We start from the raw sequence: 122,806 nt of genomic DNA on the forward strand, positions 1-122,806 counted from the left end.
GGAGAAGAGGAGAAACCCAGAAAATTGACCTTGGAGATCACTTCATAATACTACACTGGGAGCAGTATCATTCTTTGAAACAATAATTATAATGTAATATCATAGTTATAAACTATTCCAGTGTGTGAGCATGCCCTTTATTCAAACATTTCTCTACCAGTAGCTTCTTAACTGCTCTTCCTGCTCTTAGTTTATCCTTACTCCAATCCATTGTAAATACTGCTTATGTTAACCTTGGATTAATCTTAGTTATTTATGCCTGGAGGAAAAATGGAAAAATTGGACATATATTGCATTTATATAATGAAATACAATGCAGTTCGTTAAAAATCATGTTGAAAAAAGTACTCACAACGTAATGTTGAATAAATAAAACATAATCCCAGTCTACACACACACGTGCACACACACAAATATATGGCCAGAAATCAATTGCTATACATTTATCCATCAAAGTTTAACATATTTATGGATGACGGATTTCCAGGTAATTTTTATTTTTATTTTTTATTTTACTAATATTTATGTACATATGTATGCATTTATTTATTGAGACAAATTCTCGCTCTATCACCCAGGCTGGAGTGCAGTGTGCAATCTCGGCTCACTGCAACCTCTGTGTCCCAGGTTCAAGGGATTCTCCTGCCTCAGCCTCTGAGTAGCTGGGATTATAGGTGCATGTCAATTTTTATTATATTTATGGTGGTTTTCTGTGTTTTGCAAATTTTCTTCATAAAAAAATAAAGATTTTTAGAAAGCATACTTTAATCATGCTGCTTCACAGGAAACCAAGTTTGATTCTTTATGGCCTAAAAAGATAATGTCCAAATATCTTAATTTAGTAGTCAAAGCCCTTCAGAGTAGAGGCCCAACCTACTTACTCAAAGTTTTCTCCTACTTGGCACAAACCCTTTGTTGCAGGTAAAAGGATCTGCTCAAGGTCTGCTCGATGTGCTTGGTACTTGGCTGCATCTGTACTTTTTTAGATGCTGGGATCCTTTTCATGTCCCTTCTTTTCCTATAATTTCCAAAATCCTTTAAGACATGATTTAAGTTCTATCTCTTACCTGGTCTTAAGACCATGAGTGAGGGAAGAAGTCTCCAAAAATGAATGACTCTGTTATTCATTTAGTATTTACCACAAGATCCTTAGCATTATTACGGTTCTTTTTCTATAAGCCCATAACTTGTCTCCCTAACTGGCACTTTTAAGCACTTAGAGGATTTGTTCTGTAACCTGGAGTTCTTGGTATTCCCCTGACCTCTTATGCATATTGAGTATGCAATAAACATTTATAGAAGTTTAGATCCAGGGTTATTTCAAATAAATATAATTTTTGAAATTTGAAATAATTCTGGATCTCTCTTTATGCGTTCTATGTGCATTGAACTTGCTATAGGAATAACAGATTTTCAGCGGTTAATTTCCTATAAGGGAAAAATTTAAATAAACTTAATTATAAACTATTGCTTAAATATTTTTCCTGCACCAAAGGTCATTGGTTATTTTTACTTCAGGGAACGTTTCTTTTTACTCTCTTCTGAAATACAACTGCAATACAACGTAGCTTTACTTTTCTTCTTTGTTCCCTGGCCCCAAATATAATCTCCACATGTGCTCTATCTTTGTAGGTGAAATACTTCCTGCCTCAGTGAAATCCAGCTCCCAGTGAATTTCTGTTGGTTTAGAGAGCAACTTGAGGATTTTGCATTTGGCACCATTCAATTTCCTTGGCATCTCTCCATAGTCACCATTTAGAAAGCTCCTGGTCGGTAGGATTTCTCTCCATCATACACTCTGTAGAGATTAAAAAAGGATTGTATTACATGGGCTTGGAAATGTGATGCAAAATGAAATTTGCTTTAGCAAAAATGGAAGCTTTTGAAACTCAAGTTGTTCTAACAGGACCCTTAGACAGAAATAGTTTTTAGGGGAGCAAAATGGCAGATACGGTTTAAGTTCCTTATTTAGATTGCCACATGTGTAAAATCGCTCACTCAAATAAAGCCATTTGCAAAATAATATGATTACATTTATGTATTTAAAAATATTGGTGCATACATACATATAAAGCAAGCTTGGATTAAGATCTTAAGAAAGATTGTGGCTGGGTGCAATGGCTCACGCCTGTAATCCCAGCACTTTGGGAGGTTAAGGCAGGTGGATCACCTGAGGTCAGGAGTTTGAGAACAGACTAGCCAATGTGGCGAAACCCCATCTCTACTAAAAATACAAAAAAAAAAAAAAACCCGTCTCTACTAAAAATACAAACAAAACAAAACAAAACAAAAAAAACCCCATCTCTACTAAAAATACAAAAAAAAAAAAATTAGCTGGGTGTGGTGGCAGGCACCTGTAATTCCAGCTACTCGGGAGGCTGAGGTAGGAGAATTGCTTGAACCTGGGAGGCGGAGGTTGCAGTGAACCAAGATCATGCCATTGCACTCCAGCCTGGGAGACAAGAGTGAGACTTCATCTCAAAAAAAAAAAAAAAAAAAAAAAAAGAAAGAAAGAAAGAAAAAAGAAAAATCGTAAGCACTAAAGAGCTTATGATCCATAGTAAATAGTATTTCACTGTTTAAGAATTAAAACTATGTTAAAATTAAATAGTATAAGGAAGTCCCAACAAGCTCTGATTTTTTTTTATATCTATGCATATGTAAAAACACAAATTTCTTTTTTTTTCCTTTTTTTGACATGTGTATAAGATCTTTATTATCAAAAGTTTCTCTAAGAATTTCACTTTGGTAATTTTTTTTTCATATCACATTGAAATTTTAACCACATTTTCCTCCTTCTATTTTGTGAATTACTTAATAATGATTGAAAAACACAAAATTCTTTAATTGTTGTTTTTGGTGGGGCCAGGCACAGTGGCACATGCCTGTAAGTCCAGCTACCTAGGGAGGCTGAGGCAGGAGGATTGCTTGAGCCCAGCAGTTTGAGATCAGCCCAGGCAACATTGTGAAACTCCATCTTTGGGGTACTTTAAGCACATACTTTCATGTTTCCACTGGGTTTTCTTTATATGAATATAAATGCACAAATAAATGCCTGGAAAGCAACACACCAAATCATTTATAGTGGTTATATCTGCAGAGAAGAATGGGCTGGGGAATGGGGAGCATTAGTGATGAAGAGGTACTTTTAAATTTTACTCATTTTTTTCCTAATCATCTATAATAAAAATGTAGTCATTTATTACATGCATAATGATTATAAGGAATAAAAATAGCTGGGCATGGTGGCTCATGCCTGTAGTCCCAACACTTTGGGAGGCTAACCAGGGAAGATCACTTGAGCCTAGGACCAGCCTGGGCAACATGGCAAAACTGTATCTCTACAAAAAATATAAAAATTAGCTGGGCATGGTGGGGCACGCCTGTAGTGCCAGCTACTCAGGAGGCTGAGGTGGGAGGATCGCTTGAGCTCAGATGATCAAGGCTGCAGTGATTGCACCACTGCACATCAGCCTGGGTGACAGAGCAAGAATATGTCTCCAAAAAAAAAAGAAAAAGAAAGGATAAACAGACTGGGAAAATGAAAATGAAAATGTCTCACTTTTCCTTTTGATATCAAAGTTCAATATTAAAGAGCTTATATTTGATGAATATTAACATGGGAACCCAGAGGGCAGTGCCAATTATGCTCCAAGTTGAACGGATTGACTTACTATCCAATAACATGGCTAGACTGCTGCCCATTATTATTTTTTTTTTCAGCTATTGCTGCAAGTCATCATTGCTAATGTTCACTGAGCCCTTATAGTCTGCCAGCCACCAGTTCAGCGTTCTACATGTATTAATTTGTTGAACTCTCACAAAAATCCTGTGAGGTGGGTATTATTATTATTGTAATTTTTATAGTGAAGAGATAGAGGTCGGAGATTAGCTGTCTTGTATGAGGTGGGTCACACAGCCAGCAAGGGATGAAACTGAGATGCGTCACTGGCAGTCTGACTTCAGATTCTGCATAGGAAAGAGGAGGGGAGTAGAGCTAATCTGTGGTTTAAGATTTTTACTTGATTTAATAGTTGGTATATATACTTTTGTCTAATTGGGAGGTGACTAAAGGCATCTGGGTCTGGTTGATGTGTTGGTTGAAAATTACTATTATTATGAGGATGGTTATTATAGTATTTAGTAATTATGCAGTGCTTTATACTTCAAAGAGCTATGCTGTATAATCATTTATTAGCTATGTCTCACAACATCTCTAAGATATAAAGATGCATTTATCATGCATTTTTTGCAGAAAGAGAAGCTGAGGAAAGGTAAGATGGCCAGTGTTTTGATAAAAAAAGGAGTAAGAGTGGATGGCAATGTCTTAAATTCCTGATACTACATAATTCAATGTGGACAACAGAAATTTAATTAATTTGAGCCTTTTAAAGGAAAGTGTCAGTTCCAATACTTTTTCGTGATATTTAGTTAAAAATTAAAAATATACCAAAGGTTGATGATCATTCCCTTTTAAGTTCTCTATTTTTTAGCTTTCTCTGCATTTGTGTCAATGTGACATTTTCGCTCAAATTCAACCTTGACATCTCCCATTTCTCCACGCAAGCACAATTTGACTAGAGATATTGGTTTTCAATGTCAATATTATATGGCTTCAAATTTCTTCCATTGTTTGTGAAACCACGTGCATAGGATTCGTTATGATAACTTTCAATAGAAACAAACTTCTTGCAAGAACTATATGGGAATTAAAAGAAGTTTTAGACATCTGGCAGTTTGTCCATTTCAAAAATGAAGATTATAAACATGTCAATATGACTTGGGGAGGGAGGGGGAAAAGGATCTATGTGGGTTTATTATAGTGACCTATAAAAGGCCTGGAAGAGATTTATGCATTCTTCTATAAATCTGGTTGTCTCTTTCAGTTGGGAGGCAGTCATGGCCATGACACGTGCAAAAGGATCAATAAATATTAGTTTAGTGGTTATAAGTGTGTCTCTGGGGACAGACTGCCTGGTTTCTAATCCTGACCTCATCATTTGCTAGCTACCTGAACTAGCTTTGCTTGCGTCTCCATCCAGGAAAAAATAAATTAAAAAAAAAAAAAAAAAAGAATTATACCCTATAGGGCTGTTTGTCATCAAATCTATTTAAATAATTGCTATTTTTCGTCTTTTGTCTTTCCAAGGCTGTTGACAAATAACATTAGCTACAACTCCATTAAAACATGGTGGAAATGATATTTATAATTTGATGTCTGCACTTGCCTTGCCTGTTTAGAAATGGTACAACGTGGCCAGGCATGGTGGCTCACACCTGTAATCCCAGCACTTTGGGAGGCTGAGGCGGGCATATCACCTGAAGTCAGGAGTTAGAGACCAGCCTGGTCCAACATGGTGAAACCTGGTCTCTACTAAAAATACAAAAATTAGCCGGGCGTGGTGGTGGGCACCTGTAATCCCAGCTACTCGGGAGACTGAGGCAGGAGAATCACTTGAACCTGGGAGGCAGAGGTTGTAGTGAGCTGAGATCATGTTGCTGCACTCCAGGTTAGGCAACAGAATGAGACTCTGTCTCAAAAAAAAAAAAAAAAAAAGATACAATATGGTACCCCACAATTGCTATCCCAGTAAAACAATTTAAAATTACCTCAAGGCCGGGCGTGGTGGCTCACGCCTGTAATCCCAGCACTTTGGGAGGCTGAGGCGGGTGGATCACAAGGTCAGGAGATCGAGACCATCCTGGCTAACATGGTGAAACTCCGTCTCTACTAAAAATACAAAAAATTAGTCGGGCGTGGTGGCAGGCGCCTGTAGTCCCAGCTACTCAGGAGGCTGAGGCAGGAGAATGGGGTGAACTTGGGAGATGGAGCTTCCAGTGAGCCGAGATTGCACCACTGCACTCCAGCCTGGGCAACAGAGTGAGACTCCATCTCAAAAAACAAAAAACAAAAATAAAATAAAATTACCTCAAAATACATTGAATAGTTATGAGCACATGTAAAATCTATAAGGCAAAATTCCATACTTGTTTCTTTAAAACATCCATATGATCCCATATATCAGTGGTCTATCATAAAGATATCATACGTGGGTAAGGCCAACTCATTGCACTATTTGAAGAGAGATGCTACCTCTGAGCTAAAGTCACTGATGCCTTGTGGATGCATGTCAGATGTCTGCCAGAGTGTTTAAATTTTCAAGGGATGCCAGAAATTGGCATTTTTTTTTACATGACATTTCTCAATTTTAAAATTTTGACTCAATTTATTTCTTGGTACAAAACTCTCTGGACCAAACAATACATTTGTCAAATCTTTGTCATAAATATTTACACTAATACATATATACCAGTTACACTGTGCTTTTATTCAAAGCAAATGTTTTTAAGGCATGAATAAAAGATGAGGAAGACAAAATATAAAAAGGTCTTCAGAAACTCACAAGTCTAGTGGGGAGATAGGCAACAAAGTCACAGAAGAGAGTGAAAAGTGTCACAGTAGAGTATGGAACTTAGAACATAAGCTGGGTGGTTAGGATCAGGTCTGCATTAAACCAACAAAAACAAAGAACCCCATTATTTCAAAGCTTGGCAAAGGGTGGACACCCAAGTAGATGGCTCTTTTGTTTAACAAAACACCTTAATGGATTTTGGGGGTAGGAGCTATGCATAGTCAGGGCCACAGCCTTGCACAGTTCCAGGGGGCATCATTGGTGTTTGTCAGCTCTTGAGCATCATTCATGTTGTATTCTTTGTGAATAGTACCCCCTGGAATTGCACAACATGGTATTTGCGTCAGTAAAGGTGGCCTGGAGTCTGGCCTGAGATGAGGATTGAGAGTTAAATCCTTCTACATAATAAAGTAACAGGAATTTTAAGTCTTTCCTAGTGGGTAGAGGCAGGTGGGTAGAGGGATGCCTGGAATGGACAGAAGAAAAGGGTTAGGAGAAAAGACATCTCTAAGATGCGGATGTCAAGCCTGTAATCTCAGCACTTTGGGAGGCCGAGACGGGCAGATCACGAGGTCAGGAGATGGAGACCATCCTGGCTAACACGGTAAAACCCCGTCTCTACTAAAAAATACAAAAAACTAGCCGGGGGTGAGGTGGCGGGCACCTGTAGTCCCAGCTACTCGGGAGGCTGAGGCAGGAGAATGGCGTAAACCCAGGAGGCGGAGCTTGCAGTGAGCTGAGATCTGGCCACTGCACTCCAGCCTGGGCGACAGAGCGAGACTCCGTCTCAAAAAAAAAAAAAAAAAAAAAAAGATGAGGATGGGCTAGCAATTTGGCAACAACCTGGAGCCAAAAGAGCCTGGTGATTTTTACAAGAGATGCATACAATCCTCTGTCATCTTCTTTTACCTCCAGGAGACACTGGTATATGAAGTCAAACAACTTTTTCTTTGGCACTCTTCTTTATGAATCAGGAGATAATTGGGAAAGACTTCACTGTCCAGGATCACACAGCAACACTTGCCTATACATACAATGCCTTAATAACTTGCCTTTTTACTGTTTTTCTTTAAAAAGCGAGAAGTGCTTACACTTTCATTTCCTCATTTGTTCTGACATTCCAGTGTGGGTGGGGCAGATTTATGATAACATTATTTATAGATGAAGAAATCGAAATAGAGATTAAATCTCTTACTCAGTGTTGCATAGCTAGGGCAGTGGAGCCCACACTGGAATTTGGTTCTCCAGGCTCCAGCCATGAAGTGGAAAGAACATGAGTTTTGGAATTAGAGGGATCTTTGCACAATCCTGATTCTGCCCCTTAACAAGAATGTGGCCTTAAGTCAATTACTTCACCTAAGTCTCAGTTATCCTCATCTCTAAAATTAAGACCATAAAACCTCATAGCAATGTAGTGAAGATTAATTTAGAAAACGCGTGTAAAGCCTTGGCATAGAGTAATTCTCAAATAAGATTAGTTCTACCCCCAAACCAGTATTATCTGGTTAAATTTCAGCACAAATTTAAAGTAATCAAAATGAATCCTCCATTATAGTAATTTTTTTTCTAGCCTCATCTTTCACTGAGAGCAAAACATGAATAAAAATGCTTCAGTAGGTCATTTAATTCAACGGGAAGAAATTTTGCTCCAGTAAGAGTTATCCCTGTTGGAAAAAATTAGAAAAAAAGAGGAATATGTGGAAGACAAGATATTAGTTCTTAATATCTTATGCAGTGGTTCTTAAACTTGTCAGTATACCAGAATCCCCTGGAAGGCCTGTTAAAACACAGATTGCTGGGTCCCACCCCAGAGCTTCTGATTCATAAGATCTGGGGCAGGCCCAGTAATGTGCATCTGTAACAAGTTCACAGATGATGTTGAGAGGCTTAGTCCAGGGACTTCTAGGGGTGGGGCCCAGCAATCTGTTTTAACAAGCCCTTCAGGTGGTTCCGATGCACTCTCAAATTTGAGAACCACTGGGATAATGGTGAAAGGCATCTGAGAATATGGTCTGCAAATTCAAATCCAGGCAGCTCCATTTACCAGTTAGATGACCAGATTAAATGACTAACCTCTAGCACCTCTGCATGCCACACAGAGCCTGGTAATGTCTGTGATTCAGGATTCCTCTCACTATCCCTTTAGGCCTTGAGTAAAAAGAGATGTCGGTGAGTCCTGCCAACCTACGCTGTTTTTTACTTCTTCACACCCTGAGGCACAAAAGGTTGCTTGAATTTGAGTGTTACAGAAATATTTGCAAACACTTCTGCGATCACTAAAATAAAATAAATAAGACAGCCCTGTAAATAAAGCCAAGAGCAATGGCATTGTTTGCATCTTAAATTTGTAGTAATGGGTTTTCACATTTTTTCATTTCCCCTGCCTTTCATAGTAGAAAAATTTTTTCATAGTAGAAAAATTTAAAAATCTCGTCCCCCCCGCTGTATCAAGAGATGTTAGTACATTTGTTTTGCAGATAGTATGCATGTTAAGAGGCTTTTTTTTTTCTTTCCCTGCATCCCAGATACAGAATCTGCCTCAGTTATCTGGTGCCTTTCTCATTTTGTGGCTGAGGAATCCTCCCCTCCTCCTTTCCGTCCCCTTTCCCTGTCTGATATGTAACTCTGTGGGACCTCATGCTATCACTGCACGGCGTTTCCCAAGCACCTGCATTTTTCCCGTTGTAAAAACCTCTACTCTTTCTTATTTCCTTAACTAATCTTTTCTATTGCCTATTGCTAATGAGGTATAAGAATCGTTGACTTTTATCCAGTGCCAGACACTGAAATGTTTATCATGCATTATCATTTTGGATTCCTACAATACAGAGATGATTTTGTAACTTGCCAGGGTGAAAAAATAAAAGCAAATAAAAGGAGACAAGCGAAAAGACTCCAGGTCCCCACTCCAACCCCTCCACCCTAGCTCTAGCCTCTGTTGAACTCGCCAGTGATGACAGAATATAGGAATATAGTTTGAGTCCTGTCTTAAATAATTTAAAAATCTTGTTATAGGTAGGTGAGATTTATACACACATGAATTAAAATCAAGCAGCCAACGTTTGTGATGTTGGGTTTGGTATCTTTGACCGTTTTTCTCCCCTGCAAGATGTAGATAACAGCACCAACCCCAAGGAGTTTGGGGATGATTAAATAAGTTAATGCACCCGAAGGGACTTAATAGTGCCTACCACGTAGTAAGCGTTCAATAAGTGTTAACTATTATCATTATTTTTTAAAGGAGGCAGATTGGAGCGTAGAATACACTGAAGGGAGTCGGGAGGCCGGGTGTATGCGCTGGATTCTTGCACGTAAATTCTCAGAGCCTCGGTTTCCTTATTTGTAAAATTAGGTGGCCGGAGTAAAACAACTCGAACAGCAGTTAAAGCAAAGGGTGCAGCAGCAGCCGGGGAACCGAGGAGGCACGGGGCGGAAAGGGTTAGCTAGGAGCCCAAAGGCTGATTTCTGGGCGCCGGGCGAGAGAGTCCCCGCCCCGCCTGGAGGCCCTGGCAGCTCCGGGCTGAGAGCAGTTCCGGTGCCAAAACCCTTCCCTCCCCCGCTCCCCCGGAAGTGCTTTTCCAGGATTCAGGCCGGAGAGAGGCCTTGTAGGCACAGCGGCTGAGACTCGATCTGCTCCAAGTAGGGGCTCCAGCCCGGTCGGAGTCTGGGGGTTCGCGCCCGCCGACCCGCGCTCTGCTCCCTCTCAGCACCTGGGCCGACGGTGAGTGGCTAGGGAAACGGACTGGGACGGCCGCAGGCCCGCGTCAGGGCTGGCGTTTTCGTGCCCCTGCTGCCCGCTTCGGGATCCGGGCTGAGGGCTCGGCTGCCGGCGTCCGGGGAAGGGGATTGTCGACCGCCGCGGAGTTCTCCGAGCCAGCGGGACGGGAAGAAGAGGGCTGTGGGTCCATGGGGTGGGCGGGGCGGAGCCAGTAAGGGGGTTCCCAGAGCTGTTGTTGCTGTTGGGACTCGGGAGTGGGGATGGGCTGGGCCTCCGTCCGTCCGACCCCCTCATGTGTGCTCCCCCAAACCTCGCCGCTCCCCAGTTTGGTATTCTGTGTCTGGCCTGGGGTAGTAGCTGGACCTGAGACTCAATCTTGGGCTCCAGTTCCCGACGTTTCGTCTCCTCTGGGTCTGTCCCGGGCTCAGTAATTAACCCGGGTCCCCGGGGTGTCGTCTTTTCACTCCAGGGTGGGGCGCTGCCTCTAAATGCCAGGGATCTTTTGCAGGGCTTTTCGTACAGATTTGCTTCTGGGTTGTCCGGGATCGATTTGGACTGGGCTTGGAAGCGGTTCTGGATACGTAGGTCGCTGTGGCACCAGCATGCTCTGTATCATCTTTACTCACTTGAAAGCTCACTGAAGCTGTTATTGAAGTAAACTTTAAAAAAAAAAAAAAAACTTGCTTAAGGAAAATCCGTAGTTTAGACACCCCCCCCCGCCTTTTTTTGCAGACATATTAAAAAAAATAAAGATGCTGTTCTCTTCTCTGCACTGTTAATTCTTTTGGCTATCTGATGTCACAGTTGTATGATGAGTTCATTCAGAGGCTATACGAATTGATTGCAAAGAGTTGGACAATTATTATATCCTTTCTCCCAAAGTTTGTTTACCTTCATATTTGGAACTGTCATATTTCTTAAAGAAAAATTGTTCTTGGATTTTCTTGAGAGATTCCTTACACTGTTAAAGTTGTTGCTGCAATGCAGAATTTCACACAGGTGGGCAGAGATGTTTTGTTTGTTTAAACTTATTCCGTGAAGTGTTTACTTCGGATAAACTGAGGATTTCCTAGGGGAGAAAGTGATGTAGGTAGGTTTAGTGAACAGAATTTAGGTAATAAACTTTACTGCTGAAAGGTTTGTAGGAAATAACGGGTTTTCCACAATAAATGGTGATTTAAGAACTTTTTATAAGGGAATGCAGTTACTGCAGATTATTGCTATTAGCAGATGGCCACTGTTTTTGCAGCGTAAAGTATACACAAATCACCTTCTTGAAACCAGTGACACTATCTGCACCTCTTATCTTGTGTGTAGATTAGGATTTATACTGTAATTTTTTGGGTACTTATGTCATTCTCTTTCCTCCCACCCCTGAAAGGGGAGGTGGTGTCATGAATCAGGAAAAATAGACTGAAGTGACAAGTTCAGTGAGCTTTCCTATGCAAAGGAAAATTTATTTCAAGGTTGTTGATTTTGAAGAGGCAAAGGGTAGATGATTTTTAAAGTCCTTGGAAAAAATTGTGGAGAGATTAGCTGCACAACTTTTCTTTTTCCTTTTCTTTTTCCTTTTCTTTTCTTTACCTTCCTTTTCTTTTTTCTTTTTCGAGACAGCCTCATTCTGCTGCCCAGGCTGCAGCGCAATGGCACCATCATAGCTCACTGCAGCCTCCAACTCCTGGACTCAAGCAATCCTTCTGTCTCAGACTCCTGAGTGGCTAGGGGCACCAACCACCACACCTGGCTAATTTTTTTTTTTTTTCAGTAGAGCCGAGGTTTCACTATGTTGCCAGGCTGGTCTTGAACTCCTGGGCTCAAGTGACCCTCCCATCTCGGCCTTCCAAAGTGCTGGGGTTACAATTGTGAGCCACCATGCCCAGCCTATTTGCACAACTTTTAAATTTAGATAGAAACTGTAGATTCAACATGTGAAGTACTTAATTATTTAGAGCATAATATTGGAATTGAGAGAATCTGGAAAAATAGTTAAGTTAGGTGTAGTTACAGATTTGCAGGTACGACAGTGTGTTTTGAAGGGAAATATTTCAAGAGATTTAAGAGCAGAGAAAGGTGGGGAAAATCAGATACTGATTGTATTTTTATATTATACAAGTCAATTCAACAGATACTGAGCATTTGCTGTGCATCAAGCTAGTTAGGCAATAAAGGAGCAAATAAAGGTACAGGCATAACAGGTGAGTTTCATGTTTTGGTAATAATTTCTGAAATCATGAAGAGTTGAGTTGTATTCTTTAGGCATACTAAAAATTTTTTTTAAATTGGGACTTAACTTTGGCGATGGGTGTTGAGTGCTTAATGAAAAGTGCTATACTAGGCATTTTAGGATATAAAGATTAAATTTTTGGTTTTTAGAAATTTGAAATCTAGAAGGAGATATGAGATTTGTGTAAACATTTACAACGTAAACATTTGTAAATACTTACGTGGGTGGTTTAAGGTAAAGTTTGGAGTAAATTACACAAAAGAAGAAAGGGTTCATTTTTAGCTTGAGTAATGGAAATTTGTGGAGATAGCTCAGAAGCTACTATTTATTCAGCATTTACTGAACAGACTCAATGCTAGTTGCTGTTTACAACATTTTCTTAGCTTCACAGCAATATGTAAGTAGCTTAATGATGAGGACAGTGAGGCTGAAATATGTTAAGTTACTTGCCTGGGCTATGTGGCTAGCAGTAACAGCCCCAATTTGAATCCAAATCTGTCTGGTGCCAAAACCTGTGTGTTTCTCCTGCATCATGTTGCTTCCCAATAAACTGGTAACCTGAGTTTAATGTTACAGAGAATAAGATTTTTCTAAGACAAAGATTTATGGATTGGGAGTAGGTGGGTGAAGAAGGCCTTTCAAATAAAGAGAATGATGTGAGCAGAAGTGTGGAGGTGGGAAAGTTCGTTGTGTACTTGGAGAAAAGTTAGTGGACCAGATTACCTGGAATATACTGTTCATTTGGGGAATTAGAGATGAGGTTTGAATTTTAAGTTGGGGTGGGATTGTGGAACATGTTTAAGTGCTGCTTTTAGAAGTTTGACATTTGGGGAAAAAAGTTGGACATTTGGGAGGTAATGAGGAGTTACTAAGGTCTAATAGAGTAGTGTGCAGAATGATTTGATGTGGAAAACTGACTCTCAATATAGTATTAATACTGGGCAAGGGCAGTGGTAACAGAATTAGAGCACAGGCTCTGCCGGACTTCAATGTAGTAGGTGGGTGGCGGGGAGGAGGGGATTTTGGGAGCAGGTTTGGAGGAGATGGAAGGTGAAGATTACACTTTCGTTTTTGAGACAGAGTCTCGCTCTATTGCCAGGCTGGAGTGCAGTGGTGTGATCTCGGCTCACTGCAACCTCCGCCTCCTGGGTTCAAGTGATTCTCCTGCCTCAGCTTCCCGAATAGCTAGGACTACAGGTGCTTGCTACCACGCCCAGCTAATTTTTTGTATTTTTAGTAGAGATGGGGTTTCACCATGTTGGCCAGGATGGTCTCGATCTCTTGACCTTGTGATCCGCCCACCTCAGCCTCCCAAAGTGCTGGGATTACAGGTGTGAGCCACCGTGCGTGGCCGAAGATTGCACTTTTTAAGTGTCAGCAATGTTGATGGTGGTACTCTTACTAGAAATATGGGCAAGGAGGTACATAATGAGATCAGTTTTGGATTTGTTGACTTTTTATATACTTGCCAAATGCTGGAAATGTCCAGAGGCTTTTAGAAATGTGGATTTGTGGTTCAGGAGAGAGGTCAGCACTAAGGCATATATTAAACATGGGTTTAGTGAATAATACTAATAGGTGTATTAGTTGAATCTGTGTAAGAAGATGGAAGTGCCAAGGGAGAATGTAGAGTGGACAGAAAAAAAAACCACTTCTGTTTTAAATGGCATGTGTTTTAAACAGAAGGAAATACGCTAAATGATTTATTTTATGCAGTGGGTAAAGAATTTGGTAGTCTGTGTACTGCTTCTTCACACTTTAGGTTCATGTGGAGTAGAAAGAATCTGATCATTAAAAGTCCAATTGAGAAATACAGTTTTCTTGCCCTTGGTAGCAAGAATACTATGCTATCATTACCCTATTTCAGGGAAGACAAACTACTTCAGACTCATTTCATCCAGAGTGTCAGATTTGGTTACTTAAAAGCTATATTAGGTTGTTTCTTTTGGACATTTGTTTGGCAAGTGGTATGTGAGGAGTTGGAAGCAAATCTCTGATACAGTATTTCACTTATTTATGTGTATGCCATTGATTTTAGTTTCAATATCAAGAACCTCTGAATATTCAAAGATAATATTTATATCTCATTAAGGTTGTTAATATTGTTTTTTATAGAAAATGGCATTTAATTACATATTTTTCTTCGAACTCTATTTTAGTTGAGTAGTTTTGGATTATAATGTTTGGATTATATTGGAGGGATAGAATAAGATACTTTTATCCATTATATAATAACACATATGAAAGTTACATATTTTATTTTGGAAACTGTTTGAGAAGTGTAAATTTATAGAATTTCATGTGGTTTTCTGTTTAGGTATTTAAACAGGGGGAACTTGAGTATTAATGTGTGAAAGATTGTAATAGTTTGCGGAATGAGGCTTAGAGTTGTAACTTTTTGAGGGCAAGTTTATTATTTTTAGACTGAGTTACCATGGAAGTGTTTATTTCCTTCTTGAGAATTAATACATTCCTTTTGTTTTTCAGGAATATGTTTTCCACTGTATCACAGGCACTTGGGAATGTCGAAAGAGTCCTGTCTCAGTGTTGTTGGAGGCAGGGGGTTTTGTGTGTGCTTTGTCTGGGCTGTTTGGCTTAGTTTCAGTAAGCCTGGTATTAATGAGGCAAAGGTCAGGAGTTCCATTTAGCTTCGGCCTAAATGATGGCCAGGGAGTACACCCCTCACTCCCTCCAGCTGTCTTGGAAATTCCTTGGTTGTCATTGGTCACAAAGGTGACTAGATGAGGGTGGATCATTATACCATTGGTATCATTGGAAGAATATTAGAGGAAACTTAGAATAATGGCGGGGACCTCTGACTCTAGAATTAGATAGACCCGTGTCAAAATCCTTGGTGTTCGACCTTGGGAGAGTCCCTAAACTTCTCCAAGCTTACATTTCCTCATTATTGAATAGGTTAATATTTGGTTTGGGCATTATGTATCATCACTTTCCTTTTCTAAGTGGGAGCTAGCCACTTAAGCTTGTGGCTCCCAAAATGCTGGACTGTGAAGTAGTGTCAGTTCATGACGGAGTTTTCCTTTGAGTGAAAGGAGAATGTAGTTAGCTTTCTTTAAAGCTAAATCTATTGATATTTTTTTTTTCTAAAATTGTCTTTTACCATTTTTGATGGACACTTAGTTCTTTTATGAAGTAGTGGTGATTGGTAATTGGTTTTTTAAATGTCGTTGGCAGAATAAAAGTTGGCAATCCTATGCTGGTCACCCTCTCCTTCCTTGTGCCCCTTTTTAAAGATTATGGTTCTGTGAAATCCTAAAATCTTGGCTTAAACAGAATCTGAGGGATTGGAGGAGACTTTTCATCCACATATTTATGCATATTAAAGAAGGTTTGGGGTACATTCTGCCCTTGTGTTAGCCTACAGAGGCTGTATTGTGATTCTCGCCACCATTGAATTTAATTTTGTCAAGATTCACAGTCAATACTTACAACACATTTCAAGGAGCAGTTCAGACTGTTTTCAGTTGAGTTCACACAAGTGGCTCCAAATTACTTGTTTGAGACTGTGTTTCTCAACCAGAGCCTCAGGAGAAAACTGATGAACTGTGGGCGCTGCCTGGGGGTGCTGCTTTAAGTTATTACTCTGTTGATTAGCCAACAAGATAAATAACTCGCCTTTGACATAGTGAAGCTGCAGAAATTGGCTTTCCATTTCACTTCTTCTGCAGGAAAGATAGAGCAAGAAAAGCCTTTTTATTAATATAGCAAGTAAACCTTGTACAAATATCAGTATTCAAAATGCTTTCTAGAGAAAGAATAGTGCAGCACTGTGCATAATGGGTTATGTAAGTGGAGCCACAGAAGTCTTCCTGGGGACACAAACCAATTATTAACGTAAGTGCTTATTGAAATTGCATCAGTTTTCTAGATGAGAAGCTTATTGACTCCCTGGTTCACTTGGGTGGGCAGGTGGGTGGGGTATGGGGGTGGGGAACTTAAGATGCAAACCTAGCCTAGGCGACTGTTAAATTAAGGCTTAACATTTGTTTCTTTTGAGTGTTTTTGGTTGGGTAATTTTAAAAGTTGGGAATGCTATAGAAATATTTAAATTCTATTAGAATGCCTAAAGCAAAATGTTCGGATTAAGTTGAAATAGCTTGGACCCTCTGTTAATTTTAAAGAAAACTGAGTTTGCTGCTTTAGATATTAAAATGATATGGGTTTATAGAGTTATGTTGTGTATCATTGTTTCTGGTAAATAAAAAATGTTTAATTCATTTATTTTAACAGTGTTTAAATTTTTCTCTTAAAGTACTTCCAATGGCAGAAATGTGGATGAATAGTACCCTCAGAGGTCTAGGAATGCAGCCCAAAGTGTGCCTGCTGTAAATTGAAGTTTTTGAGGCCTGTAGGGTTTTATATTTTAAAATTTATATAAATGTTGCATTTTGCTATCTTACATGTGTGTAGACAGTATTTTAAAATACTCTCAACTAAAATTGATGCTTCTAAGAGAGAGTGCAGTGTTCATCCTGTGGCTTTTTATATCCCTATGACATGGCTTGTATCACTGGTTAGTAGTACTGTGATTAACTATTTAATAGTAGCCATTTATTCATTTATTTTTAAACCCTGTGTCTGATGGTTTTTGTTGGAACGTAGGAGATGGTAAGCAATTTCTGATACTTTCTATGTATTTTTTACAAATAGCAAGCTGTTTTAAATACTACTAAGCAGCTGTAGTTTCATAGAAATAAAATGACTTTTAAGGGGGATTTAATCCATTAAAATTTTTTTTTCTGTGTAAGATTTTAAAATTATCAATGTATTTCTGTCATAATAAAATATGGTAGTACAGTCTAATAGAGCTTTCTGAAATGATGGAAATGTTCTATGTCTATGCTGTTCAATATGGTGGCCCATATATAGCTTCTGAGCACTTAAAATATATCTAGTGTTACAGGAGAACTGAATTTTTAATTGAATTTAATTTTAATTAATTTAAATGTGAATAGCCACATGTGGCTAGTGACTACTGTATTAGTGCAGCTCTGTAAGGTTAGGAAGACAAGAGAGAAGAGAGATCAGACATCTTCATGCCACCTCTCACCTCACATGTAGGCAGATTAGGCACTCAGTAAGTATTTGTTGAATGAAATAATTCATCTTTTTATTGTTTGAATTTTGAAGACCAGTGTTTGTGAAGTATTCTAGATTTTTGGGGAGGAGCAATAGATTTTTGAATTTTTTTCTTCTGTATTGATTTTCAGAATTTACTTTTATTCTTACAAAGACATACATCATTGTGTGTGTGTGTGTGTGTGTATGTAAAGAATTATATAATGAACTACCATGTATGACCAACCACTTTAAAAAACAGAACACTGCCAGCACCTTTGATGGCCCTTCATGTTTCTCACTACTTGTGATCTCTGACATACTCTTTAAGTAACCACCATCTGAATTTTATATTAATCGTTACCTTGTTTTTCTTTTTAATTTTATATGAATGTCTTTTTTTTTTTTTAACATGTCCCTGTGTTGAAGTTTAGAAGTTAAACTCTATGTAGCTTTATTTTAGTTCTCCCTGACCTTCAACAAATGAGATATTTTTGTTTTAAACACTGTTAACTTTGATTTGCCTATACACTGTATTTACAGATGTCTGCTTATTCTCATTTGCATCTGAGACCTCTGATCTAGGACCATTTTTCTTTGTGTGAAGTACATCTTTTAGAATTTTCCCTAGGGAGGGTGTGTTGGAAAACTTTTTATTTGTTGGAAAATGGCTTTTTCTTAGTCTCATTCCTGAAACTGGTTTTCCTGGATATAGATTCTAGATTAGCAGTTGTTTTTTTCTTTGCTCATTATAGATTTTATTTCATTCTCTTCTGGCTTTTATTGCTGTTGAAAAATATGCAGTGTAATTGACAGTCCTTTATAGTTAATCTGTTGTTTCTTTTTTTCTTTGTTTTGAGACTGAGTCTTGCTCTGTTGCCAGGCTGGAGTGCAGTGGCACGATCTCAGCTCCCTGCAGCCTCTGCCTTCCAGGTTCAAGCGATTCTCCTGTCTCAAGGCCTCCTGAGTAGCTGGGATGACAGGCATGTGCCATCATGCCCAGCTAATTTTTGTATTTTTAGTAGAGACGGGGTTTCACCATGTTGGCCAGGTGGTTTCCATCTCCTGACCTCATCCTCCTCCTGCCTCAGCCTCCCAGAGTGCTGGGATTACAGGTGTGAGCCACCGTGCCCAGCCTAATCTGTTGTTTCTTTATAGCTAGTTTTAGAACCACTTCTTTGTCCTTGGTGATCTGCATTTTCATTTTTATGTTTGGAAGTTGATTTCTTTGTATTTGTCATGCGTGGTATTAACTAGGTTTTGGAATCTGAAGATTAATGTCTTTCAACAATTTTGGAGAAATTTTGGCCTTTTTCTCAAATTTTGTCTTCCACATTTTCTGTCTGGAACTTGTATTTGAAGTATGTTAGATCTTCTTACTCTACTTCTGTGTCTCTTAACATGTCTTTATATTGTCCATTTCTTTATCTTTGTGTATTGTATTGTATTCTGGATACTTTCCTTGAAGTTAGCTACTTCTCTCTTCAACTGTGTTCAACCAGTTTATTGAATTTAAAAATTTTTTGTTTTAACTATTATACCCATTTTTTTCATTAGAGTAAAATACACATAACATAGAATTTACCATTTAACCATTTTTAAGTGTACAGTTCGGTGGCATTAAGTACATTCACATCATTGTGCATCTGTCACCACTACTGATCTCCAGAACTTTTTCGTCATCATGAACCAAAATTTGTACCCATTAGACAGTAATTCCTTATTTCCTCTTTTCTCTAGCTCCTGGCAACCACTATTTGAGTTTCTGCCTCTACAGATGTGACTATTCTAAGTACTTCATAGAAGTGGAATCATAAAATATTTGTCTTTTTGTGTCTGCTTTATTTTACTTAGCATGTTTTCTAGGTTAGTCTATGTTATAGCATGTTCATTGAGTTTTATAAATTTATTTATGTTAGAGATGGGGGCTTGCTATATTTCCCAGGCTGGAGTGCAGTGACTCTTCATAGGGGCGATCATAGCACACTACAACCTCAAATTTCTGAACTCAAGTCATCTTCCTGTCTCAGCTTCCCCAGTATCTGGGAGCACAGGCACGTGCCACTGCACCTGGCTGTTGAGTTTCTTAAAATTTCATTTATTATATATTTTTGTTTCTGGATATTTTATTCAGTTCCTTAAGACTATCTAATCATTTTTTTGGGTATTCTTTTTCCTTTTCTTGGTTATATTCTCAGTTTCTTTTATTTCCTAAAAATCTATTAAATATACTTACTTTACATTTTGTGCCTGATAATCCAGTATCTGAAGTCTTTGCAGACGTGATTCTGCTGTTTGTTTCTGCCGGCTGTTGCTTATGGTGCCGTGCCTTCTTGTCTTGTAATTTTTGACTGTGAAGTTCTTAAAATTTTATATTAGTTTTGCAGAGTGATTTTTAGTAGTGCTTAAAAATTTTGTTGTTTAGAGCTTATAAGTAAATGCCTGGAGAATAGTGTGCTATTTTCTTAAACTTTTTATTTTGAAATGATTTCAAACTTACAGGAAAGTTGCAAGAATAGTACAATAGACCTCTGTTATACGCTTTATCCATATTCACTAATTTTTAACATTTTGCCATATTTTTCTTTTTGCATACACACATTTATTTTTTTGTGAACCGTTGAAGAGTAGGTTGTATGCCTTTTACCTCAGGATGTATTTCCTAAGAATAAGGGTATTCTCTTAAGATAATCACAGTACCATCATGAAAGTCCAAATTCCAGAATTTTTTTTTTTTTTTTTGAGTTAAGGTCTCTTCCTGTTGTCCAGGCTGGAGTGCAGTGGCATAGTAACAACTCACTGCAACCTTGAACTCCTAGGCTCAAGAGATACTCATGCCTCAGCCTCCTGAGTAGCTGGAACTACAGGCACGCTCAACCATGCCCAGCTAAGTTTTTTAAAGATTTTGTAGAGATGGTGTCTCACTATGTTGACCAGGCTGGTCTCAAACTCTTGGGCTCAAGCTATCCTGTCTCGGCCTCCCAAAGTGCTGGAATTACAGGCATAAGCCACCAAACCTGGCCCAAGAATTTTAACATTGATACAGTACTTTACACTTTACATTTCCATTTTGGTAATTTGATCACGTATTGTATTTTAGTCTCCTTTAATTTGGGAAGAGTTCCTTAGCAGTTCTTTGTCTTTCATGCAATTGAAGAGTATAGGTCATTTATTTTATGGAAGATTTTTCAACTTGGGCTTGTCTGATTTGATCTGATTAGCTTTTTGATTGTAGTCAGGTTATCTTTAGTCAGAATGTTACAAAAGTGATGTTTTCCTCTCAGATTATCACATTTGGAGATACATAATGCCCACTTGCCCTGCCCCTCATTAGTGATTTTAATTTTGGTCAAGATGTTGTCTGGTTCATCTATCTATTCTATAGTTACTATTTTTCCCTTGTAACTAATAAGCAGTCTGCCTAGAGGTATCTTAGTGTTTTATGGTTTTTTTTCCCTTAATGAAAACTAAGTGTAGTAATAACATACCTTATATTTGTGTAGTGCTGTCTGTATATACATGTATAATGTATATGTAATTGTGTATATATAATTGTTGAGAGTTTAAGGCTTGTGTAGAAGAGGTTTTTGATACTTTGCATAACTCTAGCTAAGATTTGTCGGATCAAAAAGTCGATAGAGTTGCACATAGCAAAGAAAATTCTGAAGCATTAGGTGACAAAAATTAGGCAGATTTTTTGATACCAGATCATTTCTTTTTATTAAACAATCCTTTAAGATTTGAGTGATTAGAGGAGGTGACTTAAGGTTTTCCTAAGGTAAACTTTTACGTTGATATTATGGGAGTGTTTGTTAATATAATCCTTTGATCTGGTAAATTGGTAGAAGCTGGGCCCGTTTTCCCCTGTAACCCTCTACCTCTCATTCCCAGTTATAGCTGGAGAGACTTGGGCATTGAACCTTGGTTAAAACATGAATTCATCCATTGACTGACTGAGTCAGTAGATAGTTATTGGGAGCCTACTATATATTAGGCATTGTGTTAAAATGTTTAATTAAGACAGATGTGATTGCTGTCATGGAGCACAGTCCAGAGGTAATAAGCTTTTATATCCTTTGTGTGTATAGTCATTTATATATTTAAAGTGAATGTGTGTAAGAAAATATCGTTTATATCTGTTGAAACTGTTTTCTGGCAAGGAAGAAAGTTCCAAGGGCTCTTACTTAATAAATTACATTGTAAGTATAGGCTTTGAGGTTCAAAACTATTCAGTTAAGCATGTTCTGAAAATTGACTGATATTTTCATTTAAATTGAAGCCTTTTATTAAAACCTGACTTAAGTAAATTACATTCAATCTAAAGATGGCCATTTGCTTTCTGTGGGGTTTTGTGAATAGTTAATAGGTTAGTGCCTTGAAAGCTACATGTTACAGGGCTCATTTTACATTCCCACATCTCCCACTCTCAGGAAAGTTTAATGTTATACATGCTAGTGCATGTATTATTTTAACATTTTATTTTGAAATAGACTCACAGGAAGTTGGAAAGTAATAGTCCTGCATACCTTCACTTGGTTTTCCCAATGAAAACATCTTATATAGATGTCATTTATGAACAAAAAAATTGACATCAATACATTACTGTTAATGAGACAACATATGGTATACAGATTTCACCACTTTTCAAACCTGAAGTTCCTTGTGTGTGCATGTGTATATATAGTTCTGTATAATTTTATCCTATGTGTAATTTTATAGAAACAATACCACAATCAAGATACAAAATTGTTGCATCACCATGAAAGAACTCCTTAGCACTACCTCTTTGTAGTTACAATGCCCCGTGCCCCCCAACCACTAGTTTTGTCATTTTGAGAATGTTGCATGAAGTCATGTAGTATGTAATCTTTGGAGATTCATGTTTTAAAAAATGTAATTTGTTTTAATTCAAAAAGTGAAATCTCAGAAAGTTTACAAAAATAGAAAAAAATTCTTAATTCTATCACTAATACAGTCAATTTTGGAGTTTTTATCGCCTTTTTCATATCCATTTTATATCACAGTATATGCTCAATTTTGTTTGCTGCTTTTTACAAACTTTATATTAAGTATTTTCCATGTCACCATCCATCATATTTGGTTTTTGCTATCATAAGAAATGTTGCAAAATATATAAAAAGAAGAAATTAAGCTTAAAAAGAGAAATATTGCAGAAAACACCTTTGAGTATATGGATTTCTTCATATTTCTAGTTATTTCCTTAAGGTAGATTGCCAGGTATGATTTTTGAGTCAAAGGATATGAGAGTTTTTTAGTCTTGAAATGTGGTTAAATTGCTTCTCAAAAGGATAGTATTACTAGTACTGTTTCACTGTATTCTTTTAGATTGGGTATTAGTGCTGCTTTCCCCTTCCCCCAACTTAGTAGGTGAGAAAGGTACTTCACTGTTGTGGTTTTAGAGTGCATTTCTTTAGGTAACAGGTTTTTCATGAAGAGTAAAATTGATTATAATGTCATAATGTCATAATGACATGAACTTTAAAAATGTGATATTGCTTTTAATTAATTGGAAAAGCTTTTTTTTTTTTTTTTTTTTTGGAGACAGAGTCTCGTTCTGTCGCCCAGGCTAGAGTGCAGTGGCGCGATCTCAGCTCACTGCCAGCCCCGCCTCCCTGGTTCACACCATTCTCTTGCCTCAGCCTCCTAAGTAGCTGGGACTACAGGTGCCTGCCACCACGCCCGGCTGAGTTTTTGTATTTTTAGTAGAGATGGGGTTTCACCATGTTAACCAGGATGGTCTTGATCTCCTGACCTCATGATCCTCCCACCTTGGCCTCCCAGAGTGCTGGGATTACAGGTGTGAGCCACTGCACCCGGCCCGGAAAAGCTTTTTAATATCTGTGCCAGTATTGCACAGTTTTGAGCTAGAGGTTGAATCACCACATCCTTCTCTTTAGCTTACAGGTTTACCTACAAAACGATTGCCAGTTTCTACATTGCTTCTCCATTGCTTTTTATCATTATCTCCTAGTTACTCTCCTCAATTTGGATTCTCGACCTTTCTTCCTGTCTGCTCCCTGTTCAAAGGGCTGCTGCTTCCTCCACTGGTACCACGCCAGCGCCTCGTTCATTTTTCCTATGTTGTCAGTTTCAAGTGCCTAGTCATGCTGACATGTTAATACATTACTGTAGCCTTATCTTTATAGTTAAGTATACCCCTGGGAGACTACAGTCTTCTGGAGCTCTCAAGAGTATTGGCCTTGACTTTTTTTGATGGCTGTTTAGGAATTTATATGGCTAATAATGTCTAAAGTCTGTATGTGTAACATACATGAATACAAAAATAACAAAACAATAAGAAAATTGTGCATCTTTTACTTTTCTGTATGTCTTGGGAGACAGCAGTACTGTATTGTTAGAGCAGCAGATCATTATGGTAACAACAGAAGACATTAAAACCTGCCAGGCATGGTGACTTGCACCTGTGGTCCCAGCTACTTGAGAGGCTGAGGTGGAAGGATCACTTGAACCCAGGAGTTCAACACTAGCCTGGGCAACATAGTAAGACCTCATCTTAAACACACACACACACACACACACACATACATGCAAACAACTCTTAAAGTAAAACAGAAGGTTTTTTATTTATTTATTTATTTAGAGATGGAGTCTTGCTCTTGTCACCCAGGCTGGAGTGCAGTGGTGCGATCTCGGCTAACTGCAACCTCCACCTCCCAAGTTCAGGCGATTCTCCTGGCTCAGCCTCCTGAGTAGCTGGTATTACAGGTGCCCACCTTCATGCCCGGCTATTTTTTGTATTTTTAGTAGAGATGAGGTTTCACCGTGTTGGCCGGGGTGGTCTGGAGCTCTTGACCTTAGGTAATCCACCCCCCTCGGCCTCCCAAAGTGCTGGGGTTACAGGCATGAGCCACCATGCCTGACCTAAACAGGTTTTAATTGAATACTTACTAAGATTCAGACACTGTACTTAAGTGCATGTTTTCCAGTCTTCACAATAATTCTATAAATTTTGAGGTAACCACATATAAAGATCCTCTATGTGATATATTGAGTAGATACTTGAAAATGTTGGTTACAAGGAATCATAAAAAATAATATTTTTTATTTTAACTAGAATATACATTCCTTCACTTTTTCCCTATAGTGTCAAGGTTTTTGTTTGTGGATGGGTCCTTTGATTAGAGTTCTGGATTGCCTTTTTTGGCATAATCCACTGCCACGCAGCATTATCCATTAAGTATCCTAATAGATTCTCTTTTTTATGGAGAAGAGAGAACATAAGGCACTTTCAGTGTAATACAGGCGTACCTCATTTTTTTTGTGTTTTGCAGATAATTCCTTTTTTTTTTTTTTAACAGATTGAAGATTTGTGGCAACCCTGTATTCAGAATTCTGTATCAGTGCCATTTTTCCAGCCAGCATGTACTTACTTCGTGTCTCTGGGTCACATTTTGGTAATTCTCACAGTATTTGAAACTTTTTATCATTATTCTATCTGTTTTGGTGATCTTTGATGTCACTATTGTAATTGTTTTGGAGCACCTCAAACCGTGCCCATATAGGATGGTGAACTTGATCAATAAACGTGTGTGTTCTCACTGCTCCACCGAATGGTTGTTTCCGCATCTCTTTCCCTCTCCTCAGGGTTCCCTATTTCCTGTCCTGAGACCCCAAATATTGAAATTAGGCCAGTTAGTCGTATGATGGCCTCTAAGTGTTCAAGTGAAAGGAGGAGTCACACATCTCTCACTTTAAATCAAAAGCTAGAAATGATTAAGGTTAGGGAGGAAGGCATGTTGAAAGAGAAGCATCTTGTGCCAGTTAGGTTGTAAATGCAAAGGCACAAGTTCTTGAAGGAAATGAAAAGTGCTACTCCAGTGAACATCCAGATGATAAGAAGGTGAAAGTCTTATTGCTGGAATGGAGAAAGTTTTAGTGGCCTGAATAGAAGATCAAACCTGCCATAACATTCCCTTAAGCCAAAGCCTCATCCAGAGCAAGGCCCTAATTCTGTTCAATTGTATGCTGAGAGAGGTGAGGAAGCTGCAGAAAAAAGGTCTGAAGCTAGAAGAGGTTGGTTCATGAGGTTTAAGGGAAGAAGCCATCTATATAACATAAAAATGCAAGGGGGAGCAGCAAATGCTGATGTAGAAGCTGCAGCAAGTTACCTAGAATAACTTATTTATCATTTTTCTTAGAATTATGTTTTATTATTATATAGATGAGGGCTTGCTGTATTGCCCAGACTGGTCTCGAACTCCTGGGCTCGCCTCCTTATGCACCAGAACCACAGGCCTGAGCCAACATGCCTCCCCAGAAGAACTAATTTAGATAATTGATGAAGGTGACTACCCTGAACAACAAATTTTTAATGTAGGTGAAACAGCTTTCTATTGCAAGATGCCATCTAGGACTTTCATAGCTGGAGAGAAATCTGTGCTTGGTTTGAAAGCTTCAAAGGACAGGCTGACTCTCTACTTAGGGGATAATGCAGCTGGGGACTTGAAGTTAACATTCACCATTCCAGAAGTCCTAGGGCCCCTTAAGAATGATGGTAAATCCAATCTGTGCTTTATAAATAGAACAACAAAGTCTAGATAACAGCACATCTCTTTACAACATGGTTTATTGAATATTTTAAGCCCACTGTTGAGACCTACTGCCCGTAAGAAAAGATTTCTTTGAAAATATTACTACTGACTGACAATGTACATGGTCACTCAAGAGCCGTGATGGGGATGTACAAGATTAATGTTTTCATGCCTACTAACACATCTGTTCTTGTAGTCCATAGATTGAGGAGTAATTTTGACTTTCAAGTCTTACTGTTTAAGAAATACTATTTTGTAACACTATAGGTGCCATAGGTAGTGATTCTTCTGATGGATCTCTGCAAAGTAAATTGAAAACCTTCTGGAAAGGATTCACTATTCCAGATGTCATTAAGAACATCTTAATGTCGACTTTGTGTTTGCCCTTGTGATTTATGGGCGGAGGTAAAAATATCAACAGTAGCAGGAGTTTGGAAGAAATTGATTCCAGCTCTCATAGATGTCTTTGAGAGATTGAAGACTTCGGTGGAGGAAGTAACAGCATATATGGTGAACATTGCAAAAGGATTAGAATTAGAACTAGAGTTTGAGGATGTGACTGAATTGCTGCAATCTCATGGTCAAACTTTAACGGATAAGGAATTGGTTTTTAGGAATGAGCAAATAATAGTTTCTGAGATGGAATCTACTCCTGATGAAGATTTTGGGAACATTGTTAAAGTGGTAACAAAAGATTTAGAATATTATGTAAATTGAGTTGATAAAGCAGTGGCAGGGTTTGAGAGGATTGACGACTCCAATTTTGAAAGAAGTTCTATTGTGGGTAAAACGCAGTAAATTAGCACCACATGCTACAGAGAAACCTTTTGTGAAAGGAAAAGTCATTTGATGCGGCAAGTGATTGTTGCCTTAAGAAATTGCCGCAGCCACCCCAGCCTTTAGCAACCACCACTCTGATCAGTCAGCAGCTGTAACCTTGAGACAAAACCCTACACTAGCAAAAAGATGACCACTTGCTGAAGGCTCAGATGATCATTAGCATTTTTTAGTAATAAAGTATTTTAAAATTTAGGTATGTGTGTTTTTTTTAGCCATAATGCCATTGCACACTTAATGGACTATGGTACAGTGTAAACATAACTTTTGTATGCCCTGGGAAACCAAAAAATTTGTGACTTGCTTTACTGCAAAATTTGCTTTATTGCTGTGGTCTGGAACAGAACCCGCAATATCTTTGAGGTATACTTGTATATAAAATCCTTCTACGTTTTCATGCTTTTCCTCCTACTTAAAGCTGTTTTGACGTACACCTAATTCCATAATAACTTTAAAAAATACTAGCCGCTGAATCTTTTTGAACTTTTCAACATAATTTTCACAGAAACAACCTCTTTTTCCTCATAATTCAGTTCATATGATCTTACATTACATAATTACAATAACAAGTACAGTTGGTATAAACTGGTTTGGGAACGGACAGCTGGCTCTTATTAAACATTAAGTGCAGAAGGGTAGGGACATGTTAAGAAAGTGGTCTGCTTAGAAGACTACTAGGTATAGGTGATGAGCCTGTGTTGGGCATTAGGGATTGATTTATGGAGGGATTGGAGAGCTTTATTTTTGTAAGTTTGATACAGTAGAAGTCTGTTAAAGAGTTTCTACTGAATTATTATTCCTCTTTCCATTTTATAGATGAAAAAACTGAGGCTTCAGAGAGTTAAGTAACCTTCCCAAGGTCAGGCAGGTGATAATAATGGAGCCCCAGGATTTTTACCTAGATCTGTATAGGTTCAAATATAGCATGTACTCTTAACCTTCTGTGCAGGTGTTTGGTGCCTTTTAGGGAATCTGATTTACTCAGTCAATAGGTAATCTTGAGTGGTCTTCAGGTAGTGTTTGGGATAGAGTTCTGTAAGTTGTCCCACATCTTAGATACTGGCTTCATTTTGCTCCTTGGTTCTTTTTTTGCACCAACTCTGTGTAAGAAAAATGAGGGTACATTCCAGGATAAAAATTAAGCTTATAAGGCTTGGTTAGGTGGCTTCTGCCTATAATCCCAGCCCTTTTGGAGGCTGAGGTGGGAAGATTGCTTGAGCTCACGAGTTCAAGACCAGCCTGGGCAACATGGTGAAATCCCATCTCTACAAAAATACAAAAAATTACCTGGGTGTGGTGGTGTACACCTGTAATTCCAGCTACTCAGGAGGCTAAGGTGGGAGGATTGCTTGAGCCCTGGAGGTCAAGGCTGCAGTGAACCATGATCGCACCACTGGATTCCAGCCTGAGTAACCCTGTCTCAGAAAAAAAATTAAGCTTACAATTATTTGTTTTGTATTGACTATGTCTTCATGAGAGTTATGGCTAAGACCTTTAGTTATAAACTGCTAAGGTCATTCTGAAATGAAAGAATGTAAAGGGCAAAAATGGAGTGTGGAGAGCACAGCCATAAACTTTACTCTTCGTCCTGTTAGATTTCCTTAAGTTTGGGATCTGATCAGTCATCTTGATGTCATTACTTATTTCATGAGGTATCAATTGAGCCATTAGGGTTTAAAGAAAAGAAATATATATACACACACATATATAAACATGCATACACACACACACACACACACACATATATTTGTAGTTCTTGGTATCTTTCTGTCCTTCTCATCTAGCACACACAAATGTTTTTCCTGATTAAACTTAACTGTTTTGTCCGTACTTAGAGCCTGGTGTTTTTAGTTGGCGTTTTGCTTTCCTAGAACATTTGGGAAAAAAATGAAATTACTCTATTTTTCATTAATTTTCAGATGCTGGCATCCAAAAATTTTCTACAAAATAAAATACATTTATTATTATTATTATTATTATTATTATTGAGATGGAGTCTCGCTCTGCCAGCAGGCTGGAGTGCAGTGGCACAATCTCGACTCACTGCAACCTCTGCCTCCTGAGTTCAAGCGATTCTCCTGCCTCAGCCTCCCGAGAAGCTGGGACTACAGGTGCGTGCCACCATGCCCAGCTAATTTTTGTAGTTTTGGTAGAGACAGAGTTTCACCATGTTGGCCAGAAGAGTCTCGATCTCTTGACTTTGTGATCCACCCGCCTCGGCCTCCCAAAGTGCTGGGATTACAGGCGTGAACCACTGCGCCTGGCCAAAATATATTTATTATTTATTGGGTTTTCTGTTTTTATTAATGATGGCTGTAACCCCAACCAGAGCTGCTAATCATCATGTGATAACTGGCATTAGCACATTGAGGTTTTTTTTCCCCCCCCTATGGCATATCAGACTTTTATATTGTCAAGTAAAACATATTGAGTTTTATTTCCTGTCCAAAAAAGGAATTTGGTTATTTTGGTTGTGTATGAAACTATATTTCAGACAGTATATAAGGGCTGTCAGGCTATTTTTAAATCTCCAAAATAGCTTAAGGAACTACTAGTTCTAACTTAGGTGGTCCTGGACTCACTGTCTTTAAATGAGTTTAAATTTTGTTGTTGTTGTTGTTTATAGTTGTGAATCCTTGACTTTGATATGATTATAATTATCATTAGCAGTACTCATTAATCAAATGTATGAAATACCTAAGTCGCCCTTGAGCTGTAGTAGTTTACCAATAAATATAAAATTACAGTTAAAAATGAAAATTAGCCGGATGTGCTGGCTCACGCCTGTAATCCAGCACTTTGGGAGGCCGAGGCAGGCGGATCATGAGGTCAGGAGTTCGAGACCATCCTGGCCAACATGGTGAAACCCTGTCTCTATTAAAAATACAAAAATTGGCTGGGTGTGTTGGCATGTGCCTGTAGTCCCAGCTACTCAGCAGACTGAGGCAGGAGAATCACTTGAACCTGGGAGGTGGAAATTGCGGTGAGCCGAGACCACGCCATTGCACTCCAGCCTGGGTAACAGAGCAAGACTCCATCTCAAAAAAAAGAAAAGAAAAAGTTGGTGACATTCTTGTCCTTTTTCTTTGTAATTGTCAAGATATGTAAATAACCACATATTCTGAGGTGTTTTTTACATCCTGTTTTCTTAACTATACCTTTTGTGAAGTTTTTGGGTTTTTTTTTTTTTTGGCTTTTTTGGGGGTCATTAGCCTAAATGTTTGAATCTGGCAAATGAATATACTGATTGTTTGATATGCTAGCTAACATCTTTTTTTTGCTGAGGTATGTTCTACACCTCAAGAGATTGTAATTGATTTTGACAACAAACCTTTGGGCTATATAGTTTGATTTAAAAAAAAATAGGTCATCAAGTCTAAAACATACTGATGTAGCAGTACGTTCAGATGGCCAAGTCATAACGTTGTTAACAAGAGACACAGTAAAAGGATTTTAACAAAAAATACACTACTCTTTATAATGTTACCGTTATGTATTTTCCCCATTTCGAGCCGAGATCGCGCCACTGCACTCCAGCCTGGGCGACAGAGCGAGACTCCGTCTCAAAAAAAAAAAAAAAAAAAAAAAAAGAATTTGCTTTGTAGTTTTGTAATCAAACAGATTGTTTGAATCTGAGAAAGAAGAGGGGACCTGAGTAGTATTGGCTGCTATCAGATTAATAGTTCTTTATCTAATAGCAAAAATAAAAATCATATTAAATAGCAACATTTAAAAATTAGCTTGAAAAAGAGATGAAGTGTTTCTTTAAATTTCTTGAGTTTTAATGACTAATTGAGGGATTGTAGCATTCAGCTTATTTGGAATTTAAGAGCTAAAAAGAAAAATTCCAATAGAAAAGTACCTTAAAAATGTGTGGGTTTTTTTTGTTTTTTTTCATTTGAAACCTTTGCCCAAGTTTTTGTCCTCCTTCTCTTGTTTTTAACTGCCTTTTGGATTCAAATGATTTTAGCACTTCTTAGGTTCTTTACAAAATATTTCTGGTGTATGTAGCCATTTGAGATCTAGACCATAACCAGAAATTTCAGCCAGATAGTTTTCTCTTTTGGTGAAGCAGTTTGTAGAGTGCTAACAAAATTGTATTGTATTCAGTGTTATTTCTGTAAACAGATTGCTTAGAGTAAGATACATTCTTCGTTTATTTCTTGACTTCTTATGTTTTGTTTTGGTTGATGCGAAGTTGCCATAGTTATACTTTTCACTAAAGAAGAAATAAGTCCTTTACCTGTGGTTATTGGTAACCTCTAGTAGTCTAGATTTTCAGTCCAAATTAAAAGTGCCTAGAGATAGAAGAGTAGAACTATTTATGGATTAGAAGATCTGAGAGAATGTCCTAAATTCTTTTGCTGTTTTAAAAATTACTCATTTTAACAAAAGTTTAGTATGTGTACATGATCTGAAATTTAAAGATACAAAAGGGCTTATTGTGAAAAGCAAGTCTTTTTTCCTACCTTTCTATCTACTAGGTCCCATACCCCGAGGCAGTTGCTGTTTATAGCACTTTGTCTTCTACATTTATAACCACATTCTTTTTCTTTTTTTTTTTATTTTGAGACAGGATCTCTCTTGCTCTGTCACCCTGGCTGGAGTGCAGTGGTGTAATCTTGGCTCATTGCAGCCTTGACCTCCTGGACTCAAGCGATCCTCCCACCTCAGCCCTTGAAGTAGCTGGGACCACAGGCACAAGCCACCTGCTTGGCTGATTTTTTTGTATTTTTTATGAAGACGAAGTTTTGCCATGTTGCCCAGGCTGCTCTCAAATACCTGAGCTCCAGCAATCTGCCCACCTCGGCCTTTCAAAGTGCTAAGATTAATAGTCGTGAGCCACGACGCCTGGCCCATACATCGCTTTTTAATGGCTATATAGTATCCATCGAACGGAGTGTACTATAAATTTCCTTTTTGGTGGACATTAAGTTTGTTTCTTATTTTTGGTGTGTTTTGGAGACAGGTACCCAGGCTAAAGTGCAGTGTCACAATCATAGCTCACCACGGTCTTGAACTCTTGGGCTCAAGCGATCATTCTGACTCAGCCTTCCAAGTACGTAGGACTACAGGTGTACAGGTACATACCTCCATTTAAAATTTTGTTGTAGAGACAGGCACTCACTGTGTTGTCCACGCTGGTCTCAAGCACCTGACCTCAAGGACTCTTATCTTCACTTTCCCAACTGCTGGGTTTACAGGTGTGAGCCACAGTGCTGGGCCTATGTTTGGCTTTTAAAATAATGATTTAATGAATATTGTATACATATTTTGCCCGTGCAAATATATATCAGTACTTTAAAATTAGAAGTAGAATTTCTGTGCCAGTGGATATACATTAGCATTTTTGATAAATATTTCTGAATTGTTCTTCGTGTATTCATTTCTAAAGATAGAATGTTAGTTTTATAAGGTACTCTGCAAAAAATATTACTAGTTTGGTTATATGCTGTTTATAATTAGATTTATTTTCTCTATTTTTATTATGTAGTTGCAAGCACTGATCACTCTTGTACAAACAACTGGCTTTCACTTGTTTACTTCATCAAAAATGTATTATTTTCATTACTAGCAGTCACTGTAATTTTACTTTATGTAGATAACCTGTATCTTGTGAATGAATTGTGTTTAAAAAAGAATTTGGCCAGAGGCTAGGGGTAGAGGAAATGGAGAGTTTAAAACAAGACAGAGAAACAAAAAAAAGTAATTTGGAATTATGAATCTGTATTTCCATTGAGTCATATAAAATGGAGTAACAGGGAAATGGGAAAATAGTTACTAGTTCCACCCAGGGGATCTTGATACCTGTGATTCAGGTGAGTTGAGATGAATCAGGTCTTGAAGGAGATGATGGAAAGGGAAGAAAAGTAGAAATGGCTGTAATTGTCAGGAAGATTTATGGAATCTGAGAAAAGGGAAATGGAATGGAAAAGAAGATTTCTAGGGATAAGACAAAGAACCATCTGTATGTTAAGCATAGTTTATTCCTTTTAAAAAAAATCTCATATTTTTTAGGGGGCAAGTGAGTGGTTACTGTTGAAGTCACTTTAAGGATTGTTTTGGGAGACAGGATAACTTGGCTCCATATGGGTTTTTTTTAGGGATATTCTATTCTTCCCTGAAGTGAAAACATACACGAAAACTCTTACCTTGAAGATAACGTTCTGTTATAGCCCACTTAGTTTAGAGGTATCTAGTGCTGGTCTCACTTGGTAGCAATAATTCTCTATTTGGTTCCATGGTGGAGCAAAACAGACTTGACTGTACAGCCATTGTCCTTCAGATGTGTCTAAATTTCTCAGCCTATTTATGAGCATCAACAAACACTTTGTGCATACTTCTGCCATGGGTTGAATGAGTCTATTTTCCTTTAATTTAGTTTAAAACTAGTACTGGAATTCCTGAGGTTTTGAGAGGAATAGTGTTGGCAAATTAAGTTTTGAAACTAAAGGCATATTAAGATACCAGGCAAAACAGAGAGACTATTGCTTTAGAAAGAGATCTTAAAACTCCGCTGACATTTGCAAAGCCAGTGTCTTATATTTATAAAAGCTTTAGATAGGAACTGCTGTTTTCCTAAAATTGTTGGTTTAAAAATAATTGTTACATTTGTGCATTTTAAAAGTTGCTTCTAACACACTTTGGGTATGTTTGAGCTCAGCCTTTTCAGCAAAGTATTCAGACATTTGGGCATCAGCCCTTTTGGTCTTATTCTGTCTCAGACGATTTATGGATTGTGGATGTCAGGGATTTGATAAGCTCCCATTAAAATTTAATGTGGTTTTAAAAATTGCTTAAAATGCCCTTTGAACCTGTTAAAATGTGCTGCCATCATCTGAATTAAGAGATTTAGCGGCCGGGCATGATGGCTCACGCCTGTAATCCCAGCACTTTGGGAGGCCAACGCGGGTGGATCACCTGAGGTCAGGAGTTTGAGACCAGCCTGACCAACATAGAGAGACCATGTCTCTACTAAAAATACAAAAATTAGCTGGACATGGTGGCACATGCCTGTAATCCCAGCCACTCGGGAGGCTGAGGCAGGAGAATCACTTGAACCCAGCAGGCGGGTGTTGTGATAAGTTGAGATCACACCATTGCATTCCAGCCTGGGCAACAAGAGCGAAACTCCGCCTCAAAAAAACAAAACAGAAAAGAAATTTAGCTGCATATTGCTAAAATGACAAATGATAGTACTTGTCATTTTGATGTTTGTTTGTTAAGTGTACTTTCATTCCCTTTAGAAAATACTAGCTGCATATACGTAGGATTATGTTGATTTAAAATATGCCTTTTCCCGGATTAAATATCTTTAATACTATTTCGTCTGCATTCCATTAGTATTCAGTTGTGGCCTCAGCTATTTACGTGAATTTTACTCATCAATCCATGAGTTTCTTTGTGTGCCTTCTGTGTGTTAAATCTTTCTGTATGTTTTGTTTTCTTGTTAGGCTTCTTTTCAGAATTTTTCCAGGGCAAGAATTATGTTTTCTTATGTTCGGCAATGTTGCACAATGCAATATATACCTTATTGTAATGGGTAGGTGCTTAGAATTTATTTGTCCATTTGTGGTAGAGGCTGAGGCTACAAAGTCCAATAAGGTAAGGACTCTACAAGTTCCTTAAATTTTGATAGGAGATAAAGAAAATAATTATAGTACCATAATAACTTAAAAATACATCTTTGAGAGGGCCAGAGCTCTGTCTGTGATGGAGATTTTACTCTGAAGAATGGTAACTAACTTTTGTGGAGTGTCTACTCTGTGCCTAGGGTTTCTGTCTCAGTTTTTCCTCCTAGCAGTCTTTCAGTATAAGCACGTATCCATTTTATACATGAAGAAACTGTCTCGGAGAGGTTATATAATTTGCTGTAGTTCATTTAGCTAATGAGTTGTGGAGCTGGAATTCTAACTCACTTCTTTCTTTTAAACTGGGGCATCTAAATGTTAGCATTATTGACATTTTGAGCCAGATACTTCTTTGTTGTGGGAGACTGTCCTGTGCATTCCTGGCTCTACCTAAGGCCAGAGTGAGTCAAGGAGGCATGTAGGACTTAAAATTTAAGGAGGCATTCACTCTCAGGATCTTGTAAGTGCTGACCATGTGTTTTATCTCACAGCACCTGAGTAAGTTCTCCTGCACTAGCCTGTTGCTTCTAGGTTTTTGTTTTGTTTTGTTTTGTTTTTGAGATGGAGTTTTGCTCTTGTTGCCCAGGCTGGAGTGCAATGGTGTGCTGTCGGCTTACTGCAACCTCCACCTCCCGGGTTCAAGTGATTCCCCTGTCTCAACCTCCCAAGTAGCTGGGATTACAGACGCCCACCACCACGCCCGGCTACTTTTTAAATTTTTAGTAGAGACGGAGTTTCACCATGTTGGCCGGGCTGATCTTGAACTCCTGACCTCAGAGCCACCTGCCTTGGCCTCCCAAAGTGCTCGGATTACAGGCGTGAGCCACCTCGCCTGGCTACTTCTAGGTTTTAATTCAGTATTCCCTGGTATTGATATGAGGAGTAAATCTCCTACACACTGAAATGTTTCTTGGGAGCTGAAGAACAGTGATGAACAGGAGATTTTCGGCATTTATTGTTTTCCTCATCCCAGAACACATACTTTTGGCCAAAAGTGGCTAATCAGAAATAGCATTTATAAATGCTAAATAAATACTTGCTAAGTATTATAGTGCTTAGAAACTGTAAGTGATGTGTTATGAAACAAACCTATTGCTTCAAATTATTGGAAACTTAAGAGAACAAAACTAAACTTGGAATATACTCAGCTTACTCATGCCTGGTGGGCCTTGCATTTAGCTGCTAGTTTTGGCTTATTTACCATTAGAGATTCCATTGATTGTTTTCTCATGTCTGTGCTTCAATATAATAAATATTTCCTTGTTGTAGGGATATATCCACTAATACCTTTTGATTAACTATGCTGTAGCTTGCATGATAAACACAGTCTAGATTGTTTGGGTAGTTCTCTAGAATGGAGTATTTAAAAAATGGAGACTATAATAAAAATCTAAATTTTAGGGGTATTACAGAATAATGCTTAACAGTTTGGGAGGCTGAGGCAGGAGGATAATCCAAGGCCAGGAGTTTAAGACTGGCTTGGGCAACATAGCGAGACACTGTCTCTACAAAATAGCAACAACAACCAAAACAAAAATTAGCTGACTGCGGTGGTGCACACCTGTAGTTGTAGCTACTTGGGAGGCTCATGAGGGAGGATTGCTTGAGCCTAGGAGATAGAGGCTTTGTGAACTCTGATAGTGCCATTGCACTCCAGCCTGAATGACAGCGAGACTCTCAAAAAAAGAAAAAGGAAAAAAACATAGTGCTTAATTGGAACAACGATTTTTGTAGGCAGATGATAAAGACAACTAATATCTTCTCTAACCAAAAGTTACCTTAGGCAAAAAGCTACAAAGTATAGAGTGTTTCCTACAATAGAGTCAGTGAATTCATAGTATACCAGATTTGGAGGCCAAGTAGTTTAACTTACATTTAGCTTTCTGATAAAACATTAATATTTGACTTATGATAATACTATTTTTTTTCTTTTAAGTTTTAGTGTGTTTTTTTGATAAATGGTCAAAACTCTGTTGTAAAACATATTGTCATGAATATACACTTAAAGCTTGTAGTCTGGCCGGGCATGGGGGCTCAGGCCTGTAATCCCAGCACTGTGGGAGACTGAGGTGGGCGGATCACGAGGTCAGGAGATGGAGACCATCCTGGCTAACATGGTGAAACCCCATCTCTACTAAAAATACAAAAAATTAGCCGGGCGTGGTGGTGGGCGCCTGTAATCCCAGTTGGGAGGCTGAGGCAAGAGAATCGCTTGAACTGGTGAGGCGGAGGTTGCAGTGAGCTGAGATTGCGCCACTGCACTCCAGTCTGGCAACAGAGCGAGACTCCGTCTCAAAAAAAAAAAAAAAAAAAAAAAACCCAAAAAACCAAAAAGCTTGTAGTCTGGTGAACAAATCCATTGCAATAGAAAGGAGCCTGTGAATGATAAAATATGTGTATCTACATATTTTTGAAGTTTCCAGCTAAAGTCAAAACAGCAACCTAGTTTGGGTTTGGTAGAGCTCTTACAGGCTTCAGATCAGATGTATAAACCAAACGTTTTCACTTACAATAATAGCGTATAACAATTCTAACTTTCGGTTATATGAGTAGTTTTACCATTATTAGGAAACACTCTATACTTTGTAGCTTTTTGCCTGTGGTAACTTTTGGTTAGAGAAGATATTAGTTGTCTTTACCACTTGCCTACAAAAATCATTGTTTAGGGCATAACAAATAGGAATCATACATTTATATCTAAGAATATAATTGGATCTAAGTGGCTGAAATTAACAACAATAGGTAACAGAGGACAATTCTGTGTGCTAGATGCTACTCTAAGTTACACACACACTCTTACTCCTTACATCTCCTGCAAGGTTTAGGTGTTATTCCAAATGTATGAATGAGGAAATGAGGAAACAAAGATATAAAATGGATGATATTAAATAAAATTAAAGATAGAATGTTCTAGAGTCAGTTAATTCAACCTAGATTCATTTCTTTATATAACAAATCTTTATTGACTATTGGGCCCTGTTGTCTGTACTGGGGACTGGGGCCATAGCAGTGAACAAAGCAAAGTTCCTGCACTCATGTAGCTTACAGACTGGTGTTTAGAAAGAGACAATAAACAGATAGTAGTAATAAGCACTATGAAGAAAGAGCTGGTGAAAGGGTTGGAATGTGGGGTGAGCTTAGTGCTCTTACCGTCTTAGTTCATTCGGGCTAATACAACAAAATACCTTAGACTGGATAGCTTATACATAACAGAGATTTATTTCTCATAGTTCTAGAGGCTGGGAAGTTCAAGATCAAGTGACCAGTAGATTCAGTGCCTGGTAAAGGCATACTCTCTGCTTCATAGATGACGCCTCTTGCTGTATCCTCACATGGTAGAGGGGGCAAGACAGCTCCCTTCAACCTCTTTTATAAGGGCACCAATCCCATTCATGAGCGCAGAGCCATCTTGACTTCCTCACTTCCCCAAAGGCCCTACTGCTTAATACCGTTGTGTTGGGTATTAGGTTTTAACATTAAATTTTAGGGGGATGCCAACATTCAGACCATAGCAGATGATAAGGAAAGGGGTTTCTCCTGAGGTTGCCTGAAGAGCATGGGAGAGTGAGCCCTGTAGATATTTGGGAGAGAACATTTCACGAGAGGGAAAAGCAAGTGTAAAAGCTCTAGCTGAGCTAATTTGTTTCTTACTGTATTCAAGGAACTGCAGAGAGAACAAGGGGCCCGGCCATTGTAAATACTTTTACTTGGGTGAGATAGAAAGTCCTTGGAGAGTTTTGAGCAGAGTAGTAGTCTGATCTGGTAAGTCTGCTGTGTTCCGCTAGTAGATGTATCAAATGGTAAGGTGATTATGAGAGTTTAACTGTTATTCCAGGAAAAAGATAATTCCACCAATATCTATATCACACCTTGTTTGTTTTTTCAGATTTTTTTGATGTGTACATTAACTTTTATAGTAGATACTTGCTATCTTCTCTCATGTATTTTTATGTGAGATTTGTCAACTAAAGTGCTATTTTTCTGAATGTAGAGTAGGCCAGTAGCATTATACTATGTGTTTTTAGGATTACAGAGAAGATATAAGTTAGCCCTGATGGGAAGATTGCAGTCTAGTTGGAAAGGAAAGACTAAAATATGCAAAACAATAATTTTATGTTGTGGATCTATTCTATACAAGGAATTAATGTATCAAGGGATAAACGTCTAAGGCACAATGACTGTCCTCAGACTGCTAATAGTCTGGTAGAGGCTGAGACAGAGAATTTCGAACTCTACAAGTTTTGAGATGAGTTGAGTATTAATTCACCTGCCACAAGAGCCATGAGGTGTAGAGCAAGCTTCTCCAACCTGCAGTTCATGCAGCCCACGATGGCTTTGAATACGGCCCAACACAAATTTGTAAACTTTCTTAAACCATTATGAGGGTTTTTGGGTTTTTTTTGGTTGTTTTTTATTTTATTTTATTTTTATTTTTATTTATTTTTTTTAGCTCATCAGCTCTTGTTAGTGTAGTTTATGTGTGGTCAGGACAGTTCTTCTTCCAGTGTGGCCCAGGGAAGCCAAAAGATTGGACACCCCTGGAAAGAATATGAGAAGCAGGGGAAGTCTGGCCTGTGCATGTTTCAGAGAGCTGGTGGAGCTTGAAGAAGTGGAGGATTGGCAGAGGTTATTCAGGGCATGGGAAGCACTGTGAGCCAAGCACATAAAGTCAGGTGTATTTGTGATAGTGGGTAAACCAGCCTTGAGCTGAGATTGTGTGTAGGATTATAAAGGAATAATAACACTATTGTTTATTGAGCTTCTATTATGTACCAGTCCCTTTATTACACACTTGATGCTTATAACAACTTTATGAGGTATTATTAGCCCCCTTTTTACAAATGCTTAGCCAAGGTATCTGGAGGTTAAATTACTTTTCTAGGATGACACAGCTGGTAAATGATGGAAATATTACTTGAGCAGTTTGATTCTAGATACTATGAAAATGCTATTATGATGGTAGAATTGGGGCTAGATAAGTGCCTAAAAGCTGGCAGAGTAGGCAACTCTTATGATTATAGGCAATAGGAAACTGTTAAAGATTGTTGACTAGAAGTGCAACCTAGTGAAGACTTTTCAGGAGTATTATTCAGGCAATCGTGTGTATAATGTATTGGACAGTGACCTTTGCAAAGGTCAATTTAGAGGACAGGCGGGAGGATTTAAAGAGAGTTGAACTAGGATGCTTGAATAGGAATTGAGACATAAGTCCAGATGGGACCACTTTTTGGAATGTATTTTTTTCTTGATGATAAAAATATAGAAAACATACAAAGTTACAGGAAAATATGGAGCAGATGGAACTTACTTATTTCTACCATGTACCATGTAGAAATGACCCCTGTTAATATTTTAGGGCATTCCTTTTCAAATCCGTCCCATCTCATACCTTCCCCTCTGCCCGCCACCCTCCAATTTTGGAGAAAGCGTCCACAAGGCTACATATCTCCTCTCATAGAGTGTGAAAGTTTTTAAGAAACAACATTCTAAAATAATGTGATTTTATTTGCATGCATGATTTTATTTGTGGAACGAATGAGCTGGTAAATTCTGGAATTCAGTGAATGGAGAGGGATATGAATCACAGGTAGCTTCTAGATGTTTAGATTGTGTGAATGGTTATATAGGAGAATTTAGCTAGGTTTTGATGGTGAGGTTGGAGTAGGGTGGGGGTGAGGGGTGACCCCAAAGAAAATGGTGTTGAATTTGATGTGCTGGTACAGTGTCCCGAGTTGGAATCTGGAGCTTAGTTGAGAATTTGGGGTCATCAAATAAGCCGGAAAATGTGGAGAAAAAATTGAGTTTAAAATGGCCACAATTCTGGTCAGAGTAGTGTTTCTGACACTTCAGTTTTTTTGGGGGGCCATTCCAAGATTCAGTTATTTCCTTAATATCTTTAAATGACTCTTTTCCTTAAATACATTTATTTAAAGAGAAATTTTATATCGGTACTGTAAATGGAAAACTAGTATCACTGGCTTTGAATAGTTGGCAATGGCAACATTAAAATAACAACAAAATAATGCTATTAACTTTTAGATAGATGCTGTTACCTGTTAAATTCTCTGAGCCTAAATCTGCCCAGAAAAAAAACCCAAAAAAACAAAACAGTAAATGACATGAAGAGACTAAGATCTTATAATTAGAAGGCTTGAGGGATTGAAAAGCTATTAGCTTTCTTATGACATGATTGGTTATTATATACATTCTACCTAAAGTGGGTATATATCCCACGCATACTAAAGTGGGGAACACCGAGGTATGGCAGAGGAAGAGGAATTGGCAGTGGGAATAGAGAGGAATTGTTAAAATACTTTCTCAGTGTGTTAGGAAGTTTTATCTAGAATTTTTTTTTTTTTTTTTTTTTTTTTTTGGAGGCAGAGTCTCGCTGTGTTGCCCATGCTGGAGTGCAGTGTCCGGATCTCAGCTCACTGCAAGCTCTGCCTCCCGGGTTTACGCCATTCTCCTGCCTCAGCCTCCTGAGTAGCTGGGACTACAGGTGCCCGCCACCTCGCCCGGCTAGTTTTTTGTATTTTTTTTTTTTTTAGTAGAGACGGGGTTTCACTGTGTTAGCCAAGATGGTCTCGATCTCCTGACCTCGTGATCTGCCCGTCTCGGCCTCCCAAAGTGCTGGGATTACAGGCTTGAGCCACCACGCCCGGCCTTTATCTAGAATTTAAATTAGTAAATGAAAATGTGGTCAGGGCGCCTAACAATGATAAGGAAAATACATTCTTAGCTTTCAAATATACTGTCTATTAGAACATTCTTTTGATTATGAGTCTGGTCTTATGATTGAGTCTTAGCAGGCTTATTTAATTCAACGATAATATTTCAGTAGATAAAATTTGTAGATACAGGCTTAAACGTGAATTAGACTGTCATCTTTTTATATATGAACTGTCTATGAAAAGGAAGAATTCCACCCCTTTTTAGATCCTACTTTGAGGAAATGTGATTATATGTAATAGGTATAGGGAATAATTTTGAGGAATAGTTTTGTGAGTCATATACAAAGGTATGAACCAACACTGGTCACAAATGTGAAGTTGTTTTTACTTTTGGTGGATGGGGGAGGAATGAATATATTAATGGTTTACTTGTGTTTTTTGTTATCCTTAAAACGAATTTTGTCCCTTAATTCTGAACACATTTTTTGGAAGTATTTTGAATTTGTGGTGATTAAATCATTCTACTTTTCTGTGGATTATGCATAATAGTACTTTGTTGTTCTCTACATTATAAAATTAATTTTAAAGAATAAGGGGAATATATGTGTTTTTCCCTGCCTTCTTTTCAATCTGAATTGAGATGGTCCCAATTTAAGACGAACTTTTTCTGTTGAAAAAAGACTTGTTTAGGAATTGCAATCCTTAAAAAAAAAAATCATTAAATTGCTACATATGATGATTACAACCTTCCCCCTCCCCCCTTGAAAGAATGAGACAAGATATAAATAAGTACACAATGTAATTGCCAGGACACAAAGCTCTGTAATGTACCTGAAGTACAGACTGCTCATGGCACCTAACTGCCATTTGTAACAGTGATTCTGTTGGGGTAGAAAGACATTCGGGACTCCCAACCAACCAGTGAATCATTTCGGAGTGTACCATGTTGAAGTTTGGAATAGAAGTAATTGTTTCTAGCAGAAGAGATGTGTCAAAAGAGAATTAGATATCTCGTGCTGTTACCTGATCTTGAAAGTGCCAGAAATTGTATTTAGTAGAAGGTATAATTGTTGAAATATTTCTTTTGCATTATATTAGGACTTTTACACTTAATTTTGAGCAACATTCAGTTTAGCATAACAAACAAATTAGATGTACGTTTGATTCACTGTAGAAATATGCTCCACTGCTCATCTGGAGATTTTTCTGGTTCTCAGTTTCTTGAAGCATATCAGGATTCTTGAACTCTGGACGGTGTGGATGGTTATGTGAAAAGAGGTGATGAATTGGCTGTATCACCTGAAAGTAAATTCCCCATCTTAATCGGTTGATGTTGGGATTTCATTATCATATTGTTTATTAAAACATTATTCTATTGTTGTTGATACATTTTCCAGGTTACAAGCATTCTTTACTAGACAGCATTAGTGTAGACATCTGTGGAAGCACCTGTGAAACAACTGTATGGAGAAACAACCTTTTTTTTTTTTTTTTTTTTTTGGGGATGGAGCCTCCCTCTGTCACCCAGGCTGGAGTACAGTGGCACGATCTCGGCTCACGGAAACCTCCACCTCCTGGATTTAAGCAAGTCTCCTGCCTCAGCCTCCTGAGTAACTGGGTTTCATGGGCACCCGCCACCACACCTGGCTAATTTCTGTATTTTTAGTGGAGGCAGGGTTTTACCATGTTGGCCAGTCTGGTCTTGAACTCCTGACCTCAAGTGATCTGCCCACCTCGGCCTCCCAAAGTGCTGGTATTACAGGTGTGAATCACTGCACCCGGCCAACACCTATCTTTTGTATTAAAGGGACATCATTTATTAGAATGGACTTTGTTGAATGCAGCTTTTCCAGTTGATAATGAAGTTATTCTAAGAAATCTTATATATAGCACAGTTTACTGTGAATTTTTTTTTTTTTTTTAATTATTGCAGCGATGGGGTCTCACTGGTTGCCCAGGCTGGTGTCAAACTCCTAGGCTCAAGCAGTCTTCCCACCTCAACCTCCCACAGTGCTGGGATTATAGTCATGAGCCACCATACCCAGCCACTGTGATTTCTGGTTGATGGCAGCTTATCCAGCAAATATTTATTGCATGCCTATGTGCCAGACGTTTTTTAAGGTGCTAAGTATTCCACAGAGGAGACATAATCTCTGTTCTGATGGAGCTTTCACTATGATGAGCGAGACGAGCAGCAAGCAAATTAATACATACAGTCTGGTAATTATAAATATGAGGGAAATGAATGCAGTGTGTGGTTTCAAAGCTATGTACCCCATTATGGAGATCTTTCTTTAGTTTCCAGGCAAATTTATAGTCTGCCTCTGGTCTTCCTGTTGGAGATGTTGCTGAAGCTAGAAGGAAATCTACCTATTATCTCAGCAGCAGCAGCAGCAGCTGCCGCCACCACCGCCGCCTACAGCCTTTCCCTCCAAGGAGTCCCTTATTAATTTTGCTACAGAACAAATTACCATAAATTCAGTGGCACCCACAGTTCTATACATCAAAAATCTGGATACAGTGTGGCTAGATTCTCTGCTCAGGATATCACAAGGCTGAAATCAAGGTGTCAGCTGGGATGATTTCTTGTCTATAGGCTCTGGCGAAGAATCCACTTCTAAGCTCATTCAGATTATTGGCAGAACTCAGTTCCTTGCAGCTGTAGGACTGACGTCTTGTTTCTTTGATGGCTGTCAGCTGGGAGCCACTCTCAGCTTACAGATGTTGCCTTTATTCTTTGCCATATGCCCCCCCCCTCCATTTTGAAAGCCAGCTGTGGAGAATATCCTTTTTGTCTGATCTCTCACACACCAATCTCTCTGACTTCTGTCTTCTAGACCCACCTTTGAAGGATTTTTGAGGTTAGTTCAGGATTATCCAGCTGGATAATCCCACTTTCTTAAAGTTAGCCTGATCATGAAAGTAAAATCCCATCATATTCATAGTCCTAGAGATTTTACAGGGTGTATAAATCATGGAGCAGGGATTTTGAATCTTAAAATTCTGCCTACTACTGACAGTCCCCATTGCATGGCTGCCGGTAAGTGATGCAGTCGCCTCTTGTGTGTGGTGTGTGAAGAGGAGCGTTAGCAGCTCTCTTTTGTACATCTGTCTATCACCAGAGACCACAAGCTTCTACGTGATGGTAATGGAGATTCTTTTGGGCTGTTGAGAGGAGTTTGGGCAGTAGTTGGTAGGAACTGCTGAAGTTGTGGAACAGTGTTTTTGCACTTACCTCTTCAGTGCTAGGAGTAAGATGGAGAATGATGGCTCGGAGAAGAAAGCAGAGTGGAAGGGTTGGTTCTTATGCCCTACATCACCCCTGGGGTGCAGAGTTTAGTCATTTGATAGAAATGAGAACACCAGTGGTTTTATTTTTTAAATCCCAAATGAAAATTAGTATTAAATTGCTTTTACAGATTTTTAAAATTTGGCTGGGCGCAGGGGCTTATGCTTGTAATCCCAGCACTTTGGGAGGCTGAGGTGGGTGTATCAGTTGAGGTCAGGAAGTTGAGACCAACATGGTGAAACCCTGTCCAACATGGTGAAACCCCGTTTCTACGAAAAATGCAAAATGTTTATTGCATGCCTATGTATCTGACAGTTTTTAAGGTGCTAAGTATTCAGCAGAGAACAGGAGACATCTCTCTGTTCTGATGGAGCTTTCATTCTGATGAGTGAGACAAACAGCAAGCAAATTAATAGATACAGTCTGGTAATTATAAATATGAGGGAAATGAATGCAGTGTGGTGGCAGGCACCTGTAATCCCAGCTACTCGGGAAGCTGAGGCAGGAGAATTGCTTGAACCCAGGAGGTGGAGGTTGTGTGAGCCAAGATCATGCCAGTGCACTCCAGCCTGGGTGACAGAGTGAGACTCTATCTAAAATAATAAATTAAATGAAATAATAAATAAAAAGTTTTTAAGGGAATTTAAAGCATAGAACCAGGAGACTGAAGTGAGTTTATTTAAGAAGACCAAATAAAACAAAGTACAGATGATCCCTGATTTACAATGGCTCTACCTTTGATATTTTGGCATCACAATAGGTTTATTGGGGTGTAGTCCCATCACAAGTCAAGGAACATTTATATACATTATAGGGGGAAAATAACCTAAGTCTGCTATGTTAACAGTTGTATCCCATTATAAAAATATATTTTTTCTCATAGATTGTTACATGTAATAATGTTCTTTTTATTTAATGTATGCTTTAAACATAAAATGTGCATTATGATAACTTTAAATGCACAAATAGGCCAGGCGCGGTGGCTCACGCCTGTAATCCCAGCACTTAGGGAGGCCGAGACAGGCGGATCACGAGGTCAGGAGATCCAGACCATCCTGGCTAACACAGTGAAACCCCGTCCCTACTAAAATACAAAAAAAATTAGCTGGGCGTGGTGGCGGGCGCCTGTAGTCCCAGCTACTCAGGAGGCTGAGGCAGGAGAATAGCATGAACCTGGGAGGCGGAGCTTGCAGTGAGCCGAGATCGCGTCACTGCACTCCAGCCTGGGCGACAGAGCGAGACTCCGTCTCCACAAAAAAAACCCACACACACACAAATAACTTTTCCTTCTTACTCAAAGTAGAATTACAACCTGATGGAAATAAATGGACAACTATTTCCAGTTCCCCACTTTTTAAGTTGCTTACAGTTGTGTATCTGGTGGTAGAAGCCTAATCCCCCATAGATAGTGTCTCACTCTGTCACCTAGGGTGAAGTACAGTGGTGTGATCACAGCTTAGTGCAGCCTCAAACCCCTAGACTCAAGTGATCTTCCCACCTCAGCCTCCCTTAGTAGCAGGAACTGAGTACAGGTGCGTGCCACCATGCTAGGCTAATTTGTTTTGTATTGTATTGTATTGTATTGTATTGTATTGTATTGTATTGTATTGTATTGTATTGTATTGTATTGTATTGTATTTATTTGTAGAGATTGAGTCTCAGTATATTGCTTTGGCTGATCTCAAACTTCTGGCCCCCAGCGATCCTCCCAACTTGGCCTCTCAAAAGGCTGGGATAACAGGTGCGAGGCAATGTATTTGGCCTCTTCTGATTTCCTGATTTCCAGTTTTTGTTTCTAAAAACTGAATATCACATGGTACCTCATATTAGCAAATGAGGAAGTGGAAGCAAAGGAAGTGTGAACTTTCTTTCGTAGTAGTCAACTTTTGGCTTAATGTTTTGGAAATATAGTTCTGTGGAACATTTCTCTGCTTTTACAGTGGTGGAATAGTAGGATTCGCTGTGTAACCTTGAAATACCAATTCCATAAGATAAAGGATATACATAATAAGAATCTGTTTAGCAATAGGGTAAGTAAGCACTAAGGTGGTATTCTCATACTAGGGAAAATTTTTGCTTTAATACATCAGCAAATAATGTGTTCCACAAGTTTCGATTTATTGTTTTAGCTATATGGGTGGTCTTACATCTAAAAAAGAATACCACTTAAAAGATTTGTGGTACAGCATATAAGTTCTATTAGACACGGAACTATGTTTCTGCCAATAACTCGACATTTTGAGGACAGATAGCATCTCATTTCCAATTTGAGATTGGGTACAAAAATATCCTAGGGCTGAGAATAGGCATAGTAAATTGCACCAACACAAACCTTTTGTGCATTTGTAGTGGAGGAAAAGTCTACATTGAGTTTGCGTGGAAAAATGTCATAAAAGCTCTCTATGCTTTTAACCAGTAGATTGGACCTCATTTTATGATGATTACTTTGTATGATTAGTTTCCAACGCAGATTCCAAGAACGTTTCTGCACATGAGTTCCTTGTCTTTTTTCTGTTATTTTCACCTTTGGTTGATTGGAATCCATCCCTGAACACCATTTCTGGTTCCAGAAGTGTTTCATTAGTTTTCCTTCTCTTATTTTTATTTTCATGTTTTCTTTAATGTTTTTATACTAACCTAAAAATTTCTCATAGTGCTTTAAAAAATTAGGAGACAGTAAAGTTGTCTTCAGATGTTTTTTATTTTTACCCGAACACTATTTGAGTTGGCTTGCAAGACATGCTTGTATTGCATAAATTTCTCTTCATGGGGAGGAGTCACTTTGAGCATTAACACTTCTGGGAATTGTTTCAAAATTTAGTTTATTGTCTTAATGTTAATAAGAGTTCCAGAAGTCTGGTTGGGTTTTTTTTTTTTCCCTATATCCCCAAAGACTATATTTGATTTTGTTTTAATTGGGTTCTATAACACTTAATTGGTTTGATCCTGGATCCTTCATAATTACTTTTAGTAGTCTCTTGAATTTATCGAGTGTTTTAGAATAGTACTACAAATACAGTTACGCTGATAAATTTGGGAAGTACTGATATGTATTCTCTTTTTTTCCTTTCCTTTTCTCATCTGACCTGATACCTATTATTTAAATATATAGCAAAATCTAGAGAGAGAGAGTGCTCATTCTCCCTAATATCCCTTATCTTTTCAAATGCTTCTATAGCATTTGAAAGATTCTTTTAGACCCAGTTAGGTGTCTACTTCTTCTTTCAAGACCTCTGTTATCTTCCCCTCCTCTCAATTTATAATTTCATAGTTTAGTTCTTAGTTATTTCTCTGTTTTGTATTGTTCATGAATTGTTTTAATGTCTTAATATTGGCAGCCTGCTATGGTTTGAATGTTTGTCCCCTCCAAAACTCATGTTGAAACCTAATCCCCAATGTGGCAATATTGAGAGGAAAAGCCTTTAAGAAGTGGTTAGGTCATGAGGACTCTGCCCTCATGAATAGATTAATACATTCATGGATTAATGGATTAATGGGTTATCACGGGAGTAGGACTGGTAGCTTTATAAGAAGAGGAAGAGAGACCAGAGCTAGCACGCTCAGCGCCACCATGTGATGCCCTCTGCTGCCTCAGGACTCTGCAGAGAGACCCCACCAGCCAAGAAGGCTGTCACCAGCTGCGGTCCCTCAACCTTGGGCTTCTCTGCTTCCATAACTGTAAGAAATAAATCTCATATCTTATAAATTGTTCAGTTTTAGATATTCTGTAATAAGCAACAAAAAAACACTAAGACACAGCCCTACTACAACATACTTCTTACTCCCTCTCCTCCACTAGTAAATTTCAAACTCCTTGAGTGCAGGAGTCTTGTCTTGTATGCATTTCTTTCTGTCATGTTCCCACACATAATGGGCACTCAGTGATAAATACTTGGCATTTTTTTGGGTTGCTGTATCTCTGACTCTATTTCTGTCCCGTTATATGGGTGTGCAATGTAAATAATAAGACAAATATTATTTTAATGTTTTTAAGCTTTTGTAATAGTTGTTTATTTGCAAGTTTGTTTTATAGTTCACACATGAAATCGAGCAACTCTGTGTTATAGATCAACACAGTCTATTAGTACTGCTGTGAAAGGAAACCAAGGCCTCATAGCTTTTATCTTTGTATGAAAATAACTTCATTAATTTTTTAAAAATTTAATAGACTGTGATGTAGTTTTAATCTCATGATTTTAATCTTGTGTTTTTAAGCATTTTCCTTTTCTGGATGAGGTTCTTGGTTTTGACTGTGTAGAAGTATGTTAATTAGATTATATTTAGTTGATGAATTTGTGCCCACAAGAATGGGACTTAAAAAGTTGCAGCCGGGCGCGGTGGCTCGGGCCTGTAATCCCAGCACTTTGGGAGGCCCAGGCGGGTGGACCTCACCTGAGGTCGCAAGTTCAAGACCAGCCTGACGAACATGGAGAAACCCTGTCTCTACTAAAAGTACAAAATTAGCCAGGTGTGGTGGGGTACACCTGTAATCCCAGCTACTCAGGTGACTGAGGCAGGAGAATTGCTTGAACTCGGGAGGCGGAGGTTGTGGTGAGCCGAGATTGCGCCATTGCACTTCAGCCTGGGCAACAAGAGTGAAACCCTGTCTCAAAAAAAAAAGTTGCTGCAGTTCTTGCAGATAAGATAATAAGATTGTTTACTGTTTTCTTTTGCATATTTATTACTGTGTGTATTTTTCCGTGAGGTAGCCTTTCAGTTTGTCCATTTGTATCATTTGACATTCAGACTTAAATCAACTCTCCTATCACTGGTGTTCACAAATACTGGTCATTCAAAATGTCAAAATTTGGATTTGACCCAAGAGTTCAAATAATGTAAGCTTTTATAAAATATATCCAAATATCTATTCTTAGGGAGAAAGAAAGAAAATATGGCATTTAAGGAGTGGTTTTAAACAGGCTTTAGAATTGCTACATTCCCAAAGTATTCCTCTAGTGAATGACATATCAGTTAATGAATTGTACTACAAGAAAGGCATTTATTATGATTGGCCTCACTATTACTGGAAGTCCTAAGAGTTAACAGAAATTAATAATGATAGTTGAAAAAAATCTATACTCTGTAGACAATTTTAGATCTTTTAAACAAAATCTTCTGGTTACCTTTCTAAATTAAATTTGTATTTATTTTAAAATTAAAGTGATATTTGTACATGTGTGGTTTAAAAAGTCAAATTATATTACAAGGCTTATGAAAACAGCAGTTCCCCATCTCTCTTCACCTCCAATTACCAATCTTTACAAGGCAGTCCGTTTCAGTTCTTTTAGTTATTTGTTCTGATATTTGTCTTCATTTTTCTAAGTCAGTTATTCTGCTTTTTGTTGGGTTTTCATTTTAGGTGGTAGCTACTGACATCCATCTAAGAAGGATGACAATTAGTTACCTTAATCTCTCTAGTGCCCACAAGCGTTTGTACATACTTCCCTTTTTCTCATCTTCTCTTTATAGGATATCAGATATTGGGGGTAGTTTAGTGTTTATTAAGACTATGCAAATATTTTTCACAACTGAGTCACAAAATTCACTGTAATTATATTTCGGTTTTCCCGATAATTATCCCAGTTTAAAAATTTTTTTCTTGTTACTATTAATTCTTTTACAATTATTTAACAAATCTGAAACAGCTCTTAATATGGTTGGACACATTAATCTGTCATCTCCATTTTCTGCTGGGAGATAGTCTTCTGCATTCTGAGCAGAATTTCACATAATTCTCCTCTTTTTCAGTAAGGCATTTTGTCTTGCTTCAGTTGTGACTTGTGTTCCTAAGATTGGGGTCTCTCATTCACCCTCTCCAGAGGTGCATCTCCAGACTCTTACCAGGGATAGGGAGAAGATCGGTTTTCAGGAGGAGGCCACTTAACAAGAATTTTCAGCCAGTCATATGGTTTCCAGCCCCATCCTGTGTTTTGTCTTCCCTGTCCCTATGATACCTAAATCTTTCCAGCATGAGTCAACTTGCTGCTGCTTTTTTTGTTAAATTATGGTAAAATATAATACAATATTTACTGTTACAACCATTTTAAAGTGTACAGTTCCATGGTATTAAGTACATTAGTGTGCAATAATCACCACTATTCATCTCCAGAACTTTTTCATCATCTCCAACTGAGACTCAGCACCCATTAAGCAGTAACTCCCCATTTCCCCCTCCCTAGCTCTTGGCAACCATTATTCTACTTTCTGTCTTTATCAGCTTGCTTCCTGATGGCTTCGCCCTGTCAGGTTTAGGTTTCAACTTTCTTGGTCTTTATAGGTTATTGTTTTCCTTTTCTAGCTTCCAAAATGTTGATGACTCTCATTTGCTGTTGTGTCTTTCCCAATTCTCTTCATCCTTATGGGCTTTATACTTCTAAAAACTCCTATAACTTTTTAAAGCAAGGTCTCAGGAAGAGTCAGTCAGTCATGCTTTACTAAAGATTCACCCTTCCCATCCCGGCCCTCATTCCTTTGTTATTGTTTTCAAATTTAGGTTTCTTTTATTAAGAATTTATTAGGAATTTACAGGTATGCCAAACAAAGGCAGTTTTAATAGCCATGTTAGCTATAAAATTAAGCGTGATAAATGGACTTCTTTGTCACTGGCTTCTATTGTGTTAGTAGGGGTTTGATTGTGCAGATCTGTGGCAATCTCTAGCCCCTTCTCTCCCTCCCTAGCATACCTTATGTGGTGCCAGCTGTCCTAAGCCATATTCTGTGCTTCTACTGTTGTAGCACTTTTCATGGTGATAACCTGACCCATCTGTGGAGAATAATTTTGAGAGAGAAACTTATAGCTAGAGACTTTAAAAGTCTGTTACTCAAGTTGCAATTGAACTGTTTCCTTTCTGTGCAACTTCTCTGAGTGCCCTAGGTAGAGTTAATTACTCCTTCTGTGTCTTGACACTTGTGAATAATTCTATTTTATTCTATCTCCATTACATCTGTCTCTGTACGCTAGAGATCTACTTTACAAGATCTGCTTCTTTCTTCCCTAAACTGTTTTCAAGGTTTGAAAAACACTCATATTCTGATAAGGTTCTTGGCCCATGATAGATAATAAATAATTATTTACTAAATAGATAAGTAGTCCATCCAAAGTGATGGAACACCCTATTTTCTGGCAAGCATATTCTCATTGTACCCTTTATCACTAATGTCCACTGAAAGCTGTGCCAGAAACTGTATTTGCTTTTGCTTGTTACTTGGAGTCAATACTGTGTAGTGATTAGGGGTGTGGCCAGAATGTCTTGGTTCAAAGAAACAAGCAAGTTTCTTTATCTTCTGTTTCTTTGCCTGTGAAATAGAGATAATAATACCTAGCATGGAATGTGGTGAACATTAAATTAATACATCTAAAGTGCTAGCTCAATACCCTGCACGTTGTCTTATAGTGAATATGTTTTTCATCTTTATGGGATACCTGCTATAGTAACATTAGTACCCGTGAATAAAAATCAATGAAAAATGAAAAATCTAGCTAGTATGTATAATATTTAGCCCTTTGAAGCTCTTTGAAAATGTTCTGAAATTATCTCCATGGATAGTGTGCCATTTAGATGATAAACTGGGAGAAGTAATATCTTTCAGTGTTACATACCTACTAAAATACTGTATTCTTTAAATATAAGGTATCCAACTCTTTTAAACATTTGGAGATACTTTGAATGGCAGTGCCAATACTTGTGCTTTTTTCTCCCTAAGGAGGGCTTTATGCAGCCCATCGATAAATTTGATATTTGGCATCATTTGTCTTCTCATTTGGGAACCTGCTGTATTTAATTCTCCCCTCAGAGACTGTGTGCTAAGGGAAGGGAAACCTCCATCATTCATTAAGCAGTCAATGAATATTTGCTCATGTACTAGATGTTTTGGATACAAGAGAGAATAAGACAGTTGTTTTCCTAAAGGGACCATCATCTCTTCATCATTTCAGTAATAATAAAATCAAATGTTCCGGCTAAATGTAAGCGCACTCTTTGACCCAGAATTCCATTGATAATGTTTTATAAATGGAATAAACATGTATAGAAGTCTAGGTAGAAAGTGTTCATCAAAGTTAATTATAAAAGCAATAAAAATATATCAGTTTTAGTATATTCATTTTATTTCCCACAGTTTCAATTAGAAACGTGATATTACTTAAAGGTTTTTTTTTTTTTTTTTTTGAGACGGAGTCTCGCTCTGTCGCCCAGGCTGGAGTGCAGTGGCCGGATCTCAGCTCACTGCAAGCTCCGCCTCCCGGGTTCACGCCATTCTCCTGCCTCAGCCTCCCGAGTAGCTGGGACTACAGGCGTCCGCCACATCGCCCGGCTAGTTTTTTGTATTTTTTTTTTTAGTAGAGACGGGGTTTCACCGTGTTAGCCAGGATGGTCTCGATCTCCTGACCTCGTGATCCACCCGTCTCGGCCTCCCAAAGTGCTGGGATTACAGGCTTGAGCCACCGCGCCCGGCCTAAAGTTTTGTTTTAAAAAAAACAGAACTGGTGGATTTACATGGGGATGAATAGAGGATTGGGTCAGTCGTTGAATTCTATGATCCATTACAAGAGTGGTAAACTGCTCATATCCTTGTTAGGGCCCCCATTTCTTACTATATGTATGACTGGCTAGTTGTTGAAAATTCTGTAAATCTTATTTATTTCCTTCCATCTATAAAATGGGCACAGTGTTACTAGTTATATTTGTTTTGAGGATTAAATGAACAATGTATGTAACCTAAAAATAAAAAATATCTCAGTAAGTATTTGCTGCTGTTATTGTTACTGTTTTTCTCTATACTCCTTATCTCCTTAATGAGTTTTCTCTGCAGCTTTTGTTCAGTCAGTCTCAGCCAGGGATGACAGTGTTCTATTTGATCTGACAGCTTCCATTGCTTTGTAACAGGTTTCTGAAGCCTTTGCCAGACTCCACCTAGCTGTCACCTGTTACCTGTGTCTGCCAACTTTGAAGGAAGAGAAATAGCAGTACATGTGTCTTAGGTTTGCTTTCCTTGCTGTAAACCTTTTATCTCCTTATACACACCCTCCCTCCCTGTTCTCTTTTGGGTTTCATGTACTTTGTGTTCTTGCACCTTATTTTAATAGGAATCTGTTAGCTTACCTCTTTTTGGCGGGGGAGGGGAATATTTTGGCTGTTACTGTTATTTCATAGTATAAATTACTCTTTATAACAGGGTGGTTATTCAGAGCTAGCCTTAGGACCTTTTTAGCTCTGCTTCTTCTAGGCTTCTCATAAAACACAAATATAGCTAGTTTGTAAGACTTACTTGCATAAGCCTCATTTAAGAAAGAAGACCTAGATTTTGTGTGAACTTTTTCCTTTTTTTCCCTCGAGTAGAAAGCTCACACTACATTTAGTATAAGAACCAAATACAGAAGAACTTTTTCCTAAGGGATTATGGTATCTTTATAAGGTGGGTGGATTGTGACCAGAAAAAAATTTTTTTTTGTTAAGTGGCATACACTTAAATTCATGGTGTTTAGGTATATGTCCTGAGGGCATGCAGTAAATAACAACTTATATATTATAATTGATGGTTAAGAAATAGCCCTTGATATATATGCAAAAATGATTTTACTTTATAACACATCCCGGACATTACCTAGAAATGAACTTATAGACACTGTAGAAAGTTTTTACTTTCCTTGATGACCTTTTCTGCACTTTTAGGTCTGGAGTATGTATGAATTATCATAAATCAGAACTTTATGTTAAAAAGAATACAAACAGTTGAAATCACTTGTTTTGGATTTAGTGTTTTTTTGTTATTTTAAGTTCAGGAATCAAGCCATATGGTATTCAGTTAACTTTATTTCAGTTACTTTTACTTTGAAGGGCAAAATGCAGATGTCTTAATGACATCATTCAGCTAGGAATCAGAAGATAAGTTCCTTGGGTAAGTTGCTCAACTCTCAAGGCCTCAGCTACTTACTTGTAAGTTGTAATGTAGCTCTGATGCATGAGCATAAACCTTGAAATTCTGTGACTTCTACCCCCTGCCCCCCAAAATCTCTGGCAAAGTTTGGGTTTTTTTTTTTTTTAACTTTTTTATACATTGGATGTATATTAACAACAATATACATTTCCAAATTCTTCTTTTTTTTTTCCTGAATTTTAATCTGAAAAGATTTGCTTTTTTAAACTTTTTTTTTTTTTTTAGGTTGGCAGTCAACAATCACTTTTTTAAAAAAAAAAAAAAGCTATGCTTGATTTTATTCATATATATATATGTCCATCCATATATATATATATATATTTTTTATTCATTTAAACATAGTTTCAACCCCATATGGTAACTGGCTACTGAGACTAGGGAAACTAGTCCACAAGCTTTAGCCTCGCTACAAACCTTGTATCAACACTTATACTGATGAGTAATAAAATTAACAGATTTGAGCTGTAACATTCTGAACATTGGAAAAAGCATTACTGAACTGTAAAATAGACCTGCAGAGAAATCTGGCAGAGGAAGAGGAGAGTGCATTAGCCTATGACAATGAGGCACTGACTTACTGTGCACTATTTTAACAGAGAAGTGAATAGTTTTGCTATTTAGACATTTTACTGAGTTATTTTTTAAAACAAGAGAGGAATATATATGGTTTTCTGATAATAATAAAAAAATTTTTGACCTAAAAATGACCCTTGGGGGTGAGGCTCCTCAAATGTAAAGCTCCTGCTGGGAAGAAAGCTGGTGGGAATACATAGGTTGGTTTTAGGCATGGTGGAATCATTTATTACCTCAATGAAAGCTACTCCTTGGATAGAGTTGTTTTCTTGTGATACCATTTCTCCTTGACAGTGTTCCTTTGAAATAAATCTAAAACTGCCTAGATATTTCTTACTTTTTAAATTAAGAAAATAATTATCCATAATTTATAAAAATAAAATTCCAGGACTTCCCAGGATAAATCCATTGGTTAAAAGCAAGCAATACTTTTTGAGTTCCTTTGAAGAGATGGAAAATTTCTTTTTTTCTGTGTGGGTGAGGCAGGTGAGAATAGATTTCGCCCCTGCGTGATGTCAATCAGAATTTTTGGTTAGTAAAAACCAACTCAAATATGTTTTAAAAGGAAATTGAGTAGAGCTCATTGGCTTATCAAATTGTTGTGAGGGTTGGAGAACAAGATTCGGGGCTAAGCAACCAGAAACAATGCCCCAAATCACATTGCACAATTCCCATGAGGATGCCAGTACCATGTAGAGACAGACGGATGGACACCACAGCTTGTCCCAGCAGCACCTGGCTCTGGATGACTCTCAATGCTGCCACCGCTGCCCTAGACTTGACCTTGCTGAAACTGCTCCACCATTAGTGTGAGAACAAGCTCCTTCTCTCTGCTTCTGCCTACTAGTTTGCTACTCTGGGATGCACATGTGTGTTTGACAAAATACATATCCTAGATGTATGGGAGATGTGGGAAAGTGTTTAACCTTCTGCAATCATAAGATGGGTGGATGGCCAGGTGCAGTGGCTCATGCCTTTAATCCCAGCACTTTGGGAGGCTGAGGTGGGTGGATCACCAGAGGTCAGGGGTTCTAGACCAGCCTGGCCGACATGGCGAAACCCCATCTCTACTAAAAATACAAAAATTAGCCAAGCGTGTTGGCGTGTGGCTGTAATCCCAGCTGCCTAGGAGGCTGAGGCAGGAGAATCGCTTGAACCCAGGAGGCAGAGGTTGCAGTGAGCTAAATCGTACCACTGCACTCCAGCCTGGGCAACAGAGTGGGACTCCATCTCAAAACAAAAACAAAAACAAAGATGGGTGGAGTTCTCAAGAACTCCAAAATGTGGAACTAGTGTTTTACCTTCTGAAATCATATGGCAGGAGAAGTTCAAGCAGACAAAAAGAATAATAGTTGTTCACTGCACCTGATATTTCAGATAGAATGTGAAGCCCTCAATATGTGCCACCATGCTAAATGTTTAACAAGAATTATCTGTGTCATCCTCACAACAAACTTACTACTTTCATTTTAGAAATTAAGAGATAGACCAAGAGCAAGTAACCTGCCCAAGATTGTACAGTTAGTTATAGCAGTGTTGGGATATAAATTCAGAGCTATGACTCCAAAGCCAGTGCTAACTACTTAATTAAACTAACTTTTAATGTTTTTTCTGTCCTGATGTATTTAGCTCAACATTCTGTAAATAAATCTATTAGATTGAACCTACTATGTTTATTAAGATTTCGTGTATGACGTTTATGTGTTTAGGTAGTTTAAGGAAAGCTGAAAGTTTGTGGCTTTGATTTTTTCTATTTTCAACTGATGATTAAATAATTTCTGATTCTTTTTCTCACTTTGTGACTATTTTTGTAATTCACTTTGCCTCAGACTACAATCTGATAAAATGCTTTGTTTCTGAATATCAGTGCTTAGAAATGAGTTACTGAGTGTGAGAGACAGGCTGATACGAAAGGAGAGGGAATATAGAGTGACTGAGACTGAGGGAGGAAGGGAGAAACATCCCTTGCTCTCTCTGTCTGTCTCTCACACACATACACACACCCACACACACCCCATGGAGAGGGAGAAACAAAGACAAATACATATGGAAGAGAGGGAATGCACACACATTACCCTGAAAGCAACATTTTTAATCTTTTGTTCACTCTAATGGTAGGTTGAAAAACAGCTTTTTCCCTTTCTATATCAGGAAAGTCATTGAGGTCTGTCTTTTTTTAAAAAAAAAGTTTGAATCTGTGCTTTCCCTAGAGTAAACAGTAAATCTTAAGCCTCTCTACCAGTTTACATTTTATATTGGTTTATGTATTTCTAGTTTGACCCCCCCCCCCCACACACACACAAAAGGTGTGATATCTAGGAGAAATAAACAAGAACTGTTATTTAACCCGGGAAATATCCAACTTGGTTTGGGCAAGAGGAAATCATAAAGACAAACTCCCATAGTTTCTATGATGTCAATTAAACTGGAGTATTTATTCGTAAACCACATCTCTTGTTAATTATTACTGTAGCACAAGTCTGTCCTACAGATTTTTCTATACTTCCAAAGCAGTACTTCATAATAATGTGCCTTTAGGACTAAATGGGCAGCTGTATTTTTGTAAAAGTGGGTAGATTAAATGCCCTTCCACACACATGCTTTTGTAGACAGTCTGAATGTGGGCTGGAGATGTGCTTGATGTAAGGTTAAAATCCATGAAATTAAAAGTGATTTGTGTTCTATTTAAATATTAAATTGTCAACATTGAGTATACTATACTTTTTGTCCTTATCTCCATCTGATCTTTCCTAGCATATAACTTTTAATGTGAGAACTGTTATTTCTTTATAATTTGTTTTGTTTTAATCCAGTACTAGCTGTATAAAATGGATTTTTTCATAAAAGAAATTGATGTTATATATTCTTCTATTCTGCCACTTTAAGATTTATGCTTCTTATAGAAACTTTTTAGTGAATCAGTTTTCAAATGAGTGGTAGTCCATTTTTGAAAACAGAGTGTTGGCATATATAGGCTTAGCATCCCTAATCCAAAAATTTAAAATTTGAAATGCTCCAAAATTCAAAGCTTTTTGTGCACCAACATGATGCTACAGTAAAATTTCACATCTGACCTCATGTCATGGGCTCCAGTGAAAACACAGGCACACAACACACAGCTTATGCATCCTCCACAAAGGAAAAAAGACTCTCCCAGCCCTCACAGCTGTAGTTACCTTTTCTGTGTGCAGAATGATGATAGTGCTAAACAACCACAGATTGTCCACATGGGTGGCTGAGATAGCAACACCTTTGCTTTCTGATGGTTCAGTGTATACAAACTTTGTTTCATGCGCAAAGTTATTTAAAATGTTGCATAAAATTACCTTCAGGTTATATGTATAAGGTATATATGAAATGTAAATGAATTTCGTGTTTAAACTTGGATCTCATTCCCGAGATATCTCATTATGTATATGCAGATATTCCAAAATCTGAAAAAAAATCTGAAATTCAAAACACTTCTGGTTTCAAGCATTTTGGATAAGGGATACTCAACCTGTACTTTTTTTTTTTTTTTTTTTTAATCTTTAGGGGCATTTGCCAGTGGTGAATCTAATAATCTAGATAAGAAATGGTGTGTGAGGCCAGAGTAGTGATCCACTGAGCCTAGACTGTCCTAAAGAGCCACACCAAGGAAACAGATTTCTTATTGGAATTCTGCCATTCCTAAAGGGCACATAGGCCATTTGTAATTTCCTTTAACTCAGAATTCATGCTTTTATTTAAACTCTTCAGCATTGCTGTCGGTTCTGATTAATATATAATACATGTATGTTAGACATGTATTAAGCTAAAATATCCTGTAGATTTGTTGGAATGTGTAATTCTGGGGGAAAAAACATTTATGTTACGAACTTGACTTCTTTCCTTGCTTATAAGGTGCTTCATTTTCTTTACCTGTAAAATATAAAATGATTTCACAGGTATTTCCCCCCACTCTAAAAATATGTTGTAATATGGCAAATTTATAGGGCTTGTCTTTTTTGCCCTTCTTCTTAGCATTTTTCTTCCTATATTGCATTTATATACAAAATATTAAGCACTTTTTTATGTATAAGGAAGGAGGCACAAGTTAGGGAGGATCACTGAATTCATTTGGCTTATCTTAACTAAAAGTTTTGTGGATTTCATGAGAAACACTATTTCATAGCAGTAGTTGAAAGAAAACAGGTATAGCTTGTCTTGAGTGCTTTGAGGTATGGATTTATTGAAGACCTCTTCATGAGACATGAATTCTACTTCTCAATTTGTTGGAAACTGGTTGAAGACATTAGTCATTCCTTCTTTCATTGTCCTTTGTACAATTCCCACTTACGAGAAAATACCTTAGAGTTTAGTTGTGGGAAAAATTATCTCTATATCCTGTACACAGCTGAAAAATATTTAGAACCTACCAAAACTACTGACAAATGAAGATAGTGTTTTTCTTCTGGCAGATAAATGCAGATTTTTTTTTTAATTGTAACTATTTTTGGCCAGGGGGCTCACGCCTATAATCCTAGCACTTTGGGAGGCTGAGATGGGCAGATTGCTTGAGCTCAGGAGTTTGACACCAGCCTGGGCAACATGGTGAAACCCTATCTCTATGAAAACATAGAAAAAATATAATTAGCTAGGTGTGGTTGCGCATGCCTATAGTCCCAGCAACTTTGAGGGCTGAGGCAAGAGGATCGCTTGAACCCAGGAAGTCGAGGCTGTAGTGAGCAGAGATGGTGTCACTGCACTCCAGCCTAGTTGACAAAGTAAAACCCTGTCTTTAAAAAAAAAAAAAAAAATTGTAGGCCAAGCGTGGTGTCTCATGCCTGTAATCCCAGCACTTTGGGAGGCTGAGGCGGGCAGATCACCTGAGGTCTGGAGCTCGAGACCAGCCTGACCAACATGGAGAAACCATGTCTCTACTAAAAATACCAAAGTAGCCAGGTGTGGTGGTGCTTGCCTGTAATCCCAGCTACTTGGGAGGCTGAGGTAGGAGAATCTCTTGAACCCAGGAGGCAGATCGTGCCATTGCACTCTAGCCTTGGCAACAAGAACAAAACTCCGTCTCAAAAAAAAAAAAAAAACAGTTGTAACTGTTTTTTATTGACTTCTGTTTTTGAAGTTATGGACTATTGCCTAGAAAATAAAGGGGCCAAGGTGTGTTTTGTACAAATTGCATCCACTTCTGAGGAAGTTAATGGACAGGGTGACAGGCTCTGGGACCCACAGATATGAAGATACCATCTTCAAGAAGAGGCTGTCAAATACTGAGGTCTTTTGGGGTTCACGTAAGTCAGTTCCCTGGGATCGTATAAAAGGCAAACCTGCTTTAATACCAAGCTGCTCTTCATAGTAAATATTTTGTGTATTACATGAAAATTCATGAAAAATAATAAAGTCACAGACTCTGATGACGTTTACATTTGTATGCATCTCTTATGCGTAATGTTGAAGACATAGAAGAAAACTCACTCTGAAAGTTTTATTTTTTTTAACTTTTTTTTTTTTTTTTTTTGAGACAGGGTCTCGCTCTGCTGCCCAGGCTGGAGTGCAGTGGCCGGATCTCAGCTCACTGCAAGCTCCACCTCCCAGGTTTACGCCATTCTCCTGCCTCAGCCTCTCGAGTAGCTAGGACTACAGGCGCCCGCCACCTCGCCTGGCTAAGTTTTTGTATTTTTCAGTAGAGACGGGGTTTCACTGTGTTAGCCAGGATGGTCTCAATCTCCTGACCTCATGATCCGCCCGTCTCGGCCTCCCAAAGTGCTGGGATTACAGGCTTGAGCCACTGCGCCCGGCCATTTTTTTTTAACTTTTAAGTTCAGGGATACATGTGCAAGTTTGTTATATTGGTAAACTTGTGTCACGGGGTTTGTTGTACAGATGATTTCATCATGCAAGTACTAAACCTAGTACCCAATAGTTATTTTTTTCTGCTCCTCTCCCTCCTCCCACCCTCCACCCTCTGGGAGGCCACAGTGTCTGTTGTTTCCCTCTTTGTGTCCATGTGTACTCACCATTTAGCTCTCACTTATAAGCGAGAACATGGGTATTTGCTTTTCTGTTCCTGTGTTAGTTTGCTTAGGATAATGACCTCCAGCTCCACCTTTTGTTGCTGCAAAGGACGTGATCTTGATCTTTGTTATGACAGCTTAGTGTTCCATGTTGTATATGTACCACATTTTCATTATCCAGTCTACTATTAAAGGGCATTTGGGTTGATTCTATGTCTTTGCTATTGTGAATAGTGTTGCAGTGATCATATATGTGCATATGTCTTTATGACAGAACGATTTATATTCCTTTGGGTGTATACCCGGTAATGGGATTGCTGGAGTGAATGGTAGTTCTGTTTTTAGCTCTTTGAGGAATCACCACACTGCTTTCCACAATGGTTGAACTAATTTACACTCCCACCAACTGTATAGAAGCATTCCCTTTTTTCTGTAACCTTGCCAGCACGTTATTTCTTGACTACTTAATAATAGTCATTCTGACTGGTGTGAGATGGTATCTATCTCATTGTGGTTTTGATTTGCATTTTTCTAGTGATGAGTGATACTGAGCTTTTTTTCATATGCTTGTTGGCCACATTTATTTCTTCTTTTGAAATGTGTTCGTGTGCTTTGCCCGCTTTTTAATGGGGTTGTTTTTCTCTTGAAAATTTGTTTAAGTTCCTTATAGATGCTGGATATCACAGCTTTGTCAGACGCATAGTTTGCAAATATTTTCTCTCATTCTGTAGGTTGTCTCTTTTCCTCTATTGTTAGGTGTTTTGTTTTTGTTTGTTTGTTTGTTTGCTGGGCAGAAGCCCTTTAATGTAATTAGATCCCGTATGTCAATTTTTACTTTTGTTGCAATTGCTTTTGGCATCTTCATCATGAAATCTTTGCCAGTTCCTATGTCCACAATGGTATTACCTAGGTTGCCTTCTGGGGTTTTTATAGTTTGGGGTTTTACATTTAAGTCTGTAATCCCTCTTGAGTTGGTTTTTGTAGATGGTGTTGGAAAGGGATGCAGTTTCAGTCTTCTGCGTATGGCTATCCAGTTATCCCAGCACCATTTGTTGATTAGGGAGTCCTTTTCCTATTGTTTGTTTTTGTCAAGTTTGTTGAAGAGCAGATGGTTGCAGTTGTGCAGCCATATTTTTTTGCTTTCTCTTCTGTTCCATTGGTCATACATGTATGCCTGTTTTTGTACCAGTACCATGCTGTTTGGGTTACTGTAGCCCTATGGTGTAATTTAAAGTCAGGTAGCATGATGGCTCCTGTTTTGTTCTTTTTTCTTAGGACACATTGGATATTTGGGCTTTTTTTGTGGTGGTGGTTCCGTATGAATTAAAAAATATTTTTTCTAGTTCCATAAAGAATATCATTGGTAGTTTATAAATTGCTTTGGGCAGTGTGGCCATTTTAACGATATTGATTCCTCCTATCCATGAGCATGGAATGTTTTCCCATTTGTTTGTGTCATCTCTGATTTCTTTGAGCAGTATTTTGTAATTCTTGTTGTAGAGCTCTTTTACCCTCCTGGTTAGCTGTATTCCTAGGTTTTTTTTTTTCTTTTTTCTTTTTTTTTTTGGTGGCAATTGTGAATAGGATTGTGTTCCTGATTTGGCTCTTAGCATGGCTGTTGTTGGTGTATAGGAATGCTAGTAATTTTAGTACAGCTATTTTGTATCCTGAAACTGCTGAAGTTGTTTATCAGATCTAGGAGCTTTTGGGCTGAGACTGTAGACTTTTCTAGATATAGAGTCATGTTGTCTACAAACAAGGATAGTTTGACTTCCTCACCTCCTATTTGAATGCTCTTTATTTCTTTCTCTTGCCCAATTGCTCTGGCCAGGACTTCCAATACTGTGTTGAATAGAAGTGGTGACAGAGGGCATCTTTGTTTTGTGCTGGTTTTTAAGGGGAATGCTTCCAGCTTTTGCCCATTCAGTATGATGTTGGCTGTGGGTTTGTCATAGTTCGCTCTTACTATTTTGAGGTATGTTCCTTCAGTACCTAGTTTGTTGAGAGTTTTTAACGTGAAGGGTGTTGAATTTTATTGAGAGCCTTTTCTGCATCTGTTGAATTGATCATGTGGTTTTTGTCTTTAGTTCTGTTTACGTGATGAATCACATTTATTAATTTATGTGTGTTGAACCAAACTTGCATCCCAGGGATAAAGCCTACTTGACTGTAGTGGATTCACTTTTTGGTGTGCTGCTGGATTTGGCTTGCTAGTATTTTGTTGAGGATTTTTGCATCTATGTTTATCAAGGATATTGGCCTGAAGTTTTCTTTTGTGTGTGTGTGTGTCTGCCAGGTTTTAGTAGCAGGATGATGCTCACCTCATAGAATGAGTTAAGGAGGAGTCCCTCCTCCTCAGTTTTTTTGGAATAGTTTCAGTACAGATGGTACCAGCTCTTCTCTTACTCATTTCTTCTAGATTTTCTAGTTTGTGTGGATGGAGGTGTTCATAGTAGTCTCTGATGGTTACTTGTATATCCGTGGGGTCAGTGATAACATTGTCTTTGTCATTTCTCATTGTGTTTATTTGTATCTTCTCTCTTCTTTTATTAGTCTAGCTAGCAGTCTATTAATTTTTTTCAAAAAGCCAACTCCTGGGTTTGTTGATCTTTTTTTTGAATGGTTTCTTGTGTCTCAGTCTATTTTGGTTCAGCTCTGATTTTGGTTATTTCTTCTGCTAGCTTTGGAGTTGGTTTGCTCTTGCTTCTCTAGTTCTTTTTGTTGTAATTTTAGGTTGTGTAAGGTCTTTCTGACTTTTTTATGTGAGCCTTTTGTGCTATAAATTTCCCTCTTCATGCCGCCTTAGCTATGTCTGAAATTCTGGCTGTATCTTTGTCCTCATTAGTTTCAAATAATTTCTTGACTCCTGCTTTAATTTTCATTGTTTACCCCAAAGTTATTAAGGAGTGGGTTAATTTCCATGTAATGAAGGTTTTGAGCAATTTTCTTCATCTTGAGTTCTATTTTTATTATGCTGTGGTGCAAAAAGGGGGTTGGTATGATTTTGGTTCTTCCACATTTGCTGAGGATTGTTTATGTTCAATTGTGTAGTTGATTTTAGAGTATGTGCCGTGTGGCGATAAGAAGAATGTATATTCTGTTGTTTTGGGGTGGAGAGTTCTGTAGATGCGTATCAGGTTCATTTGTTCCGGTGTTGAGTTCAGGTCCTGAATATCTTTGTTAATATTCCTCCTCAAAGATCTGTCTGATACTGTCAGTGGAGTATTAAAGCCTCACACTTATTATTGCATGGGAGTCCAAGTCTTTTTGAAGATCTCTTAAGAACTTGCTTTATGAATCTGGGTGCTCCTGTTTTGGGTGTATATGTATTTAGGATAGTTAGGTATTCTTGTTGAATTGAACCTTTTACCATTATGTAATGCCCTTGTCTTTTTTGATCTTTGTTGGTTTAAGGTTTGTTTTGTCTGAAATTAGGATTGCAACCCCTGCTTTTTCTGTCCATTTCCCTGGTAGATTTTTCTCCACTCCTTTATTTTGAGTCCATGGGTGTCACTGCATGTGAGATGGGTCTCTTGAGGACAGCATACCACTGAGTCTTGCTGCTTTATCCAGTTTGTCACTCTGAGCCTTTTAATTGGGGTGGTTAGCCTATTAACATTGCAGGTTAGTATTGATAGTGTGAGTTTGATCCTGTCATCATGATGTTAACTTGTTATGCTGACTTGTTTGTGTGGTTGCTCTGTAGTGTCACTGGTCTATGTACTTCAGCTTGTTTTTGTAGTGACTGGTAAGGGTCTTTCCTTTCCATATTTAGTACTTCTTTCAGCAGCTCTTGTAAAGCAGGTCTGGTGGTAACAAATTCCTTCAGCATTTGTTTGTCTGAAAAGGATCTTATTTCTCCTTCATTTATGAAGCTTGGTTTGGCCGGATATTAAATTCCAGTGCTCCAGTAACACTGGTCACCACACTCCAATGGGCAAGTGCCAGCCAAAGCACTTCATAGGGTGGTGGCAGCAGGCTTGGTCCTTGTACTCGTTTGCACATGCCAACAGCAATGGCAGTGTGGACACGTGGGCTGTGGCAGGGTACTAGCCAGTGCCAGGGTGCCAGCCTCCATGCAGGCATTTGCAGCAGCCGGGCGGCATCATGGCTAGAGGAGGGCTGTAGTCAGCCATCTTGGAGAGTCCTCCACGCTGGAAGTTTTTACCTTGATGCTCTAAATCGAATCACAATGTTAAGATGTCATATTGTTTTTTACTTAAAAAAGATGCATTTTGTGTCATGGCCTAGAATGTGTGTAGCATGTTTTTATACAAGCCACAAGTATTTAAATATGCATTATTCATACTGTGTGTGAGTATTCAAGAGGAAGGAAGGAAAGGAGATAAAGATGAGACAAACACTGACTATAGAGAGACTGTGTGTATATGATAAAGTTTCAAGAAACAATACATATTTGTATGCTCTGTGATCTGCATTTCCTTAAAATACAAAACAAAACAAGCAAATGCCACAGGTGATAACCCCCAACATTGATTTCAAAACCATACAGACCATCCCATTATCTTTATATGTTCCTAATTCTAGGTCTGCACACAAAGTCTTTGTTACTGAGAAAGGAACACTAAAATCCTAAGGCTTAAAAAAATAAAGTTGTATTGTTTATAAGTGGTATCTTGAGAACGCATGTCATCTCTTTCCTCTCCTTCATCTTTATTAACCATCAGTGCAATGGAGACTGTGAGGGAGATTTTTTTTTTAACACCATAAACTCAACTAAGTGGTATGTGTTTTTTTAAAAGAATGTTGTTTTTTGCTGATAATCCCCAGATCACAAAGATTTAGAAGACTAGCATATGTATTTAGTCCTTTGGGAAACTTTATTTATTTTGATTTTAATTTTATTTTTTGAGATGGAGTTTTGCTCTTGTTGCTCAGGCTGGAGTGCAGTGGTGTAATCCCGACTCACTGCAACTTCCACCCCCTGGGTTCAAGCGATTCTCCTGCCTCAGCCTCCCAAGTAGCTAGGATTACAGGCACGCACCACCACACCTGGCTAATTTTGTAGCTTTAGTAGAGATGGGGTTTCACCATGTTTGTCAGCTGGTCTCCAACTCCTGACCTCAGGTGATCTGCTGACTTTAGCCTCCCAAAGTGCTGGGATTACAGGTGTGAGCCCTGGCGCCTGGCCCATCCTTTGGGAAACTTTAAATTGATCAATCTGTTTCTCTGTGTAAATCAGTAAGTTGCATTGATGTTTAAATGGCGTGTTTTTTAATCATGGGGATAGTTCTAAGTAATTTTCACTTTTTCCAAATAACTTAGGACATTAGTATAATAAGGCTACATTTCCTGGGTAATGTGTCCTGATAAGAAATTACCTTGATTTTCATTTTTAAATACAGTGGATATATTGCTTCTGCTGTGTGATAGGCAGTAGTTCAATCTAATAACAACCAATTACGCTTACGATTCAGAAAGAAAATATTCCTATGCAATATTTTCTCATTAATGACACTTATAAAATCAGATTCTATTGAGTATGAAGAACTAAAGCCAATTAGTGTTATCTGATAATGTCAAGAATGTGTTCCACATGAGAGGATTTTTCAGAAAAAGAAAATTAGGAAAATTAATAAAACTAATAATTTTATTATAAATTCTAAAAATTACTTTAAAGATAATTTAACAGATACGTGTGTGTGTGTAGATAGATGAGAGAGAAAAATATTTCAGATACTCAGAAAAGTGTAGAAACTTTTTTTTTTTGAGACGGAGTCTCCGTCGCCCAGGCTGGAGTGCAGTGGTGTCTCGGCTCACTGCAACCTCTGCCTCCCAGGTTCAAGCCACTCTCCTGCCTCAGCCTTCTGAGTAGTTGGGGCTACAGGCACGTGCCACCATGCCCGGCTAATTTTTGGTATTTTTAGTAGAGATAGGGTTTCACCATGTTATCCAGGATGGTCTCGATCTCCTGACCTCGTGATCCGCCTGCCTCGGCCTCCCAAAGTGTTGGGATTACAGGCGTGAGCCACCGCGTCTGGCCAGTGCAGAAACTTTTGATGAACACCTGTGTGGCCACCCTGTCGAACCCTGACATTTTTTCCCTGACTTTTCTAAGTGTATGGAATAACAATCAGTCATTTAAAAGTGATTTGAAAACCAATTATTGTGCTGTGCTCTGGCCAGCTTATTTTTACTCAATTCTTTTGACCTAAGCGTGGCACATTCTTTGGATTCACCCCTTAATGCCCTGAAGAATTCCCTAATGCCACAGGTTTACTCTTAATGTATAGCAGTGAATCTTTCTTCATTTGTCCTCCTGTCTGAAGCAAGAATGGAGCAAAGTTTTTTTTTAAATGATTTTTTTTTTCTGTTTTTGAAGAGACAAGGTCTAGGTACATCGTACAAGCTGGACTCTAACTCTTGGGCTCAAAGAATCCTCCTGCCTCAGCCTCCCAAGTAACTGAGATTCTTGTTGCAAGTCACCATGCCTGGCTTTGAGCAAATTTTTTATATAAATAGCCTGGATTTACCTGTTTTTCCTATGGCACAAATAAGGGATTTGTCATTAATAACTGTATTCCAGGTTACTACAGATTATAATAGTGAACAAGACAAACTGGGATTTGGAATCCTGAGGCTATCTCTGATTTAGACAAGTTAGGTAACCACCGTGTGCTTTAACTTTTTTGATTGGGAAATTCTGAGAATTAACTAATGTATATATGGCATATAGAAGTTGCTCAGTAAAAGTTTTTAATATTACTAGCCTTCTTTCAAGTGGTTGAACTTGCTAAAAGTCTGATTTCTAAATGAGTGGGAGCATTTCGGTACAAAAATATTCAAGGGTTCTCTCCAGCTTTCCAAACAAAGTAGATTTGAACATTAAATTTCATCATCCAACTGTTGGAACCCCTGCTAATTGTTTTCATTGTACTCTTGGTTTATTTTTGTTTTGTTTTGTTTTGTTTTTCTGAGACAGAGTCTCGCTCTGTTGCCCAGGCTGGAGTGCAGTGGCGCGATCTCGGCTCACTGCAAGCTCCACCTCCCGGATTCACGCCATTCTCCTGCCTCAGCCTCCCAAGTAGCTGGGACTACAGGCGCCCGCCATCACGCCCGGCTAATTTTTTGTATTTTTAGTAGAGATGGGGTTTCACTGTGTTAGCCAGGATGGTCTCGATCTCCTGACCTTGTGATCCGCTCGCCTCGGCCTCCCAAAGTGTCTTGGTTTATTTTTATACCTAAGGTCTGATAGGCACATAACAAATGCTTTATGTACCTTAAAGTAAGTGAAAATAGATTGTTCAGATGAAAGGTATGTGGATAAGTCAGTTTTGCAGCAATTCTAGAGAACTCTTGCCAGAACTGTATCTTTGTTTTGGTTTTCAGGGACTGTTAAATGTGATCACTGAGTCAGACTTGCTGTTTTCTCTGTCCCCTGGCTATCTCTCTTAAGACCCTGAAATTTGCCAGCCATAGAATATTTAAAAGGCAGAGGAGGGCTTAGTCTAGGGGGAGTTTGTTTATTTAAAGAAAAAATAATTAAGTTTAAACATCCTACCATGTCATAGCTAGTTTAGTCATGTTAAGAGTTAGTGAGTTCTTTTGATTCCTTCCTGGTGGTCTTGATACCTAAAGGTAACAGACAAATTTGAAGCAGTTAAACTTCCTGAGATTACTTGGAACCTTACAATGTAATCCCAAACAGAAATCCCTAACGAAGTGGAAGAAAAGGAAATGCCATTTATTTTGCTGGTTTCTGTTTTTTAATGGGACTCTTAATTCAAATCTTCTACCACTCTATTCTAGAGTTATGGTACAGATGATTTAAAAACAAAACAACCGTTTAAAAAAAACACGCTGTGATAGATACATCTTCATTATTTCTTTGAAGTCAGGAACTTAAGAATCTTTTAAAAGGAACAGTGTAGCTCTACAGATGTTTAGACACAAAGAAAGATCTAAAAATTGATTATGTTATGTTTGAAGATTACCATCTCCCAAATTTATAATTTACCATTCCTTGCAAATTCTTTGCCAGATAAGGAAAACTAAGACAGCTATTTTGGGCTTGCCCGGGACACTGGGGTAGATTTCTTTGATGAGATGACTTATAAAAACAAAGTCCTAAAGGAAGAGGAGAAATAAGTGAGACAGACAGAGAGAGAGGGAGAGAGAGAGAGAGAGAGAGAGAGATTGATTGATTTGTTGTTACTGGCAGAGGGAAAAAAAGTCCTGAGACCCTGAAGTGAGAAGATGCTTGATAAGTTTAAGGAAAGGAAAGAGGCTGGTATGGCTTGAATGGGGTGAATAAGGGAGAGAGTGGTAGATGAGGTCAGAGAGATGGGGTGGGGAATAGCAGATCATGGTCTTTATGGGCCTTTGTAAGGACTTTGACTTTCAGACTACTGAGCTGGACTCAATTGGAGGATTTGATTAGAAGAATGACATGATCTGACTTTCTTTTGAAAATGGCTAATCTCACTGACTTGTTGAGGTGAGCAAGAGAGAGGCTGGGAGATCAGACAGGGAACTATTATACTAATGTGTATGCAAAATACTGTGACTTGGACCATGGTACTAAGAGTGGAAGTGGTAATAATATGAATATCTTTTGAAACTGGAGCTCCTAGGATGAACACTACATGGGTAGTGACATTTAAAAATACTAGAAGGTAAGCTGGGCATGGTGGCTCATGCCTGTAATCCCAGCACTTAGGGAAGCAGAGGCAGGTAGATCACTTGAAGCCAGAAGTTCGAGACCAGCCTGGTCAACAAGGTGAAACCTCGTCTCTACTAAAAATACAAAAGTTAGCCAGACATGGTGGCATGTGCCTGTAATCCCATCTACTCGGGAGGCTAAGACAGGAGAATTGCTTGAACCCAGGAGGCAGAGGTTGCAGTGAGCCAAGATTGCGTCATCACACTCCAGCCTAGGCAACAGAGCGAGACCCTGTCTCAAACATAAATAAATAAATAAATAAATAAATAAATAAATAAATAGTACTGGAAGGTTAAATATTTCATCAATTTAAGTTTAAAAATTCATCAGTTTATTAATCATTTCAGTAAATCCTTATGAATGCTTAAAGCATGGAATTCATTGTTTTAGGTGCTTGAAAAATACCAGTAGGCTGGGTGTGGCAGCTCACGCCTGTAATTCCAGCACTTTGGGAGGCAGAGGCAGGCGGATCACCTGAGGTCAGGAGTTCAAGACCAGCCTGGCCAACGTGGTGAATCCCTGTCTCTACTAAAAATACAAAAATTAGCCAGACGTGGTGGAGCGTGCCTGTAGTCCCAACTGCTAGGCAGGCGGTTGGATTGCTTGAACCTGGGAGGCGGAGGTTGCAGTGAGCTGCGATCTCGTCACTGCACTCCAGCTTGAGCAACAGAGTGAGACTGTCTCAAAAGAAAAAAAAAAAAACAGTAAATAAAACCAAGAAAAACCCCTTCTGTGGTTTACATTCTAGTTATAGGGGAAAGTTGACAATAAAAATAATAATTGCTTATAACAATTAATGATAATAATTGTTTATAATAAATAAGCAATTTGTTGTGTTCAGAATGTACTATATTAGGGCTCCCATATATTTTCTATCACCCCCCGCTCCCCAGTCTCAGCCCTGTTGTTAATGTTTTTTTATGAGAAGGTTGCTCAATAAGTGGTTTGAGGCTGGGCATGGTGGCTCACACCTGTAATCCCAGCATTTTGGGAGGCTGAGGCAGGAGGATTGCTTGAGTGCAGGAGTTCAAGACTAGCCTGGGCAGTGTAGTAAGACCCTGTCTCTGCAAATAATAATTTAAAAAATTGGCTGGGCATGTGGCATGCACCTGTGGTCCCAGCTACTCAGAAGGTTGAGGTGGGAGGATTGCCTGAGCCCAGGAGATTGAGGCTGCAGTGAGGTGTGATGGTGCCTCTGCGCTTCAGCCTGAGCAACAGAATGAGACCCTATCTCAAAGGGAAAAAAATGCTTTGAAAGTTCTTTCTGGTCACTACAATTTAGATAATTGTCCTTAAAGAGTTTTGTTATAATATATTCAAGAGTAGCATTCTTAATAACTTAACCTATATTTCAGAAATGACCATTAAGAAGTAGATGCCCAGATGCAAAAGTGATGAAACAGTCCATTTGTCATAAAGTAAGATGCAGCTGTGGCGTGTCAACCAGCTTGGTAAGTGTGGCCAAATCTTTTTTTTTTTTTTTAAACTTTATAGTTATCTACTTTGAAAATCATTTAATTTAAAAATATGGTAGACAGGCTGGGCATGCTTGCTCATACCTGTAATCCCAACACTTTTGGAGGCTGAGGCAGGTGGATCGCCTGAGGTCAGGAATTCAAGACCAGCCTGGCCTACCTGGTGAAACCCTGTCTCTACTAAAAATATAAAAATTAGCCAGGGGTATTGGCACGTGCCTGTAATTTTAGCTACTTGGGAGGCTGAGGCGTGAGAATGGAGGTGGAGGCTGCAGTGAGCTGAGACTGTGCCACTGCACCCAGCCTGGGCAACAGAGTGAGACTCTGTCTCAAAAAAAAGAAAAAAAAAAAAAGTAGACATTAAAGTTACCTTGTATTTTTGGTTTTACTTTGTAGTACAGATTCTACCATACAGCTCTAAGAAGTGTACTTCTGTGGTGTATCTTACAACATAATTTTGATTGGTACGCTTCTTGCATATTTTTAAAAATTAAATTTATTTCGTATGTTTCTTCCTGGGATTAAAAGTATACCTTTCAGTATGGGGTTTCTTATTGGAGTGGTGAAAATATTCTGGAATAAGATGATGTGGTCATGGTTACAAAACTTTGTGTATATATTTAAAAAAAACACTGTTCAAAGAAATGCTTTTTACCTTATGTGAATTACACCTAAAAAAAAAAAAGTACCCTTCAGAACATCAAGTCTTAGAGGAAAACCTATTTGACTTAACAACTGTTTTAGAATATAAAAATTGCCACATATCATCAGGTACCTAGCAAAATGACTTGATATTTAGCAAGTAGAATAAGTGTTTTTGTAATAAAAGTAATAAATTTTATATATTTTTTAATAACACGTACTTTTGTTATTAGAGACCAACTGTCTCTCAGGCTTTCATAATATCAAATGTCATAGCATAATATTCTGAATGTACTATGTTAGCATTTTGTAAGTTTTCATTTTTAATAGACTGTCTTGAAACTAACATTTCAACTTTCTACCTGAAATTTTTTTAGGAACAAAATTGTATCTATTTTTCTCAGAAGAGAATTCCACAAGGTAAGAAATTGTAAATATAGTAATAAAATCAATATAGTTGAGTAAGGCTTAATTGCTCTTGATTTTTAAAAATTTGCTTCCATGTATTTATTTAATACCTTTTCTTTATCATAGGATTCTCACTAATTTATTAGCTACTGTTTTACTATGTCAGAATTTTAGTCCCTTTCTCCAATTTCTTTAATTTTGAGTCTTTTGTATGGCATAGTAATTTTATTATTCTTATTTTGATATGTTACCACACTGCATAAATAGAATAGATAGTATTCTCATTTTACAAATGAGGAAACCAGTATTAGGATTGGCTTTAGGTTCTTTTACTAATCTTATACTGCCACCCAGCTGATACTTTCCTATATATAAAAGATGTAATTACTAGGATAGTCTTAACTTGAAAGAAGTGCTTTCTAACTAGGAAGAACCTCATAGCCTGAGAAGTTTAAAAAACACACATATACAGACAAAAATATAAGCCATGAATACTGTAGGCCATAGTCAAAGGAACATTTATTAATATGGATTTCATCCACCTCTGTTATATAGAAAAGTATTTCATAAGTATTTCCAATTTAGAATGAATGCCATAAATTTAAGTTACCTAGGTTTTTTTTTGTTTTGTTTTTTGTTTTTTTTGAGATGGCATTTTGCTCTTGTTGCCCAGGCTGGAGTGCAATGGCACGATCTCGGCTCACCACAGCCTCTGCCTCCTGGTTTCAAATGATTTTTCTGCCTTAGCCTCCTGAGTAGCTGGGATTACAGGCATGCACCACCATGCCTGGCTAGTTTTGTATTTTTAGTAGAGACGGGGTTTCTCCAGTTTGGTCAGGCTGTTCTCGAACTCCCAACCTCAGGTGTTCTGCCTGGCTTGGCCTCCCAAAGTGCTGGGATTACAGGTGTGAGCCACCGCGCCTGGCTGTATTTCTAGTTTTGAGCATGCCTGTCTACTTAAAGGTTATGTGTCTAGTTTTGATGGGTGGGAAATTAGAATTTCATCAAGGGGATGAAATGAACAATTTGATCTTGTGTTTTTCAGAATATAGTAATCCCCTCCCCACCAAATTATTTGTTTGTAGTGTGAAAATCAGGTATACTGGATTATAAACCAGTATCTTCTGTCCCAAAAGGCTTAATTTGGTTCAGACCGTGCTTTACTGTTAGAGGCAGAGATTTAGATTGTTTTTGAGTAATCCAGTCCTATTCTAGGTCACTTTAGGTCTGAAGGGTCTTCAGATAATAGTAGTAACCACTTGGCTTACACCTAGCTCACATTTAAGCCTGTGGAAAGACTGAGAGATTTCACATGTAGGTGGTGGAATACAGAAATGCAGATTGATAGTCTACTTGAAGTTATGGGACTTTGAAGTTTAGTAGTGTTTTTGTTGTTCAAAAATAGACTATGATATTAAAAAGATGTGGGTCTTCTGACCCTGATTTCTTATTGTGTATTAGGACTTGAGGTGTTACAGTTCATTTTAACTGAGGTTGAACGTAATACACAAAAATGTGGATCGTTTTATAGTTTTATAAAAGAACAGTTATTTTAGATACCTTTTTGTTTCACGTTCCACTCTTAGAATTCCTTATTAGCTGGCTTGATTTTATTTTTTCAGCTACGTGCTTTTAGATTGAAAAACAAAAAAACAAAATTCAGAATAGGTTGAAACTCAACACAAATTGCTGCCACGTAACAAAAGTGCTGATCAAGTTAAATCAACCCCTGTAATGTGTATTGAAAGGAAAACCTCTCCTCTCTCCCCCAATTTGAAGAACAAGCATTTTCCCTGCCAAGAAGTACTGACTTTAAATGGACCAGCTGTCCATATTAGGAGTACAGGGTTGCTAAGGTGACCATGGCTGTTTGGAGAAGAATGCAGCTGAGAGGGCAAGTTCTCGATGTGTGAGCTGAGGGAAGGAATGTGGTGTGATTGTACATCATTCCTCCTAATCACATGCTCACAAAGTGCTGTGTGGGCAGCATGTAGAAACTACAAGTCTGAGTGCCGGAGCTTGTGTGTGGTTAAAATCATTTTGTTTTCATGTAAGCCACAGGCTTACAGTTTAGATGAAAAAGGTCTGTCTTATATGTATGTGTGTGTTTGGGGTTGAAGTTGGGGACGGTGCTTTGATGGCAGATGAGATGGGAATGTGTCTATTTTGCTGGATGGATACATATTTTTTAATATTTTTAAAATAATTATTTATCTTGGAATAAATGTCATCTTTCCAGTTCATCCTTTTCAGTCATATATACAGTATTAATAGTCCCCAAGTAAATGATGTGTTCCTTGTAGTTGTGTATTTCTTTGGCACTGTAATTTCAGAATTATTTGGAGATTCCTAAAAATGTGTTGTCTACTCGTTCCATTTCTTCTTTTTTAAAAACTGAGTGTTTTTTCCTCAAGGCATCCAAAGTTAGGTTCTGGGCCTATCTGACAAATAAGTAGCCAATTTGGTAAAAATAATGATTCAAGGACAGTGAGAAGGGTCAAACTAACATCCCATTTACCTGAGATGCTGTTAAGATTTTACTATGGGCAACATTACTAATACTTGAAATGAGATCTAGATATAGGCGTTGATGTAGATACTTAAATGAAATGTGTTATTTTTGTTTTTTATCCTTTTTTCTTAATTCCTACAATGATGTGTTGATCTTAAATGAGGGCATAAATGTGATATATTTAAGATATGAAGTAGTTGGAACAGTGGCAGCCCTGTATTACATGAGCATCATATTGTTTTTCACAACCAGATAGTCCCTTTGCTTTGAAATGATTGCTGTTTAAGTGATTAATTTATAAAATATGGAGGGAAAGGAAAGGATTAAAATAATTTGACCTGCTGGGCTCAAGCAATCCTCCCACCTAGAATGTGGCTAATTTTTATAAATGTTCCATGTGTATTTAGAAAGAATGCAAATTTTTCATTTATTAAGTACAGTGTTATATTTATGTCTAAGAACTTGTTAATTGTTCTATTCATATCTTCTCGGTTTTGTTTTGGATTCAGGTTTAGTTTTATTTGGGGACTGATTTGTCAGTTTCTCTAGTAAGAAAGACATGGTAATTAATGTCTCTCACCATGACTGTAGGTTTGTCAGTTTCTCCTTATAGATGTGTTAATTTTTGCTTTATTTATTTTGAATGTATGCTATTTTTTTTTTTTTTTTTTTTTTTTTGAGAGGGAGTCTCACGCTGTTGCCCAGGCTGGAGTGCAGTGGCCGGATCTCAGCTCACTGCAAGCTCCGCCTCCCGGGTTTGTGCCATTCTCCTGCCTCAGCCTCCCGAGTAGCTGGGACTACAGGCGCCCGCCACCTTGCCCGGCTATTTTTTTGTATTTTTTTAGTAGAGACGGGGTTTCACTGTGTTAGCCAGGATGGTCTCGATCTCTTGACCTCGTGATCCGCCCGTCTCGGCCTCCCAAAGTGCTGGGATTACAGGCTTGAGCCACCGCGCCTGGCCGACTATATGCTATTAAGTACATTAATAAGCCAAAATAATGAAACAATTTAGGATTAGAATTGTTTTTTTGTTAAATCAAATTTTTTATCATTATGAAAGGGCCCTCTATCTAAACACACTTTTAGCCTTACATTTTTTTTTAAATTGTTATTATTGCTGTTTTCTTGGATTAATATAGCTAGTGTAGTTTTCTTTTGGTTAGTGTAGTATTTTCATTCTTTTTTTTTTGAAACGAAGTCTCACTCTGTCACCCAGGCTGGAGTGCAGTGGCGCAATCTCAGCTCACTGCAACCTCCATCTCCTAGGTTCAAGGAATTCTTGTGCCTCAACATCCTGAGTCGCTGGGATTACATACACGCACCACCATGCCTGGCTAATTTCTCTTTTTTTAGTAGAGATGGGGTTTCCCATGTTGGCCAGGTCAGTCTCGAATTCCTGACCTCAGGTGATCACCCACCTCAGCCTCCCAAAGTGCTGGGATTACAGGCATGAGCCACCGCACCTGGCCAGTATTTTCATTCTTTAGTTTTTCATGTATTTTCGTTGGAGTTTTGTAAATAGAATAAGATTCAGTTTTATTTTTGTTCTGAATGACAGTCTTTATTTTTTAACTGGAGAATTTCAGTCAATTGTGTTGCTGATAGATTTAGATTTTTTTTTTAACTTTTTTTTTCTTTTTTTGAGACAAGATCTCGCTCTGTTGCACAGGCTGGAGTGCAGTGGCACGATCATGGCTTACTCTAGCCTCTATCTGCTGCTGTCAACGATCCTCCCACCTCAGCCCCTCAGGTAGCTGGGATCACAGGCATGCACCACTATGCTGGGCTGATTTTTTAATTTTTTAGAGATGGTATCCCACTATGTTGCCTAAGTTGGTCTTGAATTCCTGGACTCAAGCGTTCCTCCTGCCTCAGCCTCCCAGAGTGTTGGAATTACAGATGTAAGCCACCATGCCCAGCTCTGATTTACATATATTTCTGTCCCCTTCTGTGGTTTTTCTGTTTATCCAATTCTTCCTCTCATTCTTGCCAGTCTTTTGTATTGAGTTAGACATATATGTTTGTCTCATTCCATCTCCTCTCCATACCTTGCATGCATGTATATTTGTTTATAATTAATATATTATTTATTCTTTTAGTGCTTGCTCTGGCTATTTTAACATGCTTTTCTTAGAAAAGTCCAAATTAGTATCTTTAATATATTCCTGAATAATGTAGTAACTTAGTACGCTCTGGTTGTCTTCCTCTCAACCTGTAACATTGTTGTCTGTTATCTTAGTTTTGGCATATTCTTCTTATGCATACATACAGAATTTTAGACAAATTACTGTTTTAGGTAGTAAACCTTTGTTTAAATTTATTTACCTAATTACTGTTTTCTTGGCTCATTGTTCCTTTTTGGATCTGAGACCTTTCGTCTATGATAATTTTTTTTCTACCTGAAGTATGTTCTTTAGAATTTCTTTCAGTGAAGATCCTTTGGTGAAAAAGACACTTTTTTCTTTGTCTAAAGATGTCTTATTTCAACTTCATTCTTGAAAGGTAGTTTCTCTGTGTGTAGAATTCTGTTTTCTCATCATATTGAAGACATTATTCCAGTCCTTTGACTGCCAGTATTGCTGTTGAGAAGTCTTAATTGCCCTTCCTTTGTAAGTAATCACCCTTTTATTTGGCTGTCTTAAGCCTTTTTTTCCTTCCCATTTAGTGTTTTGCAGTTTTGTATAATGTATTGAGGCATTATTTTTTTCATTTCCTCATTTTATTTTTTGTAATCCCACTTGGGATTCTTTGGGAGTTCCTGGATCTGAGGATAATAATCTCTTTGAATAATTGTGGAAAATTCTTAACCATTATCTCTTTGAATAATGCCTCTTATTTTCTCCTTCTATAACTCTAATTAGACATATAGTCTATTTTTCATGTTATGCCTTTTTGTCCTTTTTCGTCTCCACAAACTCATTTAAGAGCGGCTTATAGTTATAAATTCTTGCAGGAGATTTTCTTCTTTTTACCAGCGTCAAGGTCAAGCAGGCAAGTTTACTTGCTGTCACCTTCTACAAGGTAGGTTTGCTGCTCATTCATTTGTACTTTGTGGATTTGGGGATTTGCAACTGTATGCAAGGCAGTCTTGGACTATATAGTCTGTCTCCCGCAGTCTGCAGTTTTCTAAGCAGCATGATGAAGTTACCTTAAAGTCAAGAGCCACCTTTTGTAGCTTTTTACATTTGTGCCAGATTAGGAAAACATTTAATAATAAAATTTTAAAAATATGTATATAAAGCATTGTAGAATCCAGCAGTAGAGTCAGTCTGGACATCTAACCTACCATGTTGCTAGAAATAGAGTCCCTTGATCCATTTCAAATAACATACAACTTAGGTAAGGTTTGTATGAGAAACATAATACAGAATTCTAATCAGCCATCTCCCATTAACAAAAAAAGGCCCTGGCCTTAAGTTTGGTAAATTCATGCCTTTTTATATGTTTAAGCTAAAATAAAATGTTTAAGGTAAGGGGTGTGTGTGAGGGTGGTATGTGTGTTTTAATTTCCTGCATTATCCAACTAACTTCATGTCCATTTGAATTAAGATGGATTCTACTGAACTTCCTCTTTTATTCCTGACATTATACATTTGTCACCTTTTTCTCTTTGCAACAAAAATGACATGTGTTAAGTTTATATTTTTAAAAATTTAGGTTCCCTTATATTATTCAGATGCATTATTTTCAAAACACATTCATAAAAAGTGATAATACCCTATCTATAATTGTATAATCGTTCAACTTCATGGTCTTAGTCTATTCTCCATGAGTTTATTTCTATATTTTGTTATGCAGATTCCTCACAAAATAACATAAAATTTAGTTACACAGAGGCCCTCCTAGATGCAATGACACCCGATAGCAAGAGCACACCAAGAACCCAAATCTTGGTTTCTAATACTAGTTGATTATCCTTATCCTTATTCTAAATGCTTGGGATCAGATGTGTTTTGGATTTCAGGGTGTTTGGTTTTGTTTTGAGACAGAGTCTCTATTGCCCAGGCTGGAGTGCAGTGGCATGATCTCAGCTCACTGCAACTTCTGCCTCAGCCTCCCAAGTAGCTGGGATCACAGGAACACACCACCATGCCTGGCTAATTTTTTGTATTTTTAGTAGTGATGGGGTTTCATCATGCTGGCCAGGCTGTTCTTGAACTCCTGGCTGTTCTTGAACTCCAGGCTGTTCTTGGCCTCCCAAAGTGCTGGGATTACAAGCATGGGCACCGTGCCTGCTTGAATTTCAGGGTTTTTTTTGGATTTCTAAGTATTTGCATATACATAATGAGATATCTTGGGGATGGGACTCAAGTCTAAACACGAAATTCATTTATGTTTCATATATGCCTTATACACATAGCCTGAAGGTGATTTATACAATATTTTAAATAATTTTGTGCACGCATCATGTGAAGTCGGGTGTGAAATTTTCCACCTGTGGTGTCATGTTGGTGCTCAAAAATTCTCAGATTTTCCAATTAGGGATGCTGAATCTGTACTCTTCTCCTTAAGGACCAGGGTTCCTTGGAAAAATGGCTCGATCTAGGACTAGGGCAAGAAACAGACGTCTAAGATCCACTTTGGGAGGCTGAGGCAGGCAAATTACAAGGTCAGGAGTTCAAGACCAGCCTGGCCAACATGGTGGAACCCCATCTCTACTAAAAATACAAAAAATTACCTGGGCAGGGTGGCGGGCACCTGTAATCCCAGCTACTCGGGAGGCTGAGGCAGGAGAGTCACTTGAACTCAGGAGGTGGAGGTTGCAGGGAGCCAAGATCGTGCCACTACACTCCAGCCTGGGTGACAGTGTGAGACTCTGTCTCAAAAAATAATAAAAAGATAGACAAGATCAGCTTAGAACATCTTGTAGTGCCAAAAAAAAAAGTAAAGAAGGGCTTTAACAAAAAACCCACAAAATGGGACTATGTCAAAGGGGCATAGGAGTCTTAAAAGAGCTCACAATGATCAAAGTTGGAATAATTTGAAGAAGAAAATAAGTAAAGTATAAAGTAGTATTGGATTATAACCCAGAGTATAAAATGAATATCCACGGGCTGATACTGATATGAATAAGTGATTGAATGAATGAATGAATGAATGAATGAATGAATGAATGAATAAATAAATAAATAAATAAATAAATGGAGAAGAGACAAATCTCCTGTACAGAAGATCTCCAAATAATTTGTCAATACTCCACCTTCATCATGGTGAGACACAATTCCCTAATCCTTAAGTGTGGGCTGTGCATGCCTTCCTTCCAAGAAGTTCAGTACTTCTTCCAAGAAGTACAGAAGAGTTCAGGGAGAAGTAACTTCACAGTGGAGAAATCTGACAGCCAGGTAGGTTGTCAGGGGTAACATCAACAGTGATAAGTCATGTTGATAATATGTTTTAAGGGCTATGTTGTGATAAAAATGGCACTTTATCTCTGTGATCCTCCTCCCCAAATCCCATACTCCCAGTCTAATTATGAGAAAAGTGTCAAATTCCAAGAGAGGAGAAGGCGTTTTCCAAAATATTTTACCAGTGCTCCTGAAAATGGTCAGGATAATCAAAAACAAGAAAAATCTGAAAAACTGTTACTGCCAAGAGGATCCTTAAGAGACATGATGACTAAATGTAATGAAGTTTGTTTTTTAAAAAAATCACAAAACTGAGTCCCTCAAGTATTTTTTTAAACCTAGAAGTCACCTACTTTGCAACTTTCATTTGATTTTAGATCACATCCCACTCTTGAATGCGTGTTTCCCCTGGAGCAACCCTCGTTTTAAAAAATTTAGTAAAAGAGGATATCAGATAACCAGTTCTTACAAACAGGCCCAACGTTTATTATGTTGCATTTGCTGCCATCTGAAGGCCTACTCACACAAACGGTAGAAAGTTGTGTTTATTAAAATCTTAACTTCTTTAATATTTCAAATTTTTAAACTTCACGGTAACCAAAATTCTTATGAAAATTATACAAAATACCTTAGAATGTATAATTTAGCTGTTTTTGTTTTAAAGGAAGTGTGTGTATATGTGTGTATTTGGCCTACTCTGTAAAAATAAAGAATATAGCATTAATGTTATTAGGCCCAGTTAGTCTGTATTCTAGTATAGTTACTGGTACAAAAGTAACACTGGGCCAGGTGCAGTGGCTCACACCTGTAATCCTAGTACTTTAGGAAGCTGAGGGAGGTGGATCTCTTGAGTCCGGGAGTTTGAGACCAACCTGGGCAACATGACAAAACTCCTTCACTATTAAAAATACAAAAAGTAGTCCGGGCGTGGTGGCTCACACCTGTAATCCCAGCACTTTGGGAGGCCGAGGTGGGCGGATCACCTGAGGTCAGGAGTACGAGACCAGCCTGACCAACATGGAGAAACCCCGTCTCTACTAAAAATACAAAATTAGCTGGGCATGGTGGCACATGCCAGTAATCCCAGCTACTCGGGAGGCTGAGACAAGAGAATTGCTTGAACCTGGGAGGAGGAGGATGGGGTGAGCCGAGATCATGCCATTGCACTCCAACCTGGGCAACAAGAGCGAAACTCCATCTCAAAAAAAATAAATAAATAAAAAATAAAACATACAAAAATACAAAAATTAGCCAGGTGCGGTGGCATGTGTTTGTAGTCCCAGCTACTCAGGAGACTGAGGCAGGATGATCACTTGAACCCTCGTGGTGGAGGTTGCAGTGAGCCAAGATTGTACCACTGCACTCCAGCCTGGGTGACAAGGTGAGACCCTGTCTCAAAAAAAAAAAAGTAACACTGTATTATTGTTAATTCAGGGGAAGTGGTTTTGATATAAATTTAGTAACTTTATGTAAAAAGTCTTATGCTTTGATGTAATTCTAACACATTTTTTTATAATTTAAAGAGATTGGTTTCAAATAAGTTATTTCTCCATTTTCAGAATTTTTCCTCACACACTCGAAAGATGATTTGATTATCTTTTTATTATTAAAGCAGGTGTTATCAGGGCCATATATTAGAAGCATTTATTGCCTCTAAAACCAGATGTAGATGGGGGGGAGTATGTTCTGAATATTTTTCTTTACTGACGGACATACTTAGTATAACAAACATATTAATTTGCAGCATTCTAATTAAAAAGTGAAAATGTGCATGCTGTCAGACCCAATCGTAAACAGGTTCAGCCTTATCAACTAGAGGAATTTAAAACCTTACTTTATGATGCCTTTACCTTTGATTTATAGTTGGTTGTTCGTATCCATAGGTTGCACACCTGCAAATTCAATCAGCCACGGATTGAAATTATTTGAAATAGAAAGCAGTTTAAAAAATTACAAAATACAGCATAACAACTGTTTAGATAGCATTTGTATTGTAAGTAATCTAGAGGTTATTAAAGTATACAGGAAAAAAGTATACAGAAAAAGACTAGCTCTGAAATTCTTTATTTTTTCAAACAGATTTTTGAATGAATCAGGGTATGTAAAGAAAAAATATTTAAACTAATATTGTTTGTAGCTAAACCATTATTTCATTGGTCTGTGATGTTCCAAACTTGTACTTTCAACCATATGTAACCATATTTCTGTTTTCACTGAAATAACTCAGATAAAAGATGTTGGTGTTGGAATTGCATATGGCAGGTAGTTCAAATATATTCAAAGTAAATTCTAGTTAATATTAAGTACCTTTTAATGTTAGAAAATGAAAGAGCTTAGGAAAAGTTGTAGGATGAGAAATCCAACATAAACAATTGCTTTACTCTTAGAGTATCTTCACCTTCACCTAGGCTCATCCCAAGACTGCAAAATGTCAAAGAGTGACCTAGCTTGGAGGAGATAGTGTGGCTTGGATAATGACTCTTAGGTGGTTGACTTACCCAGGTAGAGTCTTCAGGAGTTACATCTGCTATAATAACTATAATCCAAATGACAGTTTTTGAATCTATAGTACAAAAAGGAAAACATCTGGTGCTACCTCAGTCTTACGAGTATACTTGCTCACTTTGATAACAACATGGTAACATTGCTTCTAAAAGAAATTTTGTGATACTGTTTCTTAAATTTCAAATTATTTTTCTTGAGATAGCTGTCAGTGTACAGACAAATCTAAGTGATAATTTTGAGCCCCATTTTTGCAAGTCATCTCAATAAGTAACTATTAAGTAACATATGTTAATAAGTAAAAATGTAAAAGCATTTGGTTGTAGTTTTATTGATATGTTTGTACATTGCAGAAATTCAGGAACAAATTTTATGAATAAGAATGTTGCTATTTTTAAACAATATCTGATATTATTCATTCAACTAAAACTTACTAAGCATTTAATATCTGTCTGGCACTCTTCAGGCACTGAGGATATTTCAGTGAACAAAACAAAATCTTTGCCACTGTGGAGTTTACGTTTTGTGGCGGCAGTGGAGTGAAGATAGAGAATAAAAAACAAGTCAATATGTAGTATGCCACTTGGTGGTAAGGTATTTTGAGAACAATGTAGTAGGGAAAGAGGAAAAGGTGTATCATCATAGGCTAGTGGGTAAGGGCTTATCTATTTCATATGTAGAGTGCTCAGGAAAATTCTTTAATAAATTGATTTGTGAACAAAAACCTGAAGCAAGTGAAGGAGGAAACTATGCTGATATCTGGTAGAAGAGCATTCCAGGTACAAGGAACAGTAGTTGCAAAGGACCTGAGATAGGGACATACTTAGTGTATTCTAGAAACAGCAAGGAGGCCGTTGTGGCTGGAGCAGAGTATGGAGAGTGAAGAATTTTAAAGTACATGATCAGTAGTGGAACGGGAGAGGCAGAAAATGTTAGGATCTCATAGAGACCATTGAAAAGTCCTTAATTTTTATTTTCAGAGGAATAGGGGGAGCCATTGCAGGATTTTGTCAGGAAAAGTTGTGAACCACATTGAAGTGGACAAAAAAATGGCAAATGGGTGTCCTGTCTAGCTCAGCCATTGAGTTTATCTCTGGCTCATTTTGTGGGCAGGGCAGGGGCGGAGTAGGAAGGCTTTTTTTTTTTTTAGAGTACTGGAACTTAACAGAAAACTTCTTAAAAATGCGATTGAATCATAAATATTGATGTTAAAATCCTCAACAAAATACTAGTGAAACCAAATTCAGCAGCATATCAGTGAGATTATATACCATGATCAAGTGGGACTTATTCCTGGAATGCATAGATGGTTCAACATATGAAAATTGTTCAATGTAATGTATGCATTAAAAGTATGAATGGGAGAAAACCACATGATTGTGTCAATTGATGCAGAAAAAACATTTGACAAAATTCAGCATCCTTTCATGATTAAAAAAGAAAAACACTAAAATTAGAAATAAAAGGAACCAGGTGTGGTGGCTCATGCCTGTAATTTTAGCACTTTGGGAGACTAAGGTGGGTGAGTCACTTGAGATTAGGAGTTTGATACCAGCCTGGCCAACATGGTGAAATCCCATCTCTACTAAAAATGTAAAAATTAGCTGGGCCTGGTGGCGTGCACCTGTGATCCCAGTTACTCAGGAGGCTGAGGCAGGAGAATCACTTGAACCTAGGAGGAGGGGGTTGCAGTGAGCCAAGTTCATGCCACTGCACTCCAGCCTGACTCCATCTTGAAAAAAAATAAATAAATAAAAAATAAAAGGAAACTACTTCAACATAGTAAAAGCTGTATATGAAAAATACAGTGAATGTCATATTCAGTGGTGAAAGACTGAAAAGAGATTTTCCTCTGAGATCAGGAAAAGGCAAGGATTCCCACTTTCACCAATTCTATTAAATATTGTAATGGGTATTCTAGCCAGAGCAATTAGGCAAGAAAAAGAAAAGCCATCCAAATTGGAAAGAAGTAAAGTAATCTCTGTTTACAGATGATACGATCTTATATGTAGAAAACCCTAAAGCGTTAGCAGTTTCATCTAACAATGAACAATACTAAAAGGAAATTAAGAAAACAATTATGTTTACAATAGCATCAAAAAGAATAAAATACGAATTAACCAAAGAAGTGAAAGATTTTTACAGCAAAAACTATAAAACATTGCTCAAAGAAATTAAATAAATGAAAAACTTCTGCTTTTCATGGATTGGAAGCCTTCATATTGTTAAGATATGAATACTAAAAATAATCTACAGAATCAGTGCAATTCCTATCTAAACCGCAATGATGATTTTTGCAAAATTAGAAAAGCCCATCCTACAATTCATATGGAATATCAAGGGACTGTCAATAGCTAAAACAATCTTGAAAAAGAAGAACAAAGCTGTTGATTCACACTTCCTGATTTCAAAACTTACTACAAAGCTACAGAAATCAAACAGCATGGTATTGGCATAAATTTAGGCAGACATATAGCCCAATGGAATAGAATAGAGAACCCAGAAATAGACCGGCGTGGTGGCTCACACCTGTAATCCCAGCACTTTGGGAGGCCAAGGCGGGTGAATCTCGAGGTCAGGAGTTTGAGACCAGCCTGGCCAAGATGGTGAAACCCTATCTCTACTAAAAATACAAAAAATTAGCTGGGCATCGTGGTGGAGGCCTGTAATCCCAGCTATTTGGGAGGCTGAGCAGGAGAATTGCTTGAACCTAGGAGACGGAGGTTGTAGTGAGCCGAGATCGTGCCACTGCACTCCAGCCTGGGTGACAGTGCGAAACCGCGTCTCAAAAAAAACAAAACAAAACAAAAAACCCAGAAATAAACACTTGCATATATGGGCAAATAATTTTTGACAAGGGTACCAAGACTATTCAGTGGGAAACGGACAGTCTCTTCAACAAGTGATGCTGGAAAAACTGGGTATCTACATACAAAATAATGGAGTTGGACCTTCATCTAGCACTATATACAAAAATTAACTTAAAATGAATCAAAAGTGTACAACTGTTGTAAGGAAATGTAGGGCAAATGCTTCATGACATTGAATTTGGCAGTGGTGTCTTGGATGTAACACCAAAGGCACAAACAATACAAGAAAAAACTTTTGAAACTCAAAACCAAAAACTAATTTAAAAATGGGCCAAGGACTTGAATAGACATTACACCAAAGAAGATATACAAAGGCCAGTAAGCATATGAAAAGGTGTTTAACGTCACCAATTATTAGAGAAATGCAAATAAGAAATACAGTGAGATACTACCCTCATACTCATATTACCCTCACACTACTCTTTTCTTTTTTTGAGATAGAGTTTCGCTGTATTGCTCAGGCTGGAGCGCAGTGGTATGATCTCAGCTCACTGCAACTTCCGCCTCCCAGATTCAAGTGATTCTTACATCTCAGCCTCCCAAGTAGCTGGGACTATAGGTGTGCACCACCACACCTGGCTAATTTTTGTATTTTTAGTAGAGACGGGGTTTCGCTGTGTTACCCAGGCTGGTCTCGAACTCCTGGCCTCAAGTGATCCACTCACCTTGGCCTCCCAAAGTGCTGGGATTACAGGTATGTGCCACCATACCTGGTTAATTTTTGTATTTTTAGTATTTTTAGTAGAGATAGGGTTTTACCCTGTTGTCCAGGCTTGTCTCAAACTCCTGGCCTCAAGATTCGCCTACTTCAGCCTCCCAAAGTGCTGGGATTACAGGTGTGAGCCACTGCACCTGGCCACAGATGGCTATTATTTTTTTTAAAAATAGTAACAAATGTTGGTGAGGACGTGGAAAAATTGGAAACCTTATGCACTGTTGGTGAGAATATAAAATGGTACAGTTTTGTGGTCCTCAAAAAATTAAAAACAGAATTACCATATGATGCAGCAATTCAACTTCTGAGTATATCCAAAAGAACCAAAGGCAGGGTCTTAAGGTATTTGTACACCCATATCTATTTGTACACAGTAGCCAAAAGGTGGAAGCAACCCAAGTGTTCATTGACAGATGAATGGGTAAGTAAAATGTGGTATGTAGATGCAGTGGAATATCATTCAGCCTTAAAAAGGAAGGAAATTCTGTAATATGCTACGTCATGGATGAACCTTGAAGACATTACGCTAAGTGAAATAAGCCAGTCACACAAAGACAAATGCTATGTGATTCTACTTATGTGAAGGAGGTAGTATAGTCAAAATTAGAGAGAAAGTAGAATGGTTGTTGTCAGGGGATGGGAGGAGGAGGGAGTTACTGTTTAACAGCTGTGGAGTTTCAGTTTTACAAGATGAAAAGAAGTCTAGGCAACATAGTGAGACCTTGCCTCTACAAAACATTAAAAAGTTAACCGCACATGGTGGGATGTGCCAGTGGTCCTAGCTAATTGAGAGGCTGAGAAGGGAGAATCCCTTGTGCAGTCAAGGCTGCAGTGAGCTATGGTCACATCACTGCCCTCCCGCCTAGTTGATAGAGTGAGACCCTGTCTCGAAAAGAAAAAAAGAGTTACAGAGATGGATGATGGATAGTTAAGATGGTAAATTTTATGTGTATTTTACCACAATAAAAAAGTAGAAAATGCAAGTAAATCTTATTCATGAAAATAAATATAAATTATCCCCAGTAGAATGCAGTTGATATTACCTGTGAATATACCTGTTTTGCATCCATTTGTAAATTTCTTTCGGAACTCCTTATTCCCTATGTATGTGTAGTTGTTGGAATGTTCCTCTGAACCAGTTGTAACGTCTTACTAATTCTATTATTAATGAGTTAAATTATATCTTTGACATATGTTTGTTTTACTGTTTTTTGAGAGTTATGATTTTTGCCATTTTCAGAAAAATATCCATTAATACTTTTTTTTTTTTTTTTTTTTTTTTTGAGTCAGGATCTTGTTTTCTCACCCAGGCTAGAGTACAATGGTGCAGTCATGGCTTGCTGCAGCCTCCGACTTCTGGGCTCAAGGGATCCTTCCATCTCAGCCTCCTAATAAGTAGCTAGGACTACAGGTGCATACCACCACATCTGGCTAAGTTGTTTTTTTATTTTTTAGAGATAGGTTCTTGTGCTGTTGCCCAGGCTGGTTTTAAACTCCTGGTCTCAAGTGATCCACCCACCACAGCCTCCCAAGTTGCTGGAATTACAGGTGTAAGCCACTGCACCAAGCTCCTGTATTAATACTTTTTAACAATTAATCTGGTTGCTCTGGTGAGAAAAGACTAGAGCAGGACAATCAGAGGCAAAGACCAATTAGAAGGTAGTTGGGAAAAATTCATAAAGAAATATTGGTAACTTGGACCAGAGAAGAAATAGTGGAAATGTTAAGCAATGGTTGAACTTGGACATATTTTGAAGACAGATCTGAAAGGATTGATGGATTGGATATGGGATGTGAGAGAGGAAGGTGTGAAGGGTGACTGCAAGATTTTTGGATATTAATAAAATAAGTAATTCCTTCTCTCAAACATTTTTAGGTTGGTAATTTTTATTTTCAATTCTTAGTTGGTTTGACTAAGAAATGTAAAAGCTGGTGATCATGGCTCTTTTCTCATAAGGTATCTTTTCCACTGATTATAGTGTAATATATAATTACTGTATTGAAAACATCAATAACAACTGCTTTAAATCAGGGTTCTGGCAGGAACCCTGTAATGGAAAAGAATTTAATAAAGGGATTATTTACACATTATGGGCAGGTTAAAGGAAATCAGCACGTGATGTTAGCCAGGTTTGCTAGGAACACCGGGCTGCTAGGAACAGCTCTTAACACTCCTAGGTGTCTAAAAAGGGAAAGAGAGAGGAAGTGATTACCTGAGTCAGCAAGAGCTGTAAGTATGTGAGAGAGCTGCCTAACAGGGGCCATTACTAGAAGAACCTCCGTAAGGAAGGGAACCACAGCCAATCTGGTCTGCTGGTGCCTCCATGCGAGTGAGGCTCCTAGGGCGCAGAGTAGAGTAGAGAAGGTTAGAGGGCGGCTTTGAAGGGTCAAATGGAAAATATACAGCATTGCAGATAACTTTTAAGCCCTACCTTAAAACAAACAAATACACGTATGTGCTTCAAGTTTAAAAATATAGCAAAGAGAGAAATGAAGAACATAATTATTTAGTGGTAGAAAATTATGAAAACTCAGTTGGGTAGATTTTAATGATATTAAATAGAATTAGTACAGCTAAAAATCAACCATAAAATTTGGTGAAGACTTTAGAGGTTTTATATCATGTTAAATGTTTCACTTTGGACTTACAAAGTTAAAAATGCTTTTTATCTTTTTTATGTGTTTTACTTAAAGTTAATTGAATATAATATTTTATAACTTCAGAAATAATAACTTAAGAAATATGCTTTATATTTCTTAAGTATTTTAAAGCTGTTTTGTTGTGTCTTTTTGTTCCCTTTAATGTAAAGTAGTTCAGATTTAGTTTAGTCCTTGAAATTTATTTCAGTTGAAAGAAAACTCAAATCACGTCTTTGTTGTTGTTAATTTTGTGTATTTAATTCATTTTGTTTTTAGAGACAACATCACACTTGAGTTTTTAGAGAAAAATCATCACAACTTTGTTGTTGTTAATTTTGTGTATTTAATTCATTTTGTTTTTAGAGACAACATCATACTTCTTAACCAGTAACGGACTCGACTGAAACACTGTCTGCGATTGGTAACTTAGCATTTAAAGGGAGCTCAGTTATTTGTTGGGTAGATAGAACTTTGTTCCATTTGCATAGACTTCTGTTGTTTGGTCCGTCTCCTATTTCAGGAGCAAATCAAGCCTATTATTCCATAAGATGGAAATTTGAAGACAGTTGTCTGTCTCTGTTCTGCTCTTCCATATTGCTAAATATTTTCTTCTCCACACTGGTTTCTACAGTCTTACCTTATTGATTTGACAATGTTCTTTCAGTCCCAACTCACCTTGCCTCAGACTTCCCCTAGGCTTCTGTGATACCACACTCTTGGGGGTTTTCCTCTTGTTTCTTGGAGAGTGAATGTCCAGTCTCCTTGTGGGCTTTTTTTCACTCTTTTTTTTTTTTTTTTTCACAATTCCTTTAAATGTTGGTGTTTCTGAGCTGCTGCAGGTCTTACTTTTCTTCGCACTGGGCAGTCTTATCTGTCCCTATGCTTGGATCTGTAAGCTGACGACTCCCAAATCTCTCTCCCATCTCCACTTAATTCAGTCCTCATGGTTATTGGCATGCAACAACCACTTCTGAACCTGTAAAAACCATATAAAGTGTAGGGAATGTTGGTAGGAAGTATTTTTAACTTAACCTGTGAGGAAATATAGATTCAGAGAGGTTAAGTAAGAACTCAGATCTCTCTAGTGTTCAAGTACATATTTTCACTAAGTCTAAAACGACAGGCTTTGTTTTTAGCATTCTAAATTTCTCTAGAAGACATTATCTCCAATATTGCCAATCTGGGCGATGGAGCAAGACCTGTCCCAAAACAAGCAAAACCACCAAAGCCTTTCATTTTAAATTCTAATGTAGTGTTTAAAGTACATTGAGATAGCAGAGATATTGTATGCCATTTGTCAATTATATGAGAATTAAAACCTCACCTGAGCCATACTGTACTTTCTGTTTAGAAGGATGAATCATTTCTGGGAATTCAATTTTGTAATTTACGTGTGGAAAATTTAAAACTATAAGGCTTCAACATGAGTATTTTATGTACATAATTATAGGAAACCAATATTATTTGTAGCTAACTGTTGAATTAAGTTCGAAGACTTTTTAATTATTCAAAGTCTTTTTAAAAAGATTAAAGTACGCAGCTTTTCAGCCAGTATTAGTGAAGAAACATTTTGAGAGTATGACGGAATAAGACATCTTCTTAGAAATTTTAGCTGTTTTTTTTTGAGATTTGTTTTCTTCACATTTGTCTTTAAAAAAAAAAAAAAAAGAAGAAGAAGAAGAAAGAAATATTCTCAAAGTTGCTTTCAAATCCCAGCACTTTGGGAGGCCAAGGCGGGAGTATTGCGTGGGGCTAGGAGTTCTAGACCCCTTGGGCAACATTGCTAGACCGTGTCTCTACAAAACATTTAAAAAATTAGCTGCGTGTGGTGGTGCACGCCTGTAATCCAAACTACTTTGGGAGGCTGAGGCGGGAGGATCACTTGAGTCCAAGAGGTTAAGGCTGCAGTGAGCTTTGATCGCCCCACTACACTCCAGCCTGGGCAATGGAGCAAGACCCTGTCTTAAAACAAACAAACAAACAAAACTACCAAATTATATGTTATTGTAGTTGTTTTCAGAGGGATGAGCTCAAGTGTAATTATGAACGTGGCTCTTCAGAATTACCTTCACCATGGATGATTGGTACGTGTTTAAGTTAAGACCCAGGTAAATCTGAAGGAAAGCAAACCATGAAACCTTTAGAGGAAGGGTGCATATTGTCTTTGTTAATGTGGTAGAGCAGAAAACTGAACATTCTAAATTTGACTTCTAGTAAAATTTTGATTAATTTATTCACCTTCATTTCCCCATTGAAAAATGGAGAAAATAGTTCCCAGCAGGCTGCATTATGAGATTGTTTTTTAGATCAATATTTAGCAAGGGCTCAAAAGAACATCACATCAGTCTTGGATGCTCTGAAATCCTACCACTTGATTGTAACTATCTTCACCATCTGGGAAGGAGCAAAGAAAAGACAATCCAAACAACTTTGCATTTCTGTTATTTGTAGTGTGTTGATAGTTCTTTCATTGACTGTATGACATATTTTATTGATCCTAAGAGACATTTCCCAGTTTTATTCACTAAAATTTGGGTGTGTCTTACAATTAGTGGCATATTATAGTTAAATTGACTTTTTTTCTTTCTCAGTGGTATATAAAATATCAGTCTTAAAATCAATCATGTCTCAGCTTTGATGAAAAACAGGATATATGTCTATTAATTTTCAAAGTAACAACAATAACAGTATAGTGGCCACCATACCTGAGGATCACTTTTTTGGTAGGTAACGTCTACTGTCTTAAACACAACCAGGAACTGGAAAGTAAGAAACAAAGGCTTCTGATGCTTAAAATCACTGTTACAGAACTCATGAAGTAAAGGCCAGGTACTTTAACTTACAAGACCCCTTTGCCTCTGAGTGTAGTGTCGTACTTTGTACGTCATTGAGTTAATCCTAGATACCTTATTACAGAGTCCACAAGGATTCAAAAGAGTAAACTGGGAGGCTGAGATGGGCAGATCACCCGAGGTCAGGAGTTCGAGATCAGCCTGGACAACATGGTGAAATCCTGTCTCTACTAAAAATACAAAACTTAGCCGGGCATGGTGGCGCACACCTGTAATTCCAGCTACTCGGGAGGCTGAGGCGGGAGAATTGCTTGAACCCTGGAGGTGGAGGTTGCGGTGAGCCAAGATCGTGCCATTGCACTACAGCCTGGGTGGCAGAGCAAGACTCCATCTCAAAAAAAAAAAAAAAAAAAGTAAAAAGGAATGCATATAAATGTTTATTAAGTGGTGGTTCTAGGACTTACTATACTTTCTGCTGAGAATGAGTGTCCCATAAACAAACAATTACAAATTATTTTTAAAAAGCAACACAAAACTCAGAACAGGCCACTTAGAGCGATTTTTTTTTTTTGAGACGGAATCTCAGTCTCACTCTGTTGCCCAGGCTGGAGTGCAGTGGCACAATCTCAGCTCACTGCAACCTCGGCCTCCCAGGTACACAAGACTCTCCTGCCTCAGCCTCTCGAGTAGCTGGGACTACAGGCGCCCACCGCCACGCCCTGCTAATTTTTTGTATTTTCATTAGAGACAGGGTTTCACTGTGTTAGCCAGGATGGTCTTGAACTGCTTACCTCGTGATCCACCTGCCTCGGCCTCCCAAAGTTCTGGGATTATAGGCGTGAGCCACCGCGCCTGACCCACTTAGAGTTATTTTAGGAGCTTGCAACCTAACATATGTAAGTTATGCTGATTACAGCTTAGAAGAAATTTCTTATCAAAATGTAATCTGATTCCACTAGCACTTTCTTTAAGGGACAATATGATTGTACCTTTAAATTTTGATTGGAGAATATTTATTATTGATTAAATTTTCCCTTATGGCTTAATGGAGTTACTAGAACATAGTTTTCCTTAAAAGTATCAGGGAAAAAAAAAAAAAGCTTGTGGGAGGCATCTGTTACACATCTGAAATAGGATTTGATTCTGTAATTTCAGTGGTCTCTAGACCTGGATAATTCTACCCATGTTGCTAGATGGCACCAGGGTGCCATTTTTAGGCCTTAGGGCTAAGGAATGGGCGTAGGTGGTAGGAAAATGTTAGAGAGGAAAGAAGTAGGGAAGAAAAACTTTGGGACCATATTGTGATACTGAAAACTGTCTCTAGGAGTCCTCAGTGGGCAGTTGTGTACCAGGTGTCCAGCTGCATTATTTGTGTTTGAAGTAAACCCAGGCTGTGTATCTCCGTGAATTCTTAGTATTGGGTGCTTTTCAAGACATTCATTCCCCTAAGATGTGAATTTTGAGCATAGCTTGTTGGCCTCAGGCACTTTAACCTGAGAGTAGATGTTAAGTTCTGCTCGTTGGCAGGTTTCCAGCATTTACTAATTAGAGTTTCCCTACTTAAATGCTCCTGGCAGTTTCCCTTGGCCACTGTGTTCTTCAGAGTCTGCCCAAACGTGTTTTGTATGTAGTCTGCCTTTGGGCTCTGCTTAGACACTTACAGCTTTTGTTTCTAAAGAACTCTTCAGTAAGTATTGATTTGTATTTTCTTTAGTTAATAATTCATTGATTATAAAAGCAATTCACACACTAGAAAACATAAAAAGAAAAAATCCTTTTCATTCTACCACCAAATGAATCAGTGTTAACATTTTAGGGTGTGTTCATCTAGTTTTTTTGTGTGTGTGTGGGTTTATGTATTTTATGTGGAGGTAGGGGAGAGAAAAATTGGTGTAAAATGTTATTTTTTAATAATGCAAATCCTTTCAAGTTTGCTACTGGATGTGAAGAGCAACTTTTAAAATAAAATTTTTTAGAATAATTTTAGAATGTTAAGTTGTAAAGATAGTTCCCATATGCCCTTCACCTCGCTTCCCCTAGTGTTAACATCTTATGTAACCGTGGCATATGTGTCAAAACTAAGAAATTAATACTAGTACAATACTATTAATTACAGACTATTTACATTTCTTCTGTTTTTCTACTGATGTTCTTTTTCTGTTCCAAGATCCAACCTAGGGATACATATTGCATCTAGTGGTTTGTTACTGTTTTGAGACAGTGTCTCACTCTGTCGCCCAGGCTAGAGTGCAATGGCGTGATCACAGCTCACTGCACTGTTGGCCTCCTGGGCTCAAGCGATCCTCCCACCTCAGCCTCCCGAGTAGCTGGGATTACAGGCATTTGCCACCATGCCCTGCTATTTTTTTTTTATTTTTTGTAGAGACAGGGTCTCACTAAATTGCCCAGGCTGATCTTGAATTCCCAGGCTCAGGCAGTCCTCCCTACTCGGCCTCCTAAAGTGCTGGGATTATAGGTGTGAACCACATGCTCGGCCCAGCTTTATTTTTTTTAATAATAGTTTTTTACCTTTTTTCTTCTCTCTTTTTTTTTTTTTTTTTTTTTTTTTGAGACAGAGTCTTGTTCTTGTTCTGTTGCCCAGACTGGAGTGCAGTGGTGTGAACTCAGCTCACTGCAACCTCTGCCTCCCAGGCTCAAACAATTCTCCTACCTCAGCCTCCCGAGTAGCTGGGATTACAGGCATGTGCCACCACCCCTGGCTAATTTTTATGTTTTTAGTATAGATGGGGTTTCATCATGTTGACCAGGCTGGTCTCAAACTCCTAACCTAAGGTGATCTGCCTGCCTCGGCCTCCCAAAGTGCTGGATTACAGGCATGAGCCACTGCGCCCAGCCCTTTTTTCTTATACTTAATTTTATATCATGAACATTTTGTCTTTGTCATTAAATAGTTTTTGAACAATACTTATTTTAAGAGCTCTATAAAAGTTAATCACAGGGATAGATGTGCTCTGATGCAAACTTTTCTGGTAAACTTTTTGTTGTTGGCATTTCGTGAGGGGGCATGTTACAAAACGTATATACAATTGACCCTTTAACAACACAGGGTTTGAACCATATGGCTCCACTTATAGGTGGATTTTGTCAACCAGAAAGTGTTTGTGGGATGCAAAATTTCCATATACAAAGGACTGACTTTCCATATACACAGATTCCACAGGGACGACTGTGGCACTTGAGTGTGCACATGTTTTGGTCCATACAGAGGCCCTGGAACCAATACCCAGATACACAAAGGGATGACTATACACAACAAACATTTTTATTAGTGGGATACTTGAATCAGGTGTGTTAGATTGTAACAATTACTTTGAATGCACTGCTCTAGAAGTAGAGAATAAATAGGCAAATTTAGTTTTCTTTGAGAGTATATTTATCAATATTTTAGGTTGATTTAAATGCAGAAACATTTAAATGAGCTATTTGTGAAACAGTTTGTTTTGGGGGGTTAGAGTTGCTTGGCATTTGGCATAGCTTCTTTTGATCAGTGTGTATGTGGCGGGGGGTGATGTACACATGGTATACACATTTCATGTACACATAGTCAATATTAGACTTTAAAACAAAATTAGAGACGATGTCTTGCTATGTTGCACAGGCTGGTCTCAAAGTCCTGGCATCAAGCAGTCCTCTTGCCTCAGTCTTCCAAAGTGCTGGGATTGCAGGTATAAGCCACCACACCTGGCCCATATTTAGGCTTTTAATATGAGTCTAGTAACATCATATCCACCTGAGTTTGGAAGTACAGATTTATAGTAAATTGTACTTATACATTTCTATATTCAGTTTTGAAAAATACCTTTTAATTTACCTTCCTTTCTTTCTTTCTTTCTTTCTTTCTTTCCTTCTTTCTTTCTTTCTTTCTTTCTTTCTTTCTCTTTTTTCTTCTCTCTTCTCTCTTCTCTTCTCTTTTCTTTCCTTCCTTCCTTCCTTCCTTCCTTCCTTCCTTCCTTCCTTCCTTCCTTCCTTCCTTCCTCCCTCCCTCCCTCCCTCCCTCCCTCTCTCCCTCCCTCCCTCTCTTTCTCTTGTCTTGTCTTCTCTTGTCTTCTCTTGTCTTCTCTTGTCTTCTCTTCTCTTGTCTTCTCTTTCTTTTTTTTTTTTTTTTTTTTTTTGTCTCGCTCTGTTACCAAGCCTGGAGTGCAGTGGCATGATCTCAGCTCACTGCAGCCTCCACCTCCCAGGGTCAAGCGATTCACACGTCTCAGCCCTCTGAGTAGCTGGGACTACAGGCATGTACCATCGCACCTGGCTCATTTTTGTATGGAGACGGGGTTTAATTGTGTTGGTCAGACTGGTCTTGAACTTCTGACCTCAAGTGATCTGCCTGCCTTGACCAAAGTGCTGGGATTACAGGCATGAGCCTCCGTGACTAGCTTTTATTTACTTTTCTGTTATCCATCATTAGTGTTTATTTAGTTATAGGTTAAAGCTATTATATATAAAAAGTGAAGATGCCTAGGGATTTTCTTACATGTCTTTTAGTGTTTTATTGATGTTTATGGTTTGAATAATATTAGTTTGTATATTTAACATGAAGCTTGAAATTAGAGTGACTTGCCTTTAAATTTTGTTGTTTTAAAAAATAAAGCCATAAAGCCAAATGCTTTTTAAGAACCGTTAGGTATACCATATTAAGGAAAATATTGTAAAATTCATACTTGTGGGTTTACCTCCTACGGTTGCTCAGTTTAGTAAAAACTTCATTGCCTATAATCATGAGTGTAATAGAAAAAACTGAATTGATTTTAAGTTACTCAGTGATTACATTAAGAACAACTTGGCATTTATTTGGGAAATAACAATTCCTTTGAATTTCACAGTATTTTTTAGTAAATGGATATTGGGTTAAAGATTTTGTATGATATGTGTTTTTCATAAGTTAAGTATTATGCTAGAGTTCTGTCCCTGCTAAGGGATTACTGTTTATTAGTAAATTTCTAAACTAGAGATTTATTATGAAGGTTAAGTGACCCTTTATTAATTTGACACAGTTGTAAGATTAATACGTAGAAGTTATCACTGAGCTAAAGAATAAAAACATGGAATTTTGATCTACAATGTTTACAGAAAACTGAATGCTCTAACTCTATGAGATCAAATCTATTCATTCAGATTTTCAGAGTTAATGATAATCGTTTTCTAGAGAGTGCCTCTACTTTCTTACTGCTGCCTTAAAAGCACACACCTTTGCTTTCTATGGTGCGATCTGTGACTTTTTAGTGGAGAGAGCTATGGGATTGCTCATATAGAATGTTCATCCTTTTGATGTTGCTAGAGGATGGTATTTGATTTCCCTGTATATGTTTTTATACTGCAGTATAAGGCACTAAACTAAGAGTTTCTTTTTTTTTTTTTTTTTTTGAGACGGAGTCTCGCTCTGTCTAGGCTGGAGTGCAGTGGCCGTATCTCAGCTCACTGCAAGCTCCGCCTCCTGAGTTTACGCCATTCTCCTGCCTCAGCCTCTCGAGTAGCTGGGACTACAGGCGCCCGCCACCACTCCCAGCTAGTTTTTTGTATTTTTTAGTAGAGACGGGGTTTCACCGTGTTAGCCAGGATGGTCTCAATCTCCTGACCTCGTGATCCGCCCGTCTCGGCCTCCCGAAGTGCTGGGATTACAGGCTTGAGCCAATGCGCCCGGCCTAAACTAAGAGTTTCTTTGAGAGTTCTGAAGGTTGATTTGTGTGTCTGTGTGTGTGTGTGTGTGTGTGTGTGTGTGTGTGTGTGTGTGCGCGCGCGCGCTAGGATTGTTGCCCTTAGTACTGATTACCTTGTTAATTAGCTGAGACTGAGTGACTCATCTGCTGGGTTTGCACATATCTTAGAGCAGACATTATGGGCGCTCCAATTTAATTGTCTAAATTTCCTCACCAGTGTCTCTTGCTATAGATATGTACCAAGATTAAGGATGACTCCAGGATTGAGTTATGACCAACACTACTAAAGGTGGAGATATAGTATTTTGTATCATCTTCCATTTTAGCTTTTTCTTTTTTAAAAAAAGCTAGTTTTTTTAGCAAACTATTTTAGTAATACTTTCTTAGTATTTGCCAAATACCCACACAAAATTGTTTTATATATGTGTGTGTGTTGTTTTATATGTATACATACACACACAAACACGCATACGCATAAACAAATGAATCTCTCTCTATATATATTCTTGGATTTCTGTTCCTAAAAAACAAAATACATGATTAAAAGGGACTTTGAGATTCACTGTGAGATTTGGGGTTAAAGTGTGTGAGTTTTCAGGGTCTAGAAGGGAAGAGAGAATCTGAGGTTCAGGTCATTGTTCGGTGACACTACAAGTCCAGTTGCTATCAGGGGAAATGTTTATAGATGGATGTTGTGCCTTGAAGGTTAGAATTTGGACATGACACACAGTAAAACACTATTAATTTTATTCTTACTAATTTTAAGTTAAATTATTCTTGAAAGTAATGTCAGTTTTCTGTCCCCATGGGAAAGTATTCTGGTAGGACATTAGTGGTTTATGTAAGATTTTAAGGGGAAATGTGAATTACCCTCAGTAGTACAAACTGACCCTCGGTGAAATGGCCATGTGCCTTCTTTCCTACCTATCTCCTAATATTTTCCCATGCACACCCTACATTCCAACTCTAAGGAACTACCGGGTGCTCCTGGAGGAGGCCCTGTTCTTTTAGGTTTGGGGGGGTTTTACATGTTTTCTTCTTGATCTGGATTGCCCCTGCCCTAGCTAACTCCCATCCATCTTTCAGGACTCAATGTAGGGACCAGCTTTCCCTGGGAGCCTTTTTTGATGCTTCTTTCTGTCTTTCCTTCTGCTATGTATTGAATGTTCTGATAGCACCAGCACATGGGTCTGCAATTCTGCCACATATTCATTTTCTTGTCTGTCTCTCTCACTAGACAGTAAGCTCCTTGGAGTCAGGAAATGTGTCCTTTATCTTTATTTCTAACACTTAACTCAGTGCCTGACACACAGAATAGGTGCTCAGAAAATACTTGGTAAAATGCCTCAGTGTGTGGATAGGGAAATGAATTCATTGTTTAATTTTCTCTTTAATATTGATAGTTGCTTAAAAATCATTTTTATCTACTACATAACCTTTTGTTAGCTTAATTCAAGCAACTATGTCTGAAATAAATGCTGCTTTAGGCTGGGCACAGTGGCTTACACCTGTAATCCTAGCACTTTGGGAGGCTGAAGTGGGAGGATTGCTTGAGCCCAGAAGTTCGAGACCAGCCTGGGCAACATAGTGAGACCCATCTTAAAAGAAATGCCACTTTATTAATATTTGAAATTTATCCACAGAAAAGTGAATTGATGACAGTTTAAATATACATAAGCATATGCTTAATCTTTCTTGATCATACTGGTTTTACTTGTCTTTGATAGAGAAATGAGAGGAATCTGGTTTAAACTGCAGTTCAGGGAATTTTGATTAGATATAATTGCGAGAAATTAAAGTACCAGATATTGAAGTGATTTGTAAGTAATGTAATTGATTTTTTTCAAGAGTTAAAAAGGGGGTGAGTGGAGGGTTACGTATTATGAAGCAGTTCATCAACTTTGTCCTCAGATTTAAAAAAAGGAAGAAAGATCTATTTAAGAATGTGCAAATACAACCATATTCATGGATGGATGCTTAAAAATAGTCATGTACCTTTGTAGTTTTGTGTATAGGTGTGTACTTTAAATTTTCACCTAGCAAGGGAACTGTTGCAGATGTCCTTGCTTTTGACATAATGGTTCTGATTTAAGGCAACTAGTAGAATGTACTGAGAATCTCCCCTCGTTAGCTTTTTTTTTTTTAACTGCTCTTTTTCAGAATAATATAAATAATCCAGAAATCTTTGTCAGTGTTAAGAATTAACAGAAAATTAATGTGTATGTTAAAAGACCTACCCAATGGTTAAAAAAAGAAAAAACAACAGCCAGACCATTGACACAACATGGTTTTTGAATGCTATCCTCTTGATTGTTTTAATGTAATGAAACATGGCAGTTTACTGTGCCCAAAATTTAGTTGGCTATGCTTCTAACTATAGACATTCTTTCCTGGTTGCATTTGAACAAAATTACTGTAGTATTACTGTAGTATAAGCCAAATTCCCCCTCATTGCTAGTGAACCAAAAGAGCACATATAGCTTCCTAAGCACCAAATTTATAATCATACTTGTGAATAGAGTTCAGTGTTCTCTTTACATGTCATTCTGCAAGAATCATATTTGGAATAATTTAGGACAGCTTTACTAAATTTATTAATGTAATACTTGTTATAAGTATGTGCTTAAGTTCTAGATTTTCTGTGCTTACAGTGCAAAAGGCTTCTTTGTGAAATAAGAGACAGAATTTTACTTGTAATGATGATATAATAATGCCTTGTCTTTTAAAATGCTATTAATTTTCTAAATGTCTTTATATCCAGAGATTTTTTTGGTTTTTCATAGTAGCTCTATGAAGTGGGTGTCCTAATCTTATAAATGAGGGAATGTTGACACAGAAAGGTTGACTGATGGTCAAAGGCATGCAGCATTGTATAATAACAAAGTACTGTTATTTCCACAGCTGACATTTACTAGTGCATACTACATGCTAAACATTGTTTTTAAGATTTTTGCGTGTATTAATTAATAACTGCTTGGGCTTTGGTATCAGATCGAAATTTAAGTCTAGCTCTTCTGATCAGTTCTTGACCTTGGGAAAGCTACCTAACCTTTTTAAGGCTTGGTTTCCTTATTTGGAACGCAGAAATAATGGTAATATGTACCTTATTGGTTGTTTGGATTAAATGAGGTAATCCAAATGACCCTATGTGTGGCATACAGTAAGGTAAATTAGTTCGCTGTAGAAAAATGGGGTGGTGATAGACAGCATTTAGTGTAATTTTTAGCCTCTTGGTAAAATTGCATTTTTTTTTTTTTACTAAGTGTCATAGTCAGTGCAGTTATATATACCTATTTTATAGAAAAATACTGATGTTACAACAATAAGATTATAGTTCCATGTAGTGCCTATAACCACCTTTTCCCTTACTGCCTCCTAATTATCTTTTAGTTCTTAGTCTTCCAACAATGGGGAGAAACCAAAGAGAGGTAAGAAGTCATAGAGTGTCTGAGGCATCCAGTGGACACCCATGGTCCATTGGGTTATGTTCATTCCAGGAGTACTTTGGTATGTCAGTTGCTTAGAACTCAGAATGTGTTTTCTTGTAAAAAGTATTCTTCTAAATGAGGCACAAAAAATCTTGACTCCCCGATACAACTGACATGCTGGATATTTGCACTGAAAAACAGTAAAAGCAAGCAAAAACTCTATAATACATTGGCAGCATTAATCAAAATAATTAAAGAATAAAATTGAATAAATATTGATTCTCAAGAGATTAAAATAATTTCTGGAGATTCATGTGGGGACTCTTTAATATTTTTAAGAGCTTAATGAGTTGGTACACTGATTCTTTAATATGTTTAACTTCATTTCAAAGCTTGTGACTTTTCATTGGTAGTTAATAGGTAGATCACTATCATTTCTCTTAATTTTATGTGCAGTCATTAAATTCATTGCAGGATAAGGGTTGGAGAATGCTTATAAGTGGAATGAAGAATGAGAGGAATAGAGATGTTTCTGACTTAATTGGCCAAAATCCCTTAGAATACATTTTAGAAGAGACGGGCAAAGAGAGTATATATTCACCTAAAAGAATTGGTTTATGGTAGAATTAGTTCAGCCCTGGGCAGTTTTCCAAGCCAGAGACAAAGCATGGTGTATATTTGAGCTCCTGGAGAAAAGAAAGGGATAGTAAAGAAGAGGGACTGGATTGCTGCCCACCTTAAAGTGAGGTGTAGCAGCATCTCCAAGGGGTGTGAGCCAACACCTGGCATGCTGATTTTATATATGAAATTGAAGTTCAGAGTTGAAATTGTTGCATTTGAAGTTCAGAGTTGAAATTGTTGACTGTCTGTGAGTACGTGGTTTTAGAAATGTTCATTTTGGCTATCAATTATATTTGTTCTCTAGTTAGTATGTAGATTAAAATGACACTATTCCCATAACCCCTAATAAAATGCTGATACAGAGTAGGTATTCAGTAAATATTAGTGTCCCTGTTTGAGTAAGTTTGATTTTTTTGTGCTGTGAAGGGTAAATTGACCAGAAATTTTTCAAAAATATATTGAAATCTCTTGTAAATCTAGACTGTAATTTATCACTGTAATTTCACTGTTCTGTGATTCTGTGGCATGCTTGTTCATACCGTCCATTTTCTGATTTGCTGACTTGTCTGAACTGGTTTTGGAGGGGTCTTGTGGAATAGGAAGATATGGAGGGTGGATTTTGAAGACAGCTCTTCAAGAGGAATTATGGTGAGTGAGGTTTAGGAAAAGTCACTGGGGACGGAGAATTAGTCTGCTACTGGCTAAAATGGGTTTTTAGAGCTGGAATGGAACCTAAGAGGTGGTTTAACCTAACCCCTCATTTTACAGCTGTGGAGATAAGTATAGAGAAGTGAGTTGTGCAAGTATTATAGCTGTAGTAGAGAAGCCAGAAACATCATAGAACTTAGACTATCACATTTTTATCATCTTTTTCTTCTGAAAAAGAGTGGTAGCATGTGAATATTATATTACTTTTTAAAATTGATGTTATATATTAAATACTTTTTATTCAATCTTTTAGACTTTTGAGTTTGTTTAAATAGATTAACTGAACTAACCGTGCTGCCAGAAAGCTCATAAGGAATATTATTCTTTAGAAATGAGAAATGCTCAATGTTTTTCTTCTGTTTTTAGGTTAAGTCAGCAAACAAAGAAAACATGGTATTTTGAAGTATGATTAAACTCCTGATGCTGCAGCAGAGGCTAAGAATATTAATGGCCAGATCTAGGTAAGTTTAAGTTTATTTATTTTTTACATCACTAAGCCTGCATTTACAATTATTTTTAGTTTTTATTTTAAATACAGATGAGGTCCCGCTATGTTGCCCAGGCAGTTTCTAACTCTTGAGCTCACACGATTCGCCACCTCAGCTTCCCAAAGTGTTAGGATTACAGGCGTGAGCCACCACACCTGGCCTATAATTTTTTAATGAGAGAATTTAATAATGTTTTCTTGAACTGCAATCATTTTGCTTCCTGATTGCTGACACCACCCCCTGACTCCCAAAGAACGAAGATAAATGGCTTTTATTAACTAAGACGTGTTTACTAATTTAAAGTATTCAGCAAACTTGTTACAGCATTGCTCTTCCCAAACAAAAGCTATCTTTTACTTTATTTGATTTTAGTTTAGTTTAGTTTAGTTTAGTTTAGTTTAGTTTAGTTTAGTTTCTGAGACAGAGTCTTGCTCCGTCGCCCAGGCTTGGAGTGCAGTGACATGATCATAGCTCACTGCAGCCTCCACCACCTGGGCTTAAGTGATCCTTCCACCTCAACCTCCCGAGTAGCTGGGACTACAGGTGTGTGCCACTATGCCCAGCTAATTTTCTATTTTTTATAGAGACAGAGTCTCACTGTGTTTCCCAGGCTGGTCTTGAACTCATGGACTTAATTAAGCAGTCCTCCCACCTCATCCTCCCAAAGTGTTGGGATTACAGGTGTGAGCCACCACCGCCGCCTACCTTTTGTTTTTAAATGTACCCTACTTGCTTTTGTATGTTGCTGTCTTGAGGGAGCATAATAAAATCATTTGTGTTTTTGCTGAGTTACGAACTTGGAGGAGTGTATACAAATGAGATCACATGGTTGTTCCTCAAGTGTTTACAATATTAGTGCATATTATTAGGTGTCACATAGCTCAGATGTAGTCTTCAGATATTAATCTGGTGGTCATAAATGCAGAATATCTAGTATCTAGCCTTTTCCCTTGCCTAAGAGTTTGTGGTTTAGGGGAAAGAATCAGAGATGTGGATGAAAACTTCACATTAAAGAAGTCTCCTTTCAGGAATTGGAAGATTGGCCACAACTGCCTGTGTTCCAGCTGTGTCTATCCCTCACTCACGCTAAGCCTATTCTTTAGCCTTACTGAGGCCACCTGTTTTTTTGTTTTGTTTTGAGTCTTTGCCCCATTTTCTATTTTGTTGGCTCTCTTCTTTCTTTACTTCTTTCCTGACTGGATGTGATGATCTGTCACTTCAAACCCCTGTAGTATTGCCAACATCCTTTAGTAACCTCGCCCTCTTACCCTCTGACCCTGGGTCAGTTGAACTGTCTATCCTGTGGACTGCTGAGCACAGCTAGCAAAACAGCATAATCTTGCCTCTGCAGCCTCTGCTGAGCTCTCATCTCAGCCTACTTAATAATCCTGCTCTCTTTTCTTGGGTAGCTCCTCGGTGACTAATCCTGCCATTCTCAAGTCCCTCATTCTGCAAGCCTTGCCTTCTCTTTTATAGAAGAAATGTAGGGTGATAAATGTTATCTACTTCAGTCTCTTTTTTATATTCCACCCACCCTTATGTCTTTCCTCTCTCCTCAGAGAATGAAGTATTCCTCCTTCTCTGGGTAAACCTCTCAATCTGGGCCCTGGAACTCATCTGTAGTATCCCCCTCTGTTTTGATCCATCAATTAGCCCTTCTCTTTTCATTGTTTTTACTATGTTTTTAAACTTTCTTGACCTACTGATTATAAGCCTGCATAAATCTGTGTCATCTTAAAATACATAACTCAAGTAATATATCCTCTTTTGAATATATTCACACCCTAGCCTTCTCTATTCTTTATTTTCTCAACCAGTTCTTGAAAGACCAATTTCTATCCTCTAGGAGCTACCTCTTTATCTTCCACTTGCTCATTGCAGTTTGGCATCTGTCTCTGCCATGGATGGTGCTCTCCTGCTTGATGCTTACTTAGTTTGTACTATTCTGATCTTTTTTTTTTTTCCCCTTCACTGGCTTCTCTCTACTCCTGTATTTAAACACATTTGTATTTCCCCAGAATTTCAACCATAGACCAGTCTTCATACTATCCTTGCGCTAGTGTTCAAGAGTTAAAATACTACATTTGTTCTAATGTTTTACCTTCTCCCTCAAACACATACTCATGTACTTAACTATTGCACTTGGCCGTTCCCTGGGCTCTCAGTTGAACATATCTGAACAAATCGTTATCACTTCCTCTTGAAGACTATAGTTTTTTGTATCTCAGGTAATAGAACCTCAGCACCCTTCGTCTGCCATGCTGGAAGCTGCTTCTTTTTTCCATTATATCAAGTCAGTTATTGGTGCTACTGACTTTTCCTCTTAAATGTTCCTTAAATTTATTATTTTCTTCTTCATTCCTACCATTGCTGCTCTTGTTTTAGGTTTTTATCATATTTCATTTTTTAATAATCCCAAACTGATTTCCTTTCCTCTGATCTAAACACCTACTTAAATTTATCGTACATATGGTTGTATTTAAAATGCACTTCTGACCATCTCACTTTTCTACTTAAAATACATCAGTGGTTTTCCATCATGTGTAGGATAAATTCCTTTCTCTTTGGCATGACCTACAAGGCTTTCGTATCACATATTAGAGATTTCATTAATTGTTGTATTGAACTCAAGCATTCAGTGTGGATACAGTCCCCAGGTAGGTTGCACTACCACTCATATAAATCATGTATCACATACTGGTGGAGGTACATTCTGAGAAATGTGTCATTAGACACTTTTGTCACTGCACAAATGTCATAGAGTGTACTTACACAAACCTAGATGGTATAGCCTACTATGCACCTAGGATATATGGTATAGTCTGTAGCTCCTACTCTACAAATCTGAGCAACATTACTGTACTGAATACTATAGGCAGTTGTAGCACAATGGTAAGTATCTGCATTTCTAAACATAGAGAAGGTACAGTAAGAAAACTATGAAAGAGAAAAAATGGTACACCTGTACGAGGCACTTGCCATGAATGGAGGTTACAGGACTGGAAGTTGCTCTTGGGTGAGTTGGTTAGTGGGTGGTAAGTGAATGTGAAGGCCTAGAATGTTATTATACACTACTGTAGACTTTATAAAACTGTACACTTAGGCTACACTGTTTAAAATTTTTTTTCTTCAATAATAAATTAGCTTACTATAACTTTTACTTTATAAACTTTTTAATTTTTTGAAACTTTTTGACTCTCTTGTAATAATACTTAGCTTAAAACACATACGTTCTACAGCTGTACAAAAGTATTTTTTCTTTTTATCCTTTTTTCTGTTTTAAAATTTTTAATTTTTTTAACCTTTAAAACTTCTGTGAAAAACTAAGGCAAAGACACAAATACACACATTAGCATGAGCCTATACAGGGTCAGAATCATCCATATCACTGTCTTCTGCTTCTACATCTTGTCCCACTGGAAAGTCTTCAGGGGCAATAACGTGGAGCTGTCATCTCCTAGGAAAACTGCACCTTCTTCTGGAATACCTCCTGAAGGACTTGCCTGAGGCTGTTTTACAGTTAATTTTTTTTTAATAAGTAGAAGGAGTATACTCTGAAATAATAGATATATAGTATAGTAAATAAATAAACCAATTACATAGTCATTTATCATTATCAAGTGTTACGTACTGTACATAACTGAATGTGCTATACTTTTATACACTGGTAGTGCAGTAGGTTTTTTTTAATACCAGCATTATCTCAAACACATGAATAATGTGTTGCACTGTGATGCTGTGATAGCTATAGTGTCAGTAGGTGAGAGGAATTTTTCAGCTTCCTTGTAATCTTAGGGAACCACTGTCATACATGTAGTCTGTTGCTGACCAAAAATTGTTATGTGGCTCATGACTGTATATCCCTGCCAGCATGAGAGGTTCTACCTTAACAGGTAGCTTATGAAGATGCCAAATGGAAGGATGATTTTCCTGCTCCTTGTGAGAAAAAAAAAGTTGAAAAACATTCCTTTGGAGGATCATCTTTTGAGGCAAAAGCCGTACTGTAGTAATCTTTTAGCTCTTTATATTTCACAAGGAGGTTGGGGAGAATGAATATGTAATTTCAAGAAGACTTTTAAAAAATGTCTGTATCAATTATCCCTTAAAAATTTTTATATTACTCATCCTATAATTTATTAATATTAAACATTTACTTTTTTAAAAAAATTAAATGTTTATAGAATATGTGCCATGTCTGAGGCAGGAGAATCTCTTGAACCCCGGGGGGCGGAGATGGCAGTGAGCCAAGATCACACCATAGCACTCCAGCCGGGGCAACAAGAGCAAAACTCCATCTCAAAAAAAAATATGTGCCATGTCAGTTGGTATGCTTAGTGCCCTGGAAAATGAGCAAGGCAAGATTTCCTATCTTTAAAGAGATCCCAGCAAAGTGGATGGTGCAGAAAGATAAACATTGCAACAGAGTGTGATAAAGGCAATGATAGAGTTTATGCCATTCTATTGTGGGAACGCTAGAGGCAGGCTAGCTTCAAGTTCATTGAAAGATCAAGTCTCAAATCTAGGGAACATGTCCCTAACTTATTCAGGCTGCTTCATGGTTGGGTCCCATTTGTCTTCCAGTCTACCCTGTAGTCCAGTCTTACTGAACACCTCACTTTCTCCTGAATGTGGTATGACATTTCATGACTTTTGTCTGTCTCAGGTGCTTATTTCTCTTTACTTTGCTTAGCACATTGTTTCTACTCTCCTTTTAAATCCCAGCTCAAATAGTGCTTCCTTCCCTGCCTAACCCAGAAAGTTAGTTGCTCCCTTTCCTGTGCCCACAGTACTCTGCTCATATCCTAATACAAGGTTTATCGCAGTGCATTCTCTATTTACCTGTCTCTCCCTCCCCCACCCCACCACCCCCATGACACTCACAGCTCTTCGAAGACAAAGATGGTGACTTACGTGTCCTTGTACTGTGATACCTAGCTGGCATATTAGTTAAAGCAAAAATACCAAATATCATGAGTCTTAATTAACTTTACTATTATATGTTATCATATACACTTTTGGTTTATACACTAGTACACTTTTTCATCTTTTTAATACTTAAACCTGCTAGGGATCCTTCACATTTGTTTAATACAGTCCATTTAAATCACAAAGGTCCTATAGCACCTACTATATGCTAGGTATTGTGTTAGGTACTAGGAATGTAAAAATGAGTAAGGTTCATCCCTGCTGGCAAGAGGCTCACAATGGAGGAAAGAAGACAGATAAACAGACACTAGCCACAATTTCTACTCAGTACAAAGTGGGATAGATGCTATGATACTAGGAATCCCAGGGTGCTTTGGGGTAGCATATGCATGACGGTCATACATAGTAAGTATAACTTGCCTAGTTGCTTGGAGTCAGGGAAAGCATCCTAGAGGAACTGCACTTTGAGTTGAATCTTGAGAAAGGAAAGAAGCAGAAAGGGAGCAGCTTGGAAGGATGTGAGAGACCAAGATGCTGTGGGGAAACCACACCTTGTTTATTCTGACGGGACTAAGAATAGGGCTTGAAACAGAGCAGGGAGAGTCTAGACTAGATCTGTAGACAGGGATCACATTGCATCTGATCGGATCTGTCATACTGAAGAGTTTATACTGTTAAACTGAAGATAGTAGAGAGCCACTGAATAATTTTCAACAAGCTTCAATCAAATTTATGTTTGTAATGTTTTGTAGCTTCTGTGCTTCCTTCCCTCCTCCTTTTTTCATATATTGTCATATTCTATCTGATTATTTCCCTTACTTGTAAGTGATGCTTTGGCATTTTCTTTATCTGCTTAGTTGGAGTGTTCTTAAACACTCAATGTCAGGTGTATAACGACTTCTCTCTCCTTCTATGGGAAAGGAGTATTAAATAGACATGCTGTATCAGTTTTGCCAGTATTCTGTGTGTTACTTTACTGCTTAATTTTAAGTTGTCTTTCCCCCTTACCAATGAACTATTCGAAATTTGATTTTGTTTTAATTACCAATGAACTCTTGTCTTGTGGAGACATAAAAGATACTACAATGAGTAACAACAGTCAAAATACCTGCCAAGCCAGAAGTTTACCATCCTTTCGGTGATTTTTTATTTAAAGAAGAACAAGCCAGGCCTGGCACTCCTGTAGTCCCAGCTACTCAGGAGGCTGAGGTGGGAGGATCACTTGAGCCCAGGAGTTTGAGCCCAGCCTTGGGCAACATAATGTCTGCCTGCCTGCCTGTCTGTCTCTGTCTCTGTCTCTCTGTTTCTCTCTCCCTCTTTAAAGAAGGATGTGAAATTCCTGATAAGCCACAAAGGGTTAATTTCATTAACTCTTGAACACAAGTTAATTATTTAAATAATATATATGAGACCTTAAGTTGGTTTGTTTTTTAGATGATTTTAGAATAGGTGACCTTTGCAAATTTAACTAGAAATTTGAGATTTGTGTGACAGTATTAATGCCTCACAAAATTTATTCTCATTATTACTGAGTAAAATCAACTAGCTAGCTGTATAAAATCTAGCTGCAGCCATATACCTTGTTGGACTTAATTTTCTGCATCAGAATGTTTGTGTTAGATTATTTCTAAAGTCTTTTTCTGTTTACAGTTGTTGTATCCTTCATCTAATACATTTTCCAAATCATTTTTCATGTAGTGCACACATGGTCTTCTGAAGAAGCCATGGGTAGCTGTTGTAGCTGTCCAGATAAAGACACTGTCCCAGATAACCATCGGAACAAGTTTAAGGTCAGTAAAACTGGTTGAGTTATATATCTTACTGCCTAGTTGGGTGTTCTTTATTTCACTTAACATATCTTAGGCTGGGTGCGGTGACTCACGCCTATAATCCCAGCACTTTGGGAGGCCGAGACAGGCGGATCACGAGGTCAGGAGATTGAGACCATCCTGGCCAACATGGTGAAAACCCGTCTCTACTAAAAATACAAAAAAAATTAGCCAGGCCTAGTGGCGGGCGCCTGTAGTCCCAGCTACTCGGGAGGCTGAGGGACGAGAAAGGCGTGAACCCGGGAGGCAGAGCTTGCAGTGAGCCGAGATCATGCCACTGCACTGCAGCCCGGGCGACAGAGCGAGACTCTGTCTCAAGAAAAAAAAAAAAAATCTTATTCCTGGCTTTCATCGCCAAACCCTTCTATTTCCCTTTCTTTCCACCCTGTCTTTCTTGATTTAATAAACAATGACAACATTTTCTTACAGTATGGAATTTTTTTTTTAGTTTTCCTTTGGTCCTCTGTATCTAATTAGCCACACTGTTGTGGTAACACTGTTTTTAAAATGCCATTTTACAGGGTGCCTTTTCAATCTCATCACTATCTTTCAGTTATTATTTTAATGCATGCCTGTGGGATTTCTTAACTGGACTCTACCTCAAGTCACCCTCTGATTCATCCTGTAGTCACCATCAAATTAATCTTCTTTCATCATTTGCTAACCTGTTTGCTAAAACTTCTGTGGTGTTATTTTATCTATAGGCTAAATGCTCCTATAGCTGTTTTGTGTCTGATAGTCTGACCTCGATCTGTTATAAAGAGTAGCCTTCATCACACAAACCTAGTATAAGTCTGTTACTTTATAAGCTTTGTGACCTTGGGCAGGTTACATTATTACTGAGTCTTAGTTCCATTTTTGTACAATGTAGTCTAGGATTGTTATGAGGGTTAAATGAGAAAAATACATATAAAGCTCTTCTCCCACTCCCGGGGAATAGTAACTTCTCCCTAAATGTTATCTACTGCTCTAGTCTTTGGACGTTTTCTGAAGCTCAGCAGTACTAAACCTTTCCTTATATGAACTCTGTGCCAATCTATTTTGGTCTCTTTGAAAGGTACTTTTTTGTTCTGCTTTAACATTGTGTTTTTATGATGTCCCCTTTATCTCCTGACCCACTAGATTTCCCCCTTGATTTTATTTTCTGTGTCAATTTATTTATACTAGTGGTCCAGCTAAAGGCCCTCCTCCTCTTACATGAAGGTGTCTCAACAACCTTAGGCCACATTTCCTGCCTTCTGCAGCTGCTGTTGCATTCATTTGTCAATTAATCATACACTGTTTTGTGTTTGTATGTTTTGTTTCCCCAGTGGAAATGTAAATTTCTTACAGATCTGAACTGGGTGTTACACAGCTACATAGTCCATGCCTGACACACACATTGGTTGATGAATGAACTAACAAATTACAAATAACTAACTAGCAACAATGCGTTTTCCTGACGAATTGGTGAAATATTTGCACGACTGTCACCTTTTTTTTTTTTTTTTAGGTCATTAATGTGGATGATGATGGGAATGAGTTAGGTTCTGGCATAATGGAACTTACAGACACAGAACTGATTTTATACACCCGCAAACGTGACTCAGTAAAATGGCACTACCTCTGCCTGCGACGCTATGGCTATGACTCGAATCTCTTTTCTTTTGAAAGTGGTCGAAGGTGTCAAACTGGACAAGGTAGAATCTTTGTTTTTTTTTTCCAATTATTATATTTGAAATATTATTCTTTCAGCTATTCTGTATATAAAGATTAATATTTTTCTTATGAAAATCCCAAAATAAGCAGATTGTTAAGAAAAGATATAGTATACTATGTATTCATTTATCAAGTGTTTATTAAGCACATTGTCTATGTGAGAAGTTTTGGCTCGTGTTACCTTTAAGATTTTTCAGTAAATGATTGGGCCTGCTAAATTGACTAAATGTCTTTATCATTGATTTTTTTACTACCTATTACTTGAATGGCCTTGACAAGTTACAGGACTTCTGTTGAATGTTAAATTTCTTCTCTATAACAGGGAAATGGTAATACCTATCTTATAATTATTGTAATAATTAAACAAGATAGCAATTGGAAAACACCTAGGGACTTTCCAAGGGGCCTGTTACATGGCAGATGATCACCTTGGAGTAGTGAGTTGGGCTCCCCCTGCTGTTTAGAAACAGACGAGCCTTAAGTGTGCAGGTCTTGATTTCATCAGCTTTGTTTTGGGCCATCTCCCTTAGATGAATGAAAATTATTCTGTGAACTTTTGGCGGGGGCTTGTTTTGAAACAGGGAATAATCATTAATTTATCAGATATTTATTTTAAAGGGATTTCTTACTCTTGGCGCATAGAATGCTTACTTTACAATTCTGCTCTTTGTCAAGTGTTCCCATAGTTTTTCCAAAGGTATGTTAACTATTTTTCCCTTTTGGTTTATATTTGTAGGAATCTTTGCCTTTAAGTGTGCCCGTGCAGAAGAATTATTTAACATGTTGCAAGAGATTATGCAAAATAATAGTATAAATGTGGTGGAAGAGCCAGTTGTAGAAAGGAATAATCATCAGACAGAATTGGAAGTCCCTAGAACACCTCGAACACCTACAAGTAGGTACCCATTTTCCCTCTCACATTTTGAATAACAGACATTTAGTTGTAAGATACAGATTATGGATATTTAGTCAATAACACACTATAAATCACCGTTGGATAACAGAAGTATAATAGTTGTCAGTTTTTAAAAACAGCTGTAGGCCGGGCACGGTTGTTCATGCCTGTAATCCCAGCACTTTGGGAGGCTGAGGTGGGCAGATCATGAGGTCAGGAGATCGAGAGCATCCTGGCTAACACGGTGAAACCCCGTCTTTACTAAAAAAATACAAAAAAATTAGCCGGGCGTGGTGACGGATGCCTGTAGTCCCAGCTACTCGGGAGGCTGAGGCAGGAGAATGGCATGAACCCGGGAGGTGGAGCCTGCAGTGAGCAGAGATCGCGCCACTACACTCCAGCCTGGGCGACAGAGCAAGACTCCATCTCAAAAAAAAAAAAAAAAGCTGTAGTTCTATGTACTTCAAATATTTTAAAAATGAAAACATTTAGTATTTCATATTATCTAAAATATGGAGTGGGAGTAATACTATTTGTGCTCTGATTTCTGCTGTCTTGGCAGAAAGACCTCTTATAATCCTCTCAGTACAGATTCGATTCTTAATCATTTTTATTCTCTCTGCCCCCACCCCCCTTTTCCTTAAACCAATTAAAAAAAAACTCAGCTCCAGGATTTGCTGCTCAGAACTTACCTAATGGATATCCCCGATATCCCTCATTTGGAGATGCTTCATCCCATCCTTCAAGCAGACATCCTTCTGTGGGAAGTGCTCGCCTGCCTTCAGTAGGGGAAGAATCTACACATCCTTTGCTTGTGGCTGAGGAACAAGTAAGCATATGCTCCGGTGTAACAGCAATAATGATTGTTCAGAGTCAGGGTACCACTGTGCTAAAACTAGACGATTTTATTCAGCTTGAAGTTTATCTGTTTGTAAATTACTTTTGTAGTGAACAATCAGAGGAAATAGCATATATTTGCTGGCTTATGCTCAAATATATGCAGGCATTCAGGGGAACTTAGCATTACAGTAGCTTGTGGGTTCACAGAAGAGGTACATCTATAGATTAAGAAAGGCATAACTAATGGTCAGTTCCCATTATAAGAACGTCCAATGGATTAAGAGTTTATGCTGCTTTTCATATTTTAGCCGTTGCAGTCAGTGAACTACTAGTAGGAAGGTAGATTTTGCTGTTAATGTTACGGAGTTATTTAGTGTTCCCGACTATTCTAGTTTTCATGTGTGGAATGAAGTATCTGGTTGGAACCTCTGTATTAATTAGTTATACTTATGTTTTGTAAACCATATGTCATATTAAAAAGTTTTTAGTGTTTTTAAAATCAGTTTCTTTGTGTTCTGTACATAATGAGTTCTTATTTACTGTAATTACGTGAGTCTTTCTGTGTCGCGCAAGCTGGAGTACAGTGGCGTGATCTCAGCTCACTGCAACCTCCACCTCCCGGGTTCAAGCAGTTCTTCTGCCTCAGCCTCCCAGGTAGCTGGGATTACAGGCGCAGGCCACCACACCGGCTAATTGTTTCGTATTTTTAGTAGAGACAGGGTTTCACTGTGTTGGCCAGGCTAGTTTTGAACTCTTGACCTCAAGTGATCCACCTGCTCCAGCCTCCCAAAGTGTTGAGATTACAGGCGTGAGCCACTGCGCCCGGCCCTTCTAAATATTTTTATATTATCTCCCCAAAATACCATTAAGCTTTTCTAAATAGTGATAATTTCTTACTAGGTGGCATTTATTTTATATCTATGCATTTTACAGAACTCTTATTAAATCTAGTAGAGTTTATCTTATATAGTCAGATCATCAGTAAATAAGGATAAATTTATCTCTTTTCAAAGTTGTTATTTATTTCTGGATCATATTTTAATGCTTTGAGAACCTCTACAACAGCAGCAAAATGATAATCCCTATTTTGTTCCTGATTTTTATTTTTTGCATAATTATCATGTTTAACAATCAAATATAATGTTGCATGTTACTTTATCTTTTGAGATGGAGCCTCACTCTGTTGCCCAGACTGATATGTAGTGGTGCAATCTCGGCTCACTGCAACCTCTGCCTCCCGGGTTCAAGTGATTTGCGTGCCTCGGCCTCCAGAGTAGCTGGGATTACAGGCGCTCACCACCATGCCCAGCTAATTTTTGTATTTTTAGTAGGGACGGGGTTTCACCACGTTGGCCAGGCTGGTCTCGAACTCCTAACCTCAAGTGATCCACCCGCTTCAGTGTCCCAGAGTGCTGGGATTACAGGCGTGGGCCATTGCACCCAGCCTGCATGTTATTTTAAAGTCATTACTCTTTTATCAAATTAGGAAGACATTTCTACATTTATTCTCTCTTTCCACCTTTTTATTAATAAAAAAATAGTTGCAAAAGTTTTGAAGTAAGAGTACATTTGGAGAGAAAGTTAATAAAATTAACTGATGTGGTCAGGCTTTTTTTCAGTTTTGTTTTTTTAAGTAAATTAATTCACTTTCTGTTTTGTTTTAGGTACATACCTATGTCAACACTACAGGTGTGCAAGAAGAGCGGAAAAACCGCACAAGTGTGCATGTTCCATTGGAGGCGAGGGTTTCTAACGCTGAAAGCAACACACCAAAAGAAGAACCAAGTAGTATTGAGGACAGGGATCCTCAGATTCTTCTTGAACCTGAAGGAGTCAAATTTGTTTTAGGGCCAACGCCTGTTCAAAAGCAATTAATGGAAAAAGAGAAATTGGAGCAACTTGGAAGAGATCAAGTTAGTGGAAGTGGAGCAAATAACACAGAATGGGACACTGGCTATGACAGTGATGAACGAAGAGATGCACCCTCTGTTAACAAACTGGTGTATGAAAATATAAATGGGCTATCTATCCCTAGTGCCTCAGGGGTCAGGAGAGGTCGTCTGACATCCACCAGTACCTCAGATACCCAGAATATCAACAACTCAGCTCAGAGAAGAACTGCATTATTAAACTATGAAAATCTACCATCTTTGCCTCCTGTTTGGGAAGCCCGCAAGCTAAGTAGGGATGAAGATGACAATTTAGGACCAAAGACCCCATCTCTAAATGGCTACCATAATAATCTAGATCCAATGCATAACTATGTAAATACAGAGAATGTAACAGTGCCGGCAAGTGCTCACAAAATAGAATATTCAAGGCGTCGGGACTGTACACCTACAGTCTTTAACTTTGATATCAGACGCCCAAGTTTAGAACACAGGCAGCTTAATTACATACAGGTTGACTTGGAAGGTGGCAGTGACTCTGACAACCCTCAGACTCCAAAAACGCCTACGACTCCCCTTCCACAAACCCCTACCAGGCGCACAGAGCTGTATGCCGTGATAGACATCGAGAGAACTGCTGCTATGTCAAATTTGCAGAAAGCACTGCCACGAGATGATGGTACATCTAGGAAAACTAGACACAATAGTACTGATCTGCCCATGTGAGCCTGGAAAGCATTATGTTGTTTGCACCTTTGTGAAGTTTTTAAAAATGAAGATGCAAGTACTTCATTTTCATTTCTAAATACTAACTCCTTTTATAGACTGATAAAATTTTTTTCTGAGTATTTCATGTGCATCTTTAACTAAAGGGAATTAATGTAGAGCAGGTACTCCTTAAAGAACACTAATTTCATTATATACTACTCGTTGTACAGCAGCATTCCTGTTTTCACAGTGCCTATTTAAAATGAGAGTTGAAGTGAATGACATGCTGGTTGATTTTTATCAATATTCTGGACTTAACGCATATCTTTCATGTCTAAGTCATAGTTGGCTTTTAAAACTTTTTATAAAGCCTCTTGACAATGTGCATTGCTAACAGATAACTATAGGCTTTGAAAGTAATGCTCGTAGATTCAGTGTTCACAGTATGTGGCCTCCAGCATGTAACATGAGGAATCCTTTATTTCATTAATTAAAGGCTTTTTTACTTGAGCCAAAACATATGTAAAGGAAACAAGTACCACACCTCCTCTTACACCAGTCAGCTCCTTTGTCTTCAGTGTTACTAGAAAGCAGCCTGTGTCCATGAGTATGGTTTGCTGTTGGTGCACTGAAAGGCAAGAAGGAGACAAGATTTTCTATTTACTCATCTCATGATGTCATTTGAAGGGCATGTCCACATATCTTACTCAGAATTATAATAGGCTCAAGAATCAGTCTCAGGTCACTTTACCCAAAAACATTTGAAAATCTGAACCACAATCTCTTGAAAGTTTTTCTCCTATAGATTATTGACAAAACATTGTTTTCTGGAGGCATTTGTGCCATTAGGTTTCCATTTATCTTCAGTTTTTTCTTTGGTGTTTGGGATGTGTTATTTTGTTGCTTTATGTCCTTTTCAATTTAAAATGTTTGAGTTTGTATATAGTTTTGAAATTGGATTATGTGTTCATTGTTGTTTAGTTTGCATTTTTGTCAAATTATGGTTTTGAAGGTTCATTTGGAACTTACTGTTATTCTATAACAGGGTTGCCCTTGTCCAGTATTTATTTATATGCTGTTTACTTTTCAAGTTGATAAAAAATTCTCTCAATTCTAAATTTACTTGTGTCCATAGGTGATCTCTTTAGCAACTGAGAAAAAAAGGAAGATACTTTTAACATGCAAAGTTCCCTCAAGGTGTACCGTGTTTTCTCTGTGGGCACTCTTCCCCAGCACTTTAGCAGTAATTCCCCCAGCTACACGCTGCAGTTGTACTCTGCCCACTCTAGTGTTCCTCAGCTCTGCTGTCCTTTTACTTGTAGCGGGATCTTTGATTATCCTTTGATTTCCATGAAATATTAATATTGTTGCCAGCATAGCAGGTACAGTGGAAGTCTTGTAGCAATGAGATTGTATCATAATTTAGCATTAAAATGAATTAAAATTTATATAAACTGAAGAGTCTCCATATGTCAAACTCTTGGAAAATCAAAGATGTTCCAATTTCCTAAACACTAGAGAATATGAGAGAAGGTAGAGTGGAAAAAGGTTAGGTAACCTTGCAAAATATTTTACTATTTCCTCTAAATATGAGGAAGTTTGAGATTATGATCTGGATCTACCAGATATAACTAAGGTTAATTTAGCATGAAAAAGTTTTAGTCATATTAGCATCCAACCTATTCAGTAAATAACCGAATCATAGGACAGTGATGGATTAGGAGAACAATAGAGTGGGATCATTATAAAGAAAATAAATTATTAAAGGTGTCTTTATCGTTTTCAGTGCCATTTTAGTGTCTTTATTATAAATCAATATCAGTGTATTTTATCATTCTATGTGCATAGCAGAATTTTCTTTTCCCCCTTTTGTTCCCTTGTGAACTTGGTGCTTATTAAAGTGTTCACTGTTCCCTTAAAAGAGAGCAGTGGTATAGGTGTGCAGTTTCCGTGATGCAGGTTCCATTTTTAATACATTGTTCCACTATCCTTTCTTCTGAGTAAATTGCTAATTGTGCCAAATTTATGTAATAGTTTTTGTAATGTGGAATAAGAATTATGATGGAACCAATGCACATAGTTTTTTCTGAAACAACCAGTCAAGGCAGAACATTAATCTCCAAATGAAAGGGCTGATCTATTTATTCATTTTGGAGGTTGGATACTTTATTCTTTCCGTCATCCTTTTCATTGTTTCCTCCGGATTCTAATTAGTTTTTATTTTTTTAGATAACTCCAATATAATCATTACAGTTTATGCTTTAAATACTGTGTGCTTTAAAAATGAAAATGGGACCAATTTGCTAAGAATTTGATTTTAGGTACTATAAGAGTATTAGGAAGATATAATACAACTGGTGTTAATTTCTAGATGTCTTCTAGAAATCACTTGTGTTCCTATTTAATAAAAGGTAATTTAGAATACTACTTGTCCTTTGCAGTAGTTTAGTAATGGGCATTAAGCTGTGTCCTGGAAGGATGTACCTATTACTGGGTGCATTTTAGAATGAAATATTAATATTTTATTAGCATATAATTATGGCCATATATCTCAGATTTTCTGAGGCAGATCTAATTTTAGATAATTCTGTTGGTAGACCATGTGATCCTTCTTTTTGGTTTTGGAAATATAATCATTGTTAATGTTTTCCCTCCAAATAGAATACTGTTTTATCCATATAAATCATAACAGCATCTATCCCATGCCAGGGTTGGAAACTGATATTGGTATTACTTGTGTTTTTTCTTAATGTGTTTTATTTCCCAGTTTCATCTTATTTTAAAAATGAAAATATGGTGCCTTCCCTCCCTCCAGGAAGACTGGCAAATAGTTCCTTTTATTTACTGCTGCTGTGGAGTGATGAGATATGCACTTTACTCTTGAAGATTCAGCAAAAAGCTTTTCACTTCCCAGTATATCCAGAATACATCACATCTGGGACTTAGGAAAATTTGCCAAGCAATCTTTGTTTTTATAGATACTAATGTTGACCCTCTCCACCGTTCAATGTTATAAATAGAACAAGTCAAGCTAGTGTTTGTTAATCTCCTTCCCCTCCCCAAAACTGTGGCACAGCATATAAAAATGTACCTCAATAATGTTCTATTAAAAATGGGACAGGGGCCTTATGTTTTCATAATTTCCCAACAATGTGCCACCATATTTTTGCCTCAAGGTAAAGGTTTTAACAGATGAAAAAGTACTTCCCAATTCCCCCTGTGCTATTCCTAACCTATAATGCCCAAATGTTTTGTGCAATGTGTAGTGTGTGTGTATAAATACATATATTCTTGAAGTAGACATACCATCAGAGACATCATTCACAAGTAACTGATGTATTGGCATCTCATTCATATTTCTGATGTGTGAGGTATATGGTACTAATTACCTTTTCCTTGATGTTTGCCAAATTTGAATAAAGGCATTGGTACGAAATTACAGAATGTAAAGAAAATGTTTTTGGCTTGAAAAATTAACAAATATTATATGACATACCACAGTATACTCTGCCCAAACCAGCCCCCTATCTATCTTTCCTGTTCTTTACATCCCTGTTCCCCATCCCTACTTCCTCATTTTTTTGGGGTATAACACAGTTCTTTTGTAGCATCATTATAATTGCAGTTCTATGGCAATTGGACAATTATAGCATGGAAACAGACTGGTATTAATAGTACAGTAGTCACCAGTGTGCCACATTTGCATTAGTAATGCAAAATATACATTTTATAAAGGACAAACTTTGTGTTATGTTTTATTTTCATTACATTGTATAATATTGTAAGATTATTGTATGTCCTCATTTGCATTATAAATGTTTTTTTCCTACGTAAAGGCATAAATATAGCAACTTTGTATAAAGGTAGCTTATTAGATTTTTAATTTTTTCTTTTATAAAAAATTGTCTAACAGTGGGACTACCATTGCCAAATTGTATATGAAATATGAATTTTACCCCCATGGTTAATTTCTTTTATAAACATTCCATATTTCTCTAATAAAGGACATAAGTGATACTGTACTATGCATAAATTGTATCTTAATGCTGTTTCAGATCAGCATTTTAAATTTTGATTTGCATTTTTAATATTGGCAAAACGTAACCACTGTTAATTAAAATAAAACCTTGTATATGTAACAACATAATTTGCCCTCTATCCCTTCCCACCCTTTGTTCTCTATTTCTCCCTATCAGTGCCAACTTCATACATTTTGTAGCATGGCAATAAAATATAACTTTTACACTGAGGCCGAGTGTGGCTTTTTGGAGGAAGTGGGGATGGGACGATTGCCCTCTAGTTGTCTTTTGCATATGACTGTTTTTGCATATAAGCCATGTCATCAGGCATGAAAAGTTCTCTCATATATGACGTAAACATGCTTTTAAGGACAAGTGTGTGAATGTGCTTTTTAAGCTTAATTTTTGTCAAGACAAATAACTAATTTTTTTATCTTTGGAGAAGTCAGAGTTCTTTAAGTACAATCAAACGTTTATTAACTGGAGTACTTAGAATAAGCTAGTAATTGAATTCAGTTCAACAAGGGCTAAGCAACACATTTTTTAAAATCGTTATTTATTGTAGAGTATTATACTGTCCTACAAATTATGTAAAATATGGTTTAATATTAGATGACTTTGGAATTTGCAATGCCTTACTGTTGTCATTCTAGCATAAATATCCATGATGAGGTACTCAAGTTGATACTGGAAGCTGAGCTGATCATACACGGACCTGAAGCATTCATGAAAAGCTGCTTTGTTGAATAAAGTCTGATTGGAGTTCTTTTCATGCTCACTTTCCCCTTACTGCCCAAAGTAGATTGCAATAAAACCCCAATAAAACGTGTGGTTGGATATCTACTTAAAGTTTTATTGTATTTATATTTCACATACTACTTGAAACTTCATGACATTTTCTTTCCTAGTCTCATATCAGTGCCTCTGTTTTCAAAATGAACATATCATCAAAATGAAATTGTAACTATTTGACAGGCTCTCTCACAGTTTTATCTGTGTGATCATTCCAAATAGTAGTTCTCAGCTCTGGGACTTCAAACCTGTTTTTAGCCACTGAGTGACATTGCAAAGCCTTAGTTGAGTACAGGTCAAGATGGAAATTATTTAAATAATGAAGGAGATGGACATGTCCACAAATGATTGATGTAACTGGCATGATAAAGACACAAAGGAAGGGCATCCAACTCAGCCTAGGGGTGCAGGTTTTCAAGCAAAGCTGCTTGGAGGGGGTGATCCCTGGGGTGTTTTGTTTAAAGTCTTTGTAGCTTAAGAGAGGATGTCTTAGGGAGAAGGGATAGCATGTGCAAAGGCACAGAGGTATAGAAAGATCATGACATTCAGTGGTTGCAAGAGGTTGCAAATGACTAAGAGCATGGAGAGCAAAGGCAGGCTTGGGGGATACAGAAGAAAGGACAAATGAGAAACAGATCACAGAATCCTAAGGAGCTTTTGTTTAGGTGACAGAACTTGAAGGATTTTAAACACCAGAAAAATAATAGTTTAGACAGATTACTCTGACAACATGGATATCTGAAGGGCACAGTATTTTATTTTTATTTTTATTTTTATTTTTTATTTTTTGAGACAGTTGCTCTGTCGCCCAGGTTGGACGGAGTGCAGTGGCGCAGTCTCGGCTCACTGCAAACTCTGCCTCCCAGGTTCATGCCATTCTCCTAGCTCTGCCTCCCAAGTAGCTGGAACTATGGTATTTTAATAAAGCAGGGACTGGTTAAGAGGCTTTTTCAGAAATGGAGCCAGATCTGATAAATGTGTATTCAAAGGCATTGCTAAAGGACTGTTGTTTACTGCTGTGCAACAAACCACCCTAAAATTTAATGGCTTAAAGCAGCAATCATTTTATATCTCAAGTTGCTATAGATCAGGATGGGCAGGGCACAGCAGAGATGACTCATCTCATATGATGTCTGGAGGCCTGGCTTCCTCACATGTTTTGTGCCTCAGCTAGTATGGTTCAAGCAGCTGAGGGCTGGCTGGACCAGTTCCACTAGGTCATGTCTGGAACTTCTAGCTATCAGCTGTGTTCCTTAGTTTTCCTCCATGTAGTCTTGGGTTTTTCTTCATGTGGTCTTCTTACATGGCAGCTTAGGGTTCCCAAGAGCACAAAAGTAGAAGCTGCTAGGCTTTCTTGAGGCCTAAGCCCAGAACTGGCACAATGTCAATTCTGTTCTATTTTGTTGAATTATAGTGGCTCATATAAAAGCATGAACATCAAAAGTGCAGTTTATGCAGGGCCACCAATGTAATAGAGGGCCTAAAGGAGGAAGAATTAACACCTCTGATTGATAAGGGGAAATGATAGAAATGGAGGGGTCAAAGATGACCCCCAGTTGTCTGGTTTGGGTGACTGAGATGGTTGATGGTGTCAGTTCACTGAGATTTAAAATATATTTGGGGGCTGGGCATGGTGGCTCACTCCTGTAACCCCAACACTTTGGGAGGCTGAGGAGGGTGGATCACTTCAGCCCAGAAGTTTGAGACCAGCCTGGGCAACATGGTGAAAACCTGTTACTATGAAAAAATACAAAAATCAACTGGCATGGTGGTGTGTGCTTGTAGTCCCAGCTACTCAAGAGACTGAGGCAGGAGGATAGATTAAGCCTGGGAGGTTGAGGCTGCAATGAACTGTGATCATGCCACTGTGGTCCAGCCTGGGCAACATAATGAGACCCTGTTTTGTTTTTGTTTTTTTAAGTGCTACTCTAAGTGTGCTCCACAGACTGGTTCCTGTGTACAAACTATCATGGTCTGCAACATGAGAATTATCAAATCTTCTAACCTCCCTACTACCCAAACACTAGGTGTCTGGATCGACCCTACTCAGTGCAACTCTGGATTCCTGGTCCTTTATTTGGTTTCCTTCCCCAGGTATTCTTAGTGTTCCTGAGGAATGTTGACAAGTCCCATAACTGTTCTGGTGGTTGTTTGCCTCTTTGGCTAGTTATTTCACTCCAGATAATGCATCTACCCTTGCTCCCAAATCACCTCTAGCCATCAAATCATGGTATGCTACAGTGCTTTCCTACTTCCATATCATGCCAAGCATACCCACCCTCGGCTACTATACTTAACAAAGCCTATTAGAAGACTTGGGACATAATGATAACAATAGCTAAGCTAAACAGGCACTGTTCTAAGCTATTTAATCTTTGTGATAATTATCTCCATTTTACACAAAAGGAAACTGAGGCACAGAGAGATTATATAACCGGAAGCTGACGAGTTAACAAAAGGTCAACTCACTGAAAGCCATATTATACCAAGGGGAAGAGAGAGGAGGACACAGAGTCATAGAGAGGAGAGGGTCACAAAGACTTTGAGGGAGGAGGAAGGGTTAACTAAGATAAGCCAAGATCAAGGGACTTGAGAGTAGAGGACAGAAGAAGAGCCAGGAGAAAGTCGCACAACGTGTTTAATCACAGAAACATGGATTCCCAAGGTCTCACTACCTCCATAGGCCCTGTAACCTATCTAATACAAATTACTATAAAATGTACAAATAGACTGGGCGCAGTGGCTTCCACCTGTAATTCCAGCACTTTGGGA

General features: G+C 38.0%; 1 protein-coding gene across 7 annotated transcripts; it reads left to right on the forward strand.

The window, feature by feature from the left end:
• The first annotated feature begins 9,992 nt into the window (after positions 1-9,992).
• FRS2 (fibroblast growth factor receptor substrate 2) lies at positions 9,993-120,085 on the forward strand. Of its 7 annotated transcripts, XM_077954709.1 has the most exons (11): positions 9,993-10,134; positions 31,814-31,927; positions 70,973-71,068; positions 72,112-72,154; positions 89,090-89,147; positions 102,317-102,411; positions 109,063-109,154; positions 110,686-110,872; positions 111,628-111,786; positions 112,452-112,615; positions 114,291-120,085. In XM_077954709.1, exons 7-11 carry the CDS (start codon positions 109,089-109,091, stop codon positions 115,239-115,241), a joined length of 1,527 nt encoding a protein of 508 aa, XP_077810835.1. In that variant the 5' UTR covers positions 9,993-10,134; positions 31,814-31,927; positions 70,973-71,068; positions 72,112-72,154; positions 89,090-89,147; positions 102,317-102,411; positions 109,063-109,088; the 3' UTR covers positions 115,242-120,085. The 7 variants fall into 7 exon arrangements, with proteins under 7 accessions (XP_077810835.1, XP_015007725.1, XP_077810833.1 ...); XM_015152239.3 differs by lacking the exons at positions 31,814-31,927; positions 89,090-89,147 and adding an exon at positions 24,775-24,870; XM_077954707.1 differs by lacking the exon at positions 89,090-89,147.
• Positions 120,086-122,806: the final 2,721 nt, after the last annotated feature.

Source organism: Macaca mulatta, chromosome 11, assembly GCF_049350105.2.
Source record: "Macaca mulatta isolate MMU2019108-1 chromosome 11, T2T-MMU8v2.0, whole genome shotgun sequence".
Classification (NCBI taxonomy): domain Eukaryota; kingdom Metazoa; phylum Chordata; class Mammalia; order Primates; family Cercopithecidae; genus Macaca; species Macaca mulatta.

What these genes read in the sequence shown, in the direction of transcription:
- FRS2 (XM_015152239.3), top strand. Translation starts at nt 109,089, where the DNA reads ATGGGTAGCTGTTGTAGCTGTCCAGATAAAGACACTGTCCCAGATAAC. An exon ending in AACACCTCGAACACCTACAA is followed by an intron (nt 111,787 to 112,451) that starts GTAGGTACCCAT and finishes AAAAAAACTCAG; the next exon opens with CTCCAGGATTTGCTGCTCAG. An exon ending in TGCTTGTGGCTGAGGAACAA is followed by an intron (nt 112,616 to 114,290) that starts GTAAGCATATGC and finishes GTTTTGTTTTAG; the next exon opens with GTACATACCTATGTCAACAC.